The sequence below is a fragment of the Solanum dulcamara genome, chromosome 2 (genome assembly GCF_947179165.1).
Source record: "Solanum dulcamara chromosome 2, daSolDulc1.2, whole genome shotgun sequence".
In the NCBI taxonomy this organism is placed as follows: domain Eukaryota; kingdom Viridiplantae; phylum Streptophyta; class Magnoliopsida; order Solanales; family Solanaceae; genus Solanum; species Solanum dulcamara.
Window position 1 is genome coordinate 20,846,363 of NC_077238.1, and position 127,257 is coordinate 20,973,619.

The following is a 127,257-nucleotide window of genomic DNA, read 5'->3' on the forward strand; positions in this document are numbered from 1 at the left end:
AGTGAGGTATGCATAGAAGTTTTTGATGTGTTTCTCAAATATGTTACTTCTTGGAACTGATAAATGAGTTATTCATTTTGAAATTTCAGAACTGATTACTAGCTTGTATGGGTATCTCAATAACGCAGGAGCTTCTTTTCCGTGGTGCACTGTTACCACTTTTTGGCATCAATTGGCAGAGTGTCGTGGCAACTGCTTCCATATTTGGGATATTACACTTGGGCAGTGGTCGGAAATACTCCTTTTCTGTCTGGTATTTGTTAAAACTTATGCTCAAACTGTGGTATTTTACGTAGTTAATCAAGTCAATTGTCTCCTTTATCCTTTTCTATGATGAGATGTTATTGTAATTTTCCTTTATATCCATTGCTTGAATGATAATGCTCAAGAAGAGTGAGAGTGAAACTTTACGACTATTGTAATTTCAGGGCCACATTTGTTGGAATCGCGTATGGTTATGCTACAATTTTATCATCAACTGTTTTTGTGCCAATGGCTGCTCATGCTGTAAATAACCTAGTAGGAGGTATCATATGGCGCTACACATCAAAATCGTCAAAATAGATTGGTAATTTCTTTTGCACCACGGATATCTTTTGATTTGAGAAGATCAGCTCTCTCATTTGCACTCCCGCTTCATCTTTTAAGTAATTATGATCTTGTATCCACAACTTTTGAATAAACCCCCTTGGAAGTTTTCACAGTTTGTATGAAAATTAACCGGCCATATCCTGCAAGACATGATTTTCAGGGGTTCCTTCCTCGCCATTGAAGCACCAATCCATTTAGTTATGGATTCCCATCAAAAGATAGGTTTATATATAATTACAGGATCTACTGTAATGGGTGTCGGTTCCCGGGAATCCCTATCCTGCTACCCGCTACACTACATCTGCCCTTGACAACCACTTGTCGTCAGCCGTCTGCAGCATCATTATATATTATTGTTCACCATACTATTCTAACTGTTTAATTCTCTTTTAACTTTGCAGCTAGCAGACGTTTTACACTTAACCTTCAAATAACATGCTTTTTATCTTCCTTTTTTTTATGACAAATATAACTACACTCATGTTTTGCTGGTTTCTTGATTGTTATATAGAATTTTATTTATAAACACCGACCGTGTAAAGTAACTTAGGTAACAATCTATAGAACAGATCGAATAAATAAATTAAATCCATGTTACAAGTATTGCAGGCATTTTCTCTTTTTCATTTTTGACATTAATTTTATGAATGAATCTGTATTTGCAGCATGCAGAAACAAATGCCAAGTAGCTTGCTGTGACTGCAACATAGAGGTGATTCCCCGGTCTGCATCCAGTGTTGTTAAAAGAGTCATTTGAAGTTCCTTTGATACACCCTTTTTTTTTACTTTTTAGCATGGGATATGTGTACCCCTACCTTGTGGAATATTAATCTAGACGAAGAGTTCTTAAAGTTAAATTATAAGTTTCTAGATAAACATGTGTATGTCATTTTATTTTTTTTAATTCACTCAAGTGACTTTTTATTCATGCCCCGTATCCAACAGAAAATGATGGTATCAAAATTGACATTGCATTGATCAAATGGCCATAGTGTTTATTTTCTTTCCTAAAAGCCTGACTTGTTTCTCTATTTCATCAATTTACATCTCTGGATATTAGCAATTCTCTGAAGTGTAAGGTTGTTCCCTTGCTTGGAACTCAATCGTGTTTTAAACAATTTGTTACTAGTTTTACGTTTAAGGTTGTTTGCTTGCTCGCTGCTCGGGGTCAAACAATCTCTCTATAACAGTTTGGCTAGTTGCGGGTCAAGATGGCACCACTCAAATTAACTCAAACCTTGAAGAATAAGAAACTCAACTCTAACCCCTTCGCTCTTCAAACTTACTCTAGCTTGAACCAAAATGTTTCTCAACTAAACAACCTACGAAAGCTTCTATATAAGGTTACAACTTGATACACTACTATAATGGACTCAAACCCAATGATGGAAACATTCAAAGTCAAAAGTCACAACTTGTTAGGAAACGCGGTCACATTGGGAAGTGGGAACCAATTCACGTTGAAAAGAGCAATTTAATATGACGGTGTTAGGGAATTAAAATGTTAATCTAATTGTGTTTTATATTAGAGAGCGTGGAATAAAATATTAAAGAAAAGGAATAAGTTTATTGTATTGTACTAAGATAGAGTAAAACCTAGCCTAAGCTGAGACGTATGCATTCAACTCTAGTACAGCTATTGGCTAATGGAACAACTATCCAACATTCTCTCAATCCCTAAAAATGTGATTGCAGAGAATCAGACCTTATAACCATTTACATTTAGGCACTGAGCCAGGTCAAACAAAAGGAAGAAAAAATCATAACAATATGTAATGTACAACTGCAAAACAATCAATTATATCAGGATCATCACAATATGGTGCCTAATAACCAAATATGCAGGAACATACAATAAGCAATAACACTTAGCCTGCCCCTTGGATGACTCATCAAAGCTCGACTCGAAGATACCCTGAATAAAATTGGTAATCAAGTGTTAGATTGACAAACCTCAAGTTGGCACAAATATCGTAAACAAGAACTGGACACAACTCCCTCCCTGCACCAACTATGCCTCAATCCCAAGTAAGTTGAGTTGGCAATATGAACCCTCACAGACCATGTTGCTCCATTTCAGCTCATATCATACCCCAATATTATACCAAAAGCAAAAAGTGAACACAAAAATAAGTACTAGAAATTCTCTACAGTTTCTACAGCATGCATAAGTCTAGCATATAAATCTTGGACAGAACCCTCTCCCTACACCACTCTCCAAAAAATCATGTCAGTAACAAATGGTAGAGATTGTTAGACTTGGAAATGGTAAAGTGAAAATCATGGTATGAGGAATGAGAACCAAGCAAGATAGCATCACTATTTTCTTGTTGCAAGAAACAACAATGCTTGATCTGAATCTAATGTCTTTATATTTTTTATCAGCAAATGTTAATCCTAGACTTCAAGAAATGCAGACAAAATTGTAACTTCATCCAAAAAATCAATGAGAAGCTTGGCTAGAGTAGTGCTAAGATATTACCAAATTCCATCAATTCTGTCCGCAATCATCTTCCCTTGCCCTGGAATAAGACCTGAAGTATTGAGAGACTTGAATGCATGACCTGCAGGACAGAAGCAAATTTTTAAGTTCGCTAAACATTACATATTTCTTCCAAAATTTTCAAAGATTTGTATCTATACCTTTTTCTTGGTCAGCTTCCTCTTCATTTATCAACCGTTCAGATTCAGAATCTATATTAATTGTAAGTTGATCCGCAGATCCCTTCCGCAAAGTTCGGACATGAGCAGCTGATGTAACTGAAGAAGAGGCTAAATTCTTACTAACTGGTACCTGCAACAACAAGAATGTAGCAGGTTAGAATGCTTTGCACAAACATTTTCTTCCCAGTTTATAGAAAAAATGTTAAGTCAGAACACTAAAAGTGCAGTCCAGTCCACGAAGCATCTCATGTTCATGCATGGTCCTGTGAAGGGCTGACCCCAAAGGGGTGTAATATAGACAGTCTACCCTAACGCGAGCATTAGTTTTTTATTGCACGGCTCGAACCCATGATGTATAGGTCACATGAAGACAACTTTTATTGTTGCTCTAAGCTTCCCATTCTCAAGTCATAACACTACACTCATATTTGTTTGTAAAATACAAGCAAATATCAATTTTACAATAGCATATAGATACAGAGAGGTTAAAGAATTTATATCAGATCCTATCATCACCACAGCTACTTTGAGAGGGCAACAAGCAACCACTCAGCGCTTGAGAGCTCCTTGAGTAAAATGACCAAAAGAGAGAAGTTTGCATTGGAAAATAAACGGAAGTGATTTAGGCAGCGAGATTTCTGTTGGATACACCAATGTTACCTAACATGTGGTCTGCTTTGGTTCATTTTAAGAAAACAAGTTATAAAGTTCACTATTTAACCTAAAATATCATTCACTAAAGGTTCTTTATATCTTTTATCAATGTATATTAAGAAACCTTGGTTAGGTTTTTAAATATTTAATTATAGAGTGTGTTAACGTCTTCTTAAGTACTCCCTCCTTTTCAATTTGTTTGTCCTATTTAGACTTGGTACGATGTTTAAGAAAGTAAAGAAGACTTTTGAATCATGTGGTCTAAAATTAAAGCTATGTCAATGTACCAAAATGCCCTTTAAACTTGTGGTCTTAAAAAATGCCATTTAGATAGTTGAAATTAAGGAGTTGTTAAAAAAAGGAAAGGGTCATTCTTTTTGAAGCGGACTAAAAAGCAAAGTAGGTCAAACAAATTGAAACAGAGGGAGTACTATTATTTATACTTTTAAACTGCAATAGAGAAGGCTCCAAATAAATATAGAATCATTTTCAGAACAGCAGGTTGCTATTCACGGATCGCCAGGGATTAGTAAATCAAGGTAACTGTAGGGTACACATACATATAATGCATAATCAAAGACACGAATTGCACATATGTTAAACTCTCTTCCTGTAATCCAACTTTGACTCATGGTCAAGGCCTAAATCAACAAAAATATTGTCACCTTCTTACACATAAGTGAAGCAGAGGGTGTTTTTGAAGGTATCTGATGACCATATCATTTTGGACAAGTCAAAAAAAGCAATCTCAAAGGCACAAACACTAAATCATCAGAATGCAAAAGCAACATAGATGGCTCATATTTCCCCACCCTAACTTATATGAGATGGAGAAAATTTGGTCAGGACCGTGCTAAAGAGGTTATTTAGTCAGTAGAAAATGGCACATCAAAATATCTTGATGGCCAGAAGGTCAATTGAATTGGTCGCATTTTGTTTAACCTTGTCTTAGGGATGCCACTTGGGCATTTCATGGTGGCCTAAGTAAATCAAGTTATTTGCATACTTAGTGCGATTATCACTTTTATGCATTTTCTAATTTATCTTGCATTACAATTGTATTTTTGATGACCCATCTTGCATTACATTATATATCACCAATAATTTACTATATCTTGCCATTCAGTTTTTCCAAAAGGAACCAGATTTTTTTGACAGTTAAAAGAACAAAGGAATTAAAGCATTGATTAATTATTATGCATTCGTCAAAAGATCTTTTTTTAATCAATTTTTCTTTTTTTAATCAATTTTTCAAAAGACTTTTAATCTCGGCCTCTTTAGGTATACTCGAGCAGATGTATCCTTAGAGAAAAAGAATAAAAGGGCAAGCCAACTAAAAGATGACATTGCTAAGGAATAACACATAACTGACCAGCAAAGGCCGTGAAAGAGATATTGAAAGAAGGCAATGTAATGACTTATACTGAAAAAGGAATGCAATGTATTGCAATCAAAATTACCACATCTTGAACCTCAGATATCTCTGACTGAGTAGGCAAGGAAGCTGCTTCGAAGATGCCTCTTTCCTGGTTGATCTCAAGTGGTGTAACATTAAGTTGATTAGAATTTTCAAGTGACTTAACCTTACTCGACAAGTCCTCGACAACCTTTTGGGTACCATGTAATTCAGCAAGCAGTTCCTCTGTTTTGGCTTTCAAATTTTCAGATTCCAAGACTTTGGCAACAATCAGCTTATCAAGCACTGGTAAAAACCCTGTCACCGGAGTCTCTTTCTGGAGATTAACCAAATTATTACTACCAAGCTTCTGTATAATATTTTCTAAGCCAATTGTGAATTCTAACAACTCATCCTTCATCTTTGTGTAGTCCTCCTCATCTCTAATGTACTCTTCAACTTCCTCCTTCAAATTCTCAATTTGCAGCATCTGTTTCTCAAGGCTTGATTGTAGTTCTTTTTTCTCACGAGACAGTGAGCTCATCTGGAGCTGCAATCTTGGGAAAGAATCAACTACATAAAAGAGCCTCCTAACATCGGGCGACTCATAGGCCTCTGCATCTCCCACATCAGGCCCCATGAGTGTTTCAATCTCATTCAGTTTATCGAAAAGAGATCTCATATGAGATGCTGAGAGAGTTAAGTCTTCAGCCTCTGAAAGAATAGTATCAAAACTGGCCATGAGAAAACTACTATAGCCACAGCCAACATAACATTTTCATAATTTAAGGGGGAGGGGGGGGGGGGGAGGACTTAGTAAACACAATGTGCACCTTGATAATTCAGTGAAGCTTTAGCATTGAGAGACAAAAGTTCAGCTTCTTTCTCCTTGATATTATCCTCTTTTGCCTGATAATCCTCTAATTTAAGCTTCATCTGATTGCAAAGATCATTTAATTCTTCTAGATTAGTCTCCAGATGGGAGATCCTCTCTTGGTGGATCTCCTTTTCTTCCAAGACTTCCACACAAGTATTATTGCTTTCTTCCAATTTAACCTGCAAATCTTTAATAGTACCAACCATCACATCCATCACAGTTTTGAACTGTTCAGTAAGATGGTGGCTCTGTCTAGCTGCCAATAGCAGCTTCTCAGCAGTCTTTGCGGACTGGCTGCTATCAAGCTCCAAGTGATGATTTACTATAGCATCTTCACCAAAATTTGCAAATTGTTCGGGTGAGGTTTCCTTCAACTTCTCCAGGTCAAAGTTGGAGCCAAGTTCAGAAAATCTACTTTGAGTTAAAGCCAGTTCATTAGTTGCATCCTTAAAAGCAGAAAGTAGAACTTTAAGATCCCTTTCCAACGACTGTATAGTATTTTCCTGCGCTAGCCTACCAGAATCTGCATCTCTGACCTTTTGCTTCAGAGATTCTGTCAGTTGAATCATGGGTAGAGCTTTGCTTTTTGTTAACTCTAGTTTTTTAAGTATGGCTTTGATCAAATCATCCATCAATGCAGAGTAACATCCAATGTTCTCAGCAAGAATCTTGTTTCTCAATTGGAATCCATCCACAATTTTCCCAAGATGCAATGTTACACTGTCACCATCAGTTGCATTTGGTTCACCACTGGCTACTTCCTCGTTTAGAGCATCATTAACAACAGATAATACTGAAGGAATTGAGAAAGATGAGTCATCCTACAAAAAGAACACAGCAGAGAGGTAAGAGAAGATACATCAAGAACATGCAGATCACCTGATCATATTACAAGTATAGGTAACATAAGTATATCCATACAGGCACAAGTTTTCCTATAAATAACTCAATGTAATACCAATTGCTTGTCAACTGCAAAATTCGGAAAAAAAAGCTATTCTAATGACTGAACGAGCAAGCACGGGACAAGTGCATGTGTAACTGATCTGAAGCAGATAAGAATTAAGATCAAAATGGCCTACAAGTCGCCAGCAAGGTGTTCATAAGTAAAGAAAAAAAAAAGCAAGCAGGCATTCCACCAGCAAATGGAACAAGTAATATACTGAAATTAAGACGACATATATATACAACAACAACAACAACAAACCCAGTATAGTCCCACCATGTGGGGTCTGGGGAGGGTAGAGTGTACGCAGACCTAACCCCTACCTTGAAAGGTAGGGCGGCTGTTTCCGAAAGACCCTCGGCTCAAGAGAGGAAAGCAAGATAAAAGGTCAGATAGGGACAAGCATATCGAAAACAAGATGAAAACAAGAAATAACAAAAGTGAGAAAGTCATGATAGAATAGTACGGAAAGAAAGAGGCATTTACTACTATAAATAAATAATATAATCAAAGTACAATGGCCCCGCACCTATATATATGTATATATATTACAATTTACGAGTTGTATAATGAATAAACCATCATGAATTAATCTACCTCACAAAACGGAGATAAGATGACTACAGCTATTTAGATAAACTCAAAATTGCCCAACTACTTCAGACTTTAGACATATTTCAGGTAGGTTATTTTCTCACAAAAGAAACCACACCATAAACCAAAACTTTCAAGCAGTAAGGTTTGTGACAGGGAGGTGGAAGATTACTCAAAGAAAAAAGCAAGAACTAGGAACAAAGGAAGAGGACGAAGAGAATGCAATGAGGCTATCACATGATTACCTTAGTAGGAGAATCTGGTAGCACTTCAGTATCTACTTCAGAAAAAGAATCCCAGATTTCTTTAAGAAGAAGATCCATGTCTTTCAGGCTCTCAAACTTTTCCTCAAAAGCTTTTCGGAGAGAGGAAAACAAATCCTCATCTCTCAGAAGTAACTGAAGACGGCTAAGATGGGTAGAGATCTCCAGAACTTTAGTTTCTACGCTGCCCTGAGACCCAGCCAATTCTTGCATGCAGGCATCTACCTTAGAAGTCAGAATTACAATTTCCTCTTCTGCATTCTTCTTATCATTAATAAGATTGGAAATTTTGTTTTCTGAATTCAGCAAAGCATCTTCTAGTGACTTTACAGTAATGAAAGCATCACTTAGCTTACTGTTTTGGATATCAGCTTCCCCTTTGAGCTTGTTTAACTCATTCTCTAGATCAACTCTACCAACTTGTGCCCTGTTATTTTCCTCAGTAAGCAGAGATATGTTTTTTTCTGCCTGAACTAGTGCGTCCTCAAGGGATTGTATATTTTCATCTACCATCTTTAGTTTGTTAGTATGGAAAAAGAATTCCTCCTTGATTTTCTGTAGCTCAGACTCAGCAGCATCTTTACCAAGTAAAGCTTCTTCTTTCTCATTCTTTAGTACTAAAACATTCTTCTCTGCCAGGGACAAAGCATCCTCAATGGATTTTCTATCCACGAACACATTCTCAAACTCAACAGTTTTAGCAGAAGCTTCTTCCATTGCTTTCTCTAATTCTTTCTCAACTAATTCCTTAGCAGCTTCTAACTCACTTTTGTCCTCCAGGAGTTGTGAGATCTTGTTCTCCGCAGCAGATAATGCATCTTCAAGGGATTTAATGGTTTTCTGGACCTCCAACAATTTGCTGGCTAAAGAACTGGCTTCATTTTTTACTCGCCCCAACTCCTGCTCCACCTCCATATTTGCAGTTTGGCTTTCACTTAAGTATCCTGAAATCCATTTGACCTTTTCTATGGGATCTTGAAAACCCAAGTCAGCGGGAAGAACAATACCATCAAGTGACTCGATAACCTTTTGAAGCATGTTATTCCTTTCCACTAAGAACTGCTCAAGTTGATCCCTTTGATCCTTCATAGCAACAAGATCAGCCTCTAGTTGAGGGATACGGTCCATCTCTAGCTTATCAATCTGCAAGTGTTGGTCATTAGATAGAGATTCTTGCAGATGCAAATCTGACTTCAGCTTCTCTATTTCAGCACTCTTCTCATCCAATGCTCCTTTCAATTTTTCTCGTTCTTGGACAAGCCCTTTGCCTTTTTTAACTGCCATAGACAACTTTTCCCTAAGTAAGGAAACCTTGTCCTCATATTGTTCGAGATTCTTCTCCAGAGATTCCTTTTCTTCCTTTAAAGCACAAAGTTCCTCAGTAACCTTGACTGAATGGTTTGACAATCTATTCAACTCTGCTTTATCTGACACCTCTTCTGTAAGCATTTGATCATATAGCCTCAATTCCATATCCCTGATGTACAAATTGCTCTGGATCTGTTCAAAGGACTCAAATTGATGCTTATAGGATTCAAGAGAGGCACTACTTTCTTCTTTTATATTTTCGACACATTTATTAAAGAGTACAGTCATGTCAGATTGGCTTTGATACACCAATTCGTGATCATGTGTGTTGATCTTAGAAGCCTCTAGCAGCATACTGATGATTCTACCCTTATCCATAGTAGCCTGATGCTCTTTCTGGGCAAGAACTGCATATTTATGATTTAAATCCTCCAGTTCCCCTTGAAGATAGCTTTTATCTTGTGCTTCTACCACAAGAAAAGCAATAAGCTGACCAATCTCATTATTTGCGGCCTCTTTTGCTGCTCCTATCTGCTCATGTAATATTCTTACTTCTTCTTTAGCCAGACTAAATGATTCCAGGAGCCAAGCAACCCGCGCATCAGGTGAATATGATAGTACGGGCTGGGGGAAATCAAATAATGACAAGGAATCTGCCATTCTTTGGAATTGCAAAGATGTCTCATTCAATGCATTCATCTCATCTGCAAGCCACTTGACTTTCTCAATTGTATCTGTTGACTGAAATTGTTCACTTCCAGTGGCCTTGGACAATATTTCTTCACATTTTTGAAGTATCATCTCCTTTTGAATGAGAGCTTCCTGCAGTGAAGCAGCTAAATTTTCGCTTCTCCCCAGTAAATCCTTTGTTTGTTCTGCAGCTTCAAGACTATTCGACTTTTCTTGCAACTCAATTCGATACCTCTCCAGTTCACTAGTTTTCTCAGACAGTGACTGCTTCAAAGCATCACGCTGCTGAACTAACGCCTTTCCTTTTGTGACAGCCAAGCTAAGCTTCTCTTTTATATTAGCATACCTTGTTCTCTCCTGTTCAATTTCAGCATTCAGCTTTGTGATTTCAGCATTTGCATTCTCAATCAACAATTTATGCTTATTAAGTTCCTCAGACAGTTTTCCATTTTCATCACTTAAAAAGCTCAGATGTTGGTTTAGATTCACTTCTCTTTTTCTAAATTCAGCCAATGTATCACGTACAACCACCAACACCCCCATTTCATCCTGCATATTGTGGTCTGGTGCAACTTCAGTCAAGCTCCATCGAAGTTGGTCAACTTCGGAAAGGAAAACGTTATACTTCTCAACTAAGAATGAGATCCTATTCTTGACATGATACATTTTTCCTGTTACTGACTCATCAGAGAATTCTTCTTGAGGAACCGCTGAAGCAAGAGAAGCTAAGATCTCATTAGCAATCTCTGTTATATGATGCTCCTTCTCAAGTTGAACCCCAGACAAGTGAGCAGAATTTTCTTGTTCTGAGTTTAAATTAGAAAGAGCAACATCTCGTTCCATTGAAAACTCAGAAACCTTTGAATTGAGGGCATCAATTTCTTGATTCTTCATATGTATCATGTCATTAAGTTCTCTGATTCTGCTCTCAGCCTGAACACGCTCATCCAGAACTTCTTTAAGAAACTTGGAGACATTTGTTACCACCTCATGTAGTGAGGCACCAGAGGCCAAATCCCTGACTCCTGCTTCACTATGGTGAAGATTCTCAACTAACTCACTGTCATCCTTATTTAGCAGTGATCGACTATCAATCAGATCCTTCAATTGATTGTTTAGGCGAGTAAGTTCATACATAGATGCTGCTCTTTCTTCCTGCACATAGAGCCTCAGATGAGCAAATAAATATCATTGAATATAGCAGTATTTATGGGAAACTACCTTAAATAAAACCAACCTCAGCTTCTCGAGCAATCCGATCTTTTTCAGCAACACTGTCATTTAGCATTTTGCGCAAGTGTTCTACCTCAGCTTTCCAGTCCAGATCATGCGCTCCATTGCTCAATCCTTCCAGTTGACTATCCTGTGCATCATTGCTCTCCTCGACATACTGCGGAGTTTCAGGACTTTCTATGACATCAGGGCAATCAACAAACATATCCTCCCTTCCCCCATCTTCTGCCATTCTTGTATCTTTTGTATCATTCTCTACATTCTCTGCTGCAGCCACTGAAACCCCACCGTTTAGATCTGCAGCATCCACCTGAAAAGATTTTGTCCAAGACAAGCTCTAAGGATATTCATTTACAAAACTAACATATGAGCTATCAAGTTACTAAAAAGTAATTGGAACGAACATGAAAACGATAAGAAAATAGTCAAGGTTTTAAATACAGAAGAACCAAGACTAAACTTAAGATGCAAATTCCACGCAAGCAAATATGACTGTACAGTTTTATCTTGCCATTCCTTTACCTCAATATTTAGACACTTCAAGTAGAATAATTTCATATCCTCCACCAAGTATTCTCTAATATATAGGAACTAAGCACATAATTCAATTAAGAACCCAATCCCATTTGGGGGGAAAAAATAAAGCTATGGAGATATGGAGTGGAGTGAGTAATTGCGAAAAAAAGCTTTCAAAATGGAAGGCTCAATATCTCTCTTTGGAGAAAGGACAATTCTGATAAACAGCATCTTGGATGCTCCACACACTTTTGTTATGTCCTTGTTTTCACAACCAGCAAAGGAGATTGGATTCATTACGAAGAATTTTTTTGTGGCAAGGATGTAAGGAGGCCAAAGCTTTAATCTTGTTAACTGGGAAGCAGTTATGTCCAACAAAAAACACAGGTGGCCTAGGGATCAAAAATTTGAAATCACATAATAAAAGCTACTATGGAAATGGCTTTGGAAGTTCAACACAGAAGAGAGTGCTTTATGGAAGAGGGTGATCATCCACAAATATGGGCAGCAAGACCAATCGATCACTCCTCCACTAACCTCTACCTGTGGAACAAACATTTGGAAGACTGTTTGGAAGCTCTGGGAGGAGTATGCCCTAAACATTAGATTCACAGTTGGGAATGGAACTATGGAAGAAGAATTTCCTTTTGGTGTGACATTTGGTTAAGGCATGGTCCTCTAAAAGATTTATTCCCAGACTTATTTTGCCTAACAACTTCACCTGAATCTTCAATAGAGGGGATGTGGAGCTCACAGGGCCGCAATCTCTCCTTCACAAGACTCCTAAATGATTGGGAGATTGGTAGGCTAGCTGAAATGCTACAGAGTTTGGAGACTTTCCATGGTACCAGCAATGCAGAAGATACAGCTACTGTGGCAATTATTCCTGTCCTTAGCAGGAGGATTTACTTGGGTGATGCCAAATCATACCAGGGACTTCCTATGGTACTGGAATGATATCAATACAGGAAATGGTGGAGGATGACCCCAGCATGTGTATGGTGGACAGGGGCAGATCTATGTAGAAGGGAAAGGGTTCCAGGCAACCGGACACCTCAGTTGAAATTTTGTATATATGTTCCTGGATTGTCCTTGATCCAACCGAAGTGTATATTTGTATATATATGTATAAGCAAATGTATAAATATTAACCATGGCACCCAAAGAAACAATGAGCCTTATGGTTCCAGTAGTTAAAGCTCAAGTTTAATACCTTGGGGACGCAAGATCGAGTCCTGTTTGGTCAATTTCATTGAAACTGTTTTATCCTTTTGCAGCAAATTTATTGTTAAAAAATTTTGGATAAGAAGAGTAGAACCCTAGAACTCTTCTAACTAAAACCTTGTCAAAGTAGCTTGGCAGCCGGAGCTTCCAAAATCCTGGATCCGCCTTTGCTGGTGGACAACATGCACAGAAAGAATTAAGCTTAACTGTTTTTTTTTTTGTCTTTCAAATTCTGGTACAAAGAGAATAAGTTTTAGGAAGCTATTTTTGGTACATGAACAAGTATAGAAAACAATACTAAAGCAAAGTAGAGAAAAGGACACATTAAATCACCGACACAAAAAGCATCAAGATACAAAATTAAAATAGGCAAATTTCAACCTGATTAAGAGCAGCTGGTTCTACAGAAACTGGAACTTCCCCTCCATCTACAACCCCACGTGAACCATCATTTTCATCAGACGTGGAACCATCTCTGACCTTGTCTGCATCATGATTTTTTGACATTGCATGCCCCAATCTCCCAAATCCAGCTTCTATTTTTCCTTTCAAGAAACAAAAAAATCAATCTTTCTTGGCACCCGTATCGATATGTGCCTTAAGAAGTGGAAAAAATCAATCTTTCTTGGCACCCATATCGATATATGCTTAAAGAAGTGAAAAAGAATTAATCTTTCTTGACACCCATATAAGTATATTTCCGAGAAAGTGAATTCTTTGTTGGTAGCAGTACAGAAAAAGTAAATGGTAAATGTTTCAATTAGAGTTGAATAAAGAAATGAAGCGGAATTATGATGTAAGATGAGAAAATGATAACAAACCTAGGGAAATGGTGATGAAACTACAATTTACCTAATTGGAAGGGGGATTTTTGTTGGGTTTCTTGAGTTGTGTTCGATATGATTAGAATTGAAGAAGAAGATGGTGTGTGTGGATCTTGAATTTTGTAGTTGTGTAAATCACGTGAGCGATTGCAATTTTGTATTCTACTACTGTTTCCGATGTTGATATAACGACGTCTTCGTATGCCTCAAGACCCGAAAGTGCCACTTGTTACTTGATACTTTTACGAGTTGAGAAGATTGCCTCGGCCTTACCAAACTAACGGACTTTGGGAGAACTTAAAAATCAGGCTAAAGCATCTTAATCAATATTTCCTCTATTCAACCATAATTGTCAATTATTGACTTAGTATAAGAATTAAGAAATAGTAAATGATAATGATAATTTTATCATATCATCTTTAATAAATATAAGTGATTTAAACATTGACAAATAGATAATATTTAATAGCAAGGATAAAATAGTCACATCATAATAGATTATTCATTGATTTTATAAACTGAACAAGTATTATTGGACATTCCAAAATAGTATAATGGATAAATAAAGATGGACGGAGAAAGTACAAATAATAGGGGTAAAATATACATTTCTCTTAAATTGGAAGAATGTGGGATTTAGCCTCGTGATATTTTTCAACAAAGAAATATGAAAATCATATGAAAACCTGTCAAACTAGGTGGTAAATGTTGGGTTATGGTTCATGTTCCAACCAAAACTAGGTGGCAAACTAGGTTCTTCGTGTTTAGCAATTGTTGTGAGTCATTTAAGAGATTATTTGTAATTCTCTTATTGTTATAGTAAAGCAATTCGGATCTTAACAATCTCGTGGCTATTACCTTCGATTTGAAGGATTTTTTCCATGTTAGATTTGATATTCTTTATTTTCTTTATTATTGGATTTACGTCTTTCCGTCATAACAAGTGTTATTAGAGACTTGATTGTCTATAAAGGATTTATCGATGGAAGGAAATATGAGCAAAATGGTATGTTTAAATGGGAGTAGCTACAACATATAGAAAAGCAAGATAAAAGATCTATTGTTCGGGAAGAAGCTGCATCTTTTCATTTTTGTTGCTCATAAACCTGAGACTGTGACTAATGAGAATTGAAATTTTGAGCACCAACAAGTATGTGGATATATAAGGCAATGGAATGAAGATAATGTTCGCAACCATATTGTGAATGAGACATATGCTAGAACATTGTGGAAAAAGTTAAACGACAGTTCACACTTCAAAAACTGACAATAACATTTTTTTCTTGTTAAAGCAATTGATGACCTTTAAATACAAGTAGGACAGTCTTATTTTTTTATCACATAAATGATTTTCAAGATGTTCTTGATCAGCTGTCAGGAATGAGTGTCAATTTTGATGATGAAATATAAGGACTTGGGCTTCTTAATAATCTACCAGATTCTTGGGAAACTCTTCGTAGAAGTGAGATCAGAGCTGGAAAATTCATTAAGTTTGGGAGGAAGTCTACGAGTCAGTGTACAATTTGTATAAAGTCTTACTACTCGTAGAAGAGAGTCGTAGGGTCAGGGAGAATTCCTGTAAAAGCACAAGCCTCAGTACTTTCAAGATGACTCGACAATACGAGTTGTAGAGAGGAAGACAACTCGTATAAACGAGTCGTAGAGAAACTTCAAAGACTCAATTTTTAGAGATTTCTCAGAACCTGCAGGACAAGTCATTTCTACGACTTGTCAACGTATCTACGACTCCTAGAAAGTCATTCGTGAATTCTTCCGACTAAGATTAATGAGGGGTAATTTGGTCATTTTTTCATATTTTTTTAATGTACATGGACGTTTTTAGGACTAGATTCATGATGTTAACTATCCTAAATACTTCTAAATCCTTTTCATTCCCTCATTAACTCCCAAACAACTTTAAAACTTCTCTCTCAAGGTTCCTTCAAGAGATCATCCTCTTCATCAAGGTTTTGGCTAGAATTTCTTCAAGAACAAGTCTTCTCCTCTCAATTCCAAGGCAATTCACCAAGGTATATGAGAATTGATTGATGGGTTCCTTTTCCCATGGAGTCCCAAGATTTTTCTCAAGAATTTCTTTAAATTCCATTGGTTTTCTAACCCTAGTTTGATGAATTGCATTGGATTGTTTCAATTACGTTTTTAATTGTTATCAATGATCATTATAAGTATGATTCAACATCAATTGTATGATTTCAAGTCGAATTATGAATGCCCATGCAAGAAGCTATTTTCAATGATGATTTACATGAATTATGATTGGGAAGTTCAATGATTTTCAAGTCTTTCATGGTTTTCAATCAAATTGACTATTTATTCAAGTTTTACCCTAAATTCAAGTATGAACTATGATTACGGATTTCAATTATGTTCAAGATATGAATTTCATCCAAGTTTTGAAGAAAGGTGACTTAGGATCCTTAATTGATGACCTAGGAACCTATTAACATGAATTGTGCAAATATGGTTTGTGATGTTGAAAGGCTATTACTCACATTGCAATTATGACATGAAATGAACTATTCTATGAGTTTTGAATCTATGAACAAGTCTATGATATATGTTAAGTATGATTACTATGTTATGTATTACGTAGGATTTTACTTAGCACCGAATGAGTCTTGAGGTTAGGGCTCAACCTACGGGGTCCTTATATAAAGTATCTTGACTCATAACAATGTGTCATCGCAGGATTTCCCTTTATAGCCTAGCTAGTGGATCCACATATAACACATTTTCAGGACACCTGCCTAGCGGGGTAAAGTCTAACTTGACAAGTAGATTCTCCTTTCTTCTATTGCATGGAGAGACATCAGGATTCCATGTTATAGATCGCATGGTCTTATTGTCGGTTATGGTTGTATCCCACATATGTATACTCTCTTTATATTCTTTATGATTTAAACTATGTCTCTTAAATGCTTTGATCACTATGGTTTTCTCATGACTTTACTTATCCTCTTTATTATGTACGTTGATTGATCATTGCATCTTATGATTTATATTGCATGGCATGCCCACATACTTAGTACATTCAAATGTACTAACAAATATTTATTGCCTACATTATCTCATAATGTAGGGATCGAGGACCACATTTTATCCACACGTGGCTAGTATCCTACGAAGATTGGTGAGTCCTCATCTATCGAGGGCGAGATATGGGTTTGATTCTTTTAAAAAGACTTTTGTTATATTCATATTGAGGGTGAGCTAGGGACATGTCTTAGCCCCTGCCTTTCTTGATTAGTAGAGGCATTCGTTAGACAAATGGTGTAGAGTCTATGTAGTTGTGCTTATACTTTCTTTTATGATTCATGATTGAGACTCTTTCCTATGTCATTTCTGATTTACTTTACCTTATGCATACTTACGATACGTCAAGAGGCTGGGTTGAAGCTCTTTGAAGTTTCGATCATCGTGTTATACCTAGGCACTAGATCGGATCGTGACACATTCCTTTGAATTTGATCTTTGTAGGAAAACTAGATGATGATGTCTACCTTAATGACTTGTTTAATGGTCAATGGAAGCTCACCAAAGGATCATTGATTTTATTTCGAGGAAGCAGGCATTCAAATTTATATGTGACATAAGGATCAATTCTTGGTTTCTATAAATTTGGTGGAAAGTGAGACTTTATGAGAATTTTGGCACAAGAGGCTTAGTCACATGAGCGAAAGGGATCACCTGTTTGTCTAAAAAGAATTTACTTGTTGGTGTGAAATAAGCAAAGGTGAAAAGATGTGTTCATTGCTTAGCTGAAAAACAGAAAAGAGTTTCTTTTCGCATTCATCCTCCTTCAAGAAAGTCTAAACTACTGGAGCTAGTACACTCTGACTTGTGTGATCCTTTTAAAGTGAAGCCAAAAGGTGGTGCGCTTTAATTTACAACTTTCATTAATGATCATTTTCACAAACTCTGATATATCCTTTAAAATCCAAAGATCAAGTATTTGATGTATTTAAGGAGTTTCAAGCCTTATCTGAGAGACAAACTGAAAAGAATTAAAATATATTCCCACCGATAATGGTGGTGAATATATTGGTCCCTTTGTTAACTACTGCAAATCGCAAGAAATTAATCATCATAAGACTCCTCCCAAGAGCCTCAATTGAATGGTTTGGTAGAGAGGATGAATAGAAATTAGTTGAGAGAGTTAGATGTGTGATTTCAGAGGCTAAACTTTCAAATTTCTTTTGGGCGGAAGCACTTAACACTATTGCTTAGGTTATCAATTTGTCTCTTGTTGTTGCTTTAGATGGTAATGTTCCAAACAGAGTTTGGTTTGCTACAGATGCTTCTTATCACTTGAAAGTCTTTGGGTGTAAAGCTCGTGTACATGTTCCAAAAATAGGAGATCAAAACTGGATGTTAAAACTAAGCAGTGCATCTTCATTGGTTATGGTCAAGATGAATTTGGATATTACTTTTATGATCCAATTGATAAGAAGCTTATCAGAAGTCATGATGATGTGTTCTTTGAAGACCAAATTATTGAAGATATTAACAAGACTGAGAATATAAATTCTCAGATTGATGAGAGCTTAGTTGATGTTGATCCAGTCCCTATTACTGAGATATCTTTTGCACATGAAGAAACACAAGATAATAATAATAATGATAAATATCAAAGTAATCATCAGGATATAGAACCTATAGATTCTCATATTGATGATGTTGTGGTTGATCATCAACCAACTCATATTCAGATGACTACTTCAGATGCTCCAAAAATCTCCTGTAGAAGATCTACTAAGGAGAAGCTAAACTCAACATATTATTCTCCTAATGATGATATACTTTTAACTAACATGGGAGAACCTGAAGGTTATAATGAAGTCATGCTAAATAATCATAGAGATAAGTGGATAAAATACATGGAAGATGAGATGAAGTAACTTCACGAGAATGGCACATATGAGTTAGTTGAATTATCAAAAGGTAAGAAAGATTTGACAAATAAATGAATCTTCAGAGTAAAGCAAGAGCAACATACTTCTACGCCTAAATATAAGCCAAGGTTAGTTGTGAAAGGTTTTGGCCAGAGAAAGGGAGTTGACTTTAACGAAGTTTTCTCTCCTATTGTGAAAATGTCTTCTATTTCTATGGTTCTAAGTTTAACCGCAAGTCTAGATTTAGAGATTGACCAGATGAATGTAAAAACTATTTTTCTTCATGGTGATGTAGAAAAAGAGAATTACATGAAGCAGCCCGAAGGTTTCGTAGTTAAAGGAAAAAAACTATGTATGCAAATTGAGAAAGAGCTTGTATAGCTTGAAACAAGCTCCCAGGCAGTGGTACTTGAAGTTTGAATCTGTCATTGAAAATCAGGGATACAAGAAAACTTCTTCAGATCATTGTGTATTCTTTTATAAGGTTAATGATTTTATTATTTTACTATTTAATGTGGATAATATGCAGATTGTTGGTAGAAATAAATCTAAAATTGTAGTCCTTAAGAAGGAATTGAACAAATCATTTACAATTAAGAACTTGGGCCAGCAAAGAAAATTTTAGACATAAAAATCCATTGAGACAAACAAAGAAGAAGTTATCATTATCTCAAAAGCAGTACATTGAGAAGGTACTCAAGAGAATCAATATGACATAAGCAAAAGTGGTTAGTACTTCTCTAGCTAAACACTTTAAGTTGAGTACGATCCATAGTCCATCTACTAATAAAGAGAAGAAAGAGATGTCATGTATTCCATACTCTTATGCAGTTGGTAGTTTGACTTATATTATAGTTTGCATTAGATCATATATTGCACATGTTGATGGTCCTATTAGTAGATTTTTTTCTAATCCTGGAAAGGAACTATCACACCCCAAACTAAAAGAGGCACGACAGGCACCTGGTGCCTCACGTGATCGAGCGAATCAACTAAAACATAAAAGAAATAAAACATCGAGGGCTGATAAGGTTGCCGCAGTAACCTGCTAAAATAAGATAACTGGACGGTCGAGGTCACAACAACATTAAAACCATAATAAATTGGCCGACAAGGCCAACTTAACTAATAAAGAACTAGCAAGCTACCAAGGATGCAACTAAAATTATATATAGCCGACAAGGCTATAAATGGAAGTTGAGAAGACCCAACAAAGTATGTCCACATGTCTCTATGAATAGCATAATTCAGGTGGTTGGGAAAAGGTCCTAACGATACCAACAATTCTATACAAGACTCAAGTATGCAAAACCTAAAGACAACCAACAGCTTCAGGAAGAATGAAGCTTACCAATCCTCAGATGAGACAACTCCCCTAGTGCAAAGATCGATCAACTTGTAACACGAAATGCAGCATCCTAGAGCAAGGAAACATTAGTATGAATGAAAATGTACTGGTATGTAAAGTGGAAAGTGAAATCATAAATAGTTGTGATAAAAGGGTAATAGAGATACCACCTGACACTGAAAATCTAATAGCCTCAATGGCCGATGTCTGACTTCACAGTAATCAAATATGCATGGTATGCTTGTGTAATAGTATGTCGTGAATATATATATATAATATTATTCATGAAAATACATGATATACCCAACCAAATACTAGCAATGGAGTTCTCTTCTTGTAGCTAATCGGCATCATATTTCCCAATCTGTGGCCATCCGTACAATATAAATAGGCTTCTGGCAAATAGGCCCTCTTACCTCCGATTATAGCTCGGAGTCCATGCATAACATGGCATGTATGATATGAACTTTGAATGCATATAGTATGCCATAACAAGAACTTAGCCAATCTTAACTCATGGGTACTCTTATTCTCATAATTTCGTAACCACTTTCATATAGCATGCAAATGTCTTGTATAACCTCACATGCTTTTAGAATAAACCTAAATAATTAACTACTTAGAGCCAGTTTATATAGGCTTATAAGTTGGTCAAACTAACTTATAAGCCTTTTTTAGCTTATTGTGGTGTTTGGCTACCAACTTAAAATGTTAAATTTAAGCCATAAAATTCTTAAAGTCACCCAAAAATGAAAAGTTAGAAATCCTAACTTTTTTTGGAGGGCTTCAGCTATTTTCTTTGACCATGAAAATTATTTTTATATCCCTTATATTTTATTTTAATTCCTTAAGTACCCTCTTTAGCCCTAAAATTCACATTTGCCAAACACATCAACAACTTATTTTTAGCATAAACACTTTTATTCAAACACTCAATTGCTTATTTATAAAAATAACTTTCAGCACTTAAAAGTTCTAAAAGCACTTCATAGATAAAAGTTACTTTTTAAGCCCATCCAAATGGGCTCTTAAACTTGAGGATGTTTAAAAAGATCTTAAGATGATGAAAGAAACTCATCGTAACTCATTTAAGTTTCATACAACTATTTAGGCCTAAAAAATCATAATAAACTCGAAGCTCTTGACTCGATTTCAAATTAGAAAACTAGTCACTTAGGAACGCAAAAGACACATCATGCTTTACTTGATTTGCTATAAATGACTCCAAGTTGGTAATAGTATGAGCTTGTTTAGAAACAAGTTTGTTTGACAAGTATAAAACCACAAGAATAGGGTATAAGATTTTATATGAATATCGTTTTCAAAATACTGTCTTGTAAAAGCTTTTGATGAGAAAGAATAGCTTAACAACTCCCTTAGGCACAACATAAAAATATTTCAGTCTCACTATTAGGACAATAGCTCGCTAATAGACATAAGGAATAAAAAAACTCTACGGAAAATTACTTTAACTATCAAAAAAACTTCACAATAGTACAAGCACGATAATGATATAATAAAGTCAATAAATAAGATAAGTTGACATTCCAATGCCCTTCACAGAGAGTCTTTCTAGTAATAGAATAATAAAAATAACTTATCCGATGATTTATAAATTTTTTTAGAATTCATGCGATATAAAAAGGGAATTTTTGTCTTAACATACCTTAGCGCTTAATGCACAAAGCCACCATGACTCCACTTTCAAACCGATGCGATAGATATAAAGAAAGCACAACTCTACTATAATATCGAAAAGTACTACAACCTAAGGACGAAAGATTACCTTAGAACAAGACTTACGGACACGAAATTCTAGCTACCAAAGTAATAAGGATATATAGATGCTTACCATGATGAAAATCAACCCTCGATTCCCCTTAAAACTCTCACCAAAACCATCACCACAATCACTGCAACTTGGAGAAGTAGATGACAAATAATCTGTGAAACTTAACGGAACATTGACAAAATTTCAGCATGAGAAGATACACATTTAACATAAGATTTATATCTTCATAAAAGCTATATAAATTATTGTTTCAGAGGAAAAAATGAAATGAAATGGATAGCTACATACTACAAGTGGCAACAAACTTTAGCTCACAGTTGCTAACAATTGATCAATGGTCATAAGAATCAATTATTGCTAACAGATAAGTTTTTTAAAAAAAAGATTCATGCCCCATTAAATTACTTATTGCACCGCCTCTCCACTTGCATGTGGAAGTGGAGATGGCAACCCACATTATTTTTGTCCCTCTATATAAGTACTCGAATATTGCGTAGGTTCGTCACAAAATACATATAATTTTTTTGAATTTATCACAATTCATAGAAAGTTATTTTATGTAAATCCTAACTCAAATAATAATAATAATAATATTTAAATACAACTAGACTTACTATCTCTGCTAACATATTAATAATTTATAAAACACTTGTAAAAATAAATACATACACAAATATATCGTTATTGAAGAATTTCTCATAAATATTTAAGACATTCTAGGAAGGAAATACATACATATATATAAATAAATTCTCAAATTTAGGGTCATAAGCATTTGACACAGAACGAAGTACAACAGGTGTTACAGGAACATTAGAATGCAGTGAAATGGATACTAAGATATTTGAAGGGCACTTTAGATATGGAGTTGTGTTTTGGTAGTAGCAAGCCTAAACTTGTATGCTACACAAACTCTTATTTGGGAGAAAATCTTGACAATTCAAAATTCAATTTCAGTTATTTGATCACTTTTGCAGAGAGAGCTATTTGTTTGCAATTTAGACTATAGAAGTGCATAGATCTATCTATCAGAGAAGTCAAATATATTGCTATCACTAAAGGTGCCAAATAATTTCGTTGGATGAAGGGATTTATCAAAGATCTTGACTTTGAGAAGTCAAAGTTCATCTTATTCTTTTATAAGTGTTATTTATCTCACCAAGGACTCCACTTTTCATTCTAAGTCCAAGCATATTAGTAGAAAGTATCATTAGATTAGAATGGTCATGAAAGAGAAATTATTTGTGGTTGAGAAGATACACACTAATGACTATTCTTCAGATATGCTTACAAAAGTGGTGACCACAAAAAAGTACGAGTGCTGTAAAATTGCGGCAGGCATGAAGCCTGTCAAAAGTACCTTCACTTAAAGTGTATTTGGCCCTTGGCTGGAGGGAAAGTTTTTTGGACCATGGTTCATATTCTAGAACATAAGCCCATGGCCTAATCCTATTTGAAAAATAATTGAAATAATTCTCCTTTTTTGGTTCCCAATCCTATTTGGGAAATGATTGGAATTTTAGTCCTATTTAGAGTTGGTTTTGTCTTTAAGAAAAAATAACTCTATAAATAAGATGATTTGAGATATTTATTCAATTTCTCATTGGTATTGTCTTTGAAAGATATTAGCATATAAGAAGAGGTTCTTTGAGAGAGCTTTCAATAAGAGAGAAGAGCGAAGAAAAGAGTTCTTTGTGTTGTAGTTTTTTTCTTCGACCAATAATCTTCAAATCGCGTTTTTTGATTCGTTAATCACTGGATCTTTTATTGAGTGTTCCTAAAATCTTAGTTTTTTATTTGAATGGTGGATATTTCAGGTCCCAAAAAGCAGTTGAGTTTGGGTGGTTTTTATTTACTTTTGTTGGTGTAACTATTGTTCCTTCATGTTTGACAATTGCTTGTACCCATTTAAGAGAATATTTGTAATTCTCTTATTGTTATAGTGAAGCAATTCAGATCTCAATGATCCTGTGATTGTTACCTTCGATTTTAAGGATTTTTCCACGTTAAATTTGATGCTCTTTATTTTCTCTATTTTTAAATTTTCGTCTTTCAGTCATAACAACAAAGTTAACTCGCATGAAGCGATAGAGTGTAGAATTTGGTAATGGGTGTGCAAATTTTCATCTCAATTCTATCAAGCGTGTGCAAAATTAAAATTTCATTCATAATAACTAATATTTACCTCTGTGCACCATATAATTTCCAGCGAAGGATGTGCACCGAAGCACCATTTGCCTAAGGTGGCTTCGCCCGTGCTCACAAGCCACCTTCTCAATTAATTGTAAAATCTAAAATGAACCTATAAATATCGGACTTAACTTGCATTTTTTTCAAACTACATCACATCTTTCATAAGTGAGGCTTTCGATAATACCCACTCACCTTTCATGATCTCTACGTCATAGACCATTCGATCCGCATACTCTTTTACTTTCCCCTACCGTGATAAGTCACTTTTGAAATAATTTATCCTTTTCTAAGAAATTTCCTCACCAAATCTCTTAGATGTAGATTTTTTCTAATTTCTCTATATAGTAGATTTTCTAAATCGATATGAAATGCACGGACAATTTATTAAAAATAATCTAAATAGTATCAAATTTCCTTATGATTCGTGATAATCCTTCCACAAAGTTCATAGTGATTCTCTCCCCCATCCAATCAACTATAAGTATCCTTTGAGTCACACCACCTAATCTTTGATGTTGATATTTCACTTGTTGACAATTTAACTATCAAGACACATGCCCAATTTTGTCCTTCTTCATATGACAACATCAATCAGTGGTGTACGCAAGACTCAATATGCCCATAAGACTCAAATCAAATCGAATTATGCAAATCATCTCATCTAGTCACATTGGGATCTAATCAACTCAATCATCAATTCTTTCATTTAGATATTTTTTCAAGACTCATTCATGACTCATCACAACTCTGAATCAACAATCATTCAGACTTTAAAATATTCAAGTTCAAATGATAATAAATGTAAAGACTTATGTTATCCAATCCAAGTTTGACTCATTCTCATTCAACATTCACCAATCAACCTTTTAGACTCAATCATCACGTAAAACATTAAAAAATAATACTCAATTTGGGTTTATGAGAATGAAAGCATGAACGGGTATCTCAATTACTCAACTCGTCGACATCATCAAGACATAATCGAATATATAAATGCAAGGACTCTCTAGGATCATAAATATATCAAGAAAACTCAAATCATATGAAAATTTAGACTCAATTCAAGGAGCAATTCAACTCAAGAAGATGTAGGGCACGTGGACGAACATAGTCCCACGTTCTGGTAAGCCTACATACTTGGAAATCGAACAATAATGAAAACTTTGATAAACGAAAGTTGAACGCTTAAACCTTAGCCTCTTTCTACTCACAATCCTTGCTCTCAATTAATTCTAAGCATTAATGAGAATTTAGGTGTATAGAGTACTAATAAGAGACTTAAAATAGCCCTAAAACATCAGTTTTTTTGGTTTGGAAAGAGTGGGATAAGATCGAACTACCCTTTATTAAAACTGACTCTGGACGTCTATGAGTCATCCTACGAGTCGTAGAGTCTTCTGCAAGTTGTAGAAGAGCATTCGTAGAATCCTAGGTCCAAAATTGGAATCCACTTGAATTTGGACAATGGGTCTACAACCGCCTTCTACGAGTCATAGACCCTGATATGGGTCGTAAAGACCATACATAGAACTTGGAGTGGAAAAGGGCTTGGGGTCTACAGACCCCTTTCTAGGGGTCGTACAAAGTTCTACGGGTCGTAAAGACCACTCGTAGAACTTAGGTATAATTTCCAATAGCTACTTGAATTGTACCACTGGATCTACGAGTTCCTCTTACGAGTTGTAGACTCTTTGATAAGTCATCACATCTACTCATGGAAACAACCACAAACTCTAAAATTGGCTAAGTGTCAAGGGGTTTTATGAGTCCTTTATATGACTCGTAGAAATCTATATGAGTTGTAAGTTCATTCATAGGATGGGTATTTAGAATTAAATTTTTTATTAATGTTGGAAGGACCTACAAGTCGTCCCTACGACTCATAAAATTCTCAATAAATCATAGGTGACACTTCGTGGTTCACTGGATCAGTTCATTTTCTCAACTTTTTTCATGGTCCTCGAACTCAGTCTAGGATAGAATAACATGGGATGTTACAATATCTCCCCCTTGAGATCATTCATCCTCGATTGAAGACCAAGCTAAGGGTTTACTCAATTTAAGTAATAAATACAATCAAGAACTCAAATACTCAAACACTCAAACATTCAAACAATCAACTACTCAGACTCAAGAATACTCATCATATACTCAAACTCAGAATGAATATTGACTCAAAGAGAAGAGAAGAGAACATTATCCTTAATATCATCATTAGAAGGCACGAATAGATGAGGGTATATAGCTTTCATATCCTCTTCAACTTCTCATGTAGCTTCTTCAACAAACTGATTTCGCCTTAGAACTTTGACGGATGCAACCTTTTTAGTTCTCAACTTGCAAACCTGATGATCAAGGATCTAGACCGAAATCTCTTCATAAGTAAAACTCTCTTTCACCCAATTCTCTTAGTCAAAACAACAAGCGAAGGATCTCCCAAATACTTCTTAAGCATAGAAATGTGAAACATAGAACGAATAGCTGCTAACTCTGATGGCAACTCCAACTCATAAGCTTCATTACCAACCATCTTCACAATCTGATAAGGGCCAATGTAGTGGGGACTAAGCCTCCCTTTCTTCCCAAATCTCATCACACCATTCATTGGTGAAACCTTCATGTATACCCAATCGTGCACTTTGAACTCTAAATCCCTCCGACTAATATCAGTATAGCTTTTCTAACGACTCTGAGCAATCCTCAACGTCTCTTAGATGATTTTAACCTTCTCTATGGCCTGGTGAACTAAGTTTGGTCCAATCAACTCAGATTTACCAACTTCAGACCAACCAATTAAGTATCTACATCTCCTCCCTTATAGAGCTTCATAAGAAACCACTTGAATACTCGAATGGAAGCTATTATTATACACAAGCTTAATAAGGGGTAAATGATCATCCCAACTACCTTTAAATTTGATGACACAGGCTCTCAACATATCCTCCAAAGTCTGAATTGTATGCTCTGTCTGGCCTTTTATCTGCGGATGGAAAGTAGTGCTAAGGTTCACTCTTGAACCCAAACTCTTCTGGACTAACTTCAAAAACTGAGCAGTGAATTAAGCACTACTATTTGAGATGATAGATAAAGGAACCCCATAAAGTCTGATAATTTCCCGAAATACAATCTGGCATAGTTCTCTACGGTGTCCGTAGTGTTAACCAATAAGAAATGGGTTGATTTGTTCATCCGATCCACAATCACCCAAATAGAGTCATGCTTCATGTGGGATTACAGTAAACTTGTGATGAAGTCCATATTGATCATCTCTCACTTCCACTTTAGAATCTCAATGTTCTGAGCCACACCATAAGGCCTTTGATGCTCAGCTTTGACTGGTTGGCAATTCGGGCACTTGGACATAAACTCGATTATCTATCTCTTCATTCCATTCCACCAATACACTTCCCTCAAGTCGTGGTACATCTTTGTAGAACCTGGATGAATGGAATACCTAGAGTTGTGTCCCTCTACCATGATCCTCTCTCGAATGCCATCAACACTTGGAACATACAATCTGCTTTGGCACCTCAACATTCAATCTCTCCCTTTGGCGAAAGCCATAAACTTCTTCTTATGAACATCATCCTTTAACTAAGATAGGATGAGATCTTGATCTTGCTTTTCCTTCACCTCAGAAACTAGAGATGATTCAACCCTATTCTGAATAATAGCCCCACCCTCACTAGAGTCAATACGTTAAACTCCCAAACGTGTAAGCCTATGCACCTCTTTGGCCAACTCTTTCTTTTCCTCCTCTAAATAGGTAGTGCTCCCCATAGATAACCTGCTAAGAGCATCAACAACTACATTAAATTTACCTAGGTGGTAGAGGATACTCATGTAATGATCCTTCAGACACTCAAGCCATCTCATCTACCTCAAGTTCAACTCTTTCTAGCTAAACACATACTGTAGTCTCTTGTGATCAGTAAACACATCTATATGCATACCATAGAGGTAGTGACGCCAAATCTTGAGAGTAAATACTACGGGTGCTAACTCGAGGTCGTGAGTCGGGTAGTTTCTCTCATGAATCTTAAGCTGCTTGGAAGCATATGTAATAAACTTACCCTTCTACATTAATACACAACCCAATCCAACTCTAGGCGCGTCACAATAGATAACAAACCCATTTGTTCCCTCGGGTAGGGACAAAACTGGAGCAATAGTTAACCTCATTTTCAGCTCTTGAAATTTTTTTCGCAAGCGTCTAGCCATTGAAACTTAGCCTTCATCTGAGTCAGCTTAGTCAATGGAGATGATATAGATGAAAATCCCTCAACAAACCTCTGGTAGTAACCGGCCAAGCTTAAGAAACTTCTTATGTCAGTCAGGGATATGGGTATGGGCCTGTTCCTTACCGCCTCAATCTTCTGCTAATCAACTCGTATACCCTCACCAAATACAACATGGACTAAGAATTCCACAAAGCAATCCAAAATTCACACTTTGAAAACTTACCAAACAACTCCCTATCTTTGAGAGTCTGAAGAACAATTCTAAGATGATTAGCATGCTTCTCTTCATTTTTAAAGTAGATCAATATGTCATCGATGAAAAAAATCATAAACATGTCCAAATACTATTTGAACACTCAATTCATCAAGTCTATAAATACTTCAGGAGTGTTAGTCAAACCACAAGACATAATAAGAAACTCGAAGTGACTATATCGGGTTCGAAAAGCGGTCTTTGGAATGTCACACTCCCTCACTTTCAACTGATAAAAGCCTGATCTGAGGTCTATATTTGAGAAACAAGTGGCACCCTGAAGTTGGTCAAAAACATTTATCCTAGGAAGAGGATACTTATTCTTAATATGGACTTGTTCAACTGACGATAGTCAATGCACATTCTCAACGATCCATTTTTCTTTCGCATGAATAGGATAGGTGCGCCCCAAGGTGAAACACTCGGCCTAATAAATCCCTTATCTAAGAGATCTTTCAACTGCTCTTTCAACTCAATAAGAGCCATTCTATATGGCGGAATAGAGATAGGAGGGACTCCGGACAGGGACTCCGGACAGATCCTTAGGAAAGACTTTAGGAAACTCATTAACAATCGGGACAGACTCAAAGGATGGAGACTCTACACTATCATCCTTAACTCGAACTATGTGATAAATACACCCCTTAGAGATTAACTTTCTGGCCATAAGATATGAAATAAATTTACCCCTAGGCAATGCTGGACTCCGCCAATAATGTCTAACTCAACTAAGTCAGCCATGGTATCTTTGTGATAGATGGACATAGGACAATCTCTATAGACCCTCTCAGATAGAATAGACTCACCAACAAGAGTAGAAATATTGAAAGGCTCAAGAAGACGCTCAGAAAGGATCTCAAACTTGTTAGCCATATAAGGGGTCATAAAAGACAGCATGGCACCCAGATCAAGCAAGGGATAAACATAAAAAAAAGGCTCGAAGCATACCAGTAACAACATCTAGCAAGCTTTCCTGATCCTTACGAGAAGTCATAACATATAGGTAGTTTAAACCTCCGCCAATACCTAAAGTGGTTCCTCTCTGATTACCTCAAACTGGTGGTTTCGTAGAAAAAGATTGGGTTATTTTTCCCCACGTCGGACACTCTCTCTAAACATGTCCCATCTAACCACACTTATAACAACCATTACTGCCCTCTCTGTACTCTCCTAAGTGGAGTTTGTCACACTTACCACAAGGTGGCTTTCCTTTCGAACCTTGAGCCACACTAGCTTAGGATTGAGAACCTTGGGCTTTGAAATTCTGGTGACTCTGTACCTTTAGATCATACCTATAATTCAACACAGGTGCACTCGCTGATGATGGTGCATAGTTAGAAGACCTCTTCTAAAAAAGGATTTGTTTCCCTTACCTTGTTTCTGATCATTCTCATGTCCAGATGACTTGGCCTTCTTGCTCAAATACTCCTCCCTATCTTTCTTTTTGTCATCCTCAACCTTTTGTGCATATACCATGAGCCTGAAAATGTCCATGTCTGAAATCAACAGTGTCGCCTTGCACTCTTTCTTCACATGTTTGCTCAACCTAGAGATAAACTTCCTTATCTTCGATATCCTATGTGCTAACATCTCTAGAGAATATCTGGATAGCTGAATGAATTTAAGGTTGTACTCCTTCACATTCAGACCCTCTTGCTTCAAATTCATGAACTCTTCAACTTTTGCTTCCCTTAATTCTCTGAGAAAGAAATGGTCCAAGAATGTTCCCTTGAACTCATCCCAAAGAAGGATCAGCATTCTCACCACGACTCTCCTCCCACTAGTTATACCAGACATTAGCAACATCCTTGAGCTGGTAAGAAACTAACTCAACTCCCACAATATCAGTAGCATGCATGTCCTTCGGGATCTTCCATATCTCATCGACAAAGTTCTAGGGGTCCTCTTTAACTTTAGAACCCACGAATACTAGTGGGTTCATCATCAGGAAATCTAGAATCCTCACAAAAGCTAATGGCTCTTGAGAGCTAGAGCTAGGAGCCGGTGAACTCTGGTTACCCCTCTGGGCAGCTACAAATTGAGTGAGCATGACAATAGCTCCTCTGAAATTTGTCTCTGAAGTAAGAATGGGCTGAAAAGTAGGCATTTGGGTTTCCTTCGTATATCGGAAGGTCGACCCCTAATTCTAGCTTTAGAAGGTGAGGGCATCTCGGACTGCGAAACCTCAATACTGGTGGCATTTCTCTAATTAGCGGTACATTTAGGAAGCATTATCTGCATACACATAACACATGAATCAGGAGGGAACTTTTTCACAATTAGACTCTTTCCCACAGAATCAGAATGTAAAGAAGTGAAACAATTCCTAATTTCTTATAGCCTCCTGATTATAAGTGTGGTGCACGACACACCACAAGCAAGAATGTACTAGACACAACTTTATAGACACCCTAGGACCCTTGAACTCTGCACTCTGATACCAAGTTTGTCATATCTTGAGAGGATACCCTAGGCACGATCGATACTCAAAAACCACTGCTGGTCCCCAAGAGAACCACTTGGTCTAATCCCACATTGATTCATTCAGCGAAAGACTTAGATAAAGCAATTAATGAAGCTAAAGTTGGCTAACAATCAATATTTAGCAAAGAAATAGGTTCAAAGGACCATATCAAATCAACCCACTATCATCAAAATAATTTTAGAAACCAGAATCATAAAAGACATCAACTCCATTCAACTCTATCTATGTCTAAGAAACCTCTAATAAATGTCACAAAAGAACTACTCAAAAGTAAAGATGAAAGTAAATATGGTTTCTCCAAAAAGAAAGAAGGTCTCACCACTATCAGAAAAGAAATAAATCTTCAATGGAGCACATGTTTGATGATCTCTAGCACTTGTATCTGCATCATAACATGATGCATGCCAAATGGCGTTAGTACATGAAATGTATGAGTATGTAAAATAGTTAAAAAAGAATACAATCAATAAACTCAACATCAATTAACTCATCTCAAGGGACTCAACTCTATAATCAACACAACTTAATAACGAATGCAAGATTAAAATAAAAAATACTTTTAAAGAGAAATAGATTCGATAAATGCAACTCATCCAATCAAACATTCATTTTAGATTTAGGAGTTTCTCTTATCTGAGAACCACTAGCTATGAGCCGGTGATGTACAATGAGATGACATTGTTTCCATGTCTGCACAATACTTAGCCACAGTAAGGGACAAATCAATCAATCTTGGATCCACAATCAATCAAATCAAGTCCTCTTTTGTGACAAAAGGAAAGCATCTGATTTTATGATTTAATCCTCTCCTACGCTATCTACGTAATTTATTGAGTTCGAGTTGTTATTTACTCTCACTTAATTCGATGCCCGATAGTCCTCCCAAGACTTAATATGCCCATAAGACTCGAATCAAATTGAATTATGCAAATCATCTCATCTAGTCACATTAGGCTCTAATCAACTCAATCTCATCTATATCATCAATTATTTCATTTAGACTTCTTTTCAAGACTCATTCATGACTCATCAAGACTTCGAATAAACAATCATTTAGACTCCAAAATATTCAAGTTCAAATGATAATAAATGTAAAGACTTCTACTATCGAAACCAAGTTTGACTCATTATCATTCAACATTCACCAATCAACCTTTTAGACTCAATCATTATGTAAAATTTTAAAAAAAATACTCATTTAGGGTTCATGGGAATGAAAGCATGAATGGGTATCTCAATTACTAAACTCATCGACGTCATCAAGACATAATCCAAAATATACATGCAAGGACTCCCTAGTATCATAAATATATCAAGAAAACTCAAATTATATGAACATTCGTACTTAATTCAAGGATTAATTCAACTCAAGAAGATGTAGGGAATGTGGACAAACATAGTCCCATATTTTGGTAAGTCTTACATATCTGGAGATCGAAGAACAATCAAAACTTTGACGAATGAAAGTTGAACGCTAAAACCCTAGCATCTTTATCCTCTCTAATCCTTGCTCTCAATTAATTCTCAGTGTTAATGATAGTTTAGGCATATAGGGTACTGATAAGGGACTCAGAATAGGCCCAAAATATCAAGATTTTGATTTGGAAAGGGTGGAAAAAAATTGAACTACCCTTCATTAAAACTGACTCTAGCCATCTATGGGTCGTCCTACGAGTCGTATAAGACCATTCGTAGAAGCCTAGGTCCAAAATTAGACTCCACTAGAATTTTCACAATGGGTCTATGACCTCCTTCTACGGGTCATAGACCCTGAGATGGGTCATAAAAACCATTCGTAGAACTTGGACTAGCAAAGGGCTTAGGGTCTACGGACCCCTTTCTACGGGTCGTACAAAGTTCTATGGGTCATAAATCCCACACATATAACTTAGGTACAATTTCCAGTAGCTACTGGAATTGTACCACTAGGTCTATAAATACCTTTTATAAGTCGTAGACTCTTTGACGAGTCGTCACATCTACTTGTGGAAATAACCACAAACTCTGAAATTAGCTAAGTGTCAAGGGTTCTATGAGTCCTTTATACGACTCGTAGAAATCCATACAAGTCGTAAGGTCATTCATAAGAAGGGCCTTTAGAATTCAAAAATTTACTAAGTTTTGGAAGGACCTATGAGTTGTCCCTACGACTAGTAGAACTCTCTACGAATCGTAGGTGACACTTTGTGTCATGACCCGACCTAAGGCCTAGTCATAACACGGCGATAAGAATTCTGAAGGACCCCAACCAAGCCTCTTAGCATAACATTTATGAGCATACATAAGATAAATGAAGTAAGTAAACAAGATAAAAAGGAACAGATAGATAAACTCAATATAAGCATAAATCTCGAAATGAGAAAATGACAATACAGACTCTTTACTATCTAACATGCCTCTACTACTAGATGAGGGCATAAGACAATTTCCCAGCTCACCCAATAGAAAATATAAGAGTACTGAAGTACAACTATTAAATAGGAAATAAATGTCAAGTCCTCGAACTGTGAAGACTCACCAATAGGAAGCTAATATGAACCTCTAGCCACGAGGGGGAGGAGGATGAACGTGATCGTTGAATCTTACATTATGATAAATTATAGGCAAAGATTATGCTCTAGTACATGAAATGCACTAAGTATATGAGAATATGCATGATCAATAAACATAGGACATAATCAATATGAATCATGGGATGGAAGACCAATATCTTTAAAACATGAATAAAGTCATGAAAACATTAAAGCATTTATCTAATTGGTCAGTGCATCAAAAGAATCTCATAATCACCATAAGAACTCATAACTCAACTGAAACTATTGTGGGATGGACTTTTAACTGACATATAAGACCATGCGAGCTAATACATGCAGTTCGATGATTGGGCATCGAGACAAAGGAGGCTACCTTTCCATGGAATACTCCATTAGTAACTTTTTTAACTTTTCTATGTGGATCCACTAGGATCACCATATAGGCATTTGTAAACCTACGCAGGCAACGTAGTTATAGGATAATGGGATCTTACTATGGGTCTCTTGCCCTAACTGCGGGAGAGAATGCCTATCCCAAGGTTCACTCGGTGCTTAGTCAATATCCCAATGGAACTTTCATAAAACATGATTATAAACATCATAGGAAAGACAATAACTAATACCAATCCATCTTTACAAAATAACGTAAGAATAGCTCATCTAGCCTCATCATAGAAAATCATAGGACTAGCTCAACTATCATATAACTCATGTAATGTGGGTGTAGACCTTCCATCATTACATATCCTTACTCATAAAAATAGCTTTAGGGTCTAACCTTCCCAATCATTAACGCGCTTGAAATATCATAGAATCATCTTTCATAAACTTCTTTGCATAAGGCATTTTTAAACTCATTCATAAAGCTTGTATAAAATATAACTTGAAAATCATGATCGTATCTCATAAATCAAACTTGAAACTAGCATATAACTTGGGTCATTGAAATTCAACTTGAAATCATACAACATGATGTGAATTATGCATAATTAGGCTAATAGCATTGAAGAATATCATAATTGAGAAGACTCAATAAAGATCATGAAATTAGGCCTTTTAATTAAAGAAATCAAAAGAGAATTGAGAAGAAATCTTTGAGATTTTGTGGGTGGAAGGAACCCATGGATGAAGTCCCACATACCTTGACCTTTATGTGCCCTAAGTTGAAAAGAATGGAAGCTTGACCTTGAAGGAATCCCTTGAATTGCTTGAGTAAAAAGAAGGCTCTTGAGAGAAAATTTAGGAGAGAAGGTTTTGTGATTTGGGAATTATGGAGAGAATGAGAGGGTTAGGGGAATTTAGGTTAGTTAATAGGTAAGAATCTAGTCCCAAAAACCATTCACATTCATTAATAAAATATAGGGAAATGACCAAAATAACTCCAACTTAAAACTAAATCTGGAACCAAAATGGACCATCACCACGGACAGTTATGGTCAATACAGTCTGTGTCCCCTCCATGGTGAGATACTTGGTCTTTTCTAAAGAGAGGTGTCCACTACTAGACCCACCCTATGAAGGGTAATACGGCTCGTACTAGTGTGGACGTGGTCCCTAACTTGATTTATGGACAAGAGGCTTTTCATAGGATCTCACCACGAGATTCACCACAGTCCATGGTGTGCAATATGGCCCGTGGTGGTCATGCATGGCGAAAGACTAATCAGCGATATTCGGGAGGTTGTCTACCATGGAGGGCACCACGGTCCGTAGTCCCTATCGTGGATCATTCCCCTACAGGGTCTGAGTTTTGAACTTTTACCACGATAGCAAACCATGAACCGTGGTAACGAACATGGACCGTGATGACCTTGGTGGTCATTACCTGGTGCCAAAAATTGTGTTTTTCTAGAAATTCATCTTTTGATCCTCGTTTTAGGATTTTCCAACTTTTGGGGTTTCACAATATCTTCCTCTTGGGAACATTCATCCTCGAATGGGACTCAAGCTAGTATGAATGGAATAGTAAAGAAACATAACAACCTAGCATGAATGCAAAACATTTTGAAAATGCATAAAACAAGAAATTTTTAATCTCAAGCTAAAACATGACTTTAAATCTCATTTCATGAACATGAATGCATATGAAACCATGACAACAACTAAAATGCATGATTTGGGATGATTGGATCATGAAGGAACTAAATACCTTAACTAGGCACGGAAGAAAAGAGATGAGGACATCGGGACATTATATTGAATTCTACTTCCCATGTAGCACCCTCAACCTCTTAGTTTCTCTATAACATTTTAACTGAAGCTATTTCTTTGTTCCTCAATCTTCTAACTTGCTGGTCCAAGATTTCAACCGAAACTTCCTCATATGAAAGAGTCTTTTTAAACTCAATGCTTTCCAAGGGCAAAATGGAGCTAGGATCACCAACAAACTTCCTCAATAAGGACATATGGAACATCGGATGCACCGATGCCAAGTTGGAAGGCAAATCCAACTCATAAGCCACCTTACCAATCCGCCTCAAAATCTGATATGGCCCAACATAGCAGGGACTTAGCTTTCCTTTCTTACAAAAATGCATCACACCCTTCATGGGTGAAATTTTCAAGTAAAACCAATCATTAACCTCAGATTCAAGTTTCCTTGTTCTCACATCTGAATTGTACATTTGTCGGCTTTGGGCTATTTGCAAACTTTCTCTATGCCTTTCTCACATTCGATTTTTGATGCTCAACATTCACATGTTGACAATTTGGACATTTAACCACGAATTCCGCAATGTCTTTTTTCATACCGTTCCATCAATAAAGTTTCCTCAAATCTCAATACATCTTTGTGGAACTAGGATGTATAGAATACCGCGAACTATGAGCTACAGACAATATCATATCTTTCAAGCTATCAACATTTGGAACATATAACCGGCCTTGATATCTCAAAACACCATCTTCCCCTTGGAAAAAAGCCTCAATAGATTTTTCGGCAACCATTTTCTTTAATTCAACCAAAGTGGAATCACTACCTTGTTTGGATTTTACATCCGCCACAAGAGATGATTTGGAACCATTTTTAACAATAACACTACCATCCTCGAAATCAACCAATCGAATACCCTAACGGGCTAACCTATGCATATCCTAAACTAACACTTTCTTCTCATCCTCAATATGAGCAACATTATTAATGGACAATCTACTAAGAGTGTCGGCAACCACATTTGCTTTACCCGAATGGTATAGCACACTCATGTCATCATCCTTCAACAACTCAAATCATCTCCTTTATCGAATGTTCAAGTCCTTTTGAGTGAACACATATTGCAAACTCTTATGATCGGTGAAAATATCAACCTGAATACCATAAAGATAGTGTATCCACAACTTCAAAGAAAATACCATTGCCGCCAACTCCAAGTCGTGAGTTGGGTAATTGTTTTCATGTGCCTTGAGTTGCCTTGAAGCATAAGCTATCACTTTACAATTTTGCATTAGAACACAACCAAGACTAACTCGTGAAGCATTAAAATACACAACGAATCCATTGGAACCCCCCGATAAAGTCAATATCATAGCGGAGGTAAGCCTTTCCTTCAACTCTTAAATGTTTTTCTCACATGTCTCGGACCATTGGAATTTCACTTTCTTTTGAAAGTAGTCAAGGGAGATTCAATGCAAGAAAAACCTTCCACAAACCGTCTATGATAACCTTTAATCCAAGAAACTCTTGAATATCGAAAGAAGACAACGATTTAGGTCAATTCTTAACCGACTTGGTCGTCTTTGGATTAATCATAATTCTTTCACCGGAGATGATGTGACCAAGGAAGGCAACTGACCTTAGAAAAAATTCGCATTTACTAAACATTTTATACAACTAATGGTCTTTGTAAATTTATAACACAATCCTCAAATGATAGGCATGCTCTTCCTCACTCCGAGAGTAGATCAAACTATCATCAGTGAACACAATAACTAACATATCCAAGTTTGCTTGAACACCCCGCTCATCAAATCCATAAAAGTTATAGGGACATTTATTTGTCCAAAAGACATAACCAAGAATTCAATTTGACCATACCTCCCATCTTCGAAATGTTACATTCCCTTACTCGAAGTTAATGATAACCCGATCGAAGATCAATCTTTGAAAAGTAACCTACTCCTTAAAGTTGATCGAACAAGTCATCAATCCTTGGAATGGGATACTTATTCTTAATTGTGACCTTGTTCAATTGTCAATAATCAATACACATATGGAGAGAACCATCCTTCTTTCTGACAAAGAGAACCGGAGAACCCTATGAAAAGATACTTGGTCTAATGAAACTCTTATCTAACAAATCCTTCAACTGATCCTTCAATTCTTTCGGAGCCATTCGGTAAGGAGGAATAGAGATAGGTTGAGTACTAGGGAGGAGATCAATACTGAAGTCTATTTCTCTTTCGAGAGGAATGCCTGACAGTTCATCAGGGAAAATTCTTAGAAACTCATTAACAACTAAAACTGACTCAAGAGTAGGAGTTTCGTAGTTAGTATCTCTAACCCAAACTAGATGATAGATGCAACCTTTGGAAATCATTTTTCGAGCTTTAAGGCATGGGATGATTTGACCTTTAAACAGAGAATTACTGCCTTTCCATTCTAGGACTAACTCATTAGGAAATTGAAACTTAACCACACGGGTTCTACAACCTATAAGGGCATAACATGGATGAAGTCAATCCATATCAAGAATAATATCAAAATTGGTCATATCAAACTCTACAAGATCAATTGAAGTGACTTTATGAAAAACTAAAACTAAACAATTTCTATAAACACTTTTAGATACAACTGAATCACCAACTGGAGTATAGATCAAAAAGGCTCTAGCAAGATCTCGGCACTAACAACGAATCTCATAGCAAGAGAAAGAGTAACAAAATGATAGAGTAGCACCCGGATCTAATAATGCATAAATATCAAAGTCAAAGACTTTCAACATATAAGTCACAACATCGGGAGAATCCTCCAACTCCTGACAAGTCTGAAGGGCATATAATTTGTTTTGGCGCTGACCGCCACCCGAAGTAGTAGCACGCTGATTAGGACGACCGATAGCCTGAGTCTGAACCTAAGGTCTAGCCCTACTCCTATACTTCCTTGCATGATGACCAGTTTTCCACACTTGAAACAAACTTCCAACCCCGCTAAGCACTCTCCCCTATGGTTTTTCCCACACTTCGTACATGGAGGGAAGACTTGGCCACTCGGAGCTCCTTCATGTGCCTTAGGACTTGGCACCTTGTCCTTCTCAAATTTTGAAGCTGGGGTATTTGAAGATCCTTGTCCTTAAAACTTTTGACCCTGTAAAAAATGATCATTACTACCACCAGATTTGTTGTAAGAAAATCCACCTTCAAACGAGCCCTCTTGGACTCCCTTACACTCCTCACCTTTAGCTTTTCTCTTTTAATTTGCTCGGCACAAGTCATGAGCCTAGAGATTTCTATCTCCTTGATGAGCATAGCGGTTTGGCATTCTTTCATAACCAAGTCTAACACACCCAAAATAAGCTTACTCATTCGGGCACGAGAGTCAGCTACCAAGGATGGAGCATACTTGGACAACTTTGTGAACTTGAGGGTATACTCCCTCACACTCATATTTCCTTACTTGAGGTTGATAAATTGCAACACCTTTGGTTCTCTTAACTCAAGTGGAAGAAGTGATGAAGAAATGTAACTTTAAACTTTTCCCAACCTATGGGACCTTCTTCGACCCTTTTGGCTTTCCATTGGTTGTACCACACTTGAGCACCTTTGAGTTGGTAGGCCGCCAATTCTTCTTTCTTTTTCGAAGGCACTCTCATAATTTTAATATTTTTTTAAAATTTATCAACAAAGTCTTGGGGATCCTCATCAACCTTAGATCCATGAAACTCGGGTGGGTTCATTCTCGTGAAGTCTCTAACCCTTGAAGCCGGAGTAGATACATTGGGAGGAAAAACTACTCCTTAATTCACTTGAGTAGTCATGGCTTAGGCTAGCATCTGAAAAGCGGCTCAGAACTCCACATTAGTCACTTGTTCATTCAAAGGAGCATTTGGAGCTTGTGTCTCCTCTTCAACATTCCTTCGGTCGGTAGATCTTTGTGGAGATATGATTTTGTAATCGCAAAAAAATGCGTTAGAGGAGGAAACCTTAGAGTTCAACTCTATAGCACGATAAGATCATGAAGGATGTGAAGTGTTTCCTAAGACACCTTACAACCTCTTATTCATACATGTGACGCGCTTCACACTGATGAACAAGACTTTACTTGACGCAGCATGTTAGACTTCCTAGGACAATTGAACCTTGTGCTCTGATATCAAATTTGTTACGACTCGACCTAGGGCCTAGTCGTAACACGACGATTAGAATCTCGAAGGACCCCAACCAAGCCTCTTAGCAACATATTCATGAGCATACATAAGGTAAATGAAGTAAGTATACAAAATCAAAGGGATCAGAAGAATGAACTCAATATAAGCATAATTCTTGAAATGAGAAAATGACAACAAACTCTTCACTATTTAACATGCCTCTACTACTAGATGTGGGCGTGAAACAATCTCCCAGCTCACCCAGTAGACAACATAAGAGTAATGAAGTACAACTATCAAATAGGAAACAAATGTCACGTCCTCAAACTGTGAGGACTCACCAATAAGAAGCTAATAAAAAACTCTAGCCACGAGTGTGAGGGGGATGAACGTAATTGTCGGATCCTACATTATGATATAATATAAGCAAAAAATATGTGTTAGTACATGAAATGCACTAAGCATGTGAGAATATGCATGATCAATAAACATAGGACATAATTAATATAAATTATGGAATGCAAGACCAATATCTTTAAAACATGAATAAAGTCATGAAAACATTTAAACATTTATCTCATTGGTCATGCATCAAAAGAATCTCATAATCATCACAAAAACTCATAACTCAACTGAAACTATTGTGGGATAGGATCTTTAACCAACATATAAGACCATGCGAGTGAATACATGGAATCTGATGACTCCTGCATCGAGACAGGGGAGGCTACCTTACAGGGCATACTCCATTAGTAACTCTTTTAACTTTTTTATGTGGATCCACTAGCTTATCCATATAGGAATCTATAAGCCTACGCGGTCAACTTAGTTATAGGACAATGGGATCTTACTATGGGTCTCTTGCCCTAATTGTGGGAAAGAATGCCTATCCCAAGGTCCACTCGGTGCTTAGCTAATATTCCAATGAAACTTTCAAAAAACATGATTATAAACATCATAGGAAAGACAATAACTAATATCAATCCATATTTATAAAACTTTGGACTTTGGAGTTAGACAACCTTAGAGTTAGACAACCTATCCTTATTGAACTTTGGAGTCAGGGTGTTGGAGGAATTTTGGCCCGAGTACTTTTGGTGAAATTAAGGACGACCACCATTTTCAGACTTTGGAGTCAGAGTGTTAAAGGTGATATTGCCTCGGTCTACCCATCCCCATGAGACAGAGAGACGTGATCTATGTCTCATGGAAGCACTTGATTTTTATCGAAAGGTAAACATCCATGCCCTCGTGATTCAACATATGTCTCGTGTTGTGCAAATTGTAAGGAACACGACCTATCCTATGGTTATTTCTTGTCAAGGGTTTTTGATGTTTGTGAGGTTCCATGTGGTACAAAATAGATGTGCACTAGGCAAGAAATGCTAAGGGATCCTAGTTTGACTGAATGTGAGGTTGGGAAGCCGGTTGCTCCGGGGCGCATGTATGTGGCCTCTCTTCTTATGGATTTGCAGCATGCTTAGGATCGCATTATTACTTTGGGGGTCAGATGTACATTTTCCAATTTGAAAATGAGTGCCTTCGTGCGCAAATGCTTGATGAACAACTTACACTAGGGAAACATTTTGATCAAATATATATTTGATGTCTCGGGATGGTTCTTCCTCTTATACTCCTAGCTCTTGACTCCAGTATTTTTTTGCCTATCCAGTGGTATTGTTACTAGTAATTGTGCATTAGACATATTGTTTTGTGTTGCAGATATGGTGCTTGACCGTAATGATGCATTGTTTTGGAATGTTTTTTTGCTCTCTTACTTGCCATCTTCATCGTGATGAATGGATAATATGTTTTTCTTATGATTTGTGTTCTTATTTACTTTTAACATTGTGCTCCTTGCACTCTCTCTGAGTTAGTTACTTGTAAGACCCCATAAGTTGAAAAGTAGAACGAAAGAAAATTTTCAAAAGAGTTGAAACTGTCTAGAACTATGAGTCAGTCTACGACTCATTTAAGTTATTACGGGTCATAAACTCGGCTCGTAGAGGTGAAGGTTTTCAGACATGCAAGACGAGTCATTTTGATGACTCGTAAAGACGACTACGAGTCATAAACACAACTAGGAACAAAATATGAGAGACTTGATTTTCATGACTTTCTCAAGATCTGCCAGTCCTACGACTCGTCACTACTTCTACGAATCGTAGAACTAGATCGTAAAGGTGCCCAATCCGAAATTTAATGAGGGGTAGTTTGGTATTTTTCCTACATTTTAATAATGTATGTGGGATTTTTAAGGACTAGATTCATTATAAATTGTATTCTAAATACTTCTAAAACTCTTTTATTCCCTCATTATTTCCCCAAACAAATTCTAGACTTCTCTCCCAAGGCTTCTCAAGAGTTCATCAAACTTTGGTTAGAGTTTCTTCAAGATCAAGTCTCCTCTCTCAAATTCAAGTCCAATTTCAATTAAGGTATGTGTGGATTGATTCATGAGTCCCTTCCCCTCATGAAGTCCAAGGTTTATTTCAAAAATCTCATGAATTTTCATTACCTCCAAACTCCAATTTTGAAGAATTGTGTTGGGCTGTTTCAATTTCGTTTTAAATCATTACTAATGGTCATTATAAGTATGTTTCTACGTAGACTACATGATTTCAAGTTGAATTATGAATGCACATGCATGAAGTTATTTTCTATGGTGAATTATATGAATAATGATTATGAAATTCAATGTTTTCAAGGTATTCTCATGATTTTCAATTAAATTGATTATGTATATGAGTTTTAATCTAAATTCAAGTATGAATAATGATCATGAATTACAAGTATGTTCAAGATATGAATTTCATGCAAGTTATGAAGGAAGGTGACTTAGGGCCCTATGTGGTGACCTAGGAAATAATTATATGAATTATGCAAGTATGATTTGTAATGATGAAAGGTCAATACTCACATTACAATTACGTTATGAAATGAGCTATTCTATGAATTATGAAGTTTATGAAGAAGTTATGATATATGCTAAGTATGATTACTATATTATGTATTCCGTGGGATTTGATCTAGCACCAAGTGGACTTAAGGTAGGGACCCTACCAAAAGCCTTAGTAGCAGCCTCAAGTTCCTTAAACTACGTGCTACTATAGGTTGTCTTCATGTCTTATCTATTGGATCCACATATAGCGTACGTACATGACCCGCCTAGCGGGGTAGAGTCTACCTTGGCAAGTAGATTTCCCTTTTCTTCATTGTGTGGGGAGACAACGGGATTCCATGTTATAGCTCGCATGGTCTTATTGTCGGTTATGGTTCCTATCCCACATATATATATGCTTATTATGTTATTTTATGATTTTCAACTAAGTCTTTTAAATGCTTTGATCATTATAGTATTCCTCATGACTTTACTTATCCTCTTTACTATGTACGCTCTTGATCATTGCATCTTATGATTTATATTGCATGTCATGCCCACATACTTAGTACATTTAAATATACTAATACATATTATTGCCTACATTGTCTCATAATGTAGGGGTTGAGGTTGAGAATCATATCCATCCACGTGGCTAGTAGAGCTTTCTCATCAGCGGAGTTGTGGTGAGTCCTCATCTATCCAGCACTAGTTATGAGATGTTGTTTTCTTACTTCCAAAGACATTTATTTTCTTTCATATTGAGGGTGAGCTAGGGATATGTCTTAGCCCCTACCCATATTCATGATTAGAGACAGTAGTTAGACAAATGTTTTGAGTCTATGATCTCAAGTCACATTCTCCTATATAAATCATGGTTTAGACTCTCTCATGCTATTACTGCATTTACTTTACCTTATGTATGCTTTATGATATGTCAAAAGGCTTGGTTAGAGCCCTTCGGAGTTTCGATTGCCGTGGAAGCATAGTGTATCACAAGAGTAAGTGCACATGTATATATATTTGCCCTTATCAAAAAGGAAGAAAATGTAAAGCATAGGATTTTGATGATAGAGCTATGAACCAGGTCCCTATTGTCGGATGTGAAACAGCAGCAACTATATGTAGCAGTACATATATTATTTATTATTACATATGTCCGCCGGAATAAAATTAATCATTGAAAAAGGAAAGAATGCAAGGCAGAAGTGTTGGTACTTCGAAGAGTCCATTTCAAAAGAGGAAAGCGATTATTTATAGAAGCAGTCCTTGATTAGGAGTTGGACTCCTTTACAATTGCACATAATTGTGTTTGACTCAAACATGGAAATGTAAGGATAAAATTAAAAGTGTACGATATATATAAGGAAAAAGCATAGCGTTCAGACTACCTTTTGCAAACTCTAAATTGGCAATCTAAAACAACAAGAAGGAGAAGAACTCAACTTAAACGATCTAAGGTTATTGTTCTGCGATAGGTAGAATTAAGGGAAGTTCTTGAAATAAGACTATTACTAAGTTGTAATAGTTTCTAGGTTGTGGTTTAAGAGTTTATTGATTATTGTGAGGTTTTGTAACAAGAAGCGAGTTTGACTTCTTGGAGAGTAGTTTCAATAGTTTGAGTGAACTATTGAGTTAAGGTACTAGAGTTAGTCCATTAGATTGCTAAGTTGTAATCCGAAACATTGTTCTTGATAAAGTTTAGTGAAGTTTGTAGTTGAAAGCCTACGAAGTGTAAGACGTGGTTTTTTACTCCCTTGAGCAAGGAGTTTTCCACAATAAGTGATTGTTTCTGTGTTCGTCTTCTTACTGTTTACAACATACTAAGAACCAGGTTCTTAGTAGGTTTTTCAATCTCAAACGGATCATTGTTTTCTCAATTCATGCAATTTTTCTCTCAATCTTCTCACTCAATTCTCATGTAGAGTCGAAAATCTTAGTAGCTTAGTTGATTGACTATTTGAGCTTCCACCTTCTCGGTGAGGATTCGATTCCCTATATTGTAATTTCCTCCCCATTTTCCCTTCTCTTACCCCAATTTTCTTAAAAAAAGAAAAGTCTCATGTAAAGTATTTTGTATTCCTTAGCAAGAACCTAAGTAGATTCGTATCTTCTCCAACTTTATTCATGTTTTATTGTGTGAATAATTGTATTTTCGTCAATGGGGAGGTGGGAAGGGGGGGGTGGGGGTGTTTTTCTTTGTCGGAAAATTATTTTTCCAATGAAAATAATCGCATCCACCATTTGCCAACAAAAATTAACAAAATTTAAATATATGAAATTGAAATATGTAATCTACTTTTTTTTTCTCTAAAAAGTAACACAAAATCTTACTTTCTACACTTTACAATCCCAAAATGTATGACCTGGATTTACAGGACTGCTTGATAAACCTCTATATAAATAAATATAAAATTTTAACGCTATGTACTCTTGAAAATGGCTAATCTTTCAACAAAGTATAGGGGGAGGGGGGGGGGGAAATTTAAAGATGAACAACATGAACACTTTTTAATGAATAATTAAATATTTTAGCGATATTTTTTATTTATTACCATCTATAGCAATACATATTATGATATATATATCATGTATTAAAAGTGATTATGCATATAATATAAATGTATTATAAGTGTTCTAAAATATACTACGTTTGTTTGGTAAAAAATTGACGCAATGTATTATAAGTGTATTAAAGTGTGATAAATATATTATCCATAAAAAAATTCTATTATATAAGTTTTATAAATTATTCTCGATAATATATATTAAAACTGTATTAAAAATATATTATAAATGTCCAGTATAAAAAATATTATTACTATAAATAATAAATATTTTCTTAATATAATATATTTGCATAAGTTTCCCTATAATATATTTTTATAAGTTTCTCATAAATTAATGTGTGGCAGGAGTCTAGAGGCCTTACCGGCTGTTAAAGAGTTTAGCAATCTATGAAAGTGATACAGTCTACTAGTTTAATGTGCTATACGTAGAAAATAGAAACTTTGTTTTTACACATTATTTTAGTCAACTTTTACTTTTTAGCTATCATTTAGGTTCCAGACTCTATTTAAATGAAACAAACGTGATGTATTACATAATGTATTCGAAAGTGATAAAAAAAGAAATTTTGGATAATTTTTTTAAAAATAGGAATAAAGAATAATTGGAAAAAATCACTATAAGATTTAGGTAAAATTATTTTAATCAACTTTTACATTTTAGTTATTATTTAGGTTCTAGACTCTATTTAAATGAAACAAATCTGATACATCACTTTATGTAATATACTGATCGAATACATTATTTTACATGATGTATCAGGACATACGTGATGTATTCAAAAGTGACCAAAAAAAAGAGATTTCAGATAATTTTTAAAAGAGTAGGAATAAACTGTAATTAGAAAAAATCACTATAGAATTTAGGTAGAATTATTTTTAGCAATTTTTACCTTTTAGCTATTATTTAGGTTCCAGACTCTATTTAAATGAAATAAACCTGAATTGAAGTGTCAAAAATGAAAACTAAGAACAAATTTAAAGGCTTGCATATGTATTTGGCCCAAGTAGAAAGTCATCTTATTTTGTCTCTCCTATTTTCATTATTTAATATTATTATTTTTAGCTTGATTTCTCAGCAAAAAGTCAAATTAACTAAAAGTTGTGTAATTCGAACTTTTTTCTAAAAAAAAGTGCGACCAATGAATCTTCTTCTTCATCTGGGGCTTTTTCAGAAGTATTTTCAATTTAGTTTTCAATTCCATACATCAATCAATTAGGGACCATTAATTTTTTATTTTATTTTAATTTTTTACTCGAAGTATTTAAGAGATAATATAACAAAATCTAACAATAGTTTCCACTTTTCTAAATATAACAATAGAAATCTAACAAATAAGGTAAAAACATAAAAAGACACCATAAATATTTTACCATCAATTACGTATATAATTCCTTTAATTTCTCCTAGTGTGTTGTACCAATCCACGATTTGATTTAATCGTGATTAACAATATACTTACAAAAATTATCTTATAAAGTATAATTCTAAAGTTGTGAAATCTTTGTAACTCAGTAAGTTAGTTAGCTGAACTTCTAACTTCTCCACATTGTAATCCCCTTCTCCTAATCCCAATTTTATTTTAAAGTTGTTGGTCACTATTTATCTTACGGTTATTCACCCTACTTATGTTTTTTTTTATGGGTAAATACATGCTTATGGTAGGCTTATTATATCTCCAGAGAAACAATTTGTTGTGGACTGTTGGTATCTAGTGCCTCAAAGAATGAATACCTGTGATTTCCTAAAACAAAGGAGGCACTAAACAAAATTATCCTCTCAACTCCAACAGATTAAAACTGGATTCTATAAATAGCTTTCTTGCTATAACCTCCTTTGAATAACACAAACTTAGTAACCAAAAATACCAACCAAAACAAAACAAAACAAAAAAAACCAAAAAAATCAACTATGTCCAATATGTTCTTCCCACATTTTCCTCTTACCCTCTTCTTCTGTTTCTGCCTATTTTTCTCATTTTCATATGCTCATTTAAAGAGCCATGAAACTCCCCATTGTGATTGTGATTGTTCCTCTGCTCATAACAATAGGCATGATAATATTCCCACCAAGCCCAGTAATTCTTCCCCCGCTCATAACAACAGCCATGAAGTTTCCACCAGGCCCGGTAATTCCTCCCCTTCACATTACAACAGCCATGAAATTCCCACCAAACCCAGTAATTCTTCCCCCGTGCATAACAACAACCAGGAAGTTCCTGCCAACCCTGGTAATTCTTCCCCAGCTTATAACAACAGCCATGAAGTTCCCACCAGGCCTGGTAATTCCTCCCCTGCACATAACAACAGCCATGAAGTTCCCACCAGTAATTCTTCCCCCGCGCATAACAACAGCCAGGAAGTTCCTGCCAACCCTGGTAATTCTTCCCCAACTCATAACAACAGCCATGAAGTTCCCGCCAAACCCAGTAATTCTTTCCCCGCGCATAACAACAGCCAGGAAGTTCCTGCCAAGCCTGGTAATTCTTCCCCTGGTCATGTCAGATAGTTCACAATATATGTGACATGAGATTGAACCACATCAAAAGGCAGATATGAATTTGAAAGCTTTATATATTGAGGGTGTTTGGGATGACACAAAATATTTTAAAGAAGTTCCTTAAAATTAAGTTATTTTCTAGTGTTTAGTTGCCAGAAAATATTTTCCAAGAAAAACATGTTATACCGAAAGGAGAAAAATGTCTTCTCCCACTTTTGGGTAGAAGTCATTTCCTTCGCAATTATCTTAGCTCTTAATTTAGAACTGTAATTAAAATTTAAATCCATGCTATAATTTTGAAAGAACATATGATGATTCTGAATAGGCTTGACCCTTACATACAAGCCTCCTCTGAATAGTAGACAAGTTACTTTGTAGGCTTTGTTGTATCACGAAGAGACTTGTCTGTATATCCCCAAATAGTATACGGACAATATCTCTTTACGGAAGTGGTTTTCACACCTCAAAGCTTTTCTTTTTCTAACTTCCTCTTATATTATCTTTGTACCAGGGAACTCTTCCCCTGCTAATAACAATAGCCACGACACTTCAACCAGGCACAATAACTATATAGGATGCTTCGACAAGGTCTATGCTTTTGGAGACTCCTACACTGATACAGGAAATGCTAATATACTGGATGGTCACACATCGAGCAGTTCAGAAAAATCAAACAATAATTTATGTGATGGGCATTTGATGATAGATTTTCTATGTGATGCTCTTAAGTTACCACATTTGCCACCCTTCCAAAATACCTCAGCAAATTTCTTAACTGGGGCCAATTTTGCAATAGCCGGATCAACAGTTCTCCCCAAAGAGGATTTTTCAACTGAGAAAATTACTAACCTGTTCTGGAAAGGAATACCAATGAACTTTCAAACTCAGATTGATTGGTTCAATAAGTTGAAGCAGCAGATGGGATGTACAGATAAAAATGGTAAAAGTTGCCAGGCTGAATTGGAGAATGCACTCTTCTGGATAGGCTCTGTTGGTGTTAGCGACTATGCTCGTATACAAGGGGCCTCTTTATCTTCACATTGGCTCACACAGCAGTCTGTCCATCAAGTTAGCAGCCTAATCGAGGTATGCACATGAAAGTTAACTTAATTGCCTCCATAAAAGCTCTTGACATAGTACTATTTATGACAATCAGTATTAAAACCTCTTTGGTCAAGCTTCCAATATATGCTTACATTGATACGTATTTTGTGTCAAATGAGGTTCTAGAAAAAGTATTTTTGGATAATAGCAGTTTGTGTTTGCCAAATCATCTGAAATGCACTACTGTTAGTATTTATAGAAACAATTTGTGTTTGACCAATCTTTTCAAAAATGTTTTTGAGTGTCAAATCTCAAATTACGAAGAAAGATATGAAAAAATTTCAAATGATTTGCAGTATTTATTTATGAGAGACCTTGATTAAACTTTTCAATTTCATTTAATTAAAATGTTAAAATAAAATCACACAGAGAGGGAACAAGTTTGCGGTACTTTGGACATATATATATGTATTGTTGAAATTGCATGACCTACGTTTATGTGCGTATTTGGGGATAGTTTGACAAATTTTTTGGTGAAGGTCCGGGAAAAAAAATTAAAATCTTTTGCTTCTACTGTTATGAAGAAGCTACTTTTCCAGGCTTTTTCCCTCACAACAGAAAAAACTGTTTCTACTACTAGTCATTCACAGAATCATAGCCAAATACCTTAATGTTCCAAAGTAAGCTCTCTTGTTTTAGAAGAATAAGCACTTGTAGTTTCCTAGAAGTTTGGCCAAACAGACTATTAGCATCACAGGTATTTAACATCACAGCGATGCTAAATAGATGGTGTTATATGTATAGGCAACACTGCAAAGCGGAGCAAAGTACATCGTAGTTCAAGGCTTACCACCAATAGGATGCCTTCCACTACATATCTCGTTGTGTCCAGTGAAAGCTGCTCTTGATAATATGGGATGTGCAGGAGCTGTCAACGCAGCAGTGATGATGCACAACCAGATCCTGCAAAGGAGATTGGAAAGATTCCGTAGTTTATATCCTAATTGTCATATCTTATATGCTGACTACTGGAATGCATATCTAACAATTAAGATGAACCTACAAAAGTACCAATTTGAGGAACCTTTCAAACCTTGCTGTGGAGCTGCAGGGGGACACTTCAACCTGCATTCATTGTGTGGCTCACCTGGCACCGTTAAATGTAATGATCCAAGCAAATTTATCAGCTGGGATGGAATCCATCTTACAGAAGCGATGAATCGGAAAGTCACTGATCTTTTCCTCAATCAAGGCTTCTGTCAACCATCTTTTAGTGAGTTGGTCAAAAGTAAGAGTGGCATGTAGATTGGACTCAATGTAACCTAGTAAATAATACCGCTCCGGAAAGACCAATCAAGAGAGCGAGATAATTCCCTTGTAAGAATGAAAACTTTTAGAGTAGGCAGATTACCTCTTTTATCAATAAAGATAGACAACCTTTGTGGAGTGCAATAAATATTTTCACCAAGCTTCATTGTAAATACACATGTATTGTCATGCATAAATTTATATATGTGGTAATTTAATGAACTGGAAGGACATTCTTCCTTTGTTGAGACTTTCAACAGCTCTCAGCGGTTTTAACTGTAAATCGGCTGGACACTCCAGCTAACTGCTCCTACACCAAAATTGCAAGTCTTTTATATGTTTGTACTTCACAACAAAAAAGGCTGCTTTTTCCCATCAAAACATCTTCCATTCCTCTTTAGTCTTTTGTCAATTCTATCTTGCCAATCTGATAATAAGCACTTGAAATTGTGTGGCATCACCCAGTCAACACCAAAAATGTTATAAATAATGTCCATTATCTGTTGGGTACAGTAGCAATGAAGCAAGAGGCAGTTGATAGATTCTTGTGAGTTCAATTGCAGAGAATTTTCTTCTCTGCAATTGTTTTGGGTAAGGCATTACCTGGGTAGCAATCCACCTTTAGGCTACTTTGGTGGTGCTTTTGTCCTCCATATCATCATCTTCCAGAGCCAATTGTTGTGCCAGTACACTAGCTTTTGAAGAATATCGTAGCACCGTTTCAGGGAGAAGAAGACACTGCTGCTAGCAAGCCCAAATTGAGAGTCCACCCAGTTGTCATCAACAGAAATTGGCTGCAGAAGTGTCAAAAATGTGTCTGATATCTTGGATTTCTCAATCATTGAAGTTTCTTCTGAACTATAGATGCCATTCAGAGAGTAAAAAACAGTCGGCCACCATAACATTTTTGTTTAGGGCTTAACTGTAGAGAGTAGGGAATTCATCCTCTAATCTCCCTGATTCAATTCATCATCTCTCCAAAAATATTTCTTCGTTCCATTCCCACCTTCATCGTGATGTTGCTTTATCATGCTATCTTAACTTTACTGCTAAAATATAACACGTCCTGGTAAAGCTCTAGTAAAATAAGAGAATGTATAGTTTGCATAATCAAAAGCAAAGGATATGCACTATCGATGTGATATAATACATATAATTGATATAAAATTCTAAATAAGGAGCTTTGGGACATTATTTGGAAATAAAAATCTGTTATTGATCATGAAGAGGGCATCAATACCACCACAAAGACAGCATGGAGGTGGTTATTTCTCTGTGAAAATAAGGAGAATTTCTCCCACCAGAATTATGTACATTTGAAGGTTTTCTTTCTCTATCTGTACACTACTTATCTCAAATGTTTTATGTCATATTAGGTATTCATAATACATCAAGAACAACGCTTCAGGAGAATCCTTAGGCAGGCTGTTAACATACAGATAGAAATGCAATAAATCCTCGATGGAAACAGTTTCAGGATCAACAACTTCATCATTGCAGGTGAGGACCCACAAGTCTCTTGACTTAACTCTCTTCAAATTACCACGGCAAAAGGGGCAGGATTCGGATCTTGTATTCCTGAAAGGTTGAGAAAGCAATATTGTTCTCAGCCGAGTTCTCAGAATAATGAAAGACATGAATAGAGAGAATGTAGATATAATTTATTATTTCTAAGAAAATGTAGCTATTTTACCAATCACGATAGCAATTAATGCACATTGCATGGCAGCAATTTGGTAGGACCATTTTGTTACAAGGCTCCAAGCATATTCCACATTCATCTTCTCTCTCTGCTTCAAAGTTGGAAAATTTGGAGTCTCCTTTCACTTTCTCTTGAGAACTTCCTATGCCATTATTTACAACTTTACTATCATCCAACGCCACCAAGTTAGAATGTAGCTGCTGTAGTGATGGCAGTATAACGCCTGTAATTTTGTCATTATTAATGGTAATGGTTAAGCACAATCAAGGTGTAAAAAGCTTAGTACATATAAGAGAATGAGCGACTAACCATAAAAGTCGCTAATAGTTGCTCTTCTTCCATGTCTAGATATTCTTGGTCTCCCATCTGTACGCACCTGTCAAAGGAGAGGGGTTGTTAGAAAAATGACAAAAGTAGGTAAAAAGTGACAGAACACTAAATTGTGCAACTATAATCTTCGTTCTCACTAACAAAGAGGGGAAAGAAAAACACGGGATATTTTATAAATTCAGAAGCTAACTGGAGTTGCATGATTCCTTTTTGGCAAGTGGCCTTTGACTTGCACATGGGAACACACATATCGACTCTTCTAATGCATAGCCCGTACATGAATAGAATTACGAGAGAAAGGGTTACGACAAAAAACTCAGAGTAAACAGAAAATTAGGGAACATACCTTGTAAATGAGGACATGAAAGAAATTCAGATATCCAGGAAGCAGACAAGTGCAGGAACTATCTATCCAACGGAGCAAAAACAGAAACACAGGAGCCAATCCATTGTAGGTCAGTTTCATTTGAAGACGTGCTCCACTCTTCTCTCTTGGAATTGCAGCAGCCCTGCAAGCAAACCAGCATATTAGTTAAAGACCAAATGAATTCTTAGACAGAAACAAGAACTTCCATTGTCACCCAAAAACAAATATAAAAGAAAGGAAAAATGCGCAATGATTTTAATAAATACTAAGGGTACTTCAAATGCTACAAGTTGCAAGCATGAACAAGCTGGAGAAATACAGAGACTGGTACACAGTAAATCCCAATTTCCATCAGGGCTTACAACATCAGATATGACCAAAAAGCAAAGGGAAAGTAAACACTAGCAATCATGAACTCTCATTCTTATTCCAAAATAAAGTTGATATCAACAAAAAGCTAGTGAAGCTAAAAGCAGGCTCTCACAGCACCAACACCGAAGTCATGCAAATTATTGGTTTGCCAATAGTAGAGCCACATTAAAGTAACAACAGCCCAAAAGGGATAATCCAAACCCCTAATTAAACAAGTACAATTATTATCTCCTCCATTACACAATAGCACAACCATGGTCTTTATTATCAAAACAAGTATCCAAACTGAAAGCATGTCAGTAATAACCCTCCACTAATAAACTAACCCAGAAAGCAAAAATCAAGTCTTTGTAAAGCAAAGATGAAAAGAACTTACAGAGTATTGGCATACTGAATATCAGCCTCTAGGACTTTCAAGGAATCCTGATAAGAACTCCTTCCAAGCTGGTAATTCATCATCTCCATCCCCCCTCTTTGAGGATTTTGGTCCCTTTACCACTCAAGAAAACTGCTTTTTATGTTTTCTTGGACAAACAAAAAATGACAAAAGCAAGTCTTCTTTCCCCACACACAAGAAAACTGAAAATCCCACGATGTCTGTTCTTGTTTTTGTGCAAAAAAAAAAAATTCAAGAAAAGAAGAACCCCTTTAGATCTCTTCCACCCTTTTTCAAGAACACTATCTTTATGGAGAAAAAGAAATTCTCTTTTTTTTTCTAAAAGGGTCGGCTTTGAATGCGACAGCTTTCTAGTTTTTGTTGGTCATAAAGAAAATAATGGTTGGAAGAAGTGCAAATTTGTGCTTTTCAACCAAGAACCCTTAAATAAGAAAACTTTTATTTGTTCTTAAAAGGATAATAAGGATAATTTATTAAGTAAGTTTTTCTTATTATATATTCTTGAGAATATTAAAATTGTGCTAATTAGGCAAGTAAATTAATTATGAATTGATTTGGTCGAATAAATTGATTTATTCACATTGTAGTTTTGCTTATTCACCAAGTCAAAGAAGTGAGCAGTTGATAAAACTAGATAAGAATTGCAGGGAAAAAGAAGTGATTATTATTTTTCTGTTTTAAGCACAATCATGATTAATGTTAGGTGTCATTATCCAGCAAAATATATATTTAATTTGGTGGCTATTAAATGTAGAAGTTGTTCACATATACATTACGTTACCTCTCCCATTATTCTTTAGACTTATTGGATATATGGAAATTTGGTGTATGTGACTAGTTCTTGATACTTTTCTAGAATAAATATTATATTTAATTTTGAATTATTAAATATATTTTAAATATCTAAAAATTAAATTGCTGGATGATAGTTTTTGTCAACTTTCTACTGTGATTATTTTTCTATGTTGCAATTTGATATGAAATCAAACAAATATGTTGGGCTGTTAAAAGACCCAAAATCCACAAGATGAGAAAAATGTAAATACTAGGATGAACTGGGTAATCTACTTGTAATTTCAAAAATGATGAGTTCCGTTTTAATTTATTTGTTTTTATACAAAATTTTAAAAAAGTAAAAATAATAATAATATTATAATTTTAAACTAAAGATACATAGATGTACAAATTGAAACATAGGTACACCGTTTAAGGTGCATCTAACACAGTAAAATCACTTGGTCCGAATCAATTTGCGTGCATCTCGATTAAATTTACGAATATTTCTTATCACCCATTAGTTCATATACTAGATAGCTCTATCAACTAAGACTTGGACAAATGGAACAAAATTACCTAATATCTTTGCCTTCGCTGAAACTTGAAATTAACACCACATGATTTTAAACATACTTCGTTGACTACCAGATGAGACCCTAAAGTGGATAGATCTTATTCATTCTATTACAACTTTTGATCTAGGTAAAGCTTTAGTTACACATCATTTAGTGTGAATACAAATGACAAAATATTAAAATTTATTATTATTGCCTGATCCAGGGGTGGCTCGATAGAGTTAGAAAAAAGGCAAGTGTCTTAGGCCCTCAAATTGGAGAAGCCCCAAATTTTTTTAACAATAATAGGTTATAGATTTTTTTTAAAAAAAAATATTGAGACTATTTATAAAAATATATATTATCACTTGAAAGAGAAATATTAAAAGAATCAGTTATAAAAAATTAACAATTCTACATTTCAAAGAGGTAAAAGAATAAACTTCGTACGAAAAATATATTAATTCATTTTTTAAAAGTTTAAGGCCTCCATTCGATTTTCTCTTTAGGCCACTAATATACTTGAGCCGCTCCTAGTCTGATCCAATCTATTTAAATGAATTAGATATTCGATCATTTTAAAAGTGGATCAAATATAAATAAACATGTTATAAAACAAACTAACTTAGCAAATTAATAAGAAAGGAAAATAGTAATAGTAAGAGAAAGAGATCTGGGAATTCAGTATATATCCATTCTCTGATCTCCAAGGCTATTTATAGCGACGGAAATCAGAGGATAAGAAATAGAGAAATGGCAATATGACATTTAGTGGGTCCCACTAATGAAAGTGGAACATCTACTACATTTTTGTTCTTTCATAACACTCCCCTTTGGATGTCCATGTGTAATGTGCCTCTTTTAAAACTTTACAACAACATACATAGTTATTCTGAACACACATAGATATTGTGCCTCGTTAAAACCTTACTAGAAAAACCCAATGGGAAAAAGTCTAGTGAAGGAAAAAGAGTACACACATCTGGTAATACGCCTTGAGTGCTGGCTCATTAAAAACCTTACTAGTAAATTCCAGTGGGACAAAACCTTGGTTAAGGGAAAAAGAGTACAACGCATATTTTACTCCTTCTGATGAAAACTTTATTTGATAATTTAGAAACGACGCATTCCAATCTTATATCTTAGTTTCTCAAAAGTTGATGTTGGTAATGCCTTTGGGAATAAATCTGCAAGATTATCACTTGAACGAACTTGTTGTACAACAATATCACCATTCTTCTGGAGATCATTTGTGAAGAATAATTTTGGTGAAATATGTTTCGTTCTGTCTCTTTATGAAGCCACTTTTCAATTGAGCTATGCACACAGCATTGTCTTCGAATATAACTGTGGGTACTTTGACATCATTTTTCAGGCTGTATCTTTCTTTGATGAACTGTATCATCGATCTCAACCACACATATTCTCTTCTTGCTTCATGAATTGCTATTATTTCAGTATGATTTGAAGAAGTAGCAACAATAGACTGCTTTGTAGATCGTCATGATATAGCAGTTCCTCCATATGTACATAGATAGCCTGTCTAAGATGGAGCTTTATGTGGGTCTGACAAATAACCTACATCTGCATAACCAATAAGGTCTGCACAACCTTTGTTAGTATAAAACAAACTCATATCAATGGTACCCTTTAGATATTGCAAAATATATTTGATACCATTTCAATATCTTCGCGTTGGGGATGAATTATACCTTGCCAACAAATTAACAGAAAATGTTACATCAGACGTGGTTGCGTTAGCAAGATACATAAATGTACCAATAGCACTGAGATATGGTACTTCAGGACCAAGAAGTTCTCCATTCTCTTCTGGAGATCAAAATAGATCTTTTTCCACTTCAAGTGATCGAACAACAATTGGAGTACTTAATGGATGTGCTTTGTCCATATAAAATCGTTTTAAGATTTTCTCAGTGTAGGCAGATTGGTGGACAAAAACTCCATCTACTAAATGTTCAATTTGCAGATTTAGACAAAGTTTTATCTTCCAAGCTCTTTCATCTCAAATTCTTTCTTTAGATATTCAATCGTCTTTTGAACCTCTTCAAGGGTTCCAATGAAATTTATGTCATCAACATAAACGGCAAGTATAACAAACTCTAATTTTGTTTTCTTAATAAAAGCACATGGACAAATGATATCATTTATATAACCTTCATTTATCAAGTACTCACTAAGGTGATTATACCACATACGCCCTGATTGTTTCATACCATATAATGATCTTTGCAATTTGATTGAGTACATCTCTTGAGATTTAGTACATTCTTCAGACAATTTTAATCCTTCTGTGGTTTTCATGTAAATTTCATTATCAAGTGAACCATAAAGGTAAGTTGTAACTACATCAATTAGATATATTTCAAGTTTTTTATGTACGGCTAAATTGATGAGATATCAAAAAGTTATTTCATCCATAACAAGTGAATATGTTTCTTCATAGTTGACCCCAGGGTCTTTGAGAGAATCATTGCATCTTACAATTTTATTTCTTTCATTTCATTTTTGCATGAAAACCCATTTATAGCCAACTGATTTTACACCTTTGGGGGTTTGGATTACAGGTCCAAAAACCTCACGTTTAGCAAGTGAGTCTAATTCTAATTGAATTGTCTTTTGCCATTCTGGCCAATCACATCTACGTCGACATTCTTCAACGGATTTAGGCACAAAGTTTTCACTGTCTTACATGAGGTTAAGTGCAATATTATATGTAAAAATATTATTAATTGTGATTTTTGATCAATCTAAATTTATCTCATCGCCGGTAGAACTTATTGAAAGTTCTTCATTCACTTGAGTCTCGGGTTCACTGATTTTTTCAAGAATATCAGGATTACTCAAATCTTGACCTTCTTCAAGAGGTTCTTTTGTAGTGTCATATTTATTATTCCTCACGCTTCTCTTTCTAGGATTTTTATCCTTTGAACCCAATGGTCTACCACGCTTCAAGCGTTTTGGGGATTCAGAAGCTGTAATACTAGTAGATGGTCCTTTTGGGATATCAATCCGGATAAGCACATTCACTACAGGGATATGTGACTTAGTTATCCGTTTCAAATCAGTAAATGCATCTGGCATTTGATTTGCTATTTTCTGTAAGTAGATGATCTTCTGAACCTCCTACTCACATGTGCGGATACGTGGATCAATTGATATAGTGATGAAACTTTCCACGCAATTTCTCTTTCGAGTTCCTTTTTCTCTCTCCCTAATTGCGAGAAAGTTATTTCATAAAACCGACAATCTGCAAATAGAGCAGTAAATAAGTCTCCTGTCAACGGTTCAATGTAGCGAATTATGGAGGGTGAGTCAAACCCAAAATATATGCCCAACCTTCATTGAGGGCTCATCTTTGTACGTTGTGGTGGTGCTACATGCACGTATACCACACAACCAAAAATTCGTACAAATAGTAATCAACAATTTTGTTTTCATTAGTAGGGGTCTTGCTATCAATTGTTGGCACTTAATAAATGACTCTGCAAGGCTATTTTGAGTATGAACATGAGCAACATGATATTCAATTTTTATCCCAATTTATAAGAAATAATCATCAAAAGCTTGGGATATAAATTCTCCAACATTATCAAGGCGAATAGCCTTAGATAATTTGGGAATTGCACCCTTAATCTTATTATTTGTGCTAGTAACTTTGCAAACGCCAGATTGCGAGATGATAAGAGTCACACATGAGACCATCTTGATGATGCATCTATTAGGACCATAAAATATCTAAACAATCCACTAGGTGGATGAATATGTCTACATATATCCCCATGTATAGACTCTTAAAAGTTAGGAGATTCGATGCCAACCTTCAGGGTTGATGGTCTGTCAATTAATTTGCCTTGATAACAAGCAACACATGAAAATTCATCATTCGTAAGAATCTTCAGATTCTTTAACGGATGTCTATTTGAATTTTCAAGAATTCATCTCATTATTATTGATCCAGGATGACCTATTCGATCATGCCATAACACAAATGTATTTAGATCAGTAAACTTCTGGTTTATGATCAAATATGTTTCAATTGCACTAATTTTTGCATAATATAGGCCAGACTACAAAGTTGATAATTTTTTCAAAATATATTTCTGGCTTGAGACACTCTTGGTTATATCAAGATATTCAATATTCACTTCATTTAGTATCTCAGCATGATAACCATTTCTGCGGATATTTTTAAAACTTAACAAGTTTCTTGGGGATCTAGAAAATAATAGTGCATCTTCTATAACAATCTTTCTCTCCTTAAGCAGAAATATAGTAGCTCTTTCAGAGCCTTCAATAATTTTTAAATTATCAAAAATTGTAATAGCATTTGCTTTTCTTCTAAGCGAGTAGGAAAAATATTTCTCGTCTTTAAAAATGACATGAGCCATTCCACTATCAATTATACAAATATCCTCGTGATTGATCATTGATTCAAACAAAATTTGAGGTTTATCCATATTTTTTTCAAAAAGAAATAAAATAAACATTATAATTAAAACATGGCTCATTAAATAATTTTTTTATTTACATGAATTAAAAAAATACAAACATATTATTTAGTATAGACAAATAAAAAAAATTATTTAAATATTATCAGGGTTATCAATATTCATATTTCCTTCTAGGAAATTGAAGAAATCAATTACATCCAGATGCATAGGCTCAATATTGTCTTCAGAGATAAAGTTGTCTCTAGATTATTTTCTACCCTCTTTAAAGATGTCTGATATAGCTGAATCAAACGTTTTGATGACCGTCAGGTCCGTGACCAGTGCCTTATACCTCCACATCTATGACATATACTTTCTGAATTTTTCTTTTGTGTAGCTTCTTGTTTTTCACTCTTCTTTTTATATTGCTGATCATTTCTCGGTGTTAGCCGAGTATCATGATTATAATTTCTTCTTCGACCACGACTGGGGCCATGACCTCTTTCTCGTTGGTTATAGTTTGCCTGATTTACTTTAGGAAGTGACAAAGAACCAACGGGCCGACTATCATGATTTTTCATTAACAGTTCATTATGGCGTTCAGCAATAAGAATGTGAGAAAGTAATTTAGAATATTTTTTAAAATTCTTTTCGCGATATTATTGCTGCAAGAGCATATTCACGGTGGAAATATGGAGTATATTTTTTTAAATTTATCTTGCTCAGTGATTTCTTCTATGCATAAATTTAACTGTGCTATAATTTTAAATAAGACAGAATTATATTCAGTTATATTTTTAAAATTGATTAATCTCAAATTGAGTCAATCATGACGTGCCTGTGAAAGGATGACCAACTTTAGGTGGTCATATCTTTCTTTTATATTCTTTCACAGTTTAAGAGAGTCTTTTAATGTGAGATACTATAATTTTAACCCCTCGTCAAGATGGTGGCGGAGAAATATCATGGTTTTGGCATGGTCTTGACTAGATGTCATATTGTCATCTTTGATGGTGTCTGCCAGATCCATCGTTTTAGGTGTATTTCGGCATCTAGTGCCCATGATGAATAGCCTTTTTCAGATATATCAAGAGCAACAATTTCAAGTTTAGAGATATTCGATATTTTAAGAAAATAAAATTCTTACTCTTTTGTTACCTTTTAAAATAGCTCAAAGTGATGGAGGCTTGTGATGATAACGTGTTATAAAATAAATTAACTTAGCAAATTAATAAGAAGGAAAAATAGTAAGAAATAGTAATAGTAAGAGAGAGAGATTAGAGAATTCAGTATATATTTATTCTCTAATCTCCAAGACTATTTATAGCAACGAAAATCAAAGGATAATAAATGGAGAAATGACAATATGTCATTTAGTGGGTCCCACTAATGAAATACCTCCATTCGATTTTCTCTTTAGGTCACTAATATACTTGAACCGCTCTTGATTTGATCCAATCTATTTAATAAATTAGATATTCGATCATTTTAAAAGTGGATCAAATATAAATAAACACATATTATTCCTCCTAGAAATAATTTTATGTGACCAATCCAACTTTGAAATTTAATCAAATCATTTATATATACACCTATGTGAGTTCGTAGTTATATTGACCATATGTTGTAATGTGATGTTATAATAATATTGCTGGTGGACCAAGTATCCACGTGGAAAGCAAGAGTGTTTCTTAAAGAGAAGATAAGGAAACAACTTGGAACTACCCATGTATCATTATATTGTTTAGTTAGTTATCAAGACACTCGGAATTATCTATATATTTTTTTCATACAAAATATTTTTATCTGTTCTAATTTATATGACTTATTTTTTAAAATTTTATTTGTCATAATTTTTTTTAAGAAGCAAATAACATAAATTTTTTATTAATATTTTAAGACATATTTTTTTATTATATTGATATATAAAAAATATATTTACTTTTTGTGTAGTTTTTGTATATCTATAATTTTATTTTAAAATATTAAATTAATATAATTTAATATAACTTTGAAAATTAATCAAATTAAATCACGAAAAATACAACATGACAACTAAAGAGCAACTGAGGGAGTAAAAATTTAATTTTAAAATGTCAACTTTATCCTTAAAGAACTGATTTATAACCACACAAACATCTATGATTTTAAACTATCAGTTTCAAAAAAAGTTATTTCTTTCTTTCTTAAATTCAATATCAAGTTAAATTACATCATATAAATCAGAACAGATCAATGAATAATTTATCCCCAAGGTATGAAGTTGTATTCTAGTTATTTGCTTTATATCATCTTTGCACAATATTTTCTAATAAAACAAAAGAGGATGCAAGAAATGTAGTATTTCTTAGAACACTTTTCTTCTTTTTATACTAATCTACTTTTCTCTAGCTTTTCAGTATATATAATACTATCCATTTAAGCAAAAAAAAACAAACTCTTTTATATTGATTAATTTCAAGGACGAATTCTTTCAGTTTCAATATTTTCAATAATGTTGTCTAATGGAATCATCAATCATAGAGTAATATGAAAATACAATCATAGGAATCTCTTTTGGACAAAGAAATTTCATTGACATTCTTTTAAATTGAAAAAAAAAAATACAAAGTAAACTTGAGGACTTCTAAAATATAATATTTGCTACTTGGAGAATAAGCAACTTAATAGAAAACCATCCACCTATAGGAATGATGTAGTCATCAAGTAGCATACATGGAAGGAGTAAACTTTTGTTTCCTAAATTTTTTTTTTTTTCTATTGGAACTTTGATGAAAACTAACAACAATAACTATTTCTCAGTTCCAAACCAATTGGGTCTGGTATATAAATCTGTATTCCTTCCATTAAGCTAACAAATATCATTATCATACTAAATAAAAAGGCCCAATATAACTGATTATAAACTATTTTCTCCGTTTCTATTTATATGTCACCATTTTAGATTTTACGTGCATTAAAAAATTAAGTAAATTTACCATTTCACCTTATTTAATGTTTTTTGAAGGGGGGCCTTAGAGTAACTGATAAAGTTGCTGCCATGTGACCAAGAGGTTACGGGTTCAAGCCTTGAAAACAACATCTAGCAGAAATGCAAGCTAAGACTGCGTACAATAGACCCTTGTGGTCAGACCCTTCCCCGGAGCCCGCGCATAGAGGGAGCTTTAGTGCACCGAACTGCCTTTTTTTTTTACCTTATTTAATGTTTTTTGAAGTCAAATTTTCAATCAATGAACATTAATTAACTTATTTCGATTCATTAATTTGACCAATGGACATGAATTATTTGCTTAGTTTTTGTTATGTTGGTAAAATATATATTTTTAAGGTTAATAACTCACAAAGGTAAAATAGAAAGAATAATGTCATTTATGCATTGATTTTGTGAAATGACAAATATTAAAGATCATCCATTTTTAATAAGGATGTCATATAAATAAGAACGTAGGGATTATTATTTAACAAATATTAAAAGGTATTTCTGTAGTATTCTGACCAACATTAATTAATATTGATCCTACTAAAATTTTTAGCATAAATAAAGTATTAAAATAACCACCAAAAAATGTAGTGCATCACTGCAGTGAATGGTGTTACTCCAACATGAATATTGAATTAAAAAATATTAAATTAAATTAACCCAAAATATTTTTAAGTATTATTGTTATTAATGATGGGTAGATTCATTTGTTAAGTTGTAAAGCACTCGAGTCTATTATTTAATCTTTTTTTAAAAAAAGTTATTTGTTTACTATAATGACACAAATTTGTTAGGATTCGAAGTTAATTTGCTTGTTATATTGAATTGTATCTTATATAAAAATCATAAAGGAAAAAGGTATAAATTTCCTCCGAAGTTGTAGCGAAAAGTCAGTTACACACTTAAATTATCATGGCGATCTATTACACACTTAAACTATCTAAACGTGAATTTATTACCCCCCTAAAACTGACGTGGCAAAAAAATAAAAACAACGCGCCAAACTAAAATTAAAGTAAAAAAATTAAAAAAACAAAATCACCCCACCCTCCACGTCCTTTCTTCTTCACACCCACCTACCATCTTCTTCTTCACACCCAATTCCATTTAGTCCCCATTTTGAATCTTGTTTTTTTTTTAAACCCATTAAGAAGAAGTTCTTCACACCCACCTCCATTTACTCCTCATTTTGAATCTGGATTTTTTTTTTCTTTCAAAATCCATTAAGAAGAAGAAGGAGAATTCTAGCTAAAAACCTACAAGTCAAACTTCTTTTTTATTCCACTTTAGATATGGAATATAAATTATCTTTCACTCAAATTATTCAGATTCAAGCAAATTAAATTTATAGGCAAGAACATTTAATATATTTTGATTCGAAAAAATAGAGAGTGCTTGGGTATGGCTAAGAAGACGAAGGAGGCTGAATTTGATTTTGGTGGAGAAGACCATTGGGGTTGGGGTGGGGTGGGGGGTCGGATGGGTGGTTAATAATTAATTATGAGTTAATTAGTATCAAATATAGTTAATAAAAGAAAAATTAATTAATAAAGAAAAGAAAAGAAAAAAGTATAAAAAATTATAATTTTTGACATGACGCTGACGTGGCAGCGAGTGTAATACACCAGATACTGTGAGAGTGGTGTTGTACGTTTCAGGGGGTAATAAATTCACTTTTAGGTAGTTTAGGTGTGTAATAAGTCGTCATGATAGTTTAAGTGTGTGACTGACTTTTCGGTACAACTTCAGAGGAATTTATGTCTTTTCCCAATCATGAACCATTATGATTATTATCTTAAAATCTACTCAATTTATTTCAATTTGTTTGTTATATTTTTCTTTATAATCTGTTAAACAAGAATGTTCTTTTTCCTTTTTAGTGATTTTTTTAATTCCAACTCCATATGACATGTTTAAGACCACAAGATTAATAGATATGCAGTACATTTGACATATGTTTAATTTAAAATCACAAGAATTAAAAATCTTCTTTAATTTATTAAACTTCATGCCAAGTCAAAACAAAATAGATAAACTTAAACGGAGAGATTAATATCTTTTATCTTATCACTCACACATAAAAGTTAGAACTAACAAGCATATTTCACTATCAAATGAAGTTCTATATATCTATAGTTTATCTTAATGAATATAATTTTTTTAGCATGATATAATATTTGTTTTTGGTTCCGGTTGAGATGTAAAGAAAATAGTTAAAGAAGTTAGAGGAGTTGGTTAGATGTGAGGGTAGTATAGTCATTTACTACATATCCAGTTAGAACTAACTAACCACCATTTGTAAGTTAGTTAGCTCACTAACTAGCTATATATATGTATAGCTAATCATGTAATGTGAAGGATTAGGGCATTTCAGCCCAAATGTTGAAAGTAAGACTTCTCTTCATTCTCTCTGCATCTTCATCTTCTTCCTCTGTTTCTTCTTCACTGTAAGAGAGAGAGGCTCAGTCCACAAACGAGATCAGTTCCTTTTTTCATGTACAATGATTTATAGGAATATATATTTTTGTCATTTTTATAGGAATACATAGATCATTATACATCATATTGATTTCTTTGCGCGGATCAGATATTTTAATTTTATTTCAAAATTTGTTCATAATTTTTAAAATTACTCTTAGGCATTTGGCATTTTTGTCATCTCATTCTAAATATTAATATACTTAAATTTATGTACTTCTCCAATTAATGTATTGATTTTTCATGTGTTTCGATTCTTAATTTCTTATCTGAGACAAAAGAATAGCAATATTAAGTAAATAAAGTAAACAATAGCATATTAAGTAAATAAAGTAACCACTCTACTATAAACAATTAAATTTTAATTTGATTACTCATAAAATTTAAAATATTCTTTTATCAATGTACGTAAATTGGACTCGAAGAATACTTATTCTTTCTCTTCAATGTTTCATTCACAAAATTTTAGAATTATAACCAAAGAAGTGCTATTTTAAAATTTAGTGAGCCTCTTATGTTACTTTAATTTCATTTAATTTATCTGTCCATTTTAGTTATTATGTTTATTTTTATACTACTTAATTAAAATATTTTTATTTTCATTTAATACGTTTTAAATCATGTTTGTTTCTTTTTATATTTATTTTAGTGCAAAAAGTAAAAGTGTTAATGAAATATAATTTGATTTTTAAAAGGGAAAATGGTCAAAAATGTCCTTAAACTATTTGAAATGAACAAAAATACCCTTTATTTATAGTTTGGTCCAAAAATATCTTTGCCGTCAATACTTTGGTCCAGAAATGCCCCTATTATTATTTAATGGGTCAAAAATGCCCCTATTGTTACAAAATGGATCAAAAATGCCCTTTTCCGGATAAATATATTTTTTTAGAAAAAACAAATCTTGTTCCTTATAAAAATATTACTTTTAAGGAACTTTATTCTTGTTTTCTTTCCCTTTAAACCACTTAAAGTAATACATATGTAGGGAATTATTTTATTCTTCGTAATCTCATTTTATCAATTAAAATAAAATAATTTCATGTACTCTAAGTTTTAACGGATAATATATGTCATATATATAAGATTTTAATAAATCTATCATTAATTTTTATTCAAATACAACAACAACAACCCAGTGAAATCCCACAACGTGGGTCTGGGGAGGGTAAAGTGTACGCAGACCTTACTCATACCAAGGTAGGACGGCTGTTTCCGAGAGACTCTCAGCTTAAAAGAAGCATAAAAAGAGGTCAGATAAAGTAAGAAGTTCAAAGAGATATGAGAAAGCAAATAATGAATAATGTAAATAACAAAAGCGACACAGATAAAATAGAGTAATCAAAGTACAGAAAGTAATAGAAAGATAATAACAGAAGTCAGAGTACAAAAAATTATAGTGCGCTAATGCGCCTACTAATACGAAAGAATACCGAGACTATGTACTAGCCTTCTACCCTAATATGGGTCCTCTACACCCTCTTATCTAAGTTCATGTCTTCGGTAAGTTATAACTGCGCCATGTCCTGTCTAATCACCTCTCCCCAATATTTCTTCGGCCTACCCCTACCTCTTCTGAAACTATCCATGACCAACCTCTCATACCTCCGCACTGGGCATCTATGTCTCTCCTCTTCACATGCCCAAACCATCTCAATCGCATTTTTGCATCTTGTCTTCCACCGAGGCCACTCCTATCTTGTCCCGAATAGCCTCATTTCTAATCCTGTCGCTCCTGGTATGCCCACACATCTATCTCAACATTCTCATCTCGGCTACTTTCATTTTTTGAATATGAGAGACCTTAACTGACCAACAATCCGTCCCATATAAATAGCCGGTCTAACCACCACTTTGTAGAACTTGACCTTAAGTTGTGGTGGCACCTTCTTGTCACATAACACACCAGAAGCGAGCCTCCATTTCATCCACCCTGCCCCAATACGACCCGCTGCCTTGCATGATAGACCCAAGGTACTTGAAACTACTTTTCTTTTTGATGGCCTAGTCACCGAGCCTAACTTCCATGCCAACCTCCTGAGGTGTCTCATTGAACTTGCACTCTAAGTACTCTGTCTTGGTCCTACTCAGCTTAAACCCTTTAGACTCCAAGGTATGTCTCCAATTCTCTAGCTTAGTGTTAACTCCAGTACGAGTCTCATCGATCAGGACTATGTCGTCTGCAAAAAGCATACACTATGGCACCTCACATTGAATTTGTCGCGTCAATCCATCCATCACCAAGGCAAATAAAAATTGACTAAGGGATGATCCTTGATGCACCCCCATCACAACTGGGAAGTGCTATGAGTCCCCTCCTATTGTCCTTACCCTGGTTTTGGCACCCTCATACATGTCCTTGATCACCCTAATGTACACCACAGGTAAACCTTTAGCCTCAAAACATCTCCACAGCATATCCCGTGGAACTTTATCGTAAGCCTTTTCTAGATCGATGAATACCATATGCAAGTCCCTCTTCTTCTCTCTATACTGCTCCACCAGTCTCCTCATCAGATGGATGGCTTCTGTAGTTGAGCATTCCGGTATAAATTCGAACTGGTTCTCTGAAATAGACATGCCTCTCCTAACCCTCATCTCTACCACTCTTTCCCACACTTTCATAGTATGGCTTAGAAGTTTGATACCTCTATAGTTGTTGCAGCTCTGGATATCCCCTTTGTTTTTGTATAAATTGATTATTACGCTCGACCTCCATTCTTCGGACATCGTCGCTGTCTTAAAGATGACATTAAATAACCTAGTCAGCCACTCCAAACCTACCGAGCTCGCGCTCTTCCAAAATTCCAGGAATCTCGTTAGGTCCGGTTGCTCTTCTCCAATGCATCCTACGCACAACATCCTTAACCTCTTCGACCAAAATACTCCTGCAACACCCAAAATTGTGAAGCCTCCCTGTATGTTCCACATCTCGCAACATAATCTTCCAGTCTCCTTCTTCATTCAAGAGTTTATGGAAGTATGACTGCCATCTTTGTTTAATGAGGGTCTCCTCTAACAATACTTTTCCATACTTGTCCTTAATGCACTTCACTTGATCCACATCGCGTGCCCTTCTCTCTCGCACCCTGGCTTGCTTGAACAATTTCCTATCCTCACCTTTCTCTTCTAGTTCAGCATAAAGGCGTTCAAAGGCTGTCATTTTTGCTGTCGAAACTGCCGACTTCACCTCCTTCCTCGCTATCTTATAAAATTCCCTATTCGTCCACTTTTCCACCTCATCCTTGCTTTCTATCAACTTTGCATACGCTATTTTCTTCGCTTTCACCTTCCCTTGCACTTCTACATTCCATCACCAGTCCCCTCGATGCTGGCTATGGCTACCTGTCGAGACTCCCAACACTTCCCTTGCTACAACCCTAATATAACTAGCCGTCCTATCCCACATAGTGTTCGCATCCCCACTTCTATCCCAGGCCTCCATATCCTTCAATTTCTCTTCCATCTCTAGGACGCTAGCCGTGGTCAAACTCCTTCATCTGATCCTAGGTTGATCATCCCCCACCCTCTTCTTCCTTGTCATCTTGATCCCTAAATCCATCACCAAGAGCTTATGTCGAGTCGTAAGGTTGTCGATTGGAATGACCTTACTGTCTTTGCACATACCTTTATCATCCTTCCTAAGGAGTAAAAAAATCTATCTGAGTCTTAGCCACCGCACTCTAGAAGGTTACCAAGTGGTCCTCCTTCTTTGAGAAACTCGAATTGGCTATCACCAACTTAAAAGCTCTTACAAAATCCAAAAGTGAAACTCCTCCTCTATTTCTGTCCCCGAAGCCAAAGTCTCCATGCACATCATTATACCCTCCCAAAATAGACCCGATGTGCCTATTGGAATCCTCTCCCATGAAAAGCTTCTCAGTAGGTTGTATTCTTCCCACTAACTCATCCAAATCCTCCCAAAAGCGTCTCTTATCCTCCTCGCCTAAGTCTACTTGTGGCGCATAAGCACTAATAATGTTCAACGTGATCCCTTCAACCCACCTTAATCGTCATCATCCTATCAGTGACTCTCCTAACCTCCACCACCTGATCCCTTAAATTACTGTCTACTAAAATGCCTATCCCATTCGTATACTTCAATCTACCAGATAACCAAAGCTTATACCCGTCTACCTCCTTAGCTTTAGAACCTACCCATTTGGTCTCTTGTACACAAACTATATTAAATTTCCTCTTCTTTAGAATCTTAACTAGCTATATGGATTTTTCCGTCAACGTTCCAATGTTTCAAGAACCTACTCTTACTCTAGACGCTCCTTTAACCCACTTATCCCTCCTTACCCTCGTCCTCGTCCCCGTTCCTAAGCGAGAACATGACCCTAGGCTACCATCACTATCCAAAGCCATGAAAATGCGTATGGACTAATAAATTATTTAAAGTTTTGAAGTCAGCAAAATGTAACTACAATTGTATGATCAAAGAATAGATATGGAAATCGGAGGTACCAACTCCAGTTGAAATGAACCTGGTTGCCGCCGAAAAACTCTGTTCACGTCAGAGTACTGTTCACTTCGGATTTACTATTCACGTTGGAGTTACTGTCTATGTCGGCTTGTTAAGATGCTGTTCACAATGACCTTTGGGTTGTGTGGGTAGCAAATCTTGGGTTGAACGAATCTTTGGGCCAAAAATCCAAAAATAATAGCATTTAATGAAGCAATATTTCGTTGAGGAATTTCGTCGAACACCTTCAAGGCACTGTCAACGGTGCTTGAGATATCTTCAATTGTGTGTGTTTATGTTGTTGTACCTTTTTGTTTTTCAAAACTCTTTGTAGTTTGTTCCTTTGAAATTTTGTACAGATAATAGCAGGAGCAAAGCAAGAAAAATAGCAGAGCTGAACCGGTCGAAACAGTGTACCTTTTTTAAACGGGGTTTGCCTTTATCGAATAAGAAATCAACAGGAGTAACAATGGTGAGAAAAAAATGAACAGTATTGAAACTCCAAATGAAATCAACAAAACATTCAAGTAATGAGAGTCCAAGAATCAACTTATCTAAAGAAATGAACACTACCCAATTGCAGTAAATCCAAGAAACTATCAAAAAAATTGTAAAAAATCTACTTTGATGAAGTAAGTTATTGATTGAGCACAAGAAAACAAGACACCCCAGATCAAGAAAGCCTTTTTTCCCATTGTGTGACACCAAAACATCTTTAACAATAATTAAATTAAACGATGAATAATTAAAGGACCCAAAGAGTTATTTTAAACATAAATAAAATTTTGAAACTATCAAAATAAAAACTAATTCAATTGCCTTTCTTGTTTGGAAAATATGAGTAATTTTCAAATAACGATCGAAAATAATTATAAAAAAAAAAGAATTTTTTTTTAATTTTTTAAATTTTTTTCTAATTGAAGTAGAATAAATATTTGCTAATAAAAGAAATATTTTTAGAAAAACAGGGTTCAAAAAGAAAATAAATAATATATTTATTTGAAAAAGAATAGTTTTGACCCATTAAATAACAATAAGGGTATTTCTAGACCAAAATATTGACGGTGAGAATATTTTTTGACAAAATTCTAAACGAATAACATTTTTGTTCATTTCAAATAGTTTAAGAATATTTTTAACCCTTTTTTCTTTTTAAAATAATAAGTGAACTCTTCTAAAGCAATGAGCCCCAACATCTTTAGATAGTACGGCTACATAGGATTTTTTTGCTCTTTTCATTCTAGGGAGTACACGTGGCTATCAGAATTATAGCAACTTGGTAGAGGTATTTGGGGAATTCAATACTTTTGTTGCAGAAAGTACAACTATTCTAAGTTGAGAATTTTGATAAAATAACAAAAGTGCCCTTAGTCGTGGAAACCTTAACACTTTCTTTCATGTGATTTAGGTCTACCCTTTCTCTTTTTTAACATCTTCACTTACCATAGTTTCACACCTATAGGCCGATGCATCTATAGATTGACATAGAACATGCACAAACCATCTCAAGCGATCTTCTTGCATTTTATCCTCAGCCTGCGCTACTTTCATCTTCTGGAGAATATGGTCATTTATAATATCATCTAATCTTGTATAAGTGCACATCCACCTTAGCATTCGCTTCTATGTAAGACTCATCTTATGGATATGTTGAACTTAAGCAGCTCAATATTCACTACATGTCACGACTGAAAAATAGAAGTCATGATGACAAACACCCCAAAATCACACTCGGTGTGTAAGCCAAAGAATCAACTCGAAAGTTTTCTCAAAAGTTGCGGAAAAGAGGTAAACACACATACGAGACTCCTATAATGGAGTTAGGCCATAAATGAAGAAAAAAAAGATACAACAAAAAAATTATCAAAACTTGGTATCATAAGCATAAAGAGCATCTACTACATCACTAGAATATGAAATACATCTCAAGTCATTGAAATGAAAGAAAATAGTGTAAATGATAGATAAAGTCAAATGTCGATCCGAAAAGCAAGATCTCACAACAGCTCCAAAATGACTCAAGTTATTGACTCTGATTAACTCCACGAGAAACACCCTAACTAGAATCTGCATCCAAAAAGAATAACAGAAGTAGGGGTGAGTACAATCCACATGTACTCAGTAGGCTTGGTTGACTGAGTATAAAGTAGTTAATTAGAAATCACGAAATAAACTATGAAACACTTCCACTTCCATACAGAAATTTCAGCGTCGATGCCGCAATTGTATATATGAACACGAGTAAAGTAAACAAGTAAGATTACATACAATTCTCATATCAAAAGACTAAATTCACAAACAAAGAAAGCATGCCAATGCAATGTAATGATGAAATGATGTGGTGGAAACAAGGTTATCGCATAACCTATCGTATACACCTTGTCGAGCTTTAGCTCCCAAGACAAGGACTATTATGATCTGACTTCTCAGATCATAATGGAATCTACTTCAATGCATCAGTAGGTAAGCCTAACTAATAACCCGAATAGAGAAGCAATGAGCTATCAAGCGGAAGAGAAACAAACGAAAAAGAAACAATAGTGATAAGAAGAAAGATGAGCCATTATATGAACATAACCAAAGAACCATCCTCAAGACTTGACATCAATCGATATTTGAGTATATAACCAAAATAATAGTAAAAGGCTTATACATATACAAAATAGATACAGACAGTCTTTGAAAGAAAGTAAAAATTAGTCCTAGCCTCAAAATAAATGGAAATCGACAACTCTGAACGCCAGGAGCTTACCAAATCTCTGAATCTAAGCTGCTCCGCACAAAGTTTGAATCACTGCCAATAACTCGTACTATGATCTGCATGATGTAGAAGTGTAGTATGAGTACCTAATGAATAGTACTTAGTAGGCATAGGCTAGTAGAGCTCCACATATAAAGCAAGTATAAATAACATATAACAAGGTAAATACAACGCAAGTAACTAATTAGGAGCTAACACAAGGTAGAACAGGAAGTAAGAGTGAAGAGATTGGATACATAGAGAAAAGAACCAGAGTCAAGGAACACACATGAAAGCACAAGACAATAACCTATTAACAACAATGAATTACTATAGGAGTCAATTAAGCAAGAATGGAAGCCAATGATCACTGGTAATCTCATAATCACTAAAGGACTAACCCAAATTAGCCTAGAAGGGAGTACTAACAACAAATACAGACTAAGACCCCCTATTAATCGACTACAATTATAAAATCAAATAAGTACAATTATAATCGAACAATAATCGATCGGACGCCCATATCGCTGAAGGTACAAATAATGCAAACATACCCCTGACCCTCATAAAATTGGTGGACCAAACAACAAACAAGTATATTAGTGATAGACGATGTGAATGAATGCAAGTTTATAGTAAAAACTAGTAACCTCATTGGTGGCTCTAAAAGATCATCAATAACCAAGTGTATAGACGCACCTCGGCCCTCGGCCTGACAGATGGGACCTATGAAGCTCTCTCATTCGGTTCAGTGCTGCACCAGCTAGAGGGGCCTATAGGAGATGCAAAAAATCCATATACACTGCATAGGCCTGAACCAGGTCTTATACATAACACATAGCATCCCCCTTGTGGTATCAGAGAGTGAGTAGCTAAGTCGATATAGGAAGAGGCGATGCAACACCAGATAGTAAAGTATAGGCTAAAACCACTCCAATTGTAGCCACTGTAGAAACAGGGCGTCCTCGATGCCTCTAATACTGCAAGTAGAAAAGTAGAACCTCATAAGTCTTAAAACTAGTATCCAAATGATTCAGGTGGTACGACTTCCATTACAACCAGCTTAAAATAGTAAAAGTGTGAGAACGTGCCTTCTCAAAAATAGTAGTAAAAATCCATGGAAGAAATTAGGGTCGTATCATAAAACATGTGAAAATATTCAACCAATACAAGCGTGTCATCACCCGTATCTAAACAAGGAGCACGAAATCAGAGATATAGTACTGAATCTTACCACACTAACAAGGCAAAGTAAACTAACCTGAGATTCAATCACTCCTCGATCATGGCCTCGGGCCCAACAATAATGACATATTTAATTGCAACAATAATGGCATATTTACTTGTGTTATTGAATTTTTATCTTGATTCTTTGGGAGATAACTTAAAAAGTCTGAAATCTTTAATATTTGAAAAAGAAAAAGTAATCAAAATAACGTAGATGATCAAAATTATCAAAATGGACACAACTTAACATCATTTCCCAGAGAGATAAAAGGAGAGACGTACAATAATTATCCAAAGGAAACTGCACAGTAAGACTTTTCAGTCTCTCCTCTTCTCCTACGAATCTCCATTGTTGATTTTCATGTACATGCTTCCTCAACCATATTTAGTTGCAATTGTTCTACATTCCTCAATTAAGCTTTATTTTATCTTTCTTATGTATGTTTTCAACTTTGCTACATCGAAGCCTTCTGATCATGAGATTTACTTGTGACTTTAATATTTTGCTCTAGAAAACATGAGCAGTTTGCCCAGTAAAATATTGGATTTCTCAATCTATTAATAGGAAGAAAGTATTCCAAGTCAACAACATTCATAAATGATGCTTCAAATTTGAGTTATCGCGTTATTTTTGAAACTTTTGAAAATCAAGATCTTAAAAATCCTGGAAATTGTTCATTGCTATAGCAAGCCTAGTGGGTCGCAAACGCGATGAAGAAAAAGTGATTTTTTAGAATTAGGCCAAAGGTCGCATTCGTGATGAACAAAACTTAGGTACCAGCAAAGCCAAAAAAACTAGCTAAGGCTTTGATGTTCGACTAGGTGCTCCGGATTCATCCGGAACCCTGCTAACTCAAGCCATATATGAAATTTATTTGTTCAAAGATATTCTGGACTCAATGGAATTGATGAAACAATCATCAAAGGTCGTTATTAAAAATATTGAATGAAGTCAACATTTTAACTATTACAAGAAAACAACCGAGTGCCCAAAAACAAAAAGAAGACTTCAAGACTCAAACTAAAGGTCCTAATAGACCAAATTAAATATTCTAGAGCTAATAAAACTGACGGAATTCTCATACGATAACTAATTTTCTGAATGTTGACAAAAGTCAACTCTAGGCCTTTAAGCTTTCCAACATCTCATATAAGTGATTAAACTCACATCAGAAGCCTCGGGACCAGAACTAAAGATTTTTATATACCAAACTCGAAATTTTAGAGCTAGCCGCATTAACGAAATGTCAATCCGAGCATGTTTACCAAGCATGTTGACTAAAGTCAAACTTAGGCCAAAGTTTAAAGGCTAAAATGCTTAATGGTTAAAACTCACACTGAAAGCCTTGGTACTTGAGCTGACCATGCTACTAGCCTAAGATAACCATTTCAGAGCTGATAAAATCGACAAAATTACATTCTGAGGTCATTTTTCTAGAGTTTTCACCAAAGTCAATAATTCAAACTCTAAGAGTTCCAAAATAGTGAAATGACATAAAATCTAAATGAATGATCAGGCGATCAAATTGTCAGTTCCATCACGTCATAATTGAATTGGGGTCGCTACATAAAAGTTCTGAATACTGAAAAAAATCCAAAAATAGAGGAATGACCTAGAGGGTCATTACCACATCCACTACTAAAATGACTTTCGTCTGCAAAAGTATAGGATAGTTACAACCTGAATTCACGAAAAAATATGGGTATTGAGCTTGCATGCTCCACCAGACCCTCAGGTATCCTCTTAGGACGAACAACACCAACACTGAACTCAGGCTGCGAGGAAATTTAATGACTCTTCCAATCATTTTTTCCTTAATCCCTTTTTTTTGTCATTTAGAGCATTTTTGTAGCGACCCCAAGTCATTTATGACTTGCTGGCACTGACTGTTTGATTGCTTGGTCATTCATTTAGGTTTTAGATGTTTTTCTATTTTAGAGCTTTTGAAACTTGAAAATTCGACTTCGGTCATAACATTAGGTAAATGATCTCAAAATAAAATTCTGATGATTCCATTTGCTCCAAAATGGCCAAATTAGGCTAGTAGCATGGTTAACACGAGTATCAAGGAATTCAGTGCGAGTTTGGGCTATTTAGTGTTTTAGCCTTTGAAATTTGGCCTAAGGTTGATTTTGATCAACATTCATGAAAAACACACTCGGATGAAAATTTTATCAGTGCAATTAGTTCCAAAATGTCAAGTTTGGTCTAGAATGACTTTTTGTTTGCTTTTTGAGGCTTCAGGTCTAATTTCAAGGTCCGTTTTGTGAAATTTGACTAAAAATGACATTTGGGTGTGGAATCCACTTTTCGATAAAATAACTCGATATAGAAATTTCGAGTAAGCCATTGAGTCCAAAATGTCAAATTTAGTGGGGTAGCATATCTCATTTGCACGCATGAGATTCTGTGTATATTGTGATGCTTTGAGGATTGGTCTTGGTTGTGTTTTGATGTAAAATGGTAAGGTGCATGAAAAGAACTACCTAACTCATGATTTGGAGTTAGTGGCGGTGTTGTTTGCTTTAAAAATTTGGAGAAACTATCTCTATGGTGTCCATGTTAATATATTTACCGATCATAAATAGTTGCAATATGTATCCAATCAAAAGGACTTGAACCTTTGACAAAGGAGATGACTTGAATTGTTGAAGAACTATGACGTGAGTGTGTCGTACATCCAAGAAAAGCAAATGTAGTTGTCGACACTCTTAGTAGGTATTTCATGAATAGTGTTGCCCATATTGAGGATGAGAAAAATGAGTTAGTTTGTAATGTTCATAGATTAGCTTATTTGAGTGTCGCTGGTTGATTACGAGTATGGTGGTGTTTTTTTAGAATGGTTATGAATGGTCTCTTGTGGGAGATGTGTAGACAAAGCAAGATAATAATCCGACTTTGGTTGAGTTGAAGAAAGTGGTTGCCGAAAAATCCATTGAATCTTTCTCCTAAGGGGGAGATGGTGTGCTTAGATATCAATGCCGACTATGTGTCCCAAATATTGAAGGCTTGAGGGAAATGATACTGTCCGAAGCTCATAGTTCGAGATATTCTATTCATCTGAGTTCCACAAAAATATATCGAGATTTGAGGGAAGTGTATTAGTGTAATGACATGAAGAAGGACATCGCAAAATTTGTGACTAAGTGTCCAAATTATCAACAAGTGAAGGTTGAGCATTGAATATCGGGAGGTTTGGCTCAAGACATTAAGATTCTTACTTGAAAGTGGGAAGACTTGAATATGGACTTCATTACGGGTTTGCCTCTTACTCATAGGCAACATGATTTAATTTAGGTTGTTTTGGACCAAATGACTAAGTCGGCGTATTTTCTTCCCGTTAAGACTTCTTATTCAGCCGAGGACTATGCTAGACTTTACATTCTGCAGTTGGTTAAGCTTCATGGGGTTCCGTTGTCTATTATTTTGGACCAAAGTACTCAATTTATATCTCAGTTCTGGAGGTCATTCCAAAAAGGTCTTGGTACTCAAGTTAAGCTTAGTACAACTTTTTACCTCAGACCGATGGTCAAGCCGAGCATACTATTCAGGCTTTGAAGGATATTTTGAGGGCTTGTGTAATTGAATTCAAAGGTAATTGAGATGACTATTTTCCATTGATTGAGTTTTATTATAATTACAGTTATCATTCGAGTATCCAAATGGCTCTATTTGAGGCTTTATATGGTAGGAGGTGTAGATCTTTAATTGGATGGTTCAAAGTTGTGAGGTTGCTTTGATGGGGCCTGTGTTGGTTTTTAAGTCTATGGAGAAGGTTAGACTCATTAGAGAAAGGTTGAAGACTTTCCAAAGTCGATAAATGTCCCATTCGGATGTAAGGAGAAAATAGCTTGAATTTGAGGTTGGTGATTGGGTTTACTTGAAAATCTCATCTATGAAGGGGGTGAAGTATTTTGGCAAGAAAAGGAAGCTTAGTCCCCGATATGTAGGCTCATATCATATTTTGAGTCACTTTGGCAAGGTAGCTCATAAGTTGGATTTGCCTTCGGAGTTGGCATCGGTGCATCCGGTGTTTCATGTCTCTTTGTTAAAAAAGTGCATGGGTGATCCTACCTCTATTGTGCCTTTGGATAACGTTGGTGTTAAGGAGATCCTATCTTATGAAGAGGTTCCGGTTGAGATTCTAGATTGTCAAGTTCTAAAGTTGAGAAATAAAGAAGTTGCATCCGTGAATGTTCTTTAGAGGAATCAACTAGTTGAGGGTGCTACATGGAAGGCCGAAGCCGATATGATGTCACGAAATCCTCATCTCTTTCCTTTCATTCCAACTTGAGGTATTAAGTTCCTCCATGTCCACTTCTTCAAAAATTATGCATTTTAGTCATTCTCATATGCATACATGTTCATAAAGTGGGTTTTAAAATCATGTTTTAACTTAGGGTTGATTACTCCTTGGTTTTGTATATTTTGGTGTGTTTTTTATTCATGTTGGGTTGTTGTGTCTCTTTTTTTACTCTATTCATGCTATCTTTAGTCCCATTCGAGGATGAATGTTTCCAAGAGGGAGATATTGGAAGACCCCAAAAGTTGGAAAGCCTAAAGAGAAAAATTTCGCAGAAAAGTGTTGTGCATGAAGTCTATGAGCCTCTATATGGTCCATACAAGACTACACGCTTTGTATACACTGGTTGTGAAAAGGCTCTGGGAAGTGGAGGATTATGAGTGGGTATATGACCCGTGAAAAATTTTACGGGCCATAGAGTGTGTCATATAAATGAATCTAAGGAAAAGTTGAAAAATATGTTGGATTAAGGCTCTACGAAAGGGTATACGGCCTGTACAAAATTAAATGGACCATATAACCCACCCGTAGAACACCTAAGGAAAGTTGGTCACTAGGTGAACCTTCACAAGGACCTTTACAGTCCGCCAACCTTTATAAGACCCATAAACCACCCCGTCAAGGTCATCCTCCCATGACCTTGTTCACCTTGACTTCTATGGACGCCTATACAGTCCGTATAAGTGGCCCGTGAAATTGATCCGTTAGTCTTTTGCCAAGGGTGTTTGGGTCTTTTTCCCTTGTTTTAGTTCCTATACTTGAATATTTGGAGTATTTTCCTAAACAAATAACTGTCCAAAATCCTTCATTTACCCTCATTCTCTCAATTACTCTCCAACCAAAATTTTCTCTCTCAAAGAATTCTCTCCTAAGATTTTCTTCAAGTTCAAGATAGGGTTCCCAATTTCTATTATTTCAAACTCCATTGTTGCTAGGCTTTGATTTTCAGGTATGTGGGAATTCACAAATGAATTCCATTCATTCATTGGGTTCCAAAAAGAACTCAGTTCTCCTAATTCAATTTTACCTAATTCAAGAGGGTTTTATGTCAATTCTGAATGGGTCTTCTCTATATTGATTCAATTGATATTGTTTCACTTGATTATGCATGATCTCACATTAACACATGATTTTCAAATGATTTCACATAGACCCATGCATTATGTCAATGCTTTTCATTATGAACTATGAATTTATGATCATGCACTTATGAAAGATTTACGAAAAGCTATGAATTATATTTCAAGTATGTTTCTAAGTATGAATGAACAAGTTGTGAAAGGTTTTCTCACAATATGAAGAAATCATGATTTAGATGCTTATAAAAGTAAGTGTCTATATGAAGTACGTTATGATCATGATTTTCAAGGAGTTATTCTTATGATATATTTTATGATATGGATTGGTATTGACTATTGCCTTTCCTAATAATATGAATGATAAATGATTTACTATTCCGTTGGGATTAACCAAGCACTGAGAGAATTTTATGGTGGAGACTTGGTAAAGGAGTCTCTAGTAATAACCCTTAGTCCCAAACTACATTGTCTTCGTAGTTTGCCTTAATTGGCCTAACTAGTGGATCCACATATAACACATATTTATGATTATGATGCGGAGTCTACTATGGAAAGTAGCCTCTCTCTTCTCGATTTGAGAGTTACATCAGATTCTATGTTATAGCTCATATGGTCTTAAATGTCAGTCAATGTTAATATCCCACAAAGTAACTATGTTTTTCTTATAAGCTCTCAAATAATGTTTTTATGATGCATTGACCTTATTAAATATTTTCATATTTTACTTCACCCTTTTCAAGATATATTCATTTAGCACATGTTCATATTGATTATGTCTGTTTACTCATGTTTATGCATATTTCTTATATCCTTAGTACTTTTCATGTACTAACACATACTTTTGCCTACATTGTCTCATAGTATAGGGTCCGACTCTTATTCTCCCGCACGTGGCTAGTTGGTGATCTGCTCGAAGTTAGCTTTTGTTGAATCCTCATGTTTCAAGGGAAAAACCTGTCATGTTATTTTTCTTTATTTTCAGACTTATGATTCTTTCTATATGTTTTGGTGAGTTAGGAACTTGTCCTATGCTCTGTCTAGAGTAGTAAAAGCATGTCTAGACTTATGAGTATTTTAGGTCTATTTTGACTTTCATTGTCTAGTTCTCTTTATTTCGAGATTTTCATGTTGAAACTATTTTCGCATTTAGAGGTATCTTCTATTTCATGTTTGAATATTATGCTTTGTATGCTAAGATGCTTGGTTGGAGTCCTTCAAGATTCTAATCATTGTGTTACGTCTAGAGCCTAGACTGGATCGTGACATGGGTATTTATATCTATCGAGATGCGTATGCGCTCCACAAATTTATTATTTTCAAATCGGACCCATAAAAAACAAACCAAACCGAACCAATTCGATGATTATTTTTTTGGTTTGATTTGATTTGATTTGGTTTTAGAAATTTAAAATTCGATTAAATTGGTTTGGTTTTAATTTTAATCGATAAACGATCCAAATTGAACCATGAACACCCCTATTTATCTATATATTGGGCTTAAATAAGGTAAACAAAAGACCAATAAAAAATTATTCAAAATTCAAAATAATCATAATTTCTTATGACTTGTAAATAAAATCTTATTTTAGTAAATATTAAAGACTGTATTTATGACTTGTAATATAGAGTCTCAAATATATATGTGAAGTGATTTTTTCTAATGAGCCAAACTCTCGATTTTGATCATAATTCTAGTGAGCCACTAATTACAAATTAATAGAAAGATAATTTTAAGATTATGGTAATATGAATGCGTAAGAAGAATAAAAATTAGATGAAACACCTACTAGTCCAATTACAAAAGATCTAACTTAGACTCAATCTTTGTCTGGAACTCCTCCTATACCTTCTAGTAGAGGTAGACGAGAATGCCCAAAAATATCAGTTGTATGAAACATTTTTTAACACAATTTTTTTTATTGATATAAATTATTTGTAACCTTCATAAATATAGATTCAAACATGATTTCATGGAGGCACTGGTGGGACAATGGGTTTAACTAGACACATAAATAACTATCATAAAAAGATATAGTCATGCTTACACGTTCTCACTGTATATGAAGATGTTGACCCTAATATCCTAGGAAAGAGCATACGAGTTGCTTAGAGACTTTTCATGATGAATTTCTTGGATTAGTTCATAGAATATTGGATTCCTTTTTATATTTTTTATTATTGTTTTTTATTTCAAACAATATTATGTATATATGTGGTGATATACACCAGATATACATTGATATATAGTGTAGCACTCACATTCTTAACTCTAAATTTTGACTCCAAACTAGTCCAAATCACTTTCAATCTTACTCAAATTTAGTAAATAGTCTCGTCCAAGTATTACCAATAAATTCCAACCACACACAATAAAAAAATACTAGACTTTGTAATATTGAATAAAAGCTTCACACAAGTTTTTAGTAATGATTCTTCAAACTATTCACCAAATCAAAGGGTATTGAGGTTGGAGATTAAATCAAAAACACTAAAAAGAAGAAAGTTTGTGGTGTAAGGCAAAAGAAATAGAGAGAAGTAGTTAAGAAAGCCACAAGAGTTGTTGTAAGAAATTTGTGTGTGTGAGCATGAGGAATAGAGGGCTGGTATTTTGCGTGCATTTGTAAAATATTTTTGTTGGTTAAGTGGGTGAGAATGGGAGTAAAAATCTGTACATTTGTTCCAATTATGAAATTACATTACCTAACACAATAACTTCAATATGATAAATACATGACAACTCCTGAGGAAATGAGGAATACTATTAGAGGTGAACCCATGATTTGAAGATAGGGGGCACAACTATTTTTAACATACGACTCTTTTAAACTCAAAAAAGCAAAAAATTATGGACAAAGTATAAATTTCAAAATGAACAATTGTCATTAATTTAGTACTAATATAATAAAAGTAGATCATCTATGCATACTTGACATCGACACGTTTTCATGTACTAAAATGGTCAATGTCAGCATTGTTACTTATATTTACAAATATTTCCTTCTCGATAGAACAAACTAAACAACCATTTAAAAAATTCATCACCAATACTATTATGTATGTAGTTCATTCTTGATATGCTTCATGGCTGGTATGCTCTCTCCACAGTTGCAGTAGTGATAGATAAAATCAATGTCAACTTCACAAGTAAGGGTACAAGAGATTAAGTCTCCACAAGATTTGCATTAGCGAATGCTTCTTTCAAATCATCAATTCCTTTCAAATCAAAGAATGTAGGATCACCACGCCGCATGTATATTATGAAAGTATCAAGTTGATAACTAAGATTTCAAAACTTTAGTTTACCAAACTCATCTGGATAATGCTTGGCCAAAATCATTATATTTTCCTTATCAAAATTAGCAAAAGCACTAGCCAGATTCAGTCTTGCCATACCAAGAAGCAAGTTACCACTCACAATATCAAAATGATTATTAAGCTCTTGAAGTTGCGGGCCAATTATAGCATAAGAGAGCCCAACACAGAAGTGATGTGAATAAGTAACACTAGAAGGCATACGCTTTGACTTTTCAAGAATATAAAATTCATCCATCTTAGGTACTGAAATTTCATGTTTATCACAAATGAAGAAACTTCATTCATTAAAGATTTTCATATGTCATCTCTAAGAATTTCAATCTTTTTTTAGTAAAGTCAAGAAATACCATGGCATGGACAATATCTTGCTCCTTCCTTTGTAATGCTGCATTTGACATCACCAATATTTTCAACATCAAGTGAAGTAAGAAAAAAAATTCAAATTCATTGATCATATCCAAAAAAGCTTCTTCTTGCAATCTATCATTTGGGTTAGAACCTCCACGTTTAATTGCATCAAGCACATGAGATATAGATGAAAATAAAACAACAAAGTTATCCATTGTTTTAAAATGAGATCCCCAACAAGTGTCACCTGACCTTTGAAGCCCTCGTTCTTGATTTAAACCTTTTTCACTTTGAATCTCATCGCTTTCTAGTTATTGCTCCAACATGTCTGCTTGATGGTCCCGAAGTTGATCTCTATGCTTAAATGATGCTCCAACCACATTCAACACATTAACAATAATAGCAAAGAAGTTATCCACAAGAAAATATTTTTTCGCAACAACTACAAGTGTCAATTGTAATTGGTGAGCAAAATAGTGAATGCAATACGCTGATGGAGTTTCCTGCAAAATCAAAGCTTTAAGACCATTCATCTCTCCCCGCATGTTACTAGCCCCATCATAGCATTGTTCACGTTTAGATGTACTCAAAGAGTGTCTCAAAAGCAAAGAACATATTGTTTTCTTCAATGATTGTACCAATATATCACCAACAGGAACAATAACAATAACTCGCTCATTCACTCTGCCTTTTTTGTTAACATACCGCAAAGCAAGGGCCATTTGTTGATGATGTGATATGTCCTTGGATTCATCAATTAATATTCCAAAAAAATCACCACCCAAATCATCAATTATAGCTTTTGCGATTTTTTGTGCACAAACTCTCACAATATCCTTTTGAATTTTTGGAGAAATCATCATAGCATTTTTTTGAAGAATGTTTTAAAATAACACTGTTCACATCTGGAACCATTTTCCAAGTCACTCCAAAAAAATCAGGAAAAGACCTTTATTTTTTGAAGATTCACTTTCATCATGACCTCGAAAAGACAATCCAAATTCCAAGAGGAACCTTGCCACATTAGTTGAAGCCTCTAAACAAATCTAGTGATCACTTCTTGTTTTCTCATATTGCTTGTCAAAAGCAACTTGACTGGATTGAGATTGATTCTTCAAATCTAGCATCTTACTAAAACATCTATTGTAGACACTATTTACTTCACCAATATGTAAATCAAATCGTTTCAAACGGTGGTTCCAAGCCTTAAACCTGATTTTCGTGAAAAAATCACCGACGTTTTTTTTACACAGTCATTTTTAAATAAATAGCAACATAAGTAAAATGCAACATATTTCTTCACACTGTAGTCCATACACCTAGAATACAAACCCTTAAATTATACAGAATTAAATAGACACATATTCTTTCTGAATCGCGTTGGTGGAAATTCAGAAATATCCGGTTGGGAATGCCCTTGTTGAAGATAGTGTCTTCTCACTTCATCGCGTATTCTAGGGATATATTTATCAATTGGTATTATTTCTCCAAGATCGAATTTAAGAGACTGCAAATCAAACTCATCTATAAGACGATGAGAATTGTCTCTAAAACTAAAACTTGGTTGAGAAGAATTATATTTCTTCAAATATCTCTCAATTTCAATTTACAAGAATCAACAACAAATTCCTACAAAATAAAAGTTTCATCAAAATATAAGTAAGCATAACATTATTAATAGGGGAATGTCAGAATGACACCCTTTCTTCACAGCACAACCAAAATAAAATATAGTAATAAAGGAATCACACCTTTCACAACTCACAAATCAGAAAATAAATAAATAAACACAACTATTTCAATAGTTTAATCACATCCACACTCCTCCTTTCAAAAAACAACAAAAATAATATATAATGGAGGAATCACACTCCTCCTTTTATGTATCTGTAATAAATATAAATAATATAAAAATAATGAAATAAGAAAAAAAATAATTGAATAAGAGCAAAATCTGATTTGCCCTTCGTAGTCTGCGGTGACTGATGGGTCTTACAAAATAGTAGTACTCCAATTTTGCCTCTGTAGTAAAGAATAATTCTGATGGATTTCTTAGCAGTGGACTGAATTTTGAGGAAAAAGTTATATATTTTGTTTAGAATTGTGTTGGCCTCTAAGGATTTTATTTATTTTTAGTTTAAGTAAAGAAAGAGGTGGGGCCATGGGGGCAGATGAGGTGGCTAGTTTTATTTGTTTTTTGTTTAAATTAGAGAAAGAGGTGGGGGCACATGAGGTGGCAAAGTACTTAAGAATAGGGCTGTTCAAAACCGACCACTACCGATAATCCAACCGCAAAATTGGCTTATTAGTATTGGGTTATCAGATTAGCGGGTGGGGAATGAATTTAAATTTTATAATTAACGACTTATCGGTGTGAAGGACAAATTAGTCAATTTTCTTATTGGGTAAACCGTTAACCCGTTAAGAATTTATTATATTTTATTATATTTTTATCCCTAAATATATAAATTATGCATGGTAATTATAATTTGTAAATCTAAAGATAAGCTTCAATAGGCCAAAGCCCATTTAGTTAATAAGATAGCCCATTCCCTCCCATTTAGTAAATAAGAAAACAACTATATCCTAATTTTACCTAAACCTAAAGGGTAGGAACTGTCCCCCTCTTCTCTTTCCTCCCCTTCGCCTCTATTCTGTAACACCCCTCAAAATTTTTCCCTAAAATTCAGACCTTTCTTGTACACGTGTAGGGTCAATCGTATTTATTTTCGAAGCATGTGCTTGAGTTAATACGAGTCCCTGAGAAATAGAAGAGTGTTGGAGGTGATGTGGGGTCACAGAGGACCCCTAGGACCAAATTAAATCCAAAGAATTCATCGTGGCTAAGTTTGAGGAGGAGTTCGCTTGAGGGGTGACTTCTAACGACCTTATTTTTGAAAGACGACAATCTGGGTAGCCCACGACCCGTCAAATTAAAGGTCGTCGAGCCTTCTTTCCAACTCCACCAACAATGTAACTTTTGGAGTTCGGAGTCAAAAGATATGGCGGTCCTAAGGTGAACTAGCACAGCAGGGGTTTTCAGGCCTGGGTTGTAATTGCTGGAAAACTGGGCTTGGCGCCGCAGTGGCGCGACGCGCCACTATTGCGCCAGAAACATGCCTCAGTAGTTTGGGCTCTGGCGCGGCGCGCCACTAAAAGGCGTGCAAGGTTTTTTGAGCCAATTTCCAGAACCCAGAAAATATTGGCCTTGGTGCTGTAAGGGCGCGATGCGCCACTACCGCGCCAAGAATGTGCCTCAGTAGTTTGGTCCTTGGCGCAATGCGCCACTAACCGATGTGCAGGTTTTTAGGCGTAATCGGCCTGGCACTGCAATGGCGCGACGCGCCACTATCGCGCCAGGTGCATTTTTGCTTGTTTTTCAGAACTCTTGGGAAGGGGCAATTTGGGAATTATCCCAAATTATATATGTATCACCCTAGACTATTTTAGGATCATTTTATTTCAGCCCCCACTCTCTCTCTAGAAAAGTTCTAGGAGTTCCTTTCTCTCTCTCTTCTTTTTCTCCTCCATTTCCAACAAGAAGAGTTTCAAGAGCTTCAAAATTTGCATCCTCTATTGAAGACCCAACATCAAGGTTTTCTTCAAGTCTTCACTAAGGTATGTAAGGCTATCCAAAACATGGGTTGAGTCCACCCATGTGCCCTCTTGCTTTGAGGTTAGATGTCCATGAAAAATGGAGTTTCTTGGTATGGTTTATGTTTGAATGAGTTTGTCCCCTATTTATTTGATGTTATATGTGTTGATGTTGTTGAGATAAGGAGTTCCTAAAACCTTCATGTTAGTATGAGTTGATGGAGATGACTTCTTATTATGTTTTGTTGACCTCTTTAACCATGTGATTATGTTGCTTAAGTTAATTTCCTTAAATGTGTTCTTCTACTTGAATTGTTGAGCTAAAGTCATAGAGTTGTGATGAGTCTTGAGGAGAGGTCATAGATGCTTATCTAAATGAGGCTTGATTGAGTTAATTGGAGGATAGAATTGACGAGTGGACGAGGTCCTAAATGGAACTTGCCATTATGACTTAATTGAGTTGAAATGAGAATAGAGTTGACGAGTTGGCAATGTCCCACATGAAACTAGTCGTGAGGGCTTGTTTGAGATGATTGGAGGGAGTCTTATGAGCATGGAGTCATGAGAGGAGTATCAAGCACCGAAGCGGGTAAGAGTATAGTCCATACTCGAACCCCAGAAACTACGCCGCCAACGTAGGTAGGGATGGAACCGTTAAAGTCGGATGCTTCTCATGGGATCGAACCGTTAAAGTCGGATGTTTCCCATTTTATTGTCTTGAAATGATAGGACTTGACTAATCGATGGCATCCATGATTAGGGAGGCGTTCATGCCGTGGAAAGGTATGGATGGATGGGGCAACAACGTCTGATTGTTGTACTATCACCGGCTCATAGGTGATGGTTGTCGGATAAGAGAAACTCCCATTTAGGTCTTGATAGTGTTCTGAGTCAGTTGAGTTGAGTGGTTTATGAGTTAGTCCCGTCTAAACTATTCTTGTTAGACTTAGGGCATTTGAGTGAGTTGTCCTGTATATATATATATATGAGTTGAGGTCCTGAGTTGATATTGATGTTTTCTTGATGTTTGTTTCATCCGGCCATTTTACATACTCGTACATTCCATGTACTGACGCCATTTGGCCTGCATCATTTTATGATGCAGCGACAGGTACTAGAGATCATCAACCGGCGTTCCGTTGAAGATCCACATACACTCCCAGCTAGTTGGTGAGTCCTCCCAGCTTCCGGAGGATCTTGAGCTCCTTGCATAGTATCGTTTTGTCTCTGTATTTTGATTGTTTGTAGCAATGGGCTTGTCATTGGCACCTTCCAGACTTTGATAGAGGCTTCATAGACTAGAGTGTGGGGAGGTTGGACTGTTATTTTGGGGAGTCTTACTATACTTATTTTGTTGAGTTAAACATGTTTGGCCTTCGGCCCCCATATTGTAAATAGCATGTTATAATTGAGCCTTCCTTTGAGCGTATATGACAGAATGATTGAGCTAGGTGGTTCACTTGAAGGTCAGAAATGGCTTTCAAGTGCCGGTCACGTCTAGGGTACCCTTCCGGGGCGTGACAAACATTGTATTAGAGCCCAGAGTTCGAGTGTCCTAGGGAGTCTATGAAGCCGTGTCTAGTAGAGTCTTGCTTATGGGTGTGTTGTGAACCACACTTATAATCAGGAGGCTATAAGACATTAGGAATTGTTTCACTTCTTTCCTACTCTAAATTCGTGCGAAAGAGTTAAACTCTATAAAACTCCTTTCTAATTCGTGCGTTTACACGTTACATATAATGCCTCCAAAACGTACGGCTAGTTAGAGAAATATTGATAACGCCGAGATGCCCCAATCAGAGGCACGCCCAGCAAGGGCTAGAGGCCGACCTACGAGATTCTCGGAGGCACCCCAAGTGCTAGCTACTCCACCTGCACCCATATCACAGGCAGAATTTCGAGGGGCAATTGCAATGCTCACGCAATAATGGCTGCCCAGAACGGTAACCAGAGTTCGCCGACTCTTAGCTTTAGTTCCCAAGAGCCATCTGCTGCCACTAGAATTAGAGACTTTCTGAGGATGAATCCGCCTGCATTTACGGGTTCTAAGGTTGATAAAGACCCCCAAAACTTTATTGATGAGATGTGGAAAATTCTGAAAGCTATGCATGCTACGGAAATTGAGGGGGTTGAGTTGGTGTCTTATCAACTCAAGGATGTGGTAAACATTTGGTATAACCAATGGGAACAAGGTAGAGGTGAGGATGCTGAACCTGCTAGGTGAGATGAATTTGAGGGAGCCTTTCTTGACCACTTCTTTCCCCGAGAATTGAGGGAAGCAAAGGTGGAGGAGTTTGTAAATCTGAAGCAGGAAGGCATGAAAGTTAAGGAGTATGGCCTGAAGTTCATCCAGCTGTCCAGGTATTCTCCAGAAATGATCCCAGATACGAGGTCAAAGATGAGGAAGTTCGTCTCCGGATTAGGGAGGCATGTGAAGAAGGAGTGCAAAGCAGCATTGTTAATCTCGGATATGGATATTTCTAGATTAATGGTGTATGCTCAATAGGTGGAGGAGGAGAAAAGAAAAGACAGAGAAGAGCACCTGAGCAAGAAGGTAAAATCAGCGGGCCAGGAGAGCGAACTGAGGAATAGCAAGGGCAACAGGTCCTTCTTCCAGAGGAGGCCTTCCAACTATGCCTCATCTACCGCCAGTGCATCTATACCGCAGAACAGGTATGATCGGCAGAGTCAAGCCCCAGGATTTTCAATCTCAGGCTAGTGTAAGTCAAGGTTCGAGGGGGAAACCACCATGCGGCAAGTGTGGTAGGCTCTACTTGGGATAATGCAGAGAGGAAAGGGTTGGTTGTTATAAATGCGGCCAAATGGACCATTTTCAGAGGGAGTGTCCAACCGGGGGAAATAGAGTCCAGCATTCTGCCACCGCACCACCGGCTAAAGGTAATCAGAGGGGCACTACTTCAGGCACCAGCGGAGGTACAAACCGTTTATATGCCATGGGTAGTCACTAAGATTAAGAGAACTCTCCAAACATCGTGACGAGTATGATTCAAGTCTCTTCCCTTGATTGCTATGTTTTGATGGATCCGGGTGCCACCTTATCCTTTGTGACTCCTTACGTGACTAGTAAATTCAATAAAATTCCCGAATGTCTTCTTGAGCCTTTCAGTGTAGCTATTCCTATCAGTGATTCTGTCTTAGCTGAGAGAGTCTATAAAGATTGCACCGTGTCAATTCATCACAGGGATACCTTGGCTGACTTGGTTGAGTTAGACATGGTTGATTTCGATGTGATCCTTGGCATGGACTGGCTTTATGTCTGTTATTCCTCCATTGATTGTAGGACTCAGGTTGTCACATTCAAATTCTCGAATGAGGCTGTCATAGAGTGGAAGGGTAGTCCTGTTGTGCCTAAGGGTAAGTTTATTTCCTACCTTAGGGCCAGGAAGCTAATCTATAAAGGGTGCATTTATCACCTTATTCGAATGAAAGATGATAGTATTGAGTCTCCATCCCTTGAGTCGGTTCCGATTGTCAATGAGTTTCGGGACGTCTTTCCTGAAGATCTGCCTGGAGTCCCTCCTAATAGGGAGATCGACGTTGGGATTGATGTTCTTCTTGATACCCAGCCTATCTCAATGCCTCCCTATAGAATGGCTCCAGCCGAGTTGAAAGAGTTGAAGGAGCAGATGAAGGACTTGCTAGATAAGGGATTCATTAGGCCGAGCGTCTCACCATGGGGTGCTCCGGTCCTATTCGTGCAAAAGAAAGATGGGACCCTTAGAATGTGTGTTGACTACAGGCAGCTGAACAAGGTCACCATAAAGAACAAATACCCTCTCCCCAGAATAGATGATTTATTTGGTCAACTTCAGGGGGCCACTTGCTTCTTAAAAATAGACTTGAGATTCGGCTATCATCAGTTGAAGGTGAGGGAATGTGATATCCCGAAGACCGCTTTTCGAACTCGTTATGGACACTTTAAATTTTTGGTCATGTCCTTTGGGTTGACAAATGCCCCCGCAGCTTTTATGGATCTCATGAACCGAGTGTTTAAACCATATCTTAATATGTTTGTGATTGTATTCATAGATGATATTCTGGTCTACTCCAAGAATGAAGAGGAGCACGCCTATCATCTTAGAGTCGTTTTACAAACTTTGAGGGACCAGGTATTGTATGCAAAGTTCTCCAAATGTGAATTTTGGCTTGCATCAGTGGCCTTCCTAGGCCACATTGTATCTGGAGATGGAATTTAGGTTGACGCTCAGAAGATTGAAGTGGTGAAGAATTGGCCCAGACCCACATCCCCGACAGAGATAAGAAGCTTCTTGGATTTAGCCGGCTATTATCGAAGGTTTGTAGAGGGATTCTCATCCATATCATCACCATTGACGAAGCTGACCCAAAAGAAGACTAAGTTCTAATGGTTCGATGCTTGTGAGGAGAGTTTCAGGAAATTAAAGACCAAGCTAACCACTGCTCCTGTCCTGACCTTGCCCGATGGAACAGAGGGCTTTGTGGTCTACTGTGATGCATCAGAATTGGTTTGGGTTGTGTGTTGATGCAAAAGGGGAAGGTGATAGCCTATGCTTCAAGACAACTTAAGGTTCATGAGAGGAATTACCCAACTCATGACCTTGAACTGACAGCTGTGGTGTTTGCGCTTAAAATTTGGCGCCACTACTTGTATGGAGTGCATGTTGATGTATTCACCAATCACAAGAGCTACTCAAGGACTACGATATGAGCATCCTCTACCATCCAGGTAAAGCTAATGTTGTTGTTGATGCTCTTAGCAGGTTGTCTATGGGTAGCACTGCCCATGTAGAGGAGGGAAGGAGGGATTTGGCAAAGGAGGTACATAGATTAGCCCAATTGGGAGTTCGTCTGGAAGAGAATGATGAAGGCAGAGTTACTGTTCAGGATGGGTCTACATCCTCACTTGTGGTAGAGGTAAAGGAGAAGCAAGACCAAGATCTCGTCCTCCTAAAATTGAAGGAAGTTGTTCACAAACAGGGGGTGATGGTTTTCACCAAAGGGGGAGATGGTGTGTTGAGGTACCAAGACAAATTGTGTGTACCTGATGTCGATGATGTTCGGGGAAGGATTATGGCTGAAGCACATAGCTCTAGATACTCTATTCATCCGGGCTCCACAAAGATGTATCATGACTTGAGGGAAATCTATTGGTGGAGTGGGATGAAGAGAGATATTGCAGAATTTGTTTCCAAGTGTCCAAATTGCCAACAGGTGAAAGTTGAGCATCAAAGGCCATGTGGTTTAGCCCAAAACATAGAAATTCCAGAATGGAAGTGGGAGATGATCAACATGGACTTTATTACAAGCTTGCCGAGGTCCCGAAAGCAACACGATTCCATTTGGGTGATTGTGGATAGAATGACAAAATCAGCCCACTTCTTGGCAGTTAAGACTATTGACACCGCAGAAGATTATGCAAAGTTGTACATACAGGAGATCGTCAGATTGCATGGGTTCCCTTTGTCTATCATCTCAGACAGAGGAGCCCAATTCACTTCCCAATTTTGAAAATCCTTTCAGAAGGGATTAGGTTCGAAGGTGAACTTGAGTACAGCCTTTCATCCCCAGACAGATGGACAAGCAGAGCGCACCATCTAGACATTGGAAGACATGTTGAGGGCATGTGTGCTTGACTTCAAGGGAAATTGGGAGGAACACTTACCTCTCATAGAGTTTGCATATAACAATAGCTATCATGCAAGCATTCAAATGGCTCCTTATGAAGCTTTGTATGGGAGGAGGTGTAGATCACCGATTGGATGGTTTGAGGTTGGTGAAGTTGAGTTGATTGGGCCTGATTTTGTTCACCAAGCCACGGAGAAGGTGAGAGTTATTCAAGATAGGTTAAAGACAGCCCAAAGCCGCCAGAAATCTTACACCAATGTGAGGAGGAGAGTTTTAGAGTTTGAGGTGAGTGATTGGGTATACTTAAAAGTGTCACCCATGAAGGGCGTCATGAGGTTTGGAAAGAAGGGGAAGCTTAGTCCTCGATATATTGGTCCTTACCAAATTGCGAGGCAGATTGGGAGTGTCGCCTATGAGTTGGAGTTACCCTCGTAGCTATCCTCTATTCATCTGGTGTTCCACATTTCGATGTTGAAAAAGTACTTTGGCGATCCCTCATTGGTAGTCCCCGTTGATAGTATTGGAGTTAAGGATAGCTTATCCTACGAAGAGGTTCCGGTCCAAATTCTTGATCGCCAAATCCGCAAATTGAGGAACAAAGAGATCGCCTCAATTAAAGTCCAGTGGAGAAATCAATTTGTTGAGGAAGCCACATGGGAGGCGGAGGAAGACATGAAATCTAAATATCCACATCTATTCGTGCCTACCGAGGAGAATGTTGAAGGTAATGTCCATATCCTTGACTTGAATTCATTTGTGCATTTTGAGTTTTGATTGATAATTGTTTGAGAATTTGATTAGTTGAATGACTGAAATTTTGACTGTGATTTGAACCCCGAGTCCATTCTTGGTTGCTCGTCATTCGAGGACGAATGATCCCAAGGGGGAGATAATGTAACACCCCTCAAAATGTTCCCTAAGATTCGGACCTTTCTTGTACATGTGTAGGGTCAATTGTATTTATTTTCAAAGCATGTGCTTGAGTTAATACGAGTCCCTGAGAAATTGAAGAGTGTTGGAGGTAATGTGGGGTCACAGAGGACCCCTAGGACCAAATCAAATCCAAAGGATTCGTCGTGGCTAAGTTTGAGGAGGAGTTCGCTTGAGGGGTTGACTTCTAACGACCTTATCTTTTGAAAGACGACAATCTGGGTAGACCACGACCCGTCAAATTAAAGGTCGTCGAGTCTTCTTTCCAACTCCACCAAGAATGTAACTTTTGGAGTTCGGAGTCAAAAGATATGGCGGTCCTAAGGTGAACTAGCACAGCAGGGGTTTTCAGGCCTAGGTTGCAATTGCTGGAAAACTAGGCTTGGCGTTGCAGTGTGGCGACGCTCCACTATCGTGCCAGAAACATGCCTCAGTAGTTTGGGCTCTGGCGCGGCGCGCCACTAAAAGGCGTGCAAGGTTTTTTGAGCCAATTTCCAGAACCCAGAAAATATTGGCCTTGGTGCTGTAAGGGCACGACGCGCCACTACCGCGCCAAGAATGTGCCTCAGTAGTTTGGTCCTTGGTGCGACGCGCCACTAACCGATGTGCAGGTTTTTAGGCGTAATCGGCCTGGCGCTGCAATGGCGCGATGTGCCACTATCGCGCCAGGTGCATTTTTGCCTGTTTTTCAGAACTCTTGGGAAGGAGCAATTTGGGAATTGTCCCAAATTATATATGTATCACCCTAGACTATTTTGGGATCATTTTATTTCAGCCCCCACTCTCTCTCTAGAAAAGTCCTAGGAGTTCCTCTCTCTCTCTTCTTCTTCTCCTCTATTTCTAACAAGAAGAGTTTCAAGAGCTTCAAAATTTGAGTCCTCCATTGAAGACCCAACATCAAGGTTTTCTTCAAGTCTTCACTAAGGTATGTAAGGCTATCCAAAACATGGGTTGAGTCCACCCATGTGCCCTCTTGCTTTGAGGTTAGATGTCCATGAAAAATGGAGTTTCTTGGTATGGTTTATGTTTGAATGAGTTTTGTCCCCTATTTATTTGATGTTATATGTGTTGATGTTGTTGAGATAAGGAGTTCCTAAAACCTTCATGTTAGTATGAGTTGATGGAGATGACTTCTTATTATGTTTTGTTGACCTCTTTAACCATGTGATTATGTTGCTTAAGTTAATTTCCTTAAATGTGTTCTTCTACTTGAATTGTTGAGCTAAAGTCATAGAGTTGTGATGAGTCTTGAGGAGAGGTCATAGATGCTTATCTAAATGAGGCTTGATTGAGTTAATTGGAGGATAGAATTGACGAGTGGACGAGGTCCTAAATGGAACTTGCCATTATGACTTAATTGAGTTGAAATGAGAATAGAGTTGACGAGTTGGCAATGTCCCACATGAAACTAGTCGTGAGGGCTTGTTTGAGATGATTGGAGGGAGTCTTATGAGCATGGAGTCATGGGAGGAGTATCAAGCACCGAAGCGGGTAAGAGTATAGTCCATACTCGAACCCCAGAAACTACGCCGCCAACGTAGGTAGGGATGGAACCGTTAAAGTCGGATGCTTCTCATGGGATCGAACCGTTAAAGTCGGATGTTTCCCATTTTATTGTCTTGAAATGATAGGACTTGACTAATCGATGGCATCCATGATTAGGGAGGCGTTCATGCCGTGGAAAGGTATGGATGGACGGGGCAACAACGTCTGATTGTTGTACTATCACCGGCTCATAGGTGATGGTTGTCGGATAAGAGAAACTCCCATTTAGGTCTTGATAGTGTTCTGAGTCAGTTGAGTTGAGTGGTTTATGAGTTAGTCCCGTCTAAACTATTCTTGTTAGACTTAGGGCATTTGAGTGAGTTGTCCTGTATATATATATATATATATATATATATGAGTTGAGGTCCTGAGTTGATATTGATGTTTTCTTGATGTTTGTTTCATCCGGCCATTTTACATACTCGTACATTCCATGTACTGACGCCATTTGGCCTGCATCATTTTATGATGCAGCGACAGGTACTAGAGATCATCAACCGGCGTTCCGTTGAAGATCCACATACACTCCCAGCTAGTTGGTGAGTCCTCCCAGCTTCCGGAGGATCTTGAGCTCCTTGCATAGTATCGTTTTGTCTCTGTATTTTGATTGTTGGTAGCCATGGGCTTGTCATTGGCACCTTCCAGACTTTGATAGAGGCTTCATAGACTAGAGTGTGGGGATGTTGGACTGTTATTTTGAGGAGTCTTACTATACTTATTTTGTTGAGTTAAACATGTTTGGCCTTCGGCCCCCATATTGTAAATAGCATGTTATAATTGAGCCTTCCTTTGAATGTATATGACGGAATGATTGAGCTAGGTGGTTCGCTTGAAGATCAGAAATGGCTTTCAAGTGCCGGTCACGTCTAGGGTACCCTTCCGGGGCTTGACATATCCTCTCGCTCTCATCTACTGTCTACGGCAAAATTTCACCGCAAAGACAAGCAAGACCACGACGCCGCTTCCACCACTTCTCGTTCCGTCCTCCTCTACTCGCAACGTTTCATTAATCAAAACTCTGGTGAACCAAACAACATTGATAGCAGCAAATACGACTCTGGTGGAGCCAACCATCACAACGACCAGAAGGTGACAGCTAGTGAACGCCAACGAAGACTAAAGACTGAGATTTCGGCACGTCAAAGACAGATCTGGAAAGATCCGTCTAGGTTTATTTTCTCATTTTTTTAATTTCTCATTTCTGTCTATTGATTTTCCAATATGTTCTTTTGATGCATGTTTACTCTTGTTGTGAATTTTGGCTAAAACATGAATTTCTTTAAGGTTTCAGATCTTTGGTTCACTGATTCTTTATGTTAATGTGCTAAATCCACACTTTATGTCTAAATTGGCTTTGAATCTTCTTTGATTATTTCTGTTAATTTTGGTATGTGCTTCACTGATTTTGGCGTTATTAAACTATTGTTATAAAATTGATTATCCATATCATAGCTTATTTTTGGGTTGTTGATTGAAATACAGGAACTCAAAGTCTTAAACTTCTAGAATAGCTGAACAAAGTGATAAGGTGATAGGTGAAAGTGAGGCTTCAAATGCAGCAAGTCATGCTATACTTAACCGATACACCGCCCGATAACCGTCCTATAAATGCTAATCCGATACTGAACCAACCGATATCTTATAGGTTGGCTAGCGGATTAGTACTTTTAAAAGCCGATAACCGTTAAGCCAAACCATTAAGCATAATAATCTGTCCGATCCGCCCGATAAGCAGCCCTATTTAAGAATGGGCTGGCTTTAAAAGAAGAAAAAACCTTGGCTGGAGTCGAGCTCACAGTGTTGAGTTGGAAGTCTCACCTTCAAACAAAAGCACCCAAACACATCTTGAGAATAAAAGTGCACAATTAAGTATATGAACCTTTTTTAGTCTATCTATACATATATAAAAAAAAAAAAAAATGTTACCGGGTGTACGTACATCCTCATTGGACCACGTAGGTCCGCCTCTGATTATACTACAAGAAGTAGAGATAGAGAATGAAACATAGCTCAATGATACTACTTTCATGCAAGCTAATGTTTAGTATTATACAAGCAATCTAGAGGTATATGATTAGATACTGTAGGTTCTGAGTTGAGACATAATGTACCGACTATTTTCCCCAAAATATGATTCACTTGTCAGTGTGTAACATCCTACTAATGTCTGTTAATGTACAGTTAAAGTGAGTAACATCCTACTAATGTCTGTTATTGTACAGTTAAAATAATACTCACTATGTACATCCAAAAACATAAAAAAAAAAGGACATAAACCATGAAGTTTAAACATTAGTGATTGACAATGGTTCTTGTTAATTACTTGTTCATCTAGCAGAAGGGGTAAGTGAGTTTCTGGATACGTCGGGGCTTTCTACATCCAGGAAGCTTGTTAAGAGTGTCTTTCTGGAAGATTGTGCCTTCGAACTTCCTGAAGAAGACAATTTATCAATCCCCTTTTCGATCTTGATTGCATCCTGTATGGCTGATAGAATTTCATGCATTCTTGGCCTGGATGTGCCATGCCTTTCCACACATTGTATTGCAACTTCTGCTATTCTCCATACTGACTCAACTTTGACATGTCCTACTAGTGCAGGATCCATGATACTTATCACGTCTCCTTTGCGAATCAATGATCTTGCCTGCAAAATATTGTTGGTCAGATCTGTTGAAGCATAATATAATTAACTTAAAGAGTGCTCTATCTAACAACTTAACAATTAAGATGAGTGGATCACATGCTTCAACATGATTGTGATCAGCAGATTGTATTCAATTTATTTCAGTTTTTCTAATTAGCAACTTCATAACACACCAACATTTTATTGGCATGCATACTACTGCTCATCCAGAACTTGATAGAGTATCTTACGCTTCTGTCCAGAGAAAAGAACCATGGTTTTCATCTTTCCATTTTTTATTTCAGACAGACAGAAGTTTATGTGTGGTAATCACCATGATACCAACATTTGAAATCATTGACTTCTCTTAATTTCAATTCCTGAATCCTTTATATATTACTACAATAACTATCCACCCTGAAAATTTATATTCCCTGATCAGCTTCTTATTGATTTCTTTTGCTTTGCTGCACTTTGTACCTAGCTATGCCCCTTTATCCTAGTTCACAACCTAATAGTTCTACTAGCTGGCTTGGCTTTGATACTTATTCTGATTTTTGTAGAAGAGATATCTGATTTTTTTATATGCATTATGAACACGTGATGCTGGTGGATGATATATACAACAACAACTATTCCTCAATTTCAAACAAGTTGCGGTCCGATATATGAATCCTCAATTGCCATGTTTCCCCGCTTAAGCTCAACTTATGTTATCATCCCTGAAATGTATAGAAAGAGCTATGATAAACTTTACCCAGTGAACAATGCTCCATTCAGCACCATATTCCTCAGTAGAAAAAGGCTTTCTTCCCGAGATCAATTCCAAAAGGACAACCCCAAAACTATACACATCACTTTTTTCTGTCAATTGCTGATTTGCATAGTACCTGTTGGAAATGGAGAAACATGAGGACCAAGAATGAAAATCACTAGCAAAATATTCAATCTCATGATAGATTATGGCCTACTCAGGATCAAGGTAGCCAACAGTTCCTCGTGCCACGCTTGAGACATGTGTTAAATCTTCTTCAGCTTGCCTTGATAGTCCAAAATCCGATACTTTTGCTCGCATATTTATATCTAAGAGAATGTTGCTAGTTTTCACATCTCGATGAATGATAGAGGGGTTGCATCCAGTATGTAAGTACTCAAGGCCTACGAGGAAGCTCAAAAATATTATTTTGTGATTCGGGGCTAACTAAGAAAAACATACTTCTAAGTTCTTGACAATGCAAAATTTCTGCAACCTTTAGCTGCATCTTCTGCAATGTTAAGACGTGCTAGCCAGTCCAAATGCTTTTTATCAGTGGATTCTGTCCACAAAATTGGGGTGTGATAAATTCAGTTCAAGGAGGAAATAATGCAGAAAAACATATAGCAATTATAGTATACATAAAGGTGCAGACCAGTTATATGATCTCTCAAAGTTCCATTATGCATGTATTCATAGACAAGCATACGTTGTTGGTCATCCTCATAGTATCCGATCAATGGAACCAAGTTTCTGTGATGGATCCTTGACAAGAGAGCCACCTGCAAGTATGTTATTTAACTAGTGGTATAAATTTCCAACCAAAAGAAATATCTTATGAAGTTGTGAATTGTCTAATTTGTACAGGAATGATCGAATCGATCGATAAGTTTTGAGTACTTTAATGGAGAAAAAATGTTACTTTACTTTTTTAGTTGTTCTTATAGGCATCTTCCAGCATATAGTTATATATTTCACATCCGCTGACTCTATTGTAATTCATATTTGTGCATTTCTCGATGAAAATGGCTTTATCCATATGTGAAATTATGGTAGTCTGCTTTCTCAGCTCCTTGACATTTACAGCATTTAAGTATCAAATACATAAGGAATGGATTTTCTTTTGAGTTTAAATGAGGTAAGTTCGAAACAATGAAACAAGCAGCATTGTTTATGCTCATCCAACTTAAGCTTATGTTTGTGATTTATGATGAGTCACAAAGTGTAGATTATAGCGAAACAAGCACCATGAATAATTTGTTTAGGTATGTCATATATTTATGAAGTCTGACTGATGATCAGAGCTTAAAAGAAAATCTCATAGTCCTTATTACCACAGCTGTGTCAGCTGCTATTATTTGGGCTTAAAGCTAATTAGCAGCTTAATAAGTTACTCCAGATAGAAGATTAACATGTTTTATGTCATTGAGATGGTACCAAAAGTATAGAAACCTTAATATACCTCTGTAGCAAACTGTTTGGTTCCATGACTTGATGAATCTGCCATAGTTTTGACAGCAACTTCTTTCCCATCCCTAAGTCTTCCATAGTAAACAGGTCCAAAACTTCCCTTCCCAATTTTCGTTGAAAAATTTTCAGTTGCTTCTTCTATCACGGATAGTGGGATATAGTATGCCACTCCTTCATCCATTAAGGATCCACCTCTTGCAATTGAACAAGCTGTTGGGGGTTTAGCGCTTGTGCGCATAGATTCACCTGGGAGTTATAGATGGAATGATTTGTACGAAAAGATGTTGGAGCAATGGAATTAAAAGTTAAGAAGACAGTTTAGTGGTTGTTTCACCTTTTTGATGAGATACTTTTGTTCTGAAGTGGCACAAAAAGAATATACTGATGGCAAATAGAACCAATATAATCACTAGTCCTCCAATTGAAGCTCCTAGTATCACTTTGGAACGTGTACTATGGTTTGACTCGGGTCTTAGATTAGGATTTCCTTCATACCTGTGAGAAAGGGAACACATTTTCAAGTGAATTCATTTCCTGATTGTAACAGATCTTCCATCAGTACACACACATCCATGTTTATGTGGTACTGCTGAAGGGTACAAGAAAATTTCTCTTTCCCTAACTATGCTCAAAGATAAATGTAAATGTTATTTCCTAGTTCTCACTTTCAAGAATTGATGAAAATTCATGAAATTTATTTTCTCTCTTCCTAGCATAATGTGACATAAAAATTGCTGTGTATATCTAAATCCTAGATCACTGACATAACCTTTGTTTATGATATAGATATCCAAACTAAGGAATATAATCACTCTATAGTAAAATAGCTACTTTGATCTAGTTGCTGACATATTCTTATGGTATTCTGGGTACAACAATCCAGTACAGAATTAAAGGTATGCTTACTTGAAAGTTACTTTTCCTGTTAATAAAGATGACGGTATTTCTCCAGTTAGGCTGTTATTCTGGACATCTCTGCCACAAAGAAACAAAATTTCTAAGATTGATACAAGGTGTTCCATGACAGCAAAAAATATAAAGAAGACTACCAACTATCCATCTTGGATACTTAAAATTTGGAGTAACCAAATTATGAAGCGTTGTACGCTAAATCAAGTTAAGGTTTTGTTATCCTGATCACAACATACAGTTCTAATAAGCTTGGTAAACCTCCAAGGTATGAAGGTATTGGACCAGTCAAGTTGTTGTTCTCAAGATGTCTGCATGTTGACAAAATACAAAAATCTAATTAAAAGGAAAAAAACAGAACAGAAAAAGATATACTTGTTAAAGTGGAGCCACTAGTAAAGATCTTACATAATTCTCAAATTAACAAGATTGCTCAAGTCAGGGATTGTTCCGGTCAGGGAGTTTCCATCCAACCACCTATAGTGTAGAAAATATGAGGAACTGAAATAGTAAGATTAAAATTTGACTTGTTTTATAAGCAGACTTACAACTCTGTCAGTCCTTCCATATGTTGTAGCTCGCGAGGAATTTCACCCTTAATATTCTTGCCTGACATTGTTCTGATGAAATCAAAGTAAAATATCAAATTGATTAGGACCATTTCTGTCTAATGCTGTGTAAAAGTTTTATCATCTCTTCTCTGTATCTCACTGTCGGATTATAGCAGGACAGTGGTTAGTAGTAGTTGCAAATAATGTCCTTATGTTTTCGTCCTGTGACTAGCATCATATCCATATCTCATATAGTAGCAATATAACTCACATTTTTGTGATTCTTGGTGGACTAGTTGTGCTGCAAGTCACCCATTCCCATTGTGTAGGTACACAAGGATCACCGTCTTCATCTGTCCAATCACTTCCCAATGACATGGAGCGGAAGGCGTTGAGAGTACTCACTTACAAGTAGAATCTTTAAATAAATTAGCTATATTTGGTAAAATTATGTGTAGAAGTAAAACAATTACCATAGATGGATAGAGATAAATAACTAGACTAAGCATAAAATGGTCATTGTACCATCTTGTTCATCCGTCTTTGTAGCAATTTGCACATATCTACATATTTCCATTGCACTTAGTAGTGGACCTCGAGTTGAGTCAGGAGTCTTCACAAAGGAGAATGACAGTATAAAATCCAATGTTATGTTCATGTAGCTAGGCTCATACAAAGTATAACTTCCATTTGCATTCTCTGCTATATTCACCACAGCATTGCTGTAGTCGGGAACGTAAGGGTGCTCCATTTTAAACTTCCTGGTCTCATTCATCCCTAAGTCTTCAATCTCAGCAAAGTATGCAAAAGCTCGTGCATTCGCTGGAAAGTCATCAAGATTCAGCCTATAGCTGAGCATTCCTTTAGTCCCAACTACTGCAGTCTGCATTACTTTAATGGGTGGGTATTCTCTTGTGTTTGTATCTATGTACTTTGTTGTATTGATTCTTTCTGTGCCTGCAGCCACATCTACTAGAAAGTTTGGCCTTTTTTTTAGATCCGAATCCCATATACGGTCATAGGGATCATCAGGATACCTGTGAGACAGATCTATTCTTGTTATGATCTTGTGAGAGCTGAAAAAATCTTAACTTATGGTTTATCTGCTTTTGTATCACCTCACAAACAGCAACAACTACGCCTCATTCCCAAGCAAGCTACGCTATATGAATCCTCACTGATCATTGTCTCTCCATTTAAGTGCATATTAGACCAATATTACAATTAAAAAAATAAGATACTGTAAGTTCGCTATATTTTCTATTGGCATATAAATTACTAACAGGACTAAAAGACTCTTAGAAAACGTAGGATCCAAAGAGAACGTTCAAACATGACTAAAGCATATTCCCAAAATTTAATATACCTTATAGGTTCCTTGCTTTGAGCTCCAAAATCTACTCTTGCTGCCACTTTTAAATAAAAGTTATCTTCATAGTCCGTGGCATACATTGACAAGTTTAGAGGTCTCAGCTCAAGAGTAGATATGAAAGGGGACTCTGTTGTTGCACAACACAAGCACACGTCGATAGAGTTTGAAGGTGCTCTTATGATCATTTCGCTCACATATATCCTTGAAGATTCTGAAATGGTTATAGTTCCCCACTTAGTTGCATCCAAGTAGAGCTGAAATTTGGGGTATGTTCCCTCTGCTGCAGGACTTCCATATAAGAATGTTGCTCGGACAAGATAACGCCTTCTCTCCTTGGTGTTTAAAGTATAACAGTATTTGTTGCTGTCCGCTGGAAAGTCTCTGCGCCTTTGATATTGTTGTGAGTTTACATTTGCATTCACTACCACAACTGGTTTCCCATGCCCCATGATTCCAGCATCCGAAGTCCATACTAATCCTGTACTCGTGTCCGTATAATTGTTTGCACTTCCACAGTCTATACTTACAAACTCTGCATAATTAAACCTTCATTTCATGAACAAGATGCCATTCATTTATCTTTTCCTAATGAAAATCAAGTCAGTTGTAACTATGCCTCAATCCCAAGCGAGTTGGATCGGCTACATGAATCCTCACTGACCATATCCCTCTATTTCAGCTCATCTCTCTCTTTTTTTTTTACCCCTCCCTAGGAGCTCCCACCCCTTTTTGCTCCCTTGGTGACTCAAACCCACAAACCTTAGGGGTCGTTTGGTAGCTGCTTAGAGTTATGCAGGTATTAGTAATACATGGATTAATTGCGAAGAATCTATGTAGTATTATTTTATACACGGTTCAGTTATTCATGTATTACTTTTTCCACATTCTATCCTGAATAAAATAACACATAGATTTTTTCGTAACTTATATATGTATTTGTTATGCAGATTTATAAATTGTAAACCAATCATCGTGATAATTTTATACATAAATAATTTACCTGCTGACCAGCTACCAAATATGGTATTACTTATGCAATATTTAATACCTCTCAATTTCAAATCAGCTACCAAACGACCCCAGAGTTGTTGGTGAAGGGTGTTTACCAAGCAACTCTCTCTTGTCATTTAAGCTCATCTCCAACCAATATTACACCGAATAAAAACCAAAAAGAAGAAACACTAGAAGTTCACTATTTTCTACTGGCATATAAATCTTTGACAGGATTAAAAGTTTCCTAGAGTACATAGTACCTAAAGTAAATGTATTAACATGACTAAAATCTATTCTCAACTAATAATAGGTATGGTCTATATATATAAAATCCCTTTATCTTGACCTAATGAAAATCAAGTAGGAAATTTCTAGATGTGGCATATATGTGTTTTATTCTATTGAAATTCAGGTTATTTGAAGCCAAGATTGATTTTTTATTTCAAGATTATGTGGTATAGTGAAGGTAAAGATGTAAAGAGGACATACCTGTAACTTGACACACAATTGCTGGAGTGAAGCAAAGAAGTATAACAAAGGATTGTAAAAGAAAACCCATGGAAGATGAAGAAGAAGATAAGCTGTGTTCTGTTTGATAAACTTGTAGTATAATATTTTAGTATTTAGTGAAGTTCACGACTCCCTAAAAGTGGATCTTAATTGATCTTTCTTGGATTACCTTTAACTTTATTGTTATTGAGGAGTTTTGTGTAATGTTCACTCACATTCCTATGTTGTTTTTCTTTTGAATATTTTGAAATCTGCTTTTTCCAAAGGTAGAAGGAATTCAACTTCATCTTTCAGCTTCAACTTTTTCACTTTGCTTTGGGAAAGAATATTTAGTAATGTTGACACTTCACACCACTGCAAAGTGGAAAGCAAGTAAAACAATATTTGTCCATTTTTATTTATTTCATTTTTTTTCTCTGTTTTAAATTTTGTTTCTTCTTTTCTAGTTGATTTGACCAAATCTCTAATATAAAGGCATAATAATACATAAATATCCTTTAATTTGGTCTCAAATAGCTTTTATGTCGTTCAATTTTGAATATACATATATAACTACTTAAATTTGAATAAGAGTACAATACACGTGAATTATCATATAGAATACATATATTATTTATTCAGTTTTATATAAATTTAATTTTTTATTTAGGTATATTTAAAATTAAAAAATATAAATATCAATTAAACCCCATGAGCGCATTTACATATTATGAATAATTTAAATATGCAAGAATTCCTTTTAAATAGTGCGAAAATCACAAGCTCACTGTTTTTGCATGTGGGGTCCAATCCTTAAAGGAAGATGATTGTATTATTTATTGATGAATGATTCTTTTTCTTGATCAATATATTATTGTGATATTGGATATGGATGTGGGATGAAAATCTGGCCATGCAAACTGCAAAAGCATCTCTTTAAAGGAAGAAAAAGAGAATCTGATATTCACATCATCTCCCTTTTGCTTTTGGTACCAACACATATAATCTTTTTTTTCTCACTTTTGGCCCAACTTGTCTTTAACTTTTGCTAGTTTGATAAAGTATGCAGAATCAAATCATGACTTGTAAACTTCCAAGATTGTCCTCGTGTCTTGCAAGAATAATGGGTCACCTTTTTCTTCCTTCCCTCCAAAAAAAATCTTATGTTAACCATGGGGGTTTATAATTTTTCATATGGGAAATGTTTTAAAAATTTCTTTTTAACGTATTAGAAATGGTTCAGAAATATATTATTTTTATTTTTTGGATTAAATTTATCCTTTTTTTGCTTATTGAATCAAAAATGATCTTAACCTACTAGAAATGATTTAATTTGTTCCCCTTCTACCTATTAAATCAAATATCCTTAACATATTAAAAATAACTCAAAAATATTTTTTCACTAGGTAAATTACCCGTACTTTACGCAGTGATGAACTATCTCAATAAGTTTACCCATGATCATTCAGCAATTTCCATGTTTTCGAGTGCATATACTAAATTGTCAAAAATATTTTATCCCAAGGCGAATTGTAGTATATTTTTAAACCTAAAACACAAAGATTTGATTCAAAATCTTAGTGCATTGTATTATTAATTCTTCGTTTTACTCTAGCTTTTCATCACGTAAGAAGTACCTCATTGAACTATAACCAAAATTTGGGGTTTCTATTATCCCTTTGAACTATTTTAAAGGATAATAAATACACCCTTTGATGTTGAGATGACAATAAAGTGTGCTCACTGTCTTGAAAGCAAGTGAAAGGCTGAAAAATGAGGGAAAAAATCTTATCAATATTGGACATATGTAGTTTTTCAAATGGACATTTTACAATTAGCTAGTACACACAACTAATGACAATTAGACTTATAATTATTTTTATTTCTTTCTTTGTAATATATACATTTATATTTATTTATTTATTTATTTGTAAATATGTATTTCCCTCTTGATCACTTTAACCTTTTTTTCTCTTTCATTAATTTCTTATCTTTTCACTTTTAATTATTTTGAAAAAATTATGTGTATTTTTTAAATAATAATATTGTTTCAAAAAAGTATCTTTTAATTGTAGCGTTTAATTTTTTTATGTTTTATTGAATTTCTTTCACTTATTTTGATATCTATCTGAAAGTTAATAATTATAAATACAAGACAATTAAAATTAAATTTGAAATCAAATAAAAAAGAAAGGCGAAGTAAATAAAAGAATAAATAAAATCAATAAAAAAAAAGAGAAAGACAATGAATGAATACTAAAAATGAGGAAAAAAAAACTACGTATGTTTGAAATATTGTAAATACAAGGTAATGAAAATTTAAAAAGTTATGTGTATTTGATTTTTTTTAAATACAATGCAAAGAAAATTAAAACAAAAATTATTTTAGTGTATTAAGTTATTTTAAATACAAAGCAAAGAAAATAAGAAGAATTTTTTATATAAAAAATTTAAATTAAAAATAATAATAATAATAAAATTATACATGTGGCAGCGTGTGTATATCACCGAAGCTAATTGAATTAGGTTGTGGCTCCACGACAGCATATAAGGTGCAAAGAAATATAGGAAAAATGTTTAGGGGGGATAATAGGACCCTCATTAAAATTAGTTGTGTCGCTAGAATTCGGGTATAGTTTTGGGGGTACATATGCCTTTTCCAGCCTTTTATTCATCAATTTCGATAGTTTTTCTCTTATTCAAGGTGTCTACATACATAATCCTAATCCAAGTGTTAGAAGAAGATATTTATTTCTATAGGGTCTGATTAATCTGGATTCATCCTATTCTCAGTGATAATTCGTTGATTCCATTTTCAGAAATCGAACCCTAAACTTCTGATTAAGAATGGCAAAAATATTTACCATCCCGTTGCAGTCTTGATTCTTTTGAATTTGACTAATAGATTGAATACTTGGATAAGATGGAAAGGTCATTGTAAACAACAAATTTTCGAGCCGAGAAAAATAAATAATCAAGACCGGAAAATTGGAGTAACAAAGTGTAATATTTGATTTCAAAATGTAATGCGGTTTACAATCTCTATGATAATCCTCTGATTCTTCAAATAATATGAAACACGTTGAACTTGAATTTGATTTTGATTTAGAGTCAAGGGCTTGAATAGCTTGATCTTGAATCTTCGTCTTCGAATTTGGATTTGAATTATTCGTCACGAACACTTGTATGGTTATGACGAACAGTAAAGATGAACAAGTAACTTGATCTTGATCTTCTTCTTCGTTCTTGATCTTGAACTTGAATTTGATTGCTTGAACTTTGTAGCTTTGTAGAGAATTTGCGGCATTTGATCCACGAGCTCTCTTCTTGCTTCTTGTTCTTCCAAAAAAAAACTTTCAGAATAATGAGGACCCCTATTTATAGTTGTAGGGAGTGGTATGAGGGTGTGATTTGATTGGTTGGTTTGAACTGACCAATCAGATTTCTTTGTTGAAGAGTTTTAATTTGATTGGTCAGAACATGTCACATAGACACGTGACATTGTTCTAGTGGCATCATTAGTTTGACTTAGATTGCCACATAACTTTGACATGTGGCATGATTTTAGTGGCTTATCTGATTTGACTTGGATTGCCACCTAACTTTGACATGTGGCATGATTTTAGTGGCTTATTTAATTTGACTTGGATTGCCACCTAACTTTGGCACATGACATAATTCTAGTGGCTTATTTAATTTGACTTGAATTGCCACTTAACTTTGACATGTGGCATGAAAATGAGCCTCTAGGATGAGATGATATTGGGCTTAACAAAGTGGAGTCATCTTTATAGCCCAAATCAATGGATTTAGTTTTTTAATTAAATCCACATTTATTGGGCTTAAATAATTGACCCAATTTTATTAATTCAAAATATTTATTTGGACTAATATATCTTGAATTTAATATAAATTGAACCATTCTATAAATTTATATTTAATAAATTGTAAATGATTACAAATGCTCCCTGCTTCAAGTCTTGTCGAGATATTTTATCTTTTGAAGACTAGGCTTGAAGTATTACTTGTAGGATAATGACATGCCATGCATTTTGAGATGTACCGTGAATTCATACTATATTGATGCACCCCTTCATCATTGTTGGAGTAGGAATGTAGCAAATTAGTTATATCCAATGAGGATTAGGAAAGAGAAGAAAAAAAATGATTTTTTTTCCACGTTTTTTTTCACGTTTTTTTTTGCCCTTTTTTTAGGGTGTTTACTTGTCATGCAAGATTCCACCACTAATTGAAATCCGCTTAGGAGTCAATTTTGTAGAAGCCTAATTCAAGTTTGAATCTAGTTATAATATGTGCTAATAAACCTCTATAAATAGATGTCTGGCCTTCATTGTTTTGCAGCAATGTGGCTTGACAATCAGCGTTGTGGTACTTTCTTCTTTCTTTTCTTTGATTTTCAACAGCCTTTTCCTCATCTTGACATGTCTGTCGTAGAAAATTCATATCTTATTGTAGATATGTAGGAATCACGAACGGTGTGATTTTCTAGAAACTAGACTTCTCGATTTACAACATATCCAAAATTGAGAATTTAATACTTTCATGAAAATTCTAGATATTTTTTTAAAGTTAGCTCTAGATTTTGCCATGCTGGCGGTTTCAGATTTGAGTGATTTTATTAAAACTTTTGTATCTTCATGTAGGAACTTCAAAATCACAAGCCGCTTGATTATTTTGAATTTAGACACAAAGTTATATAACATATCCAAAATTTAGATTTAAACTCCTTCAATATCGTTCTAGATAATTTATTTATTTATTTATTCACGTTTTTTTTTCACGTTTGTTTTTGCAAATGCCTACCCTTTATTCTGTCTTCCAAATCCAATTAGAATTCTGAAAGGACACACTCCTTTTAGAATATGGATAGCCCAAATTTTCACAATTTCACATCCAATTAGGATTTGGAGAGAATAAATTTGTATCATTTTACTAGAGTTCTACCAAAAAGTAATTACAATTACTTTGGAAGAATGACTCTCTCACCATCACTATTTATCTATAAATAGACTCCCTCCTTCTATTTATTTTCATCATTGGTATTGACAGTTTTGATACTCCTTTTTGCATATCCTCTTGAGTTCATCAACATATGAGGTACATTTTTTTTAATATATATATATATATATATATATATATTTTATTATTTTTTTTCAAATAAAAATATTACTTCATATGCAATAAACTTTTATTCTATTGGTCCAAGTCAAAGACTTTACACCGTCTGAGATAAAGACTTTACATAATTTGTGGCAAGAAAAAGGCAATCCATAGTCTGAGCTAAAGACTTTACACCGTCTAAGGCAAAGACTTTACATGATTTATGGCAAAGACTTTACATGATTTATGGCAAAGACTTTACACCGTCTGAGTCAGAGGCATTCCATAGTCCAAGCTAAAGACTTTACACCGTCTGAGGCAAAGACTTTACATGATTTGTGGCAAAGAAAAGGTATTCCATAGTCCGAGCTAAAGACTTTACACCGTCTAAGGCAAAGACTTTACATGATTTGTGGCAAAGACTTTACACCGTCTGAGTCAGACATAGGTTTTGCTCAAAGAATATAATAGTTCATTATTGAGATTCATTATCATGATTATTGAATTACTAATTTAAGCGCTAACACTTTTTTTTTACAGATTGAATCATGGTTTACCTTAGAGATTTGACTTTCTCTTCTTCAGAGTTACGATACCTTTTGTGTTTCGATAGTACAAGAGATATATCATTGTATAAGAGCACCAAATCCAGGAGAGGTTTAATTTATCAGAAACCAAACTTCTTAACATATCCAAAATTTATGGTTTAAGTCTGGCAGGATAGTTCTAAGTAAACTTCAAAAATGAATTTCACATACAGAAAAACTGATAGATTCACATTCGCATGAAGAAAATATTCGTATCTTAGCATAGAGAATCCAAAAAACTACAACATGTACAATAATCACAGCTAATAGCTTTATGGATTTGTATGAATATTTCTTTGAAGTCAATTCAAATTCTGTCTTGATTGGCCCTCTTTAATTCATATGTCATATATGACAATATACAAGAACATTGTGATGCTCAAATAACAGTGTGCCCCATTTCTTTTGAACTTATGAGACTAAAATTTAGGATGTAACTCATGGATTATGGTGGAGAGGGTCAAGAGAGACTATGAGTTCTTTGGATACTCATGCGACTGAACTCAGAATGTAATTCTAAGCGCCTACGTACCTCAGTGAAGAGGATCAAGTCATAACGTAGTTCTGAGAGATTTTTTTTTGTCCTAACTTTTGCCTAGGCCGCCTCTTTCGAGATTTTCAACCTAGCGGATATTTTTTTTATGGGGTGCCGTGTATAGTTTATACTCTTGCGGGCCAGGAGTAACATGCAGTTTATACTCGTACCTTAAGGAGTGTGTTTCTTTTCTTCATGGATAGTATCTCTTTATAAACTTTCCGTTAATGGGGCCAATGTGCAATCCTTCTGAGTCGACCAGTTTGTAAGCGCCACTTGAGTATACTTCTTGTACCACATATGGTCCATCCCATTTAGCGGAGAACTTGCTTCCAGACCGACGAGAAGTAATAATGGGCCTTCTTACAACAAGAACTTGATCACCCACTTAGAAGCATCTAAGACGAACCTTCTTATTAAAAGATCGAGCTAGACGAGCTTGATAACATTGCAGACTTTGTTGGGCCTCTAGTCTTTTTTCATCAAGAGCCTCCAATTCTTCAAGGCGCAACCGAGCATTTTCTTCATCAGTGAGCCCTTCTTGAATGGCAAGGCGCAATGACGGGATTTGACGTTCAAGTGGAAGAACTGCTTCAACTCCATAAACAAGAGAGTAGGGAGTTGCTTGTGTCGACGTGCGATATGTAGTCCTATATGCCAAAGAGCCTCTTCCATTCTTTCATGACAATCTCTCTTAGACTTGGAAACAACTTTTTTCCACAAGTTGCAGAGTGTCTTGTTAAATGCTTCAGCGAGACCATTAGCAGCCGTATAATACATAGAGGAATTACGTTGCTTGAAGCCAAAAAGATTACATATCTTCGTCATTAACTTGTTATCAAATGGCTTGCCATTATCTGTCAATATATATCGACGAATACCAAAATGGTAGATAATATTAACTCGAATGAAGTTGGCGACATTCTCTTTCTTTACTTCTCTAAGAGAAACAACTTCTGCCCATTTTGAGAAGTAGTTAGTTGCAGCCAGGATGTACAAATGTCCACCAGAGGACTTAGGCAATGGTCCAACAACATCTAAACCCCAAGCTTCAAATGGCCATGAGGCAATAGTTGGGTGCAATACTTCTGGGGGTTGATGTATAAAATTCGCATGGAATTGGAAAGCTTTACATCTTCGGACGTAATCCAAACAATATTTCACCATGGTTTGCCAGTAATATCCCATCTTTTTTATGTGAAAATGAAGTTTTGGTCCAGACTGATGCGCTCCACATACTCCAGAATGCGCTTCTTGCATAGCTTGAGTAGATTCATCTGCCCCCAAACATCGTAAGAGAACTCCATCGAACGATTGCCTATAAAGTGTATTTTTATAATAAAGAAAACGAGGGTCTCGTCGTCGGATTTCTGTTCTTCTTCGAAGGTTTTCTGGTAATATTCCATAACACAAGTAATCTATTATTGGTTGTCGCCAATCGTCAATTTCAGCTTCCAAAGTGGCGATAACTTGTTAAAATTCTTCTTCATGCTTATTTGGAGGTGGAGTTATCCATCTTTGGCAAACCACAACTTGTATTTCATCAGGAGATACTAATGCAGAAGCTAAAGCTGTCAATGCATCAGCCTTTTTATTTTCCTTTCTTGGGACATGTTGAATAGTCACCTCTCCAAACCATCCTATCATCTTTTGAGCGTAATTGCAGTATGGGATTAACTCAGGCTTCTTTACTTTATAATTACCCAAGACTTGATTGATCACCAACTTGGAATCCCCAAAAACTTGTAGTTGCAATTGTTTCATATCAATGGCCATCTCAAGCCCAAGTAAGAGTGCTTGATATTCAGCAACATTATTGGAGCAGTTTTGTGTTAGAGTGAAGGAGTATGGCAAAACTTCTCCATGGGAAGTGACAAATACCACTCCAGCACCGGCTCCTTCACGATGTGCAGCACCATCAAAATACATCTTCCAAGGTGGCTGAATTTCTACTAGCATTGCGTCTTCATCAGGTAATTCATCAGATAACTCCCAATCATTTGGAATTGGATGATTGGCCAAGAAATCTGCTAGCACTTGTCCTTTCACTGCCTTCTGAGATATATACACAATCTCAAATTGTTGAAACTGGAGGTACCACATTGCTAGCCTATCACTTAAGACAGGCTTGGACATGACAAACTTGATAGGATTCACTTTAGAGACAAGTTGTATAATATGAGCCTGGAAGTAATGCTTCATCTTCTGAATTAAGAACACGAGTGCCAGACATAACTTCTCAATAGGTGAATACTTGATCTCATTTTGTGTCATCATCCTACTCAAGTAATATAGGGCATTTTCTTTCCCTTCATCATTTTCTTGTGCGAGAAGTGCTCCTACTGACCTTTCTTGTGCTACAATGTATAAAATTAATGGTTTTCCAGGTATAAGAGCTACAAGTACTGGAGGTTTCATCAGATAAGACTTTATGTTCTCAAAAGCATTGGTACAAGCTTGGTCCCATTCAAAAGGAACATCTTTCTTCATAAGGCGACTGAATGGTTGACATCTCCCAGCCAGATTTGAGATAAACCTCCTAAGATATGCTAATTTTCCTTGTAAGCTTTTCAACTCATGAATATTTTTTGGCTCAGGCATCTTCAAAATAGCATCTATCTTATCTTGATCAATCTCGATTCCTCGATGTCGAATAATAAAACCGAGAAACTTTCCCGAAGTAACTCCAAAGGCACATTTTAAAGGATTCATTTTGAATTGGTATCTTCGAAGCCGTTCAAACACCATTCTCAGATCTTTCAAGTGGTCATCACTCTTCTTTGATTTTACTACTAAGTCATCGACATAACACTCAACATTTTTATGAAGCATGTAATCAAAAATATTCTGCATGGCTCGTTGATAAGTGGCTCCAGCATTTTTTAAATCAAAAGGCATCACTTTGTAGCAATATATACCTTTAGAAGAGCGAAATACAGTAAGTTCTTCATCCTTTGGTGCCATGCAAATTTGATTGTATCCAGATGAACCATCCATGAAGGACATTGCCTCGTACCAGTTGTAGCATCAATCATAAGATCAAGGATTGGAAGAGGAAATTCATCCTTAGGGCATGCATTATTAAGGTCTCTAAAGTCAACACAAACTCGTATTTGGCCATTCTTCTTTCTTAAAGGTACAATGCTTGAAATCCATGTAGGATATTTGACTTCACGAATAAAACCTGCTTCAATGAGCTTGTTAACCTCAGTTTCGATCAAAGGAACCAATTCAGGTCTAAAGCGACGTTGCGCTTGTTTAACAGGACGAGTACCTCGTTTTACAGCAAGATGATGAACTGCAACTTTAGGTTCTAACCCTGGCATCTCTTTGTAACTCCAAGCAAATACATCCCTAAATTCCATAAGCAGCTCAATATATTTCTTCTCTTCATCGTCATCCAGCGAAGCACTCACATATGTAGGCCTTATATCATCATCAACTCCAAGATTTACTTCCTTCAATGCATCAACAGTATTCTTTATCCCTTCCTCGAGTTCAGGTGGCGCATCTTCAGCATCCTCATCTTCTTGAGGATCACCATCATTAAAAGATATGTGATGGCATGCATGAATATTAACAAATCCATCATCAATTTTTGCATATAGTGGAGTACTTTCTTCGTCACAAATTGTGATGTGATTTGATGATCCCACACTTTCTTCATCTTCATCTCGCTCCCTAGTGTGAACTATGGTATGAGTTTTTGCTCTCAGAACATCTCCACATGAAACTACAAGTTTTGTTTCTCGCCTCATTCTAGAAGGGATCAAACTGGGCCAATTCTTAGGTGAATTATGCTCCCGGGCATATACCCGCTCTTCCACTGTTCTATAATCTCCTTGGCGCTTGTATTTCTTCTTCATTGGTCCCAGTCGATCAAATACTGAAATTCTTGGAGTTGATTCTATTAGTCGATTAGATGCAGAAACCTTAGGAGTCATGCCACTAAGTCGATCAAACACAGAAGACTTTTTGTTGAACATCATCGATTCTTCCACAGGGGTAATATAGTTGATGCTCATCCTTTTTATAGAGATTCGGATTGGTGACGGTTGTTTGTAACCCGGGCCTTCGCACGATTGCTTGACATCATACCCTTTCTCTATCATCATCCTTTGAGTTGGATTTAGGCCATGATTTGCCCTTTCAATAACTTCATTTGAAAGCTTCCCTACTTTAGAAGCTTCATTGGGATTGTATCCTGCTTTCACCAATAACTTATATGCATTCGGGTCAAAACCCTTATTTGTACGATTTTTAGGGAGTGATTCATGTGAATCATGATTCGATGGTCTGACAAATCTCTGTATCATTTTTGAAGGTGATTTGATCGCATCAATTTGCTTGATAGGGAATGTCAACTTACTACTCTGCAACTCAGAGGGTGGGATCTTGACTTTGTTTGTCTTTGGGACATAGTGAGAAATAGGAATCATTCTCTTACTTGAAGATGCCTCACTTATCTTAGGTACTTTACTCATATCTGAAAGCATTTTATCCTTTTCAATCATGACCCTCGCATTAGCAGGTGCTACATCAACCCTTTTTGTGATATCAGCAGGTATCACATTATCAACTTTAACTTCTTTTGAAACATGATTCTTTAAGTAGAATTTTGCATCAGCAAAGTGCGCTTCCATCTCGGTGAAAGGTTCATCATTAGCAACTACCTTCTTTTGAACCCCATCTTCAAAGTATTTGAAACATTGATGCTAGGTGGACGGTACTACTTTGTTCTCATGTATCCATGGTCTTCCTAACAAGATGTTATACGAGGTCTTTGAGTCAATAACATGCATCCATGCACTCGAACGCATATCCCCCATCGTTATATCTAATTTGACAGCACCAATGACTCTCTGCCCCCCTTGGTTAAAACCTTGAATCATCAGACAACTTTCAGATAGTTCATTTATCGGTATTCCAAGTTCTTTCACAGTACGAATAGGGAGAATATTGACCCCAGATCCATCATCCACCATGATCCTATTTACTTTATGTCCACACACAAAACCTACCATATATAAAGGACGATTATGCAACACTTCACCCAATAAAAAATCATCATTAGTGAATGTAAACTTCGCATCACAAGTGTCCACTTCTTCAAAGTGAGGCTTTATAGGGACTTCATGTGATGGAGGTAATGATGGTGATGAGCTTTCTACCATTATCTCTTCTCTATCAATGTTACAACACGAGGCCTTGGTGTCACGATGAGAAATCTTTTCACGAAACCAACTTGGCAAGAATTTCTCTAATGTCACCGGAGGACGTTGCTTTTGATAGTAATTTCCCTCGACTCTTGACTTCTTCACATTCTTCTTTACCCTTTGAGTTTTAGGGGTAGGTGGATGGCACCACTTTGTTCTTATCTTCGCTCTAGTCACTTGCTTATTTGGTTCTCTTTGCAAGTTCATTTTACGACGTCTTCGTCGTGTCACTAAAATCCATCCTTCATCATCAGTATAAGCACCGCAAGATTGGTTTTCCTCTAGAGATTTATCTTCCCATATTACTTCATTCATCAAAGGAACAAGCGATGATACGTTAACGTTTATTGGTTTGAAGTCACCAAATTTAATCATCTTTGATGGTGATGTGGCTAGGTCATCACCACTATCATGTATTTCGACAAAGTTGCAAAGAACTATGGGGTCAAGTGAACCAAAAGTGAGAGAGACTTGATTTGAACTCTCCTTCTCATCTTCAAGCAATATCTTTCCTTCACGGGCCAAGTCCATAATCTTTTCCTTAAAGATAAAACACTTTTCAATAGGATGGCCCATTAGTCCTCCCAGCCTGATCTGGACACTTCATTTCAGGTAGCTCAAAGAGTTTTAACGTCAGAAGCTCTTCGAAAATTGCTGGAACATCTGAGTCCAAGAAAGGATACTCTTTGCCTGCATTTCCTTTAAAGTCAGCTTTCTACCAGCATTATTCTGAAAAGTTGTGGTCTTCACCCTTTGATTCTTGCTTAGATTTGTAGCCACTTTCAAAGGTACGGCATTAACACTCATCGACTCCTTGTTTCCAAACTTAGGTGTTGATTTTCCCCCTTTCTTTACCTCCATTTTGTCTTTTCCCTTGCGAGGCCCATAAATAATTGGTCCTTCAATACCGCTTGCAGACATGCTCAACTCCATATCATGAGCACGTGTGGCTAGTTCCTCAAATGATTTGGGTTTAATACACTGTAGGATATAACGAAGTCCCCAACGCATTCCTTGAATACACATTTCTATTCTGGAAGTTTCACTAAGCCTATCCTTACAATTGAGGCTTGCATTTCTCCATCGGTTGATGAACTCAATGACGGGTTCATCTTCCCATTGACGTGTATTTGTGAGTTCAACCATGCTCACAGTACGCCTTGTGCTATAGAAGCGATTAAGAAATTCATGCTCAAGTTGTTCCCAACTATCAATAGAGCCTGCCTCGAGATCCGTATACCAGTCAAAAGCATTTCCTTGTAAGGAGTGCACAAATTGCTTGACCAGATAATCTCCATATATTCCAGCATTATTGCAGGTTTCAACAAAATGGGCAATGTGTCGTTTTGGATTTCCCTTTCCATCAAATTGTTGAAATTTTGGAGGTTGATAACCTGTAGGCATCTTCAAAACATCGATTCTTGAAGTGTATGGCTTTGCATATGTGAATAATGACTTTGAAGACACGTCATACTTATCTTTGATAGTTCCCATAATGAAGTCCTTCAGTTGATGAATGGGAATTCCTCCTTCAGCAGATACTTGCAGCTCATCACCCACATTTATTTGCTTTGCAACTGAATCTCCCTTTTCTTGTATCATCAGACGTTTTTCAGGTGCATGATTTGAGTCCCCCTCTATAATATTCTCAACTCTGTCCGTCAACTTGACAATTCGATTATCCTGATCTTGCACATATTTTGTTAGACCTTCAATTGCCTTCGTCAAACTCGCCAGTTGTTCTTCAACAGTTGAGGTGTTAGTCATCATCGCTTGGATGGCCGTTATGGATGATGGAGTAAAGCATGGATTTTCCCTCAAACTGAAATCTATTTGAAACAAGTTACGTGGAGTGACTGAGGTAGATCTAGTGATCAAGACATCATCTTCATCTTGAATAGTGCAATTCCTCGTATTAAAAGGACTAAGTCGAGCCAACGTCTTTTCAACAATATCAGCTATATTCTCTCCTTCTTCCAATTCATTCAGAAAGAATCTTGCCCCCTTTGAAGATGGAAGATCAAAAATAGGAACTGATGCGGACGACACTTAAAGTGTTTGTTGTCCTAGCAAGTTTGCTCTGTTCCTAGTGATGGGTCCCAAACTTCCCATAGTAGCATCCAGTATGTTCTCCACCTCAGAGGAAAACTTAGAATCAGTAGCCTTAGCAATAATAGTCCTGGAGTCAAACTTCTTAGATGCCATTTAAGTGTTCTTGAAGTTTGATGATCGATGTGAAGAGATGAGAGGTAGAGATGGTCCCACTGGGCGTGCCAAAATTTGTAAACAACAAATTTTTGAGCCGAGAAAAATAAATAATCAAGACCGGAAAATTGGAGTAACAAAGTGTAATATTTGATTTCAAAATGTAATGCGATTTACAATCTCTATGATAATCCTCTGATTCTTCAAATAATATAAAACACGTTGAACTTGAATTTGATTTTGATTTAGAGTTAAGGGCTTGAATAGCTTGATCTTGAATCTCCGTCTTCGAATTTGGATTTGAATTATTCGTCACGAACACTTGTATGGTTATGACGAACAGTAAAGATGAACAAGTAACTTGATCTTGATCTTCTTCTTCGTTCTTGATCTTGAACTTGAATTTGATTGCTTGAACTTTGTAGCTTTGTAGAGAATTTGCGGCCTTTGATCCACGAGCTCTCTTCTTGCTTCTTGTTCTTCCCAAAACCCCCCTTTCAGAATAATGAGGACCCCTATTTATAGTTATAGGGAGTGGTATGAGGGTGTGATTTGATTGGTTGGTTTGAACTGACCAATCAGATTTCTTTGTTGAAGAGTTTTAATTTGATTGGTCAGAACATGTCACATAGACACGTGGCATTGTTCTAGTGGCATCATTAGTTTGACTTAGATTGCCACATAACTTTGACATGTGGCATGATTTTAGTGGCTTATCTGATTTGACTTGGATTGCCACCTAACTTTGACATGTGGCATGATTTTAGTAGCTTATTTAATTTGACTTGGATTGCCACCTAACTTTGGCACATGACATAATTCTAGTGGCTTATTTAATTTGACTTGGATTGCCACTTAACTTTGACATGTGGCATGAAAATGGGCCTCTAAGATGAGATGATATTGGGCTTAACAAAGTGGAGTCATCTTTATAGCCCAAATCAATGGATTTAGTTTTTTAATTAAATCCACATTTATTGGGCTTAAATAATTGACCCAATTTTATTAATCCAAAATATTTATTTGGATTAATATATCTTGAATTTAATATAAATTGAACCATTCTACAAATTTATATTTAATAAATTGTAAATGATTACAGTCATATATTTACAAGTTTGAGGATTCTAATCGACATGACACCAGTAGTGTAATGATTGAACCAAACTCTTAAATAACATATCCTTACTTCAACATAATGAACAAAAAACATCAACAAACGTGTACGTACCTGTTGTTCTGCCAAAGAAGCCAAGAATACAAGCCACAGTAAATGCTCACATCACAAGTTTATTTAACTTAGATAATATAAGCAAGGGTTAATATTACAACTGACATTGTCTTTTTTCCCCACAAGCATGGACAACAAATAATTTGACTTCAAGTTTCCACCCAAATAAGGTTGAGAGCCTAATGTCTCAAAGTCGGCCTCTTAGATCAATTAAGAGGGAAAATACTCAAAAAATGTCAAAAAACTTAATATGTCTGCGCTAGAAAAAAACTTATGAAAGACAAGTAATTCCATGTAATGCTGAGTTTGTTTTAAGTGAGAAGAGGAGACATCAAATGATTGGTCTACAAGAAAGTAAAATTGGAGTTATTGGATACCTCATATATATTGCCTTTATTTATCAGGTTAAGCAGTAGTTCATTAAAATTCAGGTTGCTGATGAGATCCAAGAACATAATGCAATTGTTTACAATGAAAAAATTACCCTAAAAAACGATTGACTTATTATGTAAACTTTAGAACACGTATTGGAGTTGCAATTCCACAAAAGCACCTCTAATTTCATCAGCTTTAAAACTTGTACTGTAGTTGCAATATATGATACCTCTAATATTGCCTTTCAAATCCTTCAACAGCTGGACAAAAATGAACAAGGAAAGGATATCATTTTATCAATCTTTCAACTACACCAGATAATGGAAAATAAATTGTCAATACCTCACTCAAGAATATGAAATCAGTCAAATGTCTATTTGTTAACTTCTCCTCTCTTTCCTCCAATTAATCAGCCTCATGGGTTCAATTGGACCAACCACGCAAGCTCTTTAACCCTCAGAATATAATGCTTCTTTAAGCACATCGTTGAAGGGCATATTTTTGAGGTCGTTAGATCATACGAAATTGTGTCCCCAGGGCGACACAAAATATGTTACGAAATGAAAGGGCTATACGAAGGGAAAGACAGAAGAAACTAATAGAGTTCAAGTCTTTTAAGATGTCCCCAAGTATTACTGTTGCTAATTTTATTCATTTGTTTGAATTAAAACTTGTAGAACTAAAACAATATTTAGAAATATCGGATTGGGAAACTTTAGCTATTTTAGCAAATTCTCTCCATGATCCTAGGGACGAGAGATTAATTAATGCTTACCATGAGATTTGGCCTACCGAGCCTTTTTGGTTGTACATAAGTCATCACGAATATTTGTGGGATGATTCTCATCTTTAAATTGACTTGTAACTTGAAGATGTTTATATATATATATATATATTGTTTTCTTTTATATGAATTTTATTCATTTATTTGAGTTTACATCGACTTAATTGAAAGCTATCATTCTAATACACATTAAGAAATTAATTTTTAATTTTGTTCAAATGTTTAGTTCGTAGATGATGATTGTATTCTTAAGTGTCCTTTCGATTTTAACCTAAACATGAAACCTTAATGTGAAATGATTTGCTTGAATGTGTAATTTGCATGCAAAATTGATAAAATACTTGTGTGTTTGTTTCTTAATTACAGACGTGGCATCAAAAAGTATAATTGCTGACTTAAACTAAGGTGAAAAATTGAACGATGATAATTACGACATCTGAAGTCGTAAAATATGATATGTACTAAAAGACCAAAATGCTTTTGAAGGTATAAACCATGTTTTGAATCAAGCAGAAGAGGGTAACTGTAACACCCCTCAAAATTCTCCTAAGATTCGGGCCTTCTTTGCATACGTATGGGGGCCCATCGTATTTATTTCGAAGTATGTGCTTGAGTTGAGATGAGTCCCTGGTAAATTTAAGAGCGTTGGAGGTGATGTGGGGTCATTGAGGGCCTCTAGGACTGAGCTAAGTCCAAAATATCCGTCGTGGCTAAGTTTAGGACGAGTTCATGAAAGGGTCGACTTTTAACGATCCTATCTTTCGAAAGACGTCAATTCAGGTGGCCCACGACCTATCAAATTAAAGGTCGTCGAGTCTTCTTCCAACACCACCAAGAACGTAAAATTTGGAGTTCGGAGTCAAAAGATATGACGATCCGAAGACGAACTAGCACGACACGGATTTCATTTTTGGCCTGGGTTACAACTGCTGGGAAATGGCCTTGGCGCTGTAAGGGCGCGACGCGCCACTAGCGCGCCAGAAACATGCCTCAGTAGTTTGGTCCCTGGCGCGACGCGCCACTAAAAGTGTGCAGGGTTTTTCAGGCCAAATTCCCAGAATTTAGGACAATAGGCTTGGCACTGTAAGGGCGCGACGCGCCACTATCGCGCCAGAATCATGCCTCAGTAGTTTGGTCCCTGGCGCGACGCGCCACTAAAAGTTGTGCAGGTTTTAGGCGTAATTGGCCTTGGCGCTGTAAGGGCGCGATGCGCCACTATCGCGCCAAGGGCGGTTTTGCCTAATTTTCAGAATTTGGAGAAAGGGCAATTTGGGAAATTTCCCAAATTTATATATACACAATCTTTGTGTATTTTGGGATCATTTTCTTCAGCCCCTCCCTCTCTCTAAAAGCCCTAGTTTCTCTCTCTACTCTTCTCCTCCACTTCTAACCAAAAAAGAGTCCAAGAAGCTTCAAGATTAGAGTCCTCCATTGAAGACCCAACCTCAAGATTTTCTCCAAGTCTTCACCTTAGTATGTAAGGCTATCCAAAACATGGGTTGAGTCCACCCATGTGCCCTATTCTTGTTTTGAGGTTAGATATCCATGAAAATGGAGTTTCTTGGTTTGGTACATGTTTGAATGAGTATTGTTCCCATCTTATTTAATTATTTATGTGTTAATGTTGTTGAGCTAAGAGGTTCCTAAAATGAGCCCTTATATGAGTAAGAGATGATGAAGAAATGAGTTGATAAATATGTTTTGTTGGTCTTATTAATTATGTAGATTTGATAAAGTATACTATCTTTTTAAACATGTCGCCTATTATAAGAATGTCGATTTGAAGTCTTGAAGATGTGATGAGTCATAAAGATTTTTTTTCTCAAATGGATGGAGGTAATGATTGATTTTATATCTAGATGATGTACATATATGCATTTTAACACTTCCTTGAAGATATGATTGAGATTGAGCATTGAGATTGAGATTTGATTGTGATAGAGTTGATGAGTTGACAAGGTTGTAATGAGACTTGTCGATGTGATTTGATTGAATTGATTGGATGGAGTTTTATGAGCATTGAGTCTTGGGAGAAGTATCGAGCACCGAATTGGGCAAGAGCATAGTCCATACTCGAACCCAATAACTGCGTCGCCAAACGTAGGGGGGATGGAACCGTTAAAGTCGGATGCTTCCCCGAGAGAATTGTCCTGACATTATAGGACCTGGTTGGATTGGATCCATGATTTGTTGACTCGTTCATGCCCTGGCAAAGTATGAGCGGACGCGGCAACAACGTCGGTTTGTTGTACTTTCACTGGCTCATAAGTGATGGTTGTCGGTTAAGAGAAACTCCCAAATAGGTGTTGATAGTACTCTGAGTCGGATTGAGTTGATTTGTATATGATTGGTCCCGTCTAGATCATATCTGTGTTTAGACTTAGGACATTTGATTGAGTTGTCATCCTTTTGAGTTGAGATCCCGAGTTGATTGATTCCTTCTTGATGTTCGTTGTATTCGGCCATTTTACATACTCGTACATTCTATGTACTGACGCCATTTGGCCTGTATCGTTTCATGATACAGAGACAGGTACAAGAGATCATCAACCGGCGCTCCGTTGAAGATCCACTACACTCTCAGCCAGTCGGTGAGTCCACCTAGTTCCCAGAGGATATTAGGCCTTCTTGTACAGGTTTTGATTGTCTTTTCTTTATTTAGATTATCGGTAGCCATGGGCTTGTCATTGGCACCTTTTTGACTTGAATAGAGGCTTCATAGACTGGAGTGGGGGAGATCGAACTGTTATTTTGATGAGTCTTAATTTACTACTCTTGTTAGATTGAAATGTTTGGCCTTCGGCCCTTATATTATGAGAAGTATTTCCTTAATTGAGTTTCCGCTAAGAGAATGTGCTTGAATGAATGAGTGACTGTATCAAGTGGTTCGCTCGGAGGTCAGAAATGGCCTTCGGGTGCCGGTTATGTCTAGGGTACCCTCTCGGGGTGTGACAGTAACACTACACAACACAGAAGAGACCTTGAAGCATATAAATCTTGGAAAAGGTTAATTCCACTACACGTGGAATAATTGTTAGTTCTGTTGTTAATGACCTCATACATTAATGTGAGGAATTCCCAACTGCTCATGCTGTGTCGGCACATCTACGAGGAACATATAAAGGTACGTCTATGACCCGCCTCCAACAGTTGACTATCAAATTTGACAGTTATAAAAAATGTCATGATTAGAATGTCAAACAACACCTTAGGGTGATGTCAAACATGATAGCTGAACTCAAAAGTGTTGGTCAAGTTCTCGTAGATGAACAACAAGTTCAAGCAGTGATCCGGACTCTTTCTAATAACTGGAACATTTGAAGGTTAACTTGACCCATAATGATAGTATCAAAACCTTCTCTGATGTTGCCCGCCATGTTGAACTTGAATATGAGCGGCTTGGTGCTGCTAAAACTGCTTCTAATGCCTTTGTGGCAGAGTCAAGTGGTACAAAGTCTTCAGGCTTCAAGTGCAAGAAGAATTGAAAGAAAAATGAAAATAACAAAGAAACTGGAGAAGTACCCTCTAACAAAAGGAAGAAGCCAAATTTCAAAAAGAAAAAAAATGGTTTTTCAAGAAGAGAGACAAGAGCAAAACGAAGTGTTACAATTGCCAAGTTCTAGAGCATTTTGCTTGTGAATGTACTGAGCCAAAAAGGTAGCATTTCTAAACACATTTTTGAGTGCTACATATATTTCAAGCACGTATTTACTAACTGAATCTTATCCTATGTGGATTGTAGACTCAGGATCCACCGACCACGTGAGTCGAGATTGAGAAGCGTTTGTGGAGTTTCATCGAGTTTCACCTAGATCAAGGTAGATCTATGTAGAAAATAATACTAGACTAGAAGTGAAAGGGATAGGCACTTGCAAAGTGGACTTGTGTGGTGGCCGATCTTTAATGTTGCATGACGTCCTATATGCTCTATAGATTCAACAAAACTTAGTATATGTGTTTGTTCTTCTAGATGTTGGTCTTGATTTATTTTTTAGTCGCAATGGTATTAGAATATCTCTAGATAATGCTTATATGATTTTGGACTTCATTATGATCGTTTTATTATTTTAGACTGCAATCCTTCAACTTAGGACTATTATGTTGATCGTTGTGTAATGTCTTGTTATTCAAGCAATAATGATATTGATGTTATTACATGGAATGCAAAATTAGGTCAGATAGAGCAAGATCGAATGAACAGGTTGGCAAAGAAAGGACATTTAGGTTCTTACTCCAAAATTGATATGCCAACTTGCAAAAATTGTCTTGCTGGAAAGATTACATGTAAACTATTTGGAAAGGGTAAAAGAGTTGAGTTCCCACTTCAATTAATCCGTTCTGATATTTGTGGTCCAATGAATATAAGGGCTAGGTCTGGTGTCATATATTTTATTACATTTATTGATAATTTCATGCACTTTGGTTATGTCTATTTGATTTCCCATAAATATGAAGCACTTGAGTGCTTTAAAAGATATATGAATAAAATTGAAAATCAATAAGATAAAAGCATAAAAGCTTTAAGAACCGATAGTGAATGTGGATATTTGTCAAAATAATTTGAAGAATTATATACTGAAAAGGGCATTATCTAAAGTTAATTACTCCTTATACACATCAACAAAATGGTGTAGCTGAAAGAAGGATTAGAACATTTTTGGATATGACAAGATCAATGATGGCACAAGCAAATTTGTCTATCTCTTTCTGGGGAGTTGCATTATTAACTGCGGCATACATATTGAATAAAGTACCTTCTAAATCAGTATCTTTCACTCCTTATAAACTTTGAACTTGTTATAGAATAAACCTGAATGATCTATGACCTTGGGGTTGCGCTTCATATACTAAAGATCGTTTTGGTGAATTTGGTAAACTAAGTCCAAAAGGAAAAAAAATGTATCTTTATAAGATACTCAGAACGCTCTAAAGAATATGTGTTCATTGATTAATTTGAGGATGGAAGTATTACTAAAATTGTATCACGAGATGTCAGATTTTAAAAAAGTAATTTTCTCAAAAAGGGTGAAATAAATAAAGATGGGCCTCTCTACGAAATGTTGAATTCAGAAGCTCAGATAATATCATCGGACATACTTGATAGATCACTGGATAAAGAAATAGTTCCTGGTCCAAGTGAAGTTTTGAATCCCAAAATCCTATAGAGGAATCTGAACTTCAATTACGTAAGAGTACAAGAAAATGTGTACCTAAAAATCTTCTGAGATTGAGGATTATGTTTTTTTGGTTTCTCCCACAGAATCGGATGAGTCTAATTTCGTGACTGAGAATTTATCGAGTTTTAAAAAGGATGAATGGTTAAAAGCGATAAAAGAAGAATTAGAGTCCATGAAAATCAACAAAGTCTTGGATCTAGTTGACCTTCCTCAAGGATAGATTTATTGGGAATAAATGGATTCTCAAAGTTAAACGCAAATCGGATGGGTTAATAAAAAGACACAAAACACGATTGGTGGCAAAAGATTTTACTCAAGAAACTAGAATAGATTATGAAAGAAATTTTTCACCAGCTGTGAAGTTTACCTCTATACGATTACTTTTGACTATTGTTGCGCGGTTAGGTCTAAAATTACACCAAATTGATGTGAAGATTGCTTTTCTCAATGGAGGTTTCGTTGTTAAAGGCCAAGGAAAGAAAGTTTGTAAATTGAAACGATCAATTTATGGCCTAAAGCAATTTTCAAGGTAGTGGTACCTGAGATTTCATAAGGAGGTGATTTCATTTGATTTCACCATGATTGATGAAGACCATTGCATCTATGTGAAAAAGTCCAATGGAAAGTTTGTAATTCTTTCTTTTTACAATAACAACAACAACCACCGCCTAGTGAAATCCCACAACGTGGGGTCTGGGGAGGGTAAAGTGTATGCAAACCTGACTCCTACCAAGGTAGAACGATTATTTCTGAAAGACCCTCGGCTTAATAAAAGCATAAAAGAGGTTAGATAAGGCATATATGAGAAAACAAATAACGAGAACGACAGGGATAAAATAGAGTAATTAAAGTACAAAAAGTACCAGATAATAACATAAATCAGATCAAAGAGCTGGCCAAAGCTATGGACCAAATCAAAGAGGAGAAAAGAAGCTTAAAATCACAAAATGACCTCAAGGATCTTTATAACTACATTGTCTAAGAATGAGAAATAAGATAGAAAGTGTAGATATTGCAGAACAACCAAGCAGCTACCTCCAAGACTTTAGCCACTCTAAATAACTGCGAGGATCATCTACTACTCCTACCAAGCATAGAAACTGCACAAAAAGGTGCAGAAAAGACAAGGTGAGTATGAAAACACATGTACTCAGTAGTATCTTCGACGGACCCTCACATGAAGTGATAGTGAGGATCGGCCTTATACTGTCTTGATTAGTACTCAACATAGATATCAATTCATTTTGATAAAGACCGAGACTAGAAGGTAAAGTCGATAGCAATGTATTCAATAAAGGTAATTTATTTTCATTCAATATCAGGTAAACACCCACTAGATTTTTCATTACTTAGACACATAACTTCAAGAATTTCAACAACAAGAAGTAAATGATATGAATGCAATGTATTCATTGTAGGAAAAATTACGCGAATAAGCAAACATAACTATAGTTTAGTTAACTTACAATTCATCACTAATATTTAGCGTTAACTAGGGTTCAAGTTTGTATAATTTGCACATTGGTATAATTCGAAATTTGTATAACTTTTGTATAATATAATTTGTATAACTATTTAAAGTTTAGATATATGTGTTTGTATAGATTCATTATTATGAGTTTATTCGAAAATAGCTCAATTTTATTCGCAAATTATACAAACCCATGAATTATACAAATGAAATAACTTAAACTATTGCTACAACGCCTAATTAAGTTTAGGAAAAATTGCACAGATAAGTAAACATATAGTTAATTAGCTAACACAGCTATAGTTAAAAATAATTACGGATCGCAACAAACATAGCTTTCTATTTACGTCTCTCTCACCTCTCTTCTCTTTTATACATATACAAGTACAAATTATACATATCATATAAAATATGTATTTGTATATTTGGACTTTTTTGTACGTATACAGTTCGCCACTATCCACTCTCTTCCTTCTCTCGCTCGCCTCTCTCATTCCTCTCTTGATCTCGCTCGCCTCTCTCCTCCCTCCTCCCTCTCCTAATCTCGCTTGTCAAATTATCAAATACAAATTATACATATACAATATATATTTAATTTGTATATTTGACCTCTTTTATATATATGTAATTCGCCTCTCTCCACTCTCCGCCTTTTCTCGCTCACCTCTCTCCTCCCTCTCTCAATCTCGCTCGCCTCTCTTCTCCGCTCTTCCAATATTATTTGCTAGATATACAAATACATATGTATACCAATTACCATTATATAATTTTTGACAAATATAGATATACAATTCGACAGATATACATATATAATTTTTCTCTTTCCACTCTCTGCCCTCTCTCGCTCGCCTCTCTCCTCCCTCTCTTGATTTTGCTTGCCTCTCTCATCCCTCTAACATGTAGCTACGAATCGTAATTAGAAAACTATTGCTATGGAGAATAATTAAGTATTTTTGAGTTGCTATATGTGAAAATTTCCCTTAAGTTTATTATAGTAGTTATTTGTGAAATTTTCCCCTCATTGTATGGATAGGCGTACCACTCTGATCCATATATAATATTGTGCATGCATGCAACTCTGATTCATATATGACATTATTTAGGTGTGCAACTCTAATTATATATATTGTGTAGACATGTACTGGTGTAAGGAAATGCAATGAAAGCATGCAATATCGATCCAGAATATCAAGTATACATTTCAAGATAAAACTACTTATATAAGTCCAATATATAGTTAGGATAATAATTATCACATAATTTGAATCCAAATTCATAAAGGAGAGAAAAATCATCAACCAACATGTACATGAATCGAGGTAAATCAAAAATCATATAAGTCATGCTCATAAAGCCAAAAATCACCTCAAACAAGAAAAATACACACATCAACCTTAACCACAAGTACTCATGTAAATGTTTGTCATCTCATTCATACCGCACTCCAATAACCCATTATCTTTTATTCAAACAACTGACTGACGTGGTTCGCCAAATTTATGTCCAAAAGGACTAAGGTGTCAAGCCTGGTCTGATGGGTGATCCCTTAGAACCTACGGTGGCACATAGTTTTGAGATTTAGGGACTTCTACTAAATGTCTCAGCCTAAATGATAGATAAGCCTTCATTCCTAAGTCCGTTGTTGATAAATTACATAGATCATTTATAT

General features: G+C 35.9%; 6 protein-coding genes across 9 annotated transcripts in view; 2 read left to right on the plus strand and 4 right to left on the minus strand.

The window, feature by feature from the left end:
* LOC129880425 (uncharacterized) overlaps positions 1 to 1,574 on the plus strand; it is a 4,351-nt gene extending 2,777 nt beyond the window's left edge. Inside the window, exons 6-9 of the mRNA XM_055954456.1 lie at positions 1 to 6; positions 129 to 253; positions 429 to 568; positions 1,257 to 1,574. The exon at positions 1 to 6 is cut by the window's left edge and continues 57 nt beyond it. Coding sequence (XP_055810431.1) covers positions 1 to 6; positions 129 to 253; positions 429 to 564 — 267 coding nt within the window. The 3' untranslated portion in view covers positions 565 to 568; positions 1,257 to 1,574. The remainder of the gene's footprint in view (positions 7 to 128; positions 254 to 428; positions 569 to 1,256) is intronic.
* Positions 1,575 to 2,104: 530 nt separating this feature from the next.
* Positions 2,105 to 14,040, minus strand: LOC129880426 (trans-Golgi network-localized SYP41-interacting protein 1). 3 transcript variants are annotated; one of them, XM_055954459.1, is made up of 9 exons: positions 13,809 to 14,040; positions 13,338 to 13,492; positions 11,221 to 11,526; positions 7,968 to 11,138; positions 6,139 to 7,003; positions 5,370 to 6,019; positions 3,235 to 3,385; positions 3,074 to 3,155; positions 2,105 to 2,506 (listed from the first exon to the last, which is right to left on the minus strand). In XM_055954459.1, the coding sequence occupies exons 2-9, from the start codon at positions 13,461 to 13,463 to the stop codon at positions 2,404 to 2,406; spliced, it is 5,454 nt and encodes a 1,817-aa protein (XP_055810434.1). In that variant the 5' UTR covers positions 13,464 to 13,492; positions 13,809 to 14,040; the 3' UTR covers positions 2,105 to 2,403. The 3 variants fall into 3 exon arrangements, with proteins under 3 accessions (XP_055810434.1, XP_055810433.1, XP_055810432.1); XM_055954458.1 differs by having other exon boundaries at positions 13,338 to 13,501; XM_055954457.1 differs by having other exon boundaries at positions 13,338 to 14,040.
* A 32,810-nt stretch (positions 14,041 to 46,850) lies between these two features.
* LOC129880429 (GDSL esterase/lipase At3g48460-like) lies at positions 46,851 to 51,274 on the plus strand. Its single transcript, XM_055954461.1, has 3 exons — positions 46,851 to 47,794; positions 48,275 to 48,875; positions 49,638 to 51,274. Exons 1-3 carry the CDS (start codon positions 47,202 to 47,204, stop codon positions 50,136 to 50,138), a joined length of 1,695 nt encoding a protein of 564 aa, XP_055810436.1. The 5' UTR covers positions 46,851 to 47,201; the 3' UTR covers positions 50,139 to 51,274.
* Positions 51,275 to 51,332: 58 nt separating this feature from the next.
* Positions 51,333 to 53,705, minus strand: LOC129880428 (E3 ubiquitin-protein ligase AIRP2). The gene is made up of 5 exons (XM_055954460.1): positions 53,289 to 53,705; positions 52,520 to 52,682; positions 52,153 to 52,219; positions 51,835 to 52,066; positions 51,333 to 51,719 (listed from the first exon to the last, which is right to left on the minus strand). Exons 1-5 carry the CDS (start codon positions 53,375 to 53,377, stop codon positions 51,509 to 51,511), a joined length of 762 nt encoding a protein of 253 aa, XP_055810435.1. The 5' UTR covers positions 53,378 to 53,705; the 3' UTR covers positions 51,333 to 51,508.
* Positions 53,706 to 82,341: 28,636 nt separating this feature from the next.
* On the minus strand, positions 82,342 to 82,890 carry LOC129870714 (uncharacterized). Its single transcript, XM_055945564.1, has one exon. It carries the CDS (start codon positions 82,888 to 82,890, stop codon positions 82,342 to 82,344), a length of 549 nt encoding a protein of 182 aa, XP_055801539.1.
* Positions 82,891 to 95,747: 12,857 nt separating this feature from the next.
* LOC129880430 (probable LRR receptor-like serine/threonine-protein kinase At1g67720) lies at positions 95,748 to 103,226 on the minus strand. 2 transcript variants are annotated; one of them, XM_055954462.1, is made up of 15 exons: positions 102,887 to 103,225; positions 101,399 to 101,936; positions 100,558 to 101,069; positions 100,304 to 100,436; positions 100,030 to 100,101; positions 99,890 to 99,958; positions 99,721 to 99,792; positions 99,479 to 99,547; positions 98,907 to 99,067; positions 98,565 to 98,818; positions 97,758 to 97,884; positions 97,599 to 97,664; positions 97,320 to 97,506; positions 97,106 to 97,238; positions 95,748 to 96,369 (listed from the first exon to the last, which is right to left on the minus strand). In XM_055954462.1, exons 1-15 carry the CDS (start codon positions 102,954 to 102,956, stop codon positions 96,052 to 96,054), a joined length of 2,781 nt encoding a protein of 926 aa, XP_055810437.1. In that variant the 5' UTR covers positions 102,957 to 103,225; the 3' UTR covers positions 95,748 to 96,051. The 2 variants fall into 2 exon arrangements, with proteins under 2 accessions (XP_055810437.1, XP_055810439.1); XM_055954464.1 differs by lacking the exon at positions 99,721 to 99,792 and having other exon boundaries at positions 102,887 to 103,226.
* Positions 103,227 to 127,257: the final 24,031 nt, after the last annotated feature.

What these genes read in the sequence shown, in the direction of transcription:
- LOC129880426 (XM_055954459.1), bottom strand. Translation starts at nt 13,463, where the DNA reads ATGTCAAAAAATCATGATGCAGACAAGGTCAGAGATGGTTCCACGTCT. An exon ending in TATCTGAGGTTCAAGATGTG is followed by an intron (nt 3,386 to 5,369) that starts GTAATTTTGATT and finishes TTGTTGTTGCAG; the next exon opens with GTACCAGTTAGTAAGAATTT. An exon ending in GACAGAATTGATGGAATTTG is followed by an intron (nt 2,507 to 3,073) that starts GTAATATCTTAG and finishes AATTTTATTCAG; the next exon opens with GGTATCTTCGAGTCGAGCTT.
- LOC129880429 (XM_055954461.1), top strand. Translation starts at nt 47,202, where the DNA reads ATGTCCAATATGTTCTTCCCACATTTTCCTCTTACCCTCTTCTTCTGT. An exon ending in TCTTCCCCTGGTCATGTCAG is followed by an intron (nt 47,795 to 48,274) that starts ATAGTTCACAAT and finishes TCTTTTTCTAAC; the next exon opens with TTCCTCTTATATTATCTTTG. An exon ending in AAGTTAGCAGCCTAATCGAG is followed by an intron (nt 48,876 to 49,637) that starts GTATGCACATGA and finishes TTATATGTATAG; the next exon opens with GCAACACTGCAAAGCGGAGC.
- LOC129880428 (XM_055954460.1), bottom strand. Translation starts at nt 53,377, where the DNA reads ATGGAGATGATGAATTACCAGCTTGGAAGGAGTTCTTATCAGGATTCC. An exon ending in AACTATTAGCGACTTTTATG is followed by an intron (nt 52,067 to 52,152) that starts GTTAGTCGCTCA and finishes ACAAAATTACAG; the next exon opens with GCGTTATACTGCCATCACTA. An exon ending in ATTAATTGCTATCGTGATTG is followed by an intron (nt 51,720 to 51,834) that starts GTAAAATAGCTA and finishes TCAACCTTTCAG; the next exon opens with GAATACAAGATCCGAATCCT.
- LOC129870714 (XM_055945564.1), bottom strand. Translation starts at nt 82,890, where the DNA reads ATGATTTCTCCAAAAATTCAAAAGGATATTGTGAGAGTTTGTGCACAA.
- LOC129880430 (XM_055954462.1), bottom strand. Translation starts at nt 102,956, where the DNA reads ATGGGTTTTCTTTTACAATCCTTTGTTATACTTCTTTGCTTCACTCCA. An exon ending in ATGGAAGGACTGACAGAGTT is followed by an intron (nt 99,959 to 100,029) that starts GTAAGTCTGCTT and finishes TCTACACTATAG; the next exon opens with GTGGTTGGATGGAAACTCCC. An exon ending in TTTGAGAGATCATATAACTG is followed by an intron (nt 97,665 to 97,757) that starts GTCTGCACCTTT and finishes TTTTGTGGACAG; the next exon opens with AATCCACTGATAAAAAGCAT.